The sequence below is a fragment of the Macrotis lagotis genome, chromosome 8 (assembly GCF_037893015.1).
Source record: "Macrotis lagotis isolate mMagLag1 chromosome 8, bilby.v1.9.chrom.fasta, whole genome shotgun sequence".
Lineage (NCBI taxonomy): Eukaryota > Metazoa > Chordata > Mammalia > Peramelemorphia > Peramelidae > Macrotis > Macrotis lagotis.
Genome location: NC_133665.1, coordinates 103,007,600 through 103,132,734, shown reverse-complemented (window position 1 = coordinate 103,132,734; position 125,135 = coordinate 103,007,600). Strand labels below are relative to the sequence as shown.

The 125,135-nt window shown below is 39.5% G+C and overlaps 3 protein-coding genes, 1 non-coding gene and 2 pseudogenes across 11 annotated transcripts; 5 read left to right on the top strand and 1 right to left on the bottom strand.

Annotated features, from left to right (window-relative positions):
* Positions 1-3,552: 3,552 nt before the first annotated feature.
* On the bottom strand, positions 3,553-8,307 carry LOC141495929 (7-alpha-hydroxycholest-4-en-3-one 12-alpha-hydroxylase-like). Its single transcript, XM_074197838.1, has one exon. It carries the CDS (start codon positions 8,252-8,254, stop codon positions 6,728-6,730), a length of 1,527 nt encoding a protein of 508 aa, XP_074053939.1. The 5' UTR covers positions 8,255-8,307; the 3' UTR covers positions 3,553-6,727.
* A 9,067-nt stretch (positions 8,308-17,374) lies between these two features.
* ZNF662 (zinc finger protein 662) lies at positions 17,375-47,432 on the top strand. Of its 8 annotated transcripts, XM_074197834.1 has the most exons (7): positions 17,379-17,481; positions 19,511-19,749; positions 19,834-19,909; positions 24,271-24,397; positions 24,994-25,095; positions 26,302-26,415; positions 37,982-47,431. In XM_074197834.1, the coding sequence occupies exons 3-7, from the start codon at positions 19,877-19,879 to the stop codon at positions 39,100-39,102; spliced, it is 1,497 nt and encodes a 498-aa protein (XP_074053935.1). In that variant the 5' UTR covers positions 17,379-17,481; positions 19,511-19,749; positions 19,834-19,876; the 3' UTR covers positions 39,103-47,431. The 8 variants fall into 8 exon arrangements, with proteins under 8 accessions (XP_074053933.1, XP_074053935.1, XP_074053930.1 ...); XM_074197832.1 differs by lacking the exon at positions 19,511-19,749 and having other exon boundaries at positions 17,375-17,481; XM_074197829.1 differs by lacking the exon at positions 19,511-19,749 and having other exon boundaries at positions 17,459-17,481; positions 19,834-23,503; positions 37,982-47,432.
* Positions 35,138-35,244, top strand: LOC141496741 (U6 spliceosomal RNA). The gene has a single exon (XR_012471139.1). It is a non-coding gene; the product is annotated as a U6 spliceosomal RNA (small nuclear RNA).
* Positions 47,433-65,587: 18,155 nt separating the features above from the next.
* On the top strand, positions 65,588-66,977 carry LOC141495928 (GTP-binding nuclear protein Ran-like; annotated as a pseudogene).
* On the top strand, positions 66,748-68,749 carry LOC141496518 (phosphoglycerate mutase 1 pseudogene; annotated as a pseudogene).
* Positions 68,750-98,293: 29,544 nt separating this feature from the next.
* On the top strand, positions 98,294-114,192 carry LOC141495926 (uncharacterized). Its single transcript, XM_074197828.1, has 6 exons — positions 98,294-98,515; positions 100,377-100,431; positions 104,170-104,296; positions 104,885-104,992; positions 105,481-105,591; positions 106,195-114,192. The coding sequence occupies exons 2-6, from the start codon at positions 100,396-100,398 to the stop codon at positions 107,595-107,597; spliced, it is 1,785 nt and encodes a 594-aa protein (XP_074053929.1). The 5' UTR covers positions 98,294-98,515; positions 100,377-100,395; the 3' UTR covers positions 107,598-114,192.
* Positions 114,193-125,135: the final 10,943 nt, after the last annotated feature.

Genomic DNA, 125,135 nt, shown 5'->3' with positions numbered 1-125,135 from the left:
AGGGAGCAGGGTCACAGAAACCTGGAAGTCCTACAAATGGCTGTAAATTTCTAGGATCTGAGAACTTTGAGACCATCTAGTCCAACTTGTACTCAAGTAGGAATCCCCTAACAGCATCCCTAAAAAGAAGTTGGTCCATATTTGATTGCTGCCCTTCATTGTCACTGCCCCAACAACCTATTCCCACTGTGCCCAATGCAATCCAATACACCATGGGTCAGCTCCAATTGTTTGGAGGTCTTTTCCCCCTAATATTCAAGTGAAGCCAATCTCTTGGCAACTTCTGCCCATCAACAGAAGAAGAATCAGTTAAGATTAAGAAAGAGAGAGGAAGACCGGGGACAAGAGAGTCTTCAGAAGGAAGGGTTAGTCAAGATTGTCAAAACTCCTGATAAGTGAAAGAGGTCTGAGGAAAGACAATTGGATATGTTGATCAGGAAAGGCATTGAAGAGCAGTTAAGAAGGGGGATGAGGACAAGATCCATGTTAAAGAGGAGGAGATTCTGGGGAATATGTGGGTGGCTAGGAACAGGAGAAAATGTTTAGTGAGTACACACCACTACAGTCCTTGAGCTTGTGCAAAAGTTTTCTCCATCGAGCAATTTGGAAGTATGCCCAAAGGGCAACAAAAATGCACATACCCTTTGATGCAGCAATACCACTACTGGGTCTATACCCTGAAGAGATAGATGATGAAAAAGGGTAAAAACATCACTGGTACAAAAATATTCATAACAGCCCTGTTTTTGGTGGCAAAGAATTGGAAATCAAGTAAATGTCCTTCAATTGGGGAATGGCTTAGCAAACTGTGGTCTATGTATGTCATGGAACACTATTGTTCTATTAGAAACCAGGAGGGATAGGAATTCAGGGAAGCCTGGAGGGATTTGCATGAACTGATGCTGAGTGAGATGAGCAGAACCAGAAAAACATTGTACACCCTAACAGCAACATGGGGGTGATGATCAACCTTGATGGACTCGCTCTTTCCATTAGTGCAACAATCAGGGTCAATTTGGGGCTGTCTGTATCCAGAGAAAGAACTGTGGAGTTTGAACAAAGACCAAGGACTATTACCTTTAATTTAGAAAAAAACCTGATATCTTATTGTCTGATCTTGCTATCTCTTATACTTTATGTTTCTTCCTTAAGGATATGATTTCTCTCTCATCACATTCAATTTGGATCAATGTATACCATGGAAACAATGTAAGGACTGGCAAATTGCCTTCTGTGGGGGGTAGGGGGAGGGAAGTAAGATTAGGGGGGAAATTGTAAAGCTCAAAATAAATAAAATCTTTACAATTTTAAAAAAGGAAATAATGCAACATTAGGCAATCTGGTTCCCAATTGTATGAAAGATTAGGGATACTCCAAGATCAGAGGTTAAGAGTGAACAGGTGAAAAAGAGGTATCCCACTCCCCTAAGTGTAAACAATAGCTCATCAATCAGTATGGGTCCAGTTTTCAGATGAGACATATGAGTTGCTTGAGATGTATAACTGCAAGAAAACTTGCATCAGTCTTTGGATCTGATTTAGTTCCTGTTCAACATAACTTAGATCCTTGGTTGGGTCTCTAAACAGCGGGTAGAGTTCAGCTTCCTAGCCATGCAAGAGGTTCAAACCATGAAATAAAGTGGTTTTCTTCCAATTCTCCCCCCTCCCCTGTAAAAAAAAACAAGTGTATCCAATATCAAAACTGGACATCAGATATTAACTGCATGGCACCGATTTAAAATTGCTTCACATTTGTTGGAGGAATTTTCACTTCCTGATCAACTAAGTCTATGTCATATGGTGTGACCATCAAGAACACAAACATTTTCTTCTCATTGAGGACAAGGAATATCCCAGGACAATGGGTGGTACCAGCACCCCACTGCAACATGTGTAGTTTGATCCTTCTCCCTTGCTTAAAGAAAGCTATCTTTCTACTGCCATCAGGGTTCATGAATCTGGGTAATTTCTGGATCTCTATGACTAGTGAATGCACCCCACAAGGTAGGGGAAGTTGGATACTTTATCCCCCTTCCAGAGGACATATTCCCTGTCATCATCAATTTTCAGGATCATGTGCTCCATGACAGCCCCGGTTAAGAAAGGGTCAACCACCATTTGTAATGTCTCCTCCATGACACTGTCCAACAGTAAGGTCTGTTGAAGCATGCTATAATAAATATTGATGCTTATTACAAATGAATATTTATTATAAATATAAATATGATGTTTATCATCTGCCCCAATTTTCTGAAGACACTTTCTGCTTCCTCCCTCATAGCCTTCAGAACCTTGGGATTCTTCATGAGGAAGAGAAAGACCCAGAAGGACACAAGATCTATGTTCCTTGAGAAGCTCAGAGTAGTAGCATATTGAATTTGCCCCATTATATCTCAGACACTCCCTCATCAGCCAGCTGCCACTGAATGGAACCTATCCATCCAGTCACATTATCCTTCATCAGAACTGCCAAAACTTCTTAAACCAACAATCAAGTCTGCCAAAAGTTAGATCCTGCCTGATCTTTAGGAAATTAAAGAATAACTAGAAATTAACCAAATAGTTTCTGAGTCTATCCCCCAATTCCTCTTTTGGAATTCTAAAATGATGCCTCAGTGACCTCTGTAACAAACATGTGGGTTACAGGAAATGCTTGGCATCCTCCAGGAACAATAGCACCTCTCATTATCTGATTCCTTAGGTCTACAGAAAGGCAGGTTGGGATTCTGATTAATGATTAGATCAATAGGAGAGTGCAGTATATAATTTTTCCATGATGACACTCCCATCATAATTGCTCACAGTTACTTCCAGAGACTTCTTTAAAAATATTTCCACTGGGGCAGCTAGGTAGCATAGTGGGGGGCAGCTAGGTGGCGTAGTGGATAAAGCACCGGCCTTGGAGTCAGGAGTACCTGGGTTCAAATCTGGTCTCAGACACTTAATAATTACCTAGCTGTGTGGCCTTGGGCAAGCCACTTAACCCCATTGCCTTGCAAAAAAAAAAAAACTAAAAAAAAATATTTCCACTGGTCACCAGGAAGTACTCAACTCTTGAAATCTCAGACTTCCTTTTCTCCAACCACCACTGACCTTGGGAGAAGCACTAGGAAGTCTTAAAAAACCCATGTTGTCTGATTTTGAATATTAGCCTAGGGTTAATATAAAATTCAGAATATGTGGTAGAAGAGAGTAAGGCTAGGTGATTAGTTATTTCCTCTTAGTTGGCCCCCACCCTTGTGTAAGCAGAACCTCTCAGAAGGTGATCAACAGTGTCAAAGACCTGAGAGAGGTCAAGGAGAATGAAGAATGAAAAAAGGTAATTAGATGTGACATTTGCAATTTCAGAAAGAGCAGTTTTGTTTCAATAATGAGGCCAGAAGCTAGACTTTAGGAAGTTAAGAAGAAAATGAAAGGAAACTTCGTGGAGGCACCTATTGTAGACAGCCTTCTGAAGGAGTTTGGCACAAACTAGCAGAAAGATAGGGGATGATAATTGGGGATGGATGACTCAGATGAGGATTTTTAAAAATATTTTATTTTTTTCTACACTAACATAAAAACAATTTTTAACAGTCATTGGTTTTTGTTAAAAATTTGAGTTCCAAATTCGATCCCTTCTTCCCTCCCCTCCCCTTTCCCTGAGACAGTAAGCAAACTGATATATATATGTATATATATATATTATACATATACAGTTACTTAAAACAATTCCATATTAGTCATTTTGTGGAAGAAGACTTGAACAACTAAAGAAAGAAGAAAGGAAAAAAGGGAAAGGAAGGAAAGGAAGGAGGGAAAGAGAGAATAAGGAGGAAGGCAGAAGAAAGAAAGAAAAAAAGAAAAATAGCATGATTTAGCCTGTATTCTGTATTTCTGTGGAGGCAAATGGCATTTTTCATCTTGAGTCCTTTGGAATTGTGGTAACATTTTATTGCAGAGAACAGCTAAGTCCTTCACAGTTTACAATATTGTTGTTATTATGTACAATTGGTTTAGTTTTGGTCACTTCATTTCACAGTTCATGTAAGCCTTTCCATGTTGTTCTGAAATCAGCCTGCTTAGTATTTCTTACAACACAGTAGTATTTTATTACTATAATATACCACACAACATGTTCAGTTGCCCCCCCATCAATGGGCATCCCCTCAATTTCCAATTCTTTGTTTCAACAAAAAGAGGAACTATAAATATTTTTGTAAAATGGCACATTTCCACTTTTTTTGAATCTCTTTTGGATACAGTTCTAGTAGTGGTATTGTTCAAACAAATCATAGTTTGATAGTCCTTTGAGCAAAGTTTCATATTGTTTTCCAAAAATGGCTGGATCAACTCACTCCAACTGCACATTAATGTCCCATTTTCTCACATTCTCTGCAACATATGTCATTTTCCTTTTCTGTCATATTAACAAATCTGATAGATATGAGATGGTATCTCAGAGCTGTTTTAATTTGCATTTCTCTAAACAATAGTTATTTGGGGCATTTTTTTATATGACTATAGATAGATTTGATATTCCATTTGAAAATTGCCAGTTCATATGCTTGACTATTTATTAATTAAGGAATGAGTTGTATTCTTATAAATTGGATTCAACTCTCTGATTTATTGGAGAGATGAAGTCTTTATCAGAGACATGAATTTCCCAACTTAGTTGAATGGTCTCAAAGGATAATGTGAGTTATGCTAATATCATTCCCTAGGAATATAGCAGTCAAGCCAACCAAAAAAAAAAACAAAAAAAACCCCAATAGTCATCAGTCAAGGCAACCTCTGTCCAAACAGTGCTGGGAAAATACTGACCCATCCTTGCTCTTTGATACAATTTGGTAGCACCCTTAGGGGAATAGCAGTCAATGGTGGGATATAAACTTTATACATGAACCTAAAGATGAGTTAAATTTTAATAGATAGAAATATGGAAGAGAGTATTCAGGGAAGAATATCATGGAGTTTAGAGCTGGAAGGGATTGGAGATCTCCTAGGCAGACATTCTCATTTTATGGAAGAGGAAGATGAGTCTTACAGAGGTGAAATGACTTCAAACATCCAATTACAAAAAGCAAAGCTGGGATTTGAACCTTGTTCTTTTGATTACAAGTCCAATGTTCTTTTCGCTACACCAAATATAAACAAAAGCTCTGAATATACTATAAGTCAGAGCATATTTGAGAACATATGAATGGTCCTTTAAAGGGAAAAGATAGTATGTATAGGGAACTTATGGGAGAAAAAGGAGGGTAAGAAAGGGTGTGGATCTAACTTTTGGCCAGTTTGCTGAGTTAAGGAGCTTAGACCTTTTCTATAGCTATAGGCCATAGGAGATGCAGGACATTCTTGAATTGTGTAGTGATGGTGTCACAGCATTACTGCAGGAAGATGAATCTGCTAATCTATATTGATGGGGTTTGGTGGAACAATGAGGCTAGGCAAGAAAGTATTGCAACAGTCCAGATGAGAAGTGATGTCCCACACATCCAGATCAATGAGAGTAGCTATGGAAAGCATTGGACAGAGGTGAGAACGATTGAAAAGAAAGAACTTGGGGCAGCTAGGTGGTATAATAAGAGTGCTAGCCCTGGAGTCAGGAGGACCTGAGTTCAAATCTGACCTCAGACACTTAATAGCCTAGCTGTATGATCTTGGGAAAGTCACTTAACCTTTGCCTTAAATTTAACATTTTAAATTAAATGTAACATTGCCTTAAATAAATAAAATTTTAAAAAAAGAAAAGGAAGAACTTACTACTGACTGGCCATGAGGACAAGAGAGAAGGAGGTTGGAATCAAAAATGCCTCCAACATTTACAGTCAGGAAAGATGGTATTGCCAAACAACAGACAGAGGCAGAAGTCGGGAAAGGACAAACAAAGAAGATTTCAGTCTAGGATATGTAAATAGTTGGGGCATCAAGATACAGTTAGTAGAAGTAGACACATATCTTGGACTGGGAAGTTAACCAATAGCTTGATCTGGAATGTAGATTTAGAATGATTTGAATAGATGTTGTAATTAGTCTAGGAGTGGAAGAGATTACCAAAGGAGAGAGTGAAAAGAAAAACTAGAGGAGGTTCAAGAATAGAGGAGCAAGAGAAAGATAATGAATCTGTAAAGGAGACAGAGAAGGAAGGAACAGGGTCACAGAAACCAAGATGTCCTACAGATGGCCATAAATTTCTAAAATCTGAGATCTTGGAGCCCATCTATTCTGACTGGTACTCAAGCAGGAATCTCCTACACAATATCCCTAAAAAGGAGTTGTTCCATTTTTTTTAATGTTGACTTTCACTGTAACTGCTCTAATAACTTACTCCCATTGTGCTCAGTGTAGCCCATTACACCATGGGTCAGCCCCAATTGTTTGGAAGTCTTTCCCCCAACGTATTCAAGTTAAACCAATCTCTCTACAACTTCTGTCCATCAGCAGATGAAGAATCTGTTAAGGAGACTAAGGAAGAGGCAGAGAGAAAGTCTAGGGAGAAGAGTCTTGAGAAAGAAGAGATAATCAAAATTATTAAAGGTTATAGAGAAGCAAAAGATGCTTGAGAAAAACAATTGAATGTGTTGATTGGGAAAGGCATTGAGAATAGTTGAGAAGGGTGGTAAAGACAAGATCCATTAAATAGGGGAGGAGATTCTGGGGAATGTGTGGATGCCTACAAAGTGGGGAATAGTGACTGCACCCCACTGTATCCTTGAGTTTGTGCAAAAGTTTTCACCATCAAACTAGAAATATTTTCTGTATCTAAACTGTACATCATATATTGGCTGCATGGCACCAATTCCGAACCGCTTCACATTTATCGGAGGGATCTTCACCTCTTGATCAACTAACTCTATGTCATAATGTAAGAGCATCAAGAACACAAACATCTTCATTTCATTGAGGGCAAAGAATCTCCCAGGACACTTGGAGGGGCCAGCACCCCATGGCAACATGTGTGACTTGATCCTTCTCCCTTCCTTGTAGAAAGCTACCTTTCTGCTGCCATTAGCATTCAAGAAACGGTCATATTTGAAGGTAGTAGGGTCTGGATAAATTTCTGGATCCATGTGGAGGGAAAGGTAAGGGTACATGGAAACTGTATCTCCCTTGCGGAGGGCATACTCCCTGCCATCATCCATTTTCAAGATCAAGTCCTGCATGACAACCCTGGAGAGGACAGGGGCAACCACCAAGCGTAAGGTCTCCTCCATGACACTGTCCAGCACTGGGGTCTGCTGAAGCATGCGATAGTCAATATTAATAAGAAACCCACCTGGTTTCACCTCCTGGCCCATTTTCTTGAGGACACTTTCTATCTCCTCCCTCACAACCTTTAGAGCCTTGGGATCCTTCAGGAGGAAGAAGAGGGTCCAGAAGGCTACAACACCAGTGTTGCCCTGGGAAGCCCAGAGCAGTACCAAATTATACTTGCTCTGCCCTATCTCAGACACACCGTTTTCAGCCAGGTGCTGCTGTATGGAACGGATCCATCCACTCACATTATCCTGCTCCAGGATATGCCTGATAGAGAGAATGTCCCAAAAGAAATGTTTAAGCCTCTTCATTTCTTGTTTCTCTTTAGGCAGGAGTATAAAGTAAAATAGCTTGGGAAAGAGAATGTCAAATTTCCTGAATTGCTCAAATATTTTCTTGGATTGCTGGATGTCCTGAGCATAATCTACCTTGCCATTAGTGGGTATGTTCCCAAACAAGGCCAGATAACCAGCTCTAAAGACAATATTGTAGCAATATTGAAATAACCCTTCCTGCTTCCACTCCTGGGATCGTGGTCTCATTTCAGCATCAACTTCTCGCATCACAATATTCAGGCTATCCATCATGGCCTGGGTCATACCAACTAATCCAGGACCCATCAAGTACTTTGAGCTGTTATTGTCCATCATTTTTCTGTGAAAATTTGTTGCCTGGTAATCAAAAATTTTGAACACCATCTTAGCTGCAAAATCAGAAAAGTCCAGTTTACTTTTGCTCTCCTTCAAAATGGCATCCATAGAGAAGGGGTCTGTGACATAGGTGATGTATTGGCCGGCAAGTTGAATAGTGAAGACGTCCCCATGACGTTTTTGCATTGTCTTCAGGAAATTGGAGGGTTCCTTACAGAAGTTTACGGCATGGCCCAGCCAGGGGATAGTGCCTTTGTCCAGAGGGGGCTCTCTGGCTCTTCTCTGGCGAAAGGCCCCTAGTCTGTGTAGCCCTACCAGAACAATGGTCACCAGGACTATAAACAAGGAAGCCCAGAATGCCATCACCACACCACAAGGGATCTATGGCCCCAGGTCACTCAGGGAAGAATGAAAGTACTCTGATGATGAGACTTTTTATAAGCATAGGAGAGACCCTTACTGCTGTACCTTGTCCTGTCCCTAACTGTGTACAAAAAGTTAATTATTACACAGATTTAGGCCAGAAAGCAGCTGTTGTGCTGAGCTTACTGTTTTCAGAAACCTAAGCATAGACAAAGGAACAGCCAAACACGGTCAGGAGATATTGGGGAAGGGAAGCCAAAATTGTATTTAAATTGTAGTTTACCTTTTGGATCCTGTCAAAAAGCTTTGGGAAACAACAAGTAGAGATAGATTGAGTCATACATGCACAGAAATCAATTATTGTTCAGAAAGCATCTTAACATCCTCCCAACATATCCTATTAGAGAAGGGAAGAAAATTAGGACACAAAATAGAGAAGAACAGAGGTGGAAGGAAACTGAAAATTTCTGGTGAAATTTTTTTTTATTTTCATAGACATGATGTGGGGGAAACCAGTTAGGAGAACCTAAAAGGTCTGCAAATAAGTAGCATGTGTTGTTATTGCTTGGTAGCTTTAGGCTTGAATGACTCTTTGGGACCCTGTTTGGGATTTTCTTGACAGAGATACTGGAGTGGTTTGTCATTTACTTCTCCAGCTCATTTTAAAGGTGAAGGAACTGAGACAAACAGGGATAAATATCTTGCCCAGGGTCACATAGCTAGTAAGTGTCCGAGGCCAGATCTGGACTCAGGTCCTCCAAACTTTAGGGCTGTTCTTCTATCTGCTGGGCCAGCTAACCCCTTGAAGGGTTTTTAAAGAGCTGTGAAAAGGAAGAAGGTGGTCACAGGTCCAAGCATAGACAACAGAAGCAGACATGGTATCAAGGCAGAGACAAGATAGAATGCATGCATTGTAGCAACTGACAACCCAACAGTCAACTTCCAATGTCAACTGCTCTTGTCCACACTGTGGACAGGGAACCTCACTCTGACCATAGCAGCTTTACCCCATCTACCCTGAAGGACCAACAGGAAGTCTCTCTATGATCAAGGAAGGAAAGGGAAGAAAATCCAATTGGGGATGACAACTGGGCTTTTTCAGACAGGAACATAAAGAAATCTTGGAACACAGAGTTCACTGCATTCCCTATCACTTGGGGGGGTGAAGAGGGGGGAGAGGAATGAAGGAGGATTGATCCCTTTGATTGCATTTATAAAATTAGTGAGACTGAACCATTGACTCTCTTCTTGGCTCTACTCTTTTCAGCAACTCTGCCCTGCTGTGCCCACCATGAATTGAGCCAGAGAGAAAGGAAGGACCCTTCTTCCCCCGGCTCAGAGAAATGGACCTGGTTTTGGCTTTGTTCTGTGTTCTTTATTCTCAGTTTGAAGAGTCAGAGGCAATTTCTCACAGGACCAAGAATTCAAGCCTTAGTGACCTTGAAGCACAGGGTGTTATAGCCAGTCAGCCTGGCATGAAAGATGTGAAAAATCAGGGTGCCTAAGGCTTGAGCTCAATGTAGATTTTGGACTTGAAACTGGGACTGTACTCCTTCCCCTTCTCGGTTTCACTCCCTAATTCATCTTCAAAATGCTTTCTTGGTCTCATTCATTTCCAAGTTTTTTTTCTTTTAAGAAAAACAAGGGGTGAGGTTGTCTCTTAGAAACCAGGAACTAGAGGCAGCTAGGTGGTGCAGTGGATAAAGCATCGGCCCTGGAGTCAGGAGTACCTGGGTTCAAATCCAGTCTCAGACACTTAATAATTACCTAGCTGTGTGGCCTTGGGCAAGTCACTTAACCCCATTTGCCTTACAAAAACTTAAAAAAGAAAAAAAAGAAACCAGGAACTGGGCTACTAACTCAATCGAGTTCCTTACTAAACTTTATTACCATATAGTCGACTTCCACAATTTGCTGCTCTTGGTGTCTGAAAATCAACAAAGCACAGAGAAATGAGATGTTTCATTATTATCATTCCCATAAACAGGATCATCTCATAGAGCCAGGTCACAACTTAAATAAAATGAAAGAGATCACTGATAACCATCTCAGCAGAGCTAGGAGTTCTAAGGCAGAAGCTGCAGAAAGGATTTAGGCTTCATATCTAAATAATAACACAAAATTGTTGTTGAGCTTAGAGAAGCAAAGGAAGCAAAGGCATTTGCACTCTTTCTCTGGATCATGTGGACCAAGATTCAACCTGGGGAACTAGTGAAGCCTTTTTTTTCCCTCTTACTCTCTGGTTGCTTATACCTCAACCCAGAGGTCCAGGGAAAATCACTTAAAGTTTAGTTTTAAATCTGGAGTCTCCTTAAGAGGGAGGAGAAAAAGATACTCCAGATACAGTATAGATCAGGTATGGGACATTTATGAATTTTCTCTATATAAAAAGAAAGCTCAAAATATGTTAAGTACATATTAATAAAGACTTTAAAAAAGCAGTAACTTAACTAGTATTATAATATCCTCCCAGGAGCTGGATACTAGAAGATTAAAATGTGAAGCACTTAGCTTTTGTCCAAACAGCTTCCTCAAAGCCCAGCTGTTCTGGTTAAGCCAGGTCAGGAGCTGTGCTCCTCATCCTCTTAGCATCCAGGAGCTTCTGAAGTTTTGAATTCATATTGAATTCAATATTGAAAACATCCATCCTTAGGATTGCTTTTTGGTCATCTATGCTCAGGTACAGAAATGCAAAGGAGAAGAGGTAGTCAGGGTCTTAATGTAGGACTTATATTCTTCTGTATGACCACCTATCCTAGTGGCCAAACGTGAGCAGCCGATATTTCTCTTGGGGGCAAGAGAAGGGGCAACTGCTAATTCCCAGAGAGAAGGTGTTCCAAGCAACCCATTCAGGAGAGCTGGTAGAAGAAGCAGAAACTGATTTCTACTTTGAAAACCCTTGCCATTGGCATGGGAGAAACCAAAGGACAAAATACCTTCAGTGCTAAACTAGAATACATATGACCCACCAGAAGTAGCTCAAGGACCTTCAGAGGAGGAAGGGCTCATCTGTTTGTGCCCATTATACCTACAATTTAGACCTATCCACAAGTGAAATGGGCTGCTTCTGGAGGTAGTCCAATTCTTCTCCAGCAAAGGCTTAATACTGTGGATGTATGACCCCAATTGAGGTTGAATTTACTCAAGAGAATTGAGGTCACTTGTTATGAACTCTCTCTTCTCTTCATTTCAAAAACTCCTGAAATGTTCCAATCTTTCTTCTTTCCCTTGAGTCTGATTAGGAGATAACTCCTTTCCCTGCCAAGATCTGCACTTTATCTACTCTGTCAGCTGCCTGTTGTCTGATAGATATCTCAGACTGAATGACCTTTAGACATCTCAAACTTAACACATCCCAAACAGAACTCATTTTTTCCTCAAAAACCCTCTTTTTTCAAATGTCTCTATTTGGGTCCAAAGCACCGTCATTTTTTTCAGCCTCCCAAGTTATACATATTTGCTTACCTGTCTTCTTCATTTAATTGTGAGCTCCTTGAGAGAAGGATGGTGTTTTACCTCTCTTTGTATCTATTGTATTTTGTATTTATTAATTGACTAGAAGGAGATGGGAGGGTTGTGTGAGGAAACAGAGAGCAGACCAGTTAGAGTGTGAGAAGAGTAATGTATAATAACATCAGAACCACTGGGGAGTCCCAAAGTTGAAAATTAGGCAGGAAATGAGACAGCAGGATATGGAATTAGCCCAGAATAGAAAGAGAAGAATATTCTATTCTTCACCAACTTTCCTTCTCCTTTTCCCTTAAAGAAAATTATACTCCACAATTTTGCATTCCCTGCCACCCCCTAGTCATTTCAATTCATTCTTTCCTGCTTCTAGACATGGTTAAAGCAAAACATTTTACATGCAGTTGTTACTGGCCTCCATCACCACATGTTCTAGGATCCACGAAGGAACTGACTGCTCCTTCTCTGTTCCAAAATATCTCCTCTGTCCTCAATCCCTAATTATATTCTTGTTTCCCTTTTCACTGAGTAGATGACTTTGGCTCCTACTGTACAAATAAATGGAGACCAGCCATTCATAACATGGTTTCCTTCATAAGATCACAGATATAAAGTAGCAAGGGGACTCAAAGGTCTTCTAATCTAACCTGCCTCCAAACCCTGCCATTTATAACCCTCTCTTTGTTTTCTACCAGGCTCTCCTCACCCTTTATAAATTCAGAGACTGAGATGAAACCCTATTCTTCATTAAGACAACCCTGCTGATGCCGGTAATTCAGAATGGGAGCCCATTTCACCTGCCTCAAAATGCAACCAGTTTGGGGAGGAGAAGGAAAGCAAAACTTTGGGTTCCCTGATAATTTGAATAGACCCTATTGCCATAACACCATCCTAAGCACAAATCTTTTTCATAGTACTACATGAAAAGGTGATACATCTGAGCAAATGACTCAATAGATAGTCAGTTGGTAAGGACAAAAGTCTAGTCATTTCACTTCTTCACAGTTTGCTCACCTGGTCTTTAGAAAATTAAAGTGTAACTAGAGCTTTTAAAGTATAACCAAGTAGCTTTTGAATCTATCCCCCACTTCCTCTTTAAGCATTCTAAAATGATGCCTCAGTGACCTCTGTGACATACATGTAAGGTTACATTGATACTTGGCAAGCTCCAGAAACAGTGGCACCTCTCATTACCTAACTCTTTAGGTCTACAGAAAGGCAGGTTGGGACTGATTAATGATCCAATGGGAGAGTGCAGAATATAATTTTCCCACCAGGTGATGGTCCCATCATAGTTGCTCACAGTTGCTTCTAGAGACTTCCTAAAAGCTGAAATATTTCCACAGGTCATTAGCAAGGCTCCCAACCCTTGAAATCTTTAGGCTACTTTTCCCTCCCATCACCACTGACCTTAGGAGAAGCGCTAGGAAGTCTTAAAAAGTCCATGCTACCTGACTTGAATGTTAGTTTAGGTTAAATAAAAAATTCGGAATATGTCTGTCTAGTAATTATGTGTGGTGGAGGAGAGTAAGGCTAGAAAAACAGTTAGGTGACCAGTTAACTGACTCTTAGTTGGTCCCCACAATGTCAAAGATTTCAGAAAGGTCAAGAAGAATAAGGATTTTAAAAAAGACCATTTGATTTGACAATTATAAAGTCATTGGTACTTTTGGAAAGAGCAATTTTGTTTGAATAATGAGGCCAGACTATAGGGAGTTAAGAAGAAAATGAAGGGAAATAGAGTGGAGACACCTATTGTAGAAGACCTGAAGGAGTCTGGCACAAAATAGTAAAGAGATATGGGATGATAATTAGTGGAGATGGATGGATGGTTCAAGTGACAGCTCTTTAAATAATATTTTTATTTTTTCCCTACTTACATGTAAAAACAATTTTATCATTCATTTTTTTAAAGTTTTTAGTTCCATATTCTATCCTCCTTTCCCTCCCCTCCCCTTTGTCTAAGGTAGTAAGCAATCTAATATAATTTTCACAATTGAAATCATGTAAAATATTTCCATATTAGTTATTTTGTGCAATAAGATAACAAAAGAGAGAAAGAAAAAAGAAGGGAAGGAAGAAAGAAAGAGAGAGGAAGAAACAAAGAAAGAAAAGTCAGGAAAAAAAGAAAGGAACATCAAGCAAGTTTCATTCTATATTTAGAAAACATCTGTTCTTTCTCTGGAGTCAAATAGAGTTTTCCATCATAACTTGAAATTGTCTTAGAGCACTGTATTGCTGAGAATAGCAAGGATATTCACAATTGACCTTTGAATAATATTACTGTGACTATGTACAATATTTTCCTCCTACTCACTTCATTTTCATGAGTTCATGCAAGTCTTTCCAGGTTTTTCTGAAATCATTCTACTTGCTATTTCTTATAACACATAATACCCCACTATAATCATTCCCTTGAGGGTTATCCCCCTTGATTCCAATTCTTAGGTGATTCTTGGCCTCTTCTCTCATCTCTCTTTCCTAATGAATTACCTCAGTCAAGCTGTAACCTGGGAAAAAAGACTTTGATCAAACTTTAAAAGATCAAAGTCTCCCACTGCATCCAGGGTCATCTCCAGTCATCCTGATCTATATCTGGACACTGAATCCAGATGCCTCCAGAGGAGAAAGGGAGGTCGGTGACTTTGCCAAGCACCACTTAAATCCAATTCACTTGCATGTTATAGTATCAGCTCCTTGATGTCAAGGTCTTCTCCAAGAAGAAGGACACACATCATCAGTCAATTCTTAGCAACCACAAAAAAGAGCTACTAATACATATATGTTTTAGATTTTTGCAAGGCAGTGGGGTTAAGTGACTTGCCCAAGGTCACACAGCTAGGTAATTATTAAGTATCTGAGGTCAAATTTGAACTCAGACTCCTCCTGACTTCAGGACTGGTGCTCTATCTACTTCACCACCTAGCTGCCCCTGTAAATATTTTGAACAAATTGTGCTTTTTTCTCTTTGTAAAAAAATCTCTTTGGGATAGCAGTGGCACTGTCGGATCAAAAGTTCTGCATAGTTTCATAGCCCTTTGGGTATAGTTCCAAATTGCTCTCAAATGAGGGTTCTTTGAGGATGTGGCATATTTGTTGTTAGTAAGGAAGCAGGGAGAGACTGAAAATGAAAGTAGGAATGATAGAGGCAGCAATCTGCTGGAGATGATGGTATGAAATGGAATCAATTATTTGTGTTCTCAAATGCAAATACTTGAGCACATAGAGGGATTTGCAAGAAAAACGTAAGACAGATCAAAATGGGGAAAAGAAAAAGATGGCATCTGCAAGATGTGAGTTGAAAAGGGAGAAGAGCAAGCTCTTAAGCATGGCCTCATTGTCTTTCAATAATATATGAGGCAAAATTCTCAGTTAGTGGGCAATCCCGGGAGGCTTGAGGAGGAATGAAAAAGTTAAGAAGAATGGCTGTGGTGATGAGGTAATGAGTTGAATAGGAAAGTATAAAAGAGATTTCCTGGCTTTAATGAAGGCCCAATTGAGACTACTTAACAGAAATTTATAGATTTAGTCAGCAGTGTTTCATATTCTTCAACTTTCTTTGCTGCAAAAGAGCAGAATTAAAGGCAGCACTTATTGTGAGAAATCCAGAGATGAGTCTTGGCAGACCAATACCAGCTTCCAACTCATTCACAACCTTTCCCCTCACAGAAATTGCTATGTCCATTTAGTGTCTAATAAGTGGACAGTCTTGATCCACATTATTTCCTGCATTGGAAAAGTTATAAAAATATGAATCAATAAAAGCTCTCCTATGAGAGCCCTGAGCTCACATTATGTAAGGAAAAGACCCCAGGAATAATAAGATGTATTTCTTTCTTTCCCTGGGTCCTTCACCACCCATTTATCCAACCTCAGCTGCCTTTGGATAATGAAACACATATTAGTAACACAGTCTTATTTTGATAATGGTTTAAAAGGCTAGATGAATAGAAATTTTGTGTTTTTTGCAAATAGTTAATTGTTTTCCAATTACACATAAATCTAATTTTCAACATGCATTCTTAATAAGATTTTTGAGTTTCAACTTTTTCTTCTTCCTTCCTATCTGCCTTCCCCAAGACTGATAAAGACATACATGGGCAATCAGGTTAAACATATTTGGTGAACAGGAATTTAGATAAATGTTAGAAGTAATATTTGTTTTCTTGAAGAGAGATACACCTTCTTGTGTCCACCATTTCTGGTAAAGTTTAAGAAAATCAGGATCTGCCCAAACTTGCTTCCCATGTGCCAGAGATTGACATTAGCAACCTCCCTAATGTAATTCTGTTCTCATTTTCATGGGTAAGGCTGTTTTCAGTTTCTGACATCCTACTGTCTCCCTTCTTCTGACAGATACTCATTTGGCTCTTTGCCATAGGGATGTGACAATTCTCTTGGGAAGGTACATAGCCTTGCCCCAGTGGTGCCCAAGCATGGGTCAGAGTGTCACCCAAATAGCTTGTTCATGAAGGCTTGAGCAGGTGCTTGAATCACTGCCCTCACCATCACTCTCTGGGACAGTTGATGGCTCCCCTACCTGAAGCTCATCACTGCCCTCCACCTTCTGCTCCTGATCCCCAGACCAGAGGCTCCCCACTTTTCCTTAAATTTGCTTATTCCTGCTCATTCCAACAGTGCAACAATCAGGGACAATTTGGGGCTCTCTGCAAATACCATCTGTATCCAGAGAAAGAACTGTGGAGTTTGAACAAAGACCAAGGACTATTACCTTAAATTTAGGGAAAAAAAACTGATATTTTATTGTCTGATCTTGTTATCTCTTATACTTTATGTTTCTTCCTTAAGGATATGATTTCTCTCTCATCACACTCAATTTGCATCAATATATATACCATGGAAACAATAAGACTAGCAAATTGCCTTCTATGGGGGTGGGGGAGGGAAGTAAGATTGGGGGAAAATTGTAAAATTCAAAAGAAATAAAATCTTTAAAATTAAAAATATATAATTTTATATATTTTATATAACTATAAATTTAATTATATAAAATATATATAATTTTTTAAAAAGGAAATAATACAACATTAGGTAATCTGGTTTCCAATTGTCTTTTGTAAAACTCAAAATGAAATCTTTAATAAAAGAAAAGAAATGTGCTGATTCCCACGACTCCCAGGCCCCCAGATTGCTACATTTAGCGCCCCCCCCACGAACACTTTGCACCCCAAGGCAGAACCATACATTCGCCGGGACCCTCAGTCCCCACCTCCCTTTTTTTAACTGATTCTTTATCATTATCCAAGAGCGCAGGTTTGCTTATTACATAGAGGTCGGGACAAAGTCTGAGTCTTTTACTCCGCTCCGGGCCACTAGGGCTGCGACCCTGGGGTGACGGCTGGCGAGGAGACGCGGCCCAGCCCACCTGGGTCTCTTCCCCTTTAAGACGAGGGAGCGTGGCGGTGTAAACAAATCCCCCTCGTGGCGGGGGCGGAGTCGCACGCGTGATTGGGCAGCCTCTCTTCGGGATGGCCTGCTCATTGGGTGAGCCTCCGCCGCTCCGCCCAATGGGGCGGCTGACCCCGCCCCTCGCGGCCGTCCCCGGGCGGGCTCCGGAACAAAGAAACCAGCGAGAGGAGGCGACCTCCCCGCGTCCTAGAGATGGGGGCCCCGGCGGAGCGCCGGAAGGCGCCGGATGACGCGCGCGCTTCCAGCGCCGCCATTGTTCTCCTAATTGCCGGGCTTCCACCCTTCGGCGGGGGCCGCGGCCTCCCCGGGACTCCCCCCCGGACTCGGTCTCGGTGAGTGGGGCGGGGGCTGGAGGGCGGGACGCCCCGCCGGTCCGCGGAAGGGCATTGGCTGGCAGCGTGGGGAGGGGGAGGGGAGCGCCTCCGCGGGGCCGGGGCCCCTCCGCCTGGGACAGCCTGGGCGGGATGGCGGGGTCCGCGCTTCTGGAGGGGCCGATGACGTCCGCGGGGAGGGGAGGCGCCCACCCGGGCAGCGGGACCCCGGGTGGGCGCAGTCCGGCTGGCGAAAGACAGGAAGGGACCCGCAATTAAGAGTCAGTGATGGGGGCGGCCGGTGGCGCCCCGAGTTCAAACGCGGCCTCAGACTCTTCATCCTTACCTAGCGGTGCGGCGCCTTGCAAAAAAACCTTTAAAAAAAGTCAGGAATGGCCCCAAAAAATTCAAAATAAATTTCTAAAGAGTCAGGCCCTTTGCAAACATCTCATCTCCAGCTCCAAGCAGCCTTTAGAGGCGAATCCCCATTTCACTGGGACAGTCACACCTCCCAGTGTCTGTTTGTCGTTTTAAATCTCCTTCCTACCGTTTGTTCTGGTGATCGTATTTTTCTGAGTCTGAACATCATGCTTACTATTTAGAAAAATAAAAAATTTCTCACAAATTGGTGTGTGTTTTTTTTTAATGTGGTAATTTAGTATAAAGGCTTAGTCAATAGAGAACCAGCCTCTGAGTCTGGAAGACGCAAGCCACCCTCAAACCACTGGACATTTCCCCCTCTTGCTCCTGTAGAATCTCTTCCTTTCAGGCTTTGGAAGTCCTTGATGTTTGTGGACTGACCCTGGGCTGTTTTAACTATTCTTTTGGTAGGAAATCAGTTTGTTTTGCCTTGTGTTTACCTCAATTCTCTCTCATCCCTCTGTCAAAGCTATTGGGTGGGGGCTTTGATAATTGTTTCTGTACTGCTTAATTGCATTCAGTCTTTGAATGATCGATCTTATTTTATTTTTTAATTTATTTTATCTTTTTTTTTGGAAGGCATTGGGGTTAATAATTTCCTAGCTGTGTGACCTTGGGCAAATCACTTTAACCCCATTGCCATGCAAAAAAAAACCTAAAAATTTTTTGACATATTTTATTTTTTATCACAGTTATTTTTAGATATAGCCTTCTTCACCTTTACTGAACTTGTAAACAAGAAAAACAGTTAAGCAAAGTTAACTGCTACTGTGATCATGTCTGAAAGTGTATTTAACATTTTGCACATGAGCTCTCTTACTTCTTTACCAAGGAAAAGTGGAAATATTTTGTTATCTGCTTCCCCAAGATTGGACATTATAATTACTCAGAATTTAATTTCCTTTTAGGTTTTTTTTTTTGCAAGGCACATGGGGTTAAGTGGCTTGCCCAAGGCCACACAGCTCAGTAATTATTAAGTGTCTGAGGTCGGATTTGAACTCAGGTCCTCCTGACTCCAGGTGGGGTGTTCTATCTACCACACCACCTAGCTGCCCTTTTTTTTTAAGAGAAAGATTTTATTTATTTTGAGTTTTACAATTTTTCCCCCATTCTTGCTTCTCTCCCCCACCTCCCACGAAAGTCATTCTGTTAGTCTTTACATTGGTTCCATGGTATACATTGATCTCAGTTGAATGTGATGACAGAGAAACCATATCCTTAAGGAAGAAAAGTAAAGTATGAGATAGTAAAATTACATAAGATAACTTTTTTTTTCTAATTTGACAGTAATAGTCTTTGGTCTTTGTTCAAAGTCCAAAATTCTTTCTCTGGATACAAATAGTATTCTCCATTGCAGATGAGCTATCTTATTTTCAATCAAAGCCCATTGGGTTTCAAAGGGAGTTACTTGATTATCCTTTAAACCCAAATCACTCTGGCTTTCACTGATTGGCCAGTTGTTGGTCCTGGCCTAGCCCTCACTTGCTCTTTATGTTTTGATGATTCTGAGAGTCTAGAGCTTATCTATTCTGGCCAGAAACCCTAAGAGTCTGCTCAATTGATTCTTTTGTGGGGGCAAAATAGACTATATTTTGCCTCCATTCTTACCTAGCCATTAATTACCAAACAGGTATTGTGTCTGACAAATTGACACCTACAAAAGGCCAAGGTCTCCCACTGCATCAAACCCTCACCATTTGTCCTGACCTGTGTTTTGCCACTGCACTACAATTGCTCAGGAGTGAATGATGACTTTGCACAGCCCTGACTCATCAAATCCAATTCATTTGCTTGCAAGTCAAGACATCACACTTCTGATGTCATTGGTCCTATTTCAGAAAGACTGACCAACACCAACAGCAATCTACTGTGTGTAATGTATAATTGGGGTGGGGAATACAGATAGACCCCAAGGATGTATCTTATGTCATCCCTTGCTCTTTCCTTTTTCAGCTCTTGAGGTTCTTAACCCTAAAAAAAGGGGAGCACAGGAGTCATGGCATCTATGCTCCTGACCACCATGCCCCAGGTGAGCTGTGATTCATTCTGCCCTTTCCTAACCTACAAAGATGGAGATAAACTAATCAGAAGCCAGGGGACCAATCTATTGAATCCTGTGCCTGAAACCGGATCTGCCCAGTGACCACGTATGCATCGACCAGCTATGTGATCATTAGGGACTCTAGCTTAAAGTAGAATTGAATCCAAAAAACAAGTGGGTGTGTTATTATAGAACCAACTAGAGTAGTGAATAGTACCACTATTTTCTTCCTCTCAGAAGCAGAAGTAGAGGCAAAGCCTCTCTATCTTAGCAGTGACTTGGCCGGAGGCATAGATGGCACAGTTCCAAAATTAATAGTTGATCCATATCTGAGAAGCATAGCTAATATGGTGGATCATACAAAATCCTGATAAACAAGAAAGTGTTGGTTTTGGGGGTGGCTAGGTGGTGTAGTGGATAGAGCACCAGCCCTGGAGTCAGGAGGACCAGAGTTCAAATTTGGCCTCAGATACTTAATTACCTAGGTGTGTGACCTTGGGCAAGCCACTTAACCCCATTGCCTTGCAAAAAAGAAAAGAGTATTGGTTTTGGAGTCAGAGGATCTATTTTCAAATCCTGGTTCTTGTGTTTACTAATTGTGTCGTGGGGCCAGTTTCTTCCCCTCTCTGGGCCTCAATTTCCTCTTTATTTGCTAAGGGAGTGCTGATGTCTCTAGTTCTAGTTATAAATCTTATGAACAGTGGGCTATGAGCAACAGACTGAAATATAGGAATAAATGTCATGTTATGAATTTAACTTTTTTTAATTATATAAATATAGGATATGAGACATAACTGGCAATTATTGTATATGGGAAAATAACTTGGAAAATTTTGCTTAAACTAAAGCTTAATCTGAGTTAACAATGTGTTGCAGCTTTTTTCTCACCTACTCTCTGTGTTCCCCCAATCTAATGCAACTAAACTATCTAACCTACTACAACCTCATTAATAGAATTATAACATCTATGGACTTGGGAGGTTGTAGTTTTTCTATGCTCTATCCTGGACAGACTACATCTTGAATATTATATTTATTTGTTTGTCAGCATTCTAAGTGGAAGATTGACAAGCTAGAGATAATGGTTAGCTCTGAGAAAGAAGGTCTAGTTTATTATTGCCCTTTGAAGACTGATTTGATTTTTATAAAGAGCCAAAACACATTTTTGGGAAACTTAGAATGTTAGATCTGGAAGAGCCTACAGAAAAAATCCAAGTCAGTTATTTAATAATAATGATTAATGAGACCCAGAAAGGGGAAGATTTGTCTGGGACACCCAACTGGTTAATAGCAGAATGAGGCTCCATGACTGTCAGAACAGAATGGTTGCCCCTATATCAGATTGCTTCTTTCTTAGAGCAAAGCTTGGTTGATAAGATGGGTGATCGAACTGAGTGATTCATTTTTGTTTTGGTTGGCTTTTCTTATGTGTATGTGTATTTTAAATAAATAAATAAAATGTGGCTATAAAGTGATGAGAGTGGTTTTCTTAAATGGTTTCCTAATGAGCCGTTAAGATAGTTCCAAAATTATGTCATAAGGCACTTGATCAGTGGTAACATCTTTAGGATAATAGTAGAGTTTCTCAGACAACTTGTCCTGAAGAGTGTAATTTTTGTTTCAATATATAAATGTTGCTATATCTTTTAAGAGATGAGCCTTGGTTCTTTTAAATTTATTTACACCATGTGTCTTGTCTACTGATCATTATAATAAGGTGTAATAAATCACTGGATGTAGAGCCCTCAAACCTGGGTTTGATTTCCAACTGCCATTTCCTAGGGGTGACTTAGGAATAAATCCCTTAGCCTCTCAAAAACTTAATTTCCTTAGCTATATAATAAGGATAATAAAACTTTTATGTCCAACCTTTCAGGGTTCTCATTAGGGAAGTTCTAAGAACATTATCAAGTGCTGATAAATGTGAGTTGTGGCTGTTATTACTATTACTTGGTATCAACCTTAATTTTCTAATTTGAATTGAAGAAATTCTTCTCAAATGAATATATGAATGAACTGGGTATAAGGAAATCCAGATAGATCTGAGGGATAAATGGAAACCTTTCTCTGACAGATTAGTTTTCTGTTAGGTCTACAATTCACATAGCACTGTGGTACAGGGGAAAGAGGATTTGGAATCAGAGGGTGTGGGCTGCTCTGCCCTTTACCTGTGGGATCCTGGAGAGGTTCCAACCTCTTTGAACCTTTTGGTTGAATTACAGCAAGCATGGGCTGTGAACTTGTTTGGGTAGGGGCATTCTATTACAAACTGCCAGAGCAGGAGGTTGTACATAGTTGTAGGAAGAAAGATCCAGGAGAAGAGGAAAATTAAACCTGTTTCTTCTCTGTGTTATATACAGGGAGGCTTTGGATAGAAAGGAAAGGAAATGCTACATTATGGTGAATATTGGTGTTTATGAAGGAACTCCTACCAGGTGACTTCAGTCTTTCTCCTTGTAAAGTAAGGCCAAGTAATCTGCTAAGGTGAAAGGAATCACTCATTCAACAAGCCCATATTGAGATCAATAAAAAGAATGCTTTGTGAAAGGCATTTACTGGGTGCTGGAAATAATAGTTTTTGAGGGCTAATTGAGACAAAAGGAGAATTTTTCATGCTTTAAAGCTTACAAAGTTTCTTTACTATGACCCATTGAAATAAGTGATATACAGATCATTTCCCAGTTGTACAGATAGGGGGACTATGGGGGAAAAAAAACCAAGGAAAGAAACTTTCCAGTTTCCATTAGGTTCATCCATGTGACAGCACGCAAGTGTTGGAACCAGAATTCAAAACTGGGTCTCTTTATTACAAGTCCAAGAGCCTTTCTATGATAACTTTTTTTCCCCTCATATTGTGTCCAAACTAGGGTTCGGTTGATAGGAAGATAGGCCCAAATAGGTATGACCAGAATGTTGAAGCTAAAAATCACCTTTCCAAGAATAGAATGGGGGAGGCATGGTTAAATAACAGTTCCTGTGAAAAAGATACAGAAGTTTAGTAGACTGAAAGTTCAGTATGCCTCACCTGCTGAATCATGGATTCTTCTACTGCCCAGGAGCTGGGTAAACTGAGTTTGCATTTGGAGAATTAGTGATCCTTTTTAGAATTGAGGGCTTAGAATTAGCAAAAAGTTTAAAAATAGGGATTATGCAAGATAGTTAATGGAAGATGGAGGTAGGGTAGGAATGGGAGTGTTGATGGACGTATGGTTATATGAGAAGAACTCCACTGAAGCTTAAATGCATGAATTTGTATCAGATAGCCAAACCCATTTCATAAATTCAGTCAACAGGATGGACAAAGTGAAGAGTAGAACCATCCTTGGTTGGATTGTCAAGCTTGGCTTTATTTTAGTTCTAAAGACTGGGTTTTCTAGGCTCATAGTAGGACAACCCTGAAGTAACTAACCCTGGAGTCCTGGTTATGTAAATTCAATGAAATTAGTATTTTGAACAAAAAATATTGGATCAATTAATTCAATTTCATCTGTTACAGAAAGAAATTGGAATTAAGCTAAGAAAATGACTAAAATAACCAAACCTTCCATAAATTCCACTGCTACCTACCCAAAGCAGGTCAAGGTAAAAATAGAGGTCCCATATGCACCAAAATATTCATTGCAGTGCTTTCTGTGGTAGAAAAGAACCAGAAATAAAGTACAAGTCTAACAAATAGAGAATGACTAAACAAATGGTGGTAAATGAACATAATGGATTATTACTTTGTTATAAAGATGTGAAAGATATGATGAATGCTGAGAAGCATAAGAAGAATTAAATGAATTGATGCAAATTAAAGTTACTGGACCCAAGAAAATAAAGTGTTTTCTCTACCTTTAAACACTATACAATTGTGAACCAATATATACAATGACTATCACAAAGTAAAATGGATAGAAGAGCAATAAAATACTCAAAAATGAATACTATAAAAATAATGATCAAACTTGGGAGTGTATAGGGGCTTTGAATGTAGAAAACTGCAGGTAATAATTTGATTAACTTTTTAAAAAACATTTTCCCCCCTTTTTCATCTTTGTCATAAGAGATGGCTCTATGGGGGAGATACATTGAGAAATAAGGATGATGTAAAAACAAAAGAGAACAATAAAAACATTTTTTAAAAAGAACAAATATCTAGATAAAAGGACTAGAGTGCTTATCAAGTCATTCTTCTATTTCAGTAGTTATACTTTTGCTTTATATTCCTTCCCTATGTAATACCTACTTCTCACATGTGATTAGTGGGATATGCCAACAATTCCCATTTTCTGGTCCTTTATGCTACAAATTTTGCACCTCACAGAAACTGGGATTGTCCCTGGGGCAGCAGGAATCTGTTGTTTCAGGAATCGGTGATGTTCGAGGATGTGGCTGTGTACTTTACCCAGAAGGAGTGGGCAGATCTGGCCCCTGCTCAGAGGGCCCTGTACAAGGACGTGATGCTGGAAAATTATGGAAACATCGTCTCCTTGGGTAGGCTTCTGCCTTAGAATCCTTTTATAGTTTCCTGATTTCCTTCTTAGATGCTTTGGAGTCTTTACTAATGAGGTGATGACTTAAGTTGTTGAGATTACCATGGCCCCTTCTCAGGGATTTACATCTGGAGAGAGTTCTGGGGTTCCTTTGGCCCTAAAGTAAGACTTTGTTCCCTATTCCTTTGGGGGGGCTTTGTTCTGTTTGCAGAGAGAAGTAGACACTCCATGCTGAATCCTCAACTGCATCATCCTCGTTCTCTAAATGAAACTCTGGCCCTACTCTTATAGATGGAAGTCTGTCTTAAGATCTTGTACATGTTCTCCCTGTTGGGATTTTTCCATCTTTCTCTGAGAAGGAGCAGAATTGTTTTTTCTCTTGTTAGAAACCTAGGACTTCCTGACTCTGCTTAGTCTTCCTGGTAGTCTGAGCTTTACCTAGTTTCCCAAGTTTACCTTTCTAGGCATCTATGCCTTCTTCATAGTTTTCATGTCCAATTTCTTTCTCTTCCTTGTATGCACAGACTGATTTAGAATTCAGGGTCAGTTCTGTATAATTCCACTCACCATTCTGTCCCATTCTGTTCCCTTGAGCAGCATTTCCGTTTCCCAAACCAGCAGTGATCACTAAGCTGGAGCAAGGGGAAGAACCATGGTCCCTGGATCCAAAGATTGTAGCAGATGGAGAGAACCTAAAAGGTGTGTGTGTGGAGGGGGGCTGTATACACACATTCAGCTCAGTGAGCAACTCAAGTCACTTTGTTTTCCAAAATATGTATTGTCTTATCCTGCTACGAATAGCTCCCCAATCTCCCTGTTCCTCATTGCTTCAATATTCATTGTTTCCCATCTCCTTCAGTACATATTCCATTCATCTGGTTCAAGGGTTCTTGAAAGCTGGGATTTGTGAACTTATTTTGTTATAAAACATTTTGATAGCTGCATTTCATTGTAATTGGTTTTCTTTATAATTCCATATATTTTATGAATTTAAGAACATTTTTTTTTTCTGAGAAAGGGTCTCTGATATTTATCAAACTCTCACAGGGATCCATAACACAGAAAAGGTTAGGGACTTTTGATCTAATTTATTACATCTATTGCTCCAGTTTTCTTTCATAACATAGAGCTGGCAAAGGGGAGCATTTTGAGGGGATCCCAGCACCATGCTTTTTGTGTTTCTGACCCAATATGTGAATAACTCTTTATACCTAGGATATGAACTGAGACAACAGATGTAATTCCAAGACAGAGGCAAGTAGCAGGTCTCTTTATTAGTTATGCCTTCATTTATTAGCTTAAGTATACATACTCAATAACCAGAGATTAAAAGCTAACAACACTGCTTGTACCTTTTTTAAGAATTATAAAACATAAAGCTCTTACAATACAATCTGATCATCTTGCTTTTTTGTGACAGGGATGGGACAATGTTTTTTGTTCTCATTTGTTTTTGTTCATACTTCTGTGAAGCCCTTTCATCACAGTTTTCTTGTGGAGCCATTTGATCGTGTGATATATTCCATGTTCTTTTGATTTGTTACTTTTCTACATAATCAGGTTAGTTTTTTGTACAAATAATTACTTTAGAAGTCATTCATGAACCAGATCTTTTACGGAAAAGGACACTAAGGAATAGATATATTATGAAAATTACTTCCTTCCAGATTTTATAATCAAATTGAGTTTACTTATATCTTTAGACCCTTCTTAATTTTTTAAAATCTGAAGTAGAGTTCTGCCCCAATATTCCTAGCTTATGTAGGATGCTTTTAGGTTCATGTCTCTGTCTTTCACTCATTTATCCCCTTATTTATATCTTAGCTCCTACTCCCATCCTTTTCCTAATGTGTTCAATTCTTACATTTCCTTTAACTTAAATGATTTTCTCTTTGCCTCACACAGGATTTCCACTTTCAAAAATTGCTAAGATCTCCTTTCTGGACCAAAGGGAAGAGCCATGGGCTCTGGATTTGCAGAACAATCTGGATGAAGAGGACCAAAAAGGAATATGTTCCAGTAAGTAAGAGGGACCTAATTTTCCTCCCTGTTAAACACCATATTATTTATAAAATGCTAAGAAATTCACATAAAATAGAAACATTTCACAGGTAATTATTCTGTACTGTGAATTATTAGGTAGAAAGGATCTAACTCCGTTGAAACTCAATTGAAAAAAGTCCATCTATGACATTAAATTTCTACCCTTGTCAGAGTTAAACATTGTTATCTAAATAAGCTGATTACCCCTATAAAAGTAAAAGAAATAAATTCACTTTCCTTCCCAACCTTTTCTTAATTAGTTACTTGTGTTATGATCATTCACTATAGAAGTTAGTCTTTACAATCCACTACTTTTTGTAATTTATTTTCTTGTGTTTATTTTCTTATACCTTTCATCTGCTTTATTGTCATATCTCCACTCTTTGTCCACTCATCGGTAAATCAACTTGTAATTACTGATTCCCTATTGAATTAATTGAATAAAATTTTTTTAATTTTTTATTTTTAAAAAATTATTTATTCTTATTTTGTACAATTTTTTATACATTACTAAAATATTCTTTAAGAATAAACATAATACCCCCTCCCCCCAAAAAATGTAGACCTGCATGAGCAATAAAGTAAAGGGGAGAGAAAAAAATTAAAATTAAAATAAATAATAATAATAATAATAATAATAATAATTGTAGGTATGGTCAGGTGGTACAGTGGATGGAGCACTGGCCCTGGAGCCAGGAGCACCTGAGCCCAAATCTGGCCCCAGACACCCAACAATCACCCAGCTGTGTGACCGCATGCAAGTCACCCCATTGCCCTTTAAAAACCAAAAAAAAACCAAACCCCAAAATAAAATAGTAATAATAATAGTAATAGTAGGGGTGGCCGGGTGGCAAACAGATCATTGACCCTTGAGTCAGGAGCACCCAGGTCCAAATCTGGCCTCAGACACCCAACAATCACCCAGCTGTGCGGCCCCAGGCAGGCCACCCAGCCCCATATGCCCTGCAACCCCCCAAAAAAATAATAATAATAAAAAATGAGCTTCAGTCTGTGTTCCAACACCACCAGCTCTGTCGCGGGTGGATCACATTCTTTATGATAAGTCCATCACAAAAGTTACTTCCATATTTTTCTACCGTTGCCATCGCTGATCACAGCTCCCTCCATTCGTGCTTCTGTACTACCATGAATTATATTTTCTCTCTCCTTTCACTCTGTCTCTGCTGTAGGGTAGCTGAATGACACAGCAGACAGATTCACCGGCCCTGGAGCCAAGAGGCCCCAAGCCCACATACCACCCCTTAGGCCCAGCATCCACCTGGCCCTATGGTCCCGGAAAGGCCATCCACTCCCAGCCCCTTGCAAGAAGTAAAAAAGAAAATGTGTTATATCTGACCACTCTCCCCCCATGGTCCATCCTCTCCTCCATCACTCACATCCCCCCCTTCCCCCTGTCCCCCCCCCTTCTTCTTACTCCAGATGCCCATACCCTATTGAGCATATATGCTGTTTTCTCTCCCAGCTACCTCTGATGAGAGCAGATTCCCTCATTCCCCCTTGCCTTTCCCCCCTTCCATATCATTGCAGTAGCTCATTGTAATAAAGAAAAATCTTATTATATGAAATATCTTAGCCTATTCCTGCTCTCCTTTTTCTTTCTCCCATTACATTTCCCTTTTATCTATTTACTCCATTTTTACACCACAGTATATCTTCAAATTCAGCTTTCTCCTGTGCTTCATCTATAAAAGGTCCTTCTACCTGCTCTATTAAATGAGAAGGTTCATATGAGTAATCTCAGTATCATTTTTCTATACAGGAATACTTGTAGTTCATCATCATTAAGTCCCTCATATTTTTCCCTTCTCCTCCACTCTCTGTGTTTCACCTGAGTCCTGTATTTGAAGATCAAACCTTCTGTTCAGCTGCGGCCATTCCATCAGGAACATTTGAAATTCCCCTGGTTCATTGAAAGTCCATCTTTTTCCCTGGAAGAGGATATTCAGTTTTGCTCAGTAGTTGATTCTCAGTTGCATTCTAAGCTCTTTTGCCTTCCAGTATATTATATTCCAAGCCCTATGAGCTTTTAATGTAGTTGCTGCTAAGTCCTGTGTGATCCTGACTGCAGCTCCACGATATTTGAATTGTGTCCTTCTGGCTGCTTGTAATATTTTCTCTTTGACTTGGAAGTTCTGGAACTTGGCTATTATGTTCCTGGGGGTTGTTTTTTAAGATCTCTTTCTTGGGGAGATCAGTGGATTCTCTCCATTTCTATTTTGCCCTCTGCTTCTAGGATATCAGGGCAATTTTCCTATAATAATTCTTTGAAAATGATGTCAAGGCTCTTTTTCTGGTCATGACTTTCAGGTATTCCAATAATTTTTAAATGATCTTTCCTAAATCTGTTTTCCATATCAGTTGTTTTTTCAATGAGATGTTTCACATTTTCTTCTAATTTTTCATTCTTTTGGTTTTGAAGTATTGAGTCCTGATTTCTCGTAAAATCATCAATCTCACTGAGTTTCTGTTCTTTGTCTGAAGGATTTGTTTTCCTCAGAGAGCTTTCTTATCTCTTTTTCCATCTGGCCAATTCTGCTTTTTAAAGCATTCTTCTCCTCCATAACTTTTTGAACTGTTTTATCCATTTGACCTAAGCTGGTTTTCAACATGTAATTTTCTTCAGCATTTTTTTTGGATCTCCTTGACTAAGCTGCTGACTTCATTTTCATGTTTTTCCTGCATCTCTCATTTCATTTCCCAATTTTTCCTCTATCTCCCTCACTTGATTTTCAAAGTCTTTTTTGAGCTCTGCATAGCCTGAGCCCAATTTCTGTTTTTCTTGAAGTCTTTAGATGAAGGAGCTTGTACTTCCTCATCTTCAGATTGAGTGTTTTGATCCTTCTTGGAATCACAGGCAAAGTATTTCTCAATGGTGTTCCTCTTTTTTCTCTGCTTGCTCATCTCTCCAGCCTGTGCCTGGTTTTGGGGTGCTTCCTGAGCTTTTGAGTATTATTGGGACACTCCCACAAGGGTCTCAGTGTGTGAGGCTCTGTCCTCCCTCCTGGTCTGTGAATGATCATATGTGCCCCCCCTCTGCCACAGGGCTGAGGTGGGGGGGGGCCTGTTGTTCTATGGGGGGCCTAGACTGGGGTCAGGATCTGAATGTGGTCAGAACCCCAGAGTCCTGTTCCAGGGACAGAGGACAGAGCTTGGCAGTCCCTCTCCACTCCCTTCCCTGGGCTCAGTGCTCATCCCCTGGGGGCACCTGATTACTGGCTTCTGCTTCCTATTCCTGAATCTGAGCTCAGGTGGCCATGCTGCTCGCTGTGTGCCCTGAGGGCTGGGCTTCATGTGCTCGCTCTGGCAGAGCTTCCCCATCCCCCAAGTTGTGCCTGGTGTTCCCCGGGGTGTAGGTCAGGAAACTGCCCTCGTGGGGCTCCCAGTGCCCTGGGGATGCCTCTGGGAGACTGAAGTTCCTTCCCTCTGGTGGCCACCCCTCTGGTGGGCCATCCCTGTGACCCCATGGAGCTGAGCCTTTCCCCTCTTTTTCAGGTTACCTTGGGTTGTAGAACTGCCTCGCTGCATCCCTCTGTGGGTTCTGTTGCTTGAAAATGTAGTTAGAGTCCTTAGCTTATAAGTTTTGTTCGAGAGCACCTAAGAGATGGTCCTCTCCTGTTTCGCCATCTTGGCTCCGCCCCCCCAACCTGGCTCAATTGAACAAAATTTTAGTTCACTCATTAAACATTTATTAATTGCCCACATGCAGATTACTCTGAATCAAATAGATAGCAGTTTTGATAAATCATGTTCCTTTCCTCACTGATTTTACTTTCTAGTAAGATGATAAGGCACAAACATAGATAATGATATATACAGCAGGGATTCTTAACTTTTGTTGTATGTCCTAGACTCCTTTGGCAGTCTGGCAAAGCCTATAAATTCTCTCATGTAAGATATGTTCTTAAATGCCTCACATAAAAGGCACATATCACAAAGAAAGCCAGTCTTAATTGAAAAACAATTACCAAAACATTAAAAAAATGAAAAATATTAGAGAGGTAGAAGTGGCATAGATTGTGATTCAAAAGTCAAAGAAGAGGAAACATGTTACAGACAGAACAGCAGCAGCAAAGAAAGTAACAGAGGTTAGACTCTGCCGATTACATATAATTCATTTTGCCTGGAAGGTAGCAACATGGAATAAAGTGGTGCCAGCTTATTTTGGACTGCGAATTGACAAACTAAGGGACTGAAATTTTATTCAAGGCATCAGAGAGCCACTGAAGGTTTTGTTTTGTTTTGTTTTAAGCAGAGGGGTAGCATGACTAGATGATACCTTCTTTACAGCCCTGTACAGAAAAGTATTAGACCTACTCCAACTTACTCCAGCCTCTCCAGGAGCTAACTACCTCCAAGCAAAGGGATAATGGATTAGAGGAGCAGATTGATAAATACATTTTGCCCATATGTAGATCTATTTTACTTAACTGTGCTAAGTTGTTACAAAAGAGTGATTTTTTTTTAAGGGAACAATTCATGGAACAGCTAAGACTTGAGCTGGCCTTTGATCAGTGTATGTATGTTTCAGAAACAAAGTAAGGTAGGAAAAGTTCCAACAATAATGCATTAGTGTACCTGTCTTCATAAGTCCCTTCCAGTGATTATCTTTTAAGTTTTCTTATAGTCTTTGTTTATCTCACAAGTATGAAGTAGAATCTGACTTGTTTTACTTTATGTTTTAATTATTAATGATTTGGAGTGTTTTTCCCATATGTTTGATGTTAGCTAGGATTTTTTCAAAAATAGTATATAGAGACAAGTTTAGAATAAAATAAACAAGGGGAAAAATGTCTGTTTAGAACAAAGTATACTCAAAAATGAAAGAAAAAAGACAGAACTACTCAACTGTTTTGCTTCTCCTTTCTTCACTAAGAAGAATAATATTCAAACTGGAAGAATTTCAGCAAAAATGTTAATTTTGAAACCCAAGTTGAAGGAAAAGATAAACTTCTAGAGGTTTTAGTGACCCCAAAGCACAAGATAACTATGTTCTAGGGCAGTTTGTCATAGAAATAAACTGCACAACTACTAGCAAGAATAAAAAGATAAACTTTTATGTTTACATACATTTGCAACAAATTATAAAATTTTCATGAGAAAAAAAGTTGAGTGCTAAGGTAAAAACATAGAAGAAAGTATATCTCTTAATGTGGAAGCTGCTAAATCCTATGTATTCCTGATTGTAGCTTCACAATCTTTGAATTACTTCTTTCTGACTGCTTGTAATATTTTCTCCTTGATTTGGGACTTCTGGAATTTGGCTGTAATATTCCTGGGAGTTTTTATTTGGGTATCTTTATCTCTCTTGGATCTGTTTTCCAGGTCAGTTGTTTTTCCAATGAGGTATTTTACATTTGAAGAAAATATATCTCAAAGTAACGGAATATAATTGTGATATGGCAGGTTGAATGACAGAAGAATGTGAGATGGGAAAAAGGGCCACTGAATATTTGGAGCTAAAGAAAAGATAAGAGACTTTTTCATAGAGAAAGAGCAGTTACCATCTAAGGAAGATACCTGCTTACACTCAAGTGCTGCTAAGGTTACAGGATATTTTCAAGAAGGACTATTCTATAAGAGTCAGATAAAGAAGAGGAAAAAATAGTATTGAATTGTAACTTCTCACTAAGGAATCTGAATCCCAACTGCTTGTCAACTTGACATTAACAAGAGAGGTTTTGCTGCCTTTGCAAGAGATTTATCTAATGAAGAATCTCCTGGAAGTGGTGATAACTTGGTGATTACTACTTACATGTTTTGCTCAGAAATTCCCCTCAGTAGAATACTCAAGGTTTTATCATACAAAGGATTCAACTTAATAGGAAGAAATGAGCCAGGAGCTCTAGATTAATTATGTAATTTAATAATCAAAATGGGACACTCACATGGGGCAGTCTAGGGCTGCTGCTAAATGAAATCATGGATCTATGCAAAGAGCCCCTCAAAATCCCCATTGTAATTATAGAAAATAGAGAAAGGAAGAGTTGCAAAGTATGTTAATGCAGATTATCTGATATTTCTAGGTTTCATCAGCACTGGCTTCAGGTCTCAGACACTGGGTGCCTATCAGTTGTTTTGGCTAAAAATCTTGGTTGCCCTATGTGTTTTCTTTTGGCTTACATTAATCTTAATTTATATTATTCATGGCCTTCACAGATAGAAACTTTTGCTGAGAACCTACATTATTCATCACCTTTACTGAAAGAAGAATTTGTATTATTTATAACTTTTACAACTTAAGGAATCCAAATTTCTGGCTATCACTGAAAGGGACCCCACACCACAGCTGACAATTTACATAGGCAAAAATTATATTACTAATAAGAATCCTCCTTAGAAAACATTAATATACCATTGAATATAATTGGAAAATAAGAATCCTCCTTAGAAAACATTAATATACCATTGAATATAATTGGAAAAGGCAAAAAATGTTTATATTAAAAAAAGAAAACATTGATAAAGTTTATGGTGTTTTGGGAATCAAATTGAAGTCACAGATAGTATTTTTTTGATTCCTACCAGTAGAAGGTGGGGGGCGGGGGTGGGGGCAATGTAGATGTAGATTGCTAGGCTATGATGTAAGAAATAACAAGCTCTTGGTTTGGAGTTTACCTAATATCTGCTGTAGATATGCATTTTCCTGGAGTTTTGCAAGTCAAAATGAAGAATGAGAAGGAAGCTGGCTCTGTTACAAACAGCTATTTTGTTGAAATACTAATGGTAGAGATACCTAACAATTTCCAGAAGAGTAAAAAGTCCTAAAAAGGAGCTAGTAATATTGTTTGTGACCTCAGATGTCTATTAAAAAATTCATAAGGTATGCTAAAAGCTCCTAAAAGGAAATAAATTAGATCTAATTCAGTGTCACTGAGGTCTGGTACCATCACACTCATAACTAAAATGTGACTACAAGGGTAAACCATATTTTAAAAGAAACAGAATAGATTAATATAGGAAGAGATAAAGAATGGCATTGTATATAAAAGTGATAATCTTCTGTGAGGAAATTTAGAAGCAGGAAAATTTGATGTTAACTTTGAGTCGGTCAGCAGATGCAAAAGCAAATATTCTCAATGGAGTGTACTACCAACAAACAGACTAGAAGGGAAAGGAATAGATGAATTTAGGAAATAAGTCACTCCCTGGCGCATGGTGGCATGATATGATCATGATGAGAGAGCTGACTCATTGCTGAAATGTTCCAAAAGCTGAGAAAATTGGTGATTTCTTGACTTGCCTTAATAATACTTTTATCCTTTAACATCAAGAGAAAGCAATTAAAATGAAATTTGCTCATTCTGGATTTTTACCAACAAGGAGAAACTTCTTGTTGGCAAATAAATTATTCCTTTTTGGAATGTTAACTACTCCCATCTTAAAATTTACGCTAGAGAAGCAATGTGGTATAGTGAAAACATCAGACTTTAAGTAAGAGAAAACTGCTTTAAATTCCAGCTCTCCTACTGAAAACCCATGTACCCTTAGATAAATCTGTTAAGTTATATGGTTTCATTTTCCTTTTCTGTTAAATGATATGGTTGGACTCAAGGATTGAAGATCACTACTAGCTCTGAACTCAATTGTTCATTAACCAAAATGAAAACAGAAAACCAGAAAAGCAGAAAAAGAAAACCAGAGTTAGTGTACCATATAGCCTAGATTTGGCAAAAGCAGATTTTTTAAAGGGTACAAAGAGATTAGGTAGAATTTCTTTGTCCTAAAATTCTACAGAGTAAGCAGCCCATTGGGAATGGGAGAAGAGACAAAGAAAAAACATTTTAATGTGAGGATAAGGGGGGAGTATAGAAAACAAACATGAATACACAGAAAAATTTATTATTTTAGATCACAAAAGACATAAAGAAGGTGGAAGCAAAGTTAGGTTTGGAGAATGACCTTGGAAGAAGTGTCTGAAAGGGAAAATTCAGAATAAGCTGAGGATGGTGAGGAATGCCAAAAGTAATAGAATGGGAGGTACTCGTACTTTTTCTAGTGTCAGGAGAAAAGAGAAGAATCAAAATAGGATGGTAGCTCAATATGGACAGGCTGATGATGATAGTTGGCACAGAAAAAGCACAACTCATCAGTTGTTTACTACGTTTTTTATTTTTCTACCAAGAAGAATTATCTTTGAACTGGAAAAGACAGAACAAAATTAACTCATGATGAGTTGAAATCCAAAAGAATTAGAGATAGAGAGCAAAGTGATTAATTTGTTACTATGCTCAGACTACCGGAACAATTTGTGGCTGAACCAACATTAGTGATCTGTGAAAGATTATAATGAAAGCAATTACAGACCTAAAAAAAAGGGCAGTTGTCCTGATTTTCAAAGCATAAACAGTAAAGTCTGCTTTCAAATCCTGACAAGATTCTAGAGCATAATGTTTAAAGGAGAAACAGCCATGGATATATTATTTAAGGTTCTCATCAGTGACTTTTCTTAGGGCATTAATAGCATGTTATCAAAGTTTCAGTTGATAAAAAAACTTTAAGATATAACTAAGATTGGATAATATAGGCAGGCTCCAAAAAATCAATAAGCTAGAACATTGCACAAAATCTAGTATGACATTCTGTAATAGGAATAAGCCAAACCTCACACCTGATTTTACAAGTACAAAATAGGGAAAGAATAACTAGATAGTAGTTCAGTTGAAAAAAAATCATCCTCGTGCTCACTTCGGCAGCACATATACTAAAACTGGAACAATACAGAGAAGATTAGCATGGCCCCTGCACAAGGTTGACACGCAAATTTGTGAAGTGTTCCATATTTTTGCAAAAAAAAAAAAAACCTAAAAAAGAAAAAAATTATCCTGGAGGGAGGGATTAGTGGATTGCAAACTCAGTATTTTAGTTCGCAGTGTGTTATGACAGTTCAAAAATCTTAGGCAGCTTTAAGAGAAGGCATCCTAGTAGTTAACTAATCTAGTTTGTACCTAGAAAGAATCTTCATTAAGGAAGTCCAGGTTCTGCTTTAGTGTAAAGGAGTAGCAATTCACCTCTTTAGACAGCTTGTTCTTTATTGTTCATTCAGGTCTGCTCTTTGGAGCCCAATTTGGGGTTTTCTTGCAAAGACAGTAGAATGTTCAGCCATTCCTTCTTCAGCTCATTTTACAGATCAGAAAACTGAGGCAAACAATGACTTGCCAATAAATCCACAGCTAGATACTTATCTGAGGCCATATTTGAACTTGGATCTTCCTGACTGAGGCCTGCATGTCTACCTGCTGAGCCACCTCACTGCCCTCATTCTACTTTTGAACAGCTTTAATTGATAGAACATTTTTTCTGACTTTTAACCTAAATTTGCTGCTTTGTAACTTTTACCCATTGTTTTTGGTTCTGCCTTCTGAAACCAAATGGAATTAGTTAAGCCAGCTATAACTTCCCTATAAGTCTTCTCTTCTCCATGGGAAACATGCCCAGGTCCTTCAGGTCCTGTGCGTGATACTTCCTTCACCGTTTAGGTTGCCTCCTTCTGGACAGTCAGTAAGCATTTATTGAGACCCTGATATTTTGAGATAAGTCCTAGGATTCTTTTTTTTTTTTAAGGTTTTTGCAAGGCAAACGGGGTTAATTAAGTGGCTTGCCCAAGGCCACACAGCTAGGTAATTATTAAGTGTCTTAGACCAGATTTGAACCCAGGTACTCCTGACTCCAAGGCTAGTGCTTTATCCACTACGCCACCAAGCCGCCCCAAGTCCTAGGATTCTAAAACAATCTCTGCTCTCGAGAAACTCCCAGTCTAGTGAAAAAGACAACATTGTCCTAATAGACTATGGACAGGATAAATTTTAAAGCATTAAGGACCAGGAAAGGCTTCCTGTAGAAGATAGAATTTTATCTGGAGCTTACCAATATGAGGAAAAAAGGAAGGAGAATATCCTAGGCATGAGAGGAAATAACCAATATTGAGAGATGGAATATTTTATTTGAGGAATAGCAGGGAGGCACATGTCATTGGATTTCAGAATCCAGTGAGGGCTTTTAAGGTGTAAGAAAGATAGGAAGAGGCCAGATTGTGGAGTACTTTGAACACAGAATGGATGGTTTTTAAATTTCTAGAGAAGATAAGGAGCTATTGAATTTGATTAAGAAGGGGTATGATAAAGAGCTGTGGAGTTTGAACAAATTTCAAGGACTATTCCCTTTAATTTAGAAAAAAACATCTTATTGTCTGATTTTGTTTATCTCTTATGCTTTTGTTTCTTCCTTGGGGATGTGATTTCTCTTTCACCACACTCAATTTGGATCAATGTACAACATGGAAACAAAATAAGGACTGAGATTGCTTTCCATGGGGGGGGGAGTAAGATTGGGAGAAAGATGGTAAAACTCAAAACTCAAATAAAATCTAAAAAACAAAAAAAAAGAAGGGGTATGATGTGGTCAGACCTACCTACACTTTAGGGAGATCACTTCAACAGTTGAGGGAGGAATTGAAATGAGAAGAGATAGGTGGCAGGAGACTTCCCAGAAGGCTGGTCCAGGTATGAGATGATGAGGGCCTGTACCATGGTAGTGACAATGTCAAAGGAGAGAAGGAGGCATGTGCAAAAGATGTTATGAAGATGAACTGGAAATGTTGCCACATCACTCTGAGACTTAAATTGAACTTATCTGCTAAAACCCCCAGATCTTTTTAGAACTGCTATGTCCTACCTAGCTGTATGGCCTTGGGCAAGCCACTTAACCCCATTGCCTAAAAAAAAAAACCCTGAAAAATAAAACTGCTACATCCATGCTTCTGGGATGTTGAACAATGGAGTTTTTGTTTTTACTCAAGTATAAGACTTCATAGTAGATTCAGCTCCATCCTCTGGCCTGTTAAGATCCTGTTGGATCCTGTCATCTGCTGTATTAGATGCAGCAGATAGAAGGATCTCTCTATGACTTGGTTGATAAAGCACCAGGACTGGAGTCAAAAGGACTTGAGGACCATTCTGGTCACAGATATTTGTAGCTGTGTAACCTTAGGCAAGTCAATTAACCTCTATTGACCTCAGTTATTTATTCACCAAACACTTCTTGGAATTTCTGTCCCATAGATATATCTCTATCTATCTATCTATCAATCATCTATCTGTATATATACAGATAGATAGATGATATATATATATATATGTGTGTGTATATATATATATATATATATATATATATACACACAAATAGATAGATTTTATATATATATGAAACTTCACATTTGAGTTCTGTCACCACTCTCTGAGAGAGGCTGATCCATAACTTTGCACTTTGATTTTGTAATTCTCTACTATCTTCACTTCCTTCTAGCCTCAGATTGTTTACTGAATATTAAAACCTTTTCCTTTTCTCTCCCATTCTCTCTATTCACTAAGTTCTTTTTGTATCCACAAGTGCTCTCTATCTTCCTGGACCTTTTAGTGTTGGTTTATCCTCTTCCACACCCCAACCCCATTCCCTGCACTGATACTGGATAACATTGTATTGTAAATTAATTCATCTAGTGCCTGTTTTCTGTTTCTTCTGTCAGATGTTGAGACCAGGACTGAGTATGAAGAACCAAGGCCAAAGCAAGACATTGTCAAAGAAACAAACGCTTACAAAGTGATGTCAGACAGACTCCAGAGGGACATTCTTCTGGGTTCTGCCTTTCAGGATGACTATGGAGTAGAGGTTAGATTAGAGGGGCATCAGGAAGCTTCTGCAGGGGAGAGAATGAGGTCAGAGTTTCTACAAAGGGTAGTGATGGATGAGAGAATGACATTCAGAGGGGAGAGAAGTAATAGGAATAAGAAGCTGGAAGAAGACTTCAGCGGCAGCACATTCCCTGTTGTACAACAAAGGGTTGCTGGAAGATATAGATCCTATGAATGTAAAGAATGTGATAAAATTTTTAATAGAAGTTCAGACTTTTTTCGACATCAGAGAATTCACACAGGGGAAAAACCCTACAAATGTAATGAGTGTGAGAAAGCCTTCAGGTGGAGCACAAGCCTTATTCGACATCAACGATTTCATGTCAGGGAAAAACAGTATAAGTGCCAGGAATGTGAGATTGTTTTCAGAAAAAATTCAGCTTTTATTCGACATCGAAGGATCCACACAGGCGAAAAACCCTATGAATGTCATGAGTGTGGGAAAGCTTTTAGTGAAAGTACAGGATATACTATTCATCAGAGAATTCATACCAGAGAAAAGCCATATGAATGCAGTGACTGCGGGAAAGCCTTCAGCTGCAATTCCAACCTTATTCACCATCAACGCATCCACACTGGGGAGAAGCCCTATGAGTGCAAGGAGTGCGGGAGGGGCTTTAGCAATAGTTCAGACTTTATTCAGCACCAGAGAATTCACACTGGAGAGAAACCTTATGAATGTAAGCAATGTGGGAAAGCCTTCAGTCGAAATTCAGGCTTTATTCAGCACTCGAAAATCCACAGTGGAGAGAAACCCTATGAATGTAAAGATTGTGGAAAAGCATTTAGTCAGAGCTCACATTTTATCCGGCATCAAAGAATACACACTGGAGAGAAACCTTATGAATGCAGCGAGTGTGGGAAAGGGTTCGGTCAGAACTCCAACCTCATTCGGCATCAAAGAATCCATATTGCCGATAAGTCTTTGAATATAGTGACTGCAAAGAAAGCTTGATAAGATATGCAACCAGAATTAATATCAAGCTGGAATTGTTTCAATAATGGGAACCTGTTCATATAAAAATACCTCATGCAATGGAATTCAGCTATTCACATAGCTAGGAAACTAGCTAAACTTTAAACAACCACAACCCCTCTCATGAAGTTGATGCAACTTTTGCTCATGGGGAGATTCACTTGGAATCTATGTACTTTTGATTTTGCACACATTTCCAAGAAGCTTGGTTAATTGACTTCCAAGTCTGTGTCAAATTTGAAACAGCAAATTGGAAGGAGGAGTTAGAAGGAAGGGAAGGAATGTATTAGCATCCAAATGTGATAGTGACAACAGGATGGGGCAAAACTTAGAAATGGAGACACATACAAACAAAATAGTTTCAGACTATTTGGCCTAGCAACAAATAACCCTTGCGCTTATACACCTCAGTAGAATGTGGACTTCATTCTAGCACAGTACACTACAGTAATAAAAATCCTGACTCACTGAAAATAGGCTAAATTATATATAATGTGCTTTTTAATTAGAATTGTAGGGGCAACTGGGTGACAGTGAATACAACACTGGCCCTGGAGTCAGGAGGACCTGAGTTGAATTCCAGCCTCAGACACTTAATACTTGCTTAGCTGTGTAACCTTGGGCAAGTCACTGAACCCCATTGTCTTACAAAAATAAAAAAAAATTGTATAATCTAAAGTTTCCATAAAAGTATTTTAAAGTTTTGGTGCTCCACAGGGATAAAACCTTAGGCTATTAAACAACTCCTAGACTGATGATTCCAGATAGCAAAAGCAGTATTTTCATTTAGGAAGCTGTCTTTTTAACAGTTTCAAAGACTTTGCAGAAGAAAGAAATCCCATGACTAAAATAGATGTAGACAAATTCTCTATTTGTTATTTCCACTGAGAGGGTCGGTGTCAGTTATGCCAGTGAAGGTACATAAAGGTGATCACTGTGAGATAATGGAGAGTGGAGATTGACTCTTCATTTAAAAAAAAAACTTTTCAAAAACTAAAAGTAATTCTAACGCCTCCTCTTGTTAGAATAAGTACCACTGAGATGGTGGATGTTGATTCACTGGTCTCTAGCTGAAGAGTGACAAAACTGAAAGGGGGACGTGTGGAACAAGAAAGTTGAATTTTCAGGTAATTTTCTGATATTTGGCCTTTAGACTACCAAAGATTTTGTTTATTCCTCAGGACATCCTGAGATACTGTTATATAATTATTTTCCATAGTACAAAAAAGGAAAACTCAGACTTTGACTAAGACAAAAATATAAGATAAGGCTGTGGTCTTGCCTTGCCATTGGGCTAAAGAGCCCTAAAGAGTAAGCCTTTGTGCTTTTTGTCCCTTGTGGTGAAGGAAAGGAATGAGGTCCTGCTTCTGCAGTTGTGATTTTTCCCATGAGGAAATAGGTTAAAACTGGGATCTGAGAGCTAAGTAGAGTTTCCTGGTCTCTCACCCTTATTATAACCCTTTTAATTGATAGTTTTATTCATCATGACATTAGCATCTAGGAAATGACCTCAAAGGAAGAAGGCTTGTAGATATGAACAGGGCTTAGAATGTAGCCAGATCTAGAGAGAAACAACAGCCTCCCTGGAAAAAAAAAAACCATGTTATTTTTTGGCTATGGATTGAGTCTAGGTGGTTTACAGACGCCTACATTTATGGATAACTATTATGGACTATGCAAACAAGAAGGTTCATTTGGAAAAAAGGTCAGAAGGAAAGGGCTTCAGATTCTTAAGATATATAGATATAGAGAGAAATAGGTGTACTCAGGAAGGAAGCAAGGAGAGTGAAAATGTAACCAAAGTGTCAGCAATCTGGAAATAAAAAGTTGTATGGTTCAACATGAAGTCTAGAAGAAAAGATTATTTGTCTCCATTATTGACCTAGAAAGGGATATTTTATTTGGGGGAGGACACAGTGTTCTGATTTACCTGCAAGGCAAAAAAATGCTTAGTTTCAAATGTTATGCCCTTATCTAGGATAATATAGTCTGTAATATTATCCAACCCATTGCCTCCATATCCTCATCACTTCTTAGCTCCTTGCCTCATTCCAATCTCCAATATTGCTGAAAATATTCTGTTTTATTGTTGATCCCCTGCTAAATTCAAGTCTTTCCTCAGTTTCTTTTTCCTTAACTTTAGACTTGGATACTACTGATCACTCTTTGCCTTCTGTCTTACTGTATTGGCCTAACTTTTTGAAACTAGATGGATTGTGGCTTTTGCTTTCTAATTATAATATTAGTCAAAGTTAGGTAATATATCCCTTGCTCTGTCTATTTATGCCCTTGAAAATCCAAACCATTTCTGTTAATTCAGATGATCCTCTTAGTGAATGACTCTGTTTTTATCATGATCTCATGTGAACTATAATTCTAGATCTTCAGGTTTCCAAGATATTTCTACTTGAATGTAGATCACCTCAAGTTCAATATGTCTTAAACATAAGATTATAAAGAGTTGATTGTCTCTTAAATCAGTTCTTTGACATCTGTATTACTACCGCGTCCTCTGTCATTCAGGATCAAAACTCAGTTACTTTTGACTCCTCCCTTTACTTCAATGTTATATGAGAATGATTATAAACGGATCTTTATATTTATCACCCTAATCTAAACCCTAAAAATCCACACCTAGACTAATGCAATAGCTTCTCATCTTGGAGCTTTTAATTTTTGCTCTGCTAATCAATATTCATTCCATTTAGCATCCTTTCAATAGAGAAAATATTGCTTGCATCAAACTGTCACCTCTGCACCAAAAAAGAAACAACAACAAAAAAAAATCTTTTTCAAAAGAGATGAGGTTTTTCCTACAAGAATGTCTAAGAATGTCTTTCTGGCTTTCACATCTCCACATTCTGCCCCTACCCTTACCTATATAAACATCTCTCATCTTGAAGCTTTCCCCTATTTCTCCAGCCCTTTTGAACTCTGTGAAGTCCTAGGGTTCATTTATACCACTTATTATATTATTTAAATATTTATTGCCTTATATAAAAGCTACTTCCCATAGGATGATAGCAAGTTCTTTGAAATTTGTGTCATATCTTTTAACCCACAATGCCCAAAATAATTCTTCATTTGAATTAGCCATTCAATAATATTTATTTGAATTTGTTGGTAATTATTTCTGATAATATATATTAATATCTTACTTGGTTTCCCCTTAATATAAAGAATCTGTTGTTTGGTGGTAAGGTCTGTTAGCAAATGCTGTCTTTATTAACTGATGGGTTATCTGCTTTACAAAACTTTTTAAGTTAGATTAGTCTTAATCCATGCAGATGTATACCTACTGGCCCAGTATACCACACAAGAGACAGAGTAGTGAAATATAGTAGTAGATGGCTCAAATCCAAGAAGACTTGAACTCTAGTCCCCCCACCTCTGAAACATGCTGGCTAGGGGCAGCTAGGTGGCGTAGTGGGTAAAGCACCGGCCCTGGAGTCAGGAGTACCTGGGTTCAAATCCGGTCTCAGACACTTAATAATTACCTAGCTGTGTGGCCTTGGGCAAGCCACTTAACCCCATTTGCCTTGCAAAAACCTAAAAAAAAACCATGCTGGCTGGGAGGTCAGCTTCTCAGTGACATAGGCAAACCTAAAATGATAATAATTAAGACTAGGAAGTTGCAAGGTGCCGACCAGCATAAGTAGGGAAGTCCCTGCATCTGTGGAATCACAATATCTAATCCCTTTCTCTAGACTTTCTGAACTCTCTGGTCACATTAACATTTGTTAATTGATCTACTAACCTGAGTGACTGTTCAGAAACAGACAGAATTATGCACTTCTCAGTAGGCCGATCCCCCAAATAAACTCCCTTTTGTCGCAGAAACGAGGGTAAGTCTTCAATCTTCTGACCATAAAAATGTGGAAGTTTCTGTAGATATGTGAAGCCATTTTTCAACCATTTTCTTGTGTTTTCATTCCCCTCCAGCCAATATGAAAAGTGGAAGGAGACTGGATCAAAGAGGGAATAAGAAAAGAAACAGGTTAACTATAACTATATAACAGGTTAACTAGAACAAGTCATATTCTCTATTCCTAAAAGTTCTACTTTGCCATCTTTGTAGTGTTGACCATAATTTTCATTCTTTTTTTTTTTTTTTTTTTTTTTTTAGGTTTTTGCAAGGCAATGGGGTTAAGTAGCTTGCCCAAGGCCACACAACTAGGTAATTATTAAGTGTCTGAGACCAGATTTGAACCCAGGTACTCCTGACTCCAGGACCAGTGTTTTATCCACTGAGCCACCTAGCTACCCCACCATAATTTTCTTTAGGCTAAAAATGAAATAAATTTTATCCATGAAGTTTTATTCTCTAGGATCTTACCAAATCAAAGATACCAACCCTGATACAAAATTTGAGGGGGGGGGCATTTTATACAGAAAGGACAAAGAATCATAAAACTGAGGCAATCAATGAGATTTAATATAGATGACATAGTTCTCTACTTTGATCCTCTCGTAAGTTATAATATTTGCTTCAAATTCCTATTGATAAAATTCCCATTTAGGCTGGAGATGGAAAGTTTACAAAGTTTGCTCTCTCTTTATCTGAGATGTCTCTTGTGATTGGTTGATCCAGGTAAAGGAATTTATTGATACTATTTTTGTTTGTTTGTTTGTTTTTTCAAGGCAAATGGGGTTAAGTGGCTTGCCCAAGGCCACACAGCTAGGTAATCATTAAGTGTCTGAGCCCGGATTTGAACCCAGGTACTCCTGACTCCAGGGCTGGTGCTCTATCCACTGCACCACCTAGCCGCCCCATTGATACTATTACAAAGCTGACCAGGTAGTATTGACTCAGGCCTGGTCAACATTCAGATGTAGGAGACAGGCCTTGACATGGCAGATTGACATTTTTACACACAGGACAACATTCAGATTTATAACTATCAGAGACTGAGAAAACAATTTTTTAAATTAGAAATATAGAATAAGACAGTATGAACCAACATCAGAGTGACTGGTGAAACTTTTCCCCAAATTTTCCTAATATTCCAAAAAAGATCACTCTAATTGTGACCACTTTAGGTAATTCTATGGGTGATTTTCAAATTAATACTTTGAAGTAAAGATCTTAAATAGGACAGGAAGTATATGGTATACAGGAAAGAACACTTTTAGCTTCTAACACTGACACAACCTTAAGTAGCTCAATGGATAGAAGTTGAACTTGTTTTCTCCTTTGTAAAACAGGGTAAGATTAGATGTTCTATAAAGCATGATGCTGTTATGTGGTCTCTTAAAGAACCTTGGGAATATAGGTCTGAACCAACTGTTATCCTTGGATATGAGTGGCCATGGCTAGCTAAGCAGGGTATTTTGTCCTTTTCACCACTTCTTTACTTTTTGCCCTTCATGCTACAGAAGAAGGCATGAGTCTAGAATTCAATATATTCACAATCTAGTTATTAATTTATCAGTGCCTGCCTGTCAAACGGCAATAATACTGACCCACCTACTTCTTGTGGAGAATACAGTATATTCACAATTTGTGAAGTTCACAATTGTATTAAGTTGTGAAGAAATAGTTAACAAGATTAAAAAATGTAAACAGTTACAGCTTCAGAAATTACTGGCATGATAATATCCTCTTCTCTCTAGCCCCTTTTCTCTTCCCATTCGACTCAGTTTCTTTCAGAAGGCATCATATTGCATTGGGAAAAAATATGAGTTATGGTACAGATTAGGTATTGGACTGTAGTCAAATCACAATCTGTCTAGCTATGACAGTTAAAATTTAGGAACAGTAGCAGTAGTGTAGAAAAGATTGGTAATGGTAGTCCTAAACAAAGTTCATTGTGATGCTAATTGATAGTGTAAAGATTGAACTTTATAATTAATGTGAAATTGATGTATTCAATTAGAAAAGTTAATAGGAAAATGGGAAATATTTGTATATGACCAACAAATAGAGAATTATCAAAGATAAAATTTATGCTTGCTTGATAAGATGAAATTTCCTCAAAATGAAAAATTCAGTGAAATGGTATAAATCAATTGGAGTAAAAGAGGGCACTGAGAAATGTCAGAAACAGAAATGCATAGAAAGAGAGAAATTCTTTAAATAAAGATCAAATTCAAAACTTTACTTCTCAGCTTCAAAGTAATCTAGGAGATTGGACCACCTCTGGAAACCATAAGGGTGGGTTTGAGTTTGTGTTGTCAAATTCAATTAAGCATTAAGTAACTACAATGTACAAAGCATTGTGCTGGGTAACACCAAATAAATGACCTGAAAAGTTTGACTGGTACTGTATGTCACTGATGCGCTTTGCCTTAGCTTTTGTTTGACCTTCAATTTCTTCACCTGTAAAGCAACATGATAAGAATTTGTCCCTTTCTGGTTCTCTAGAATTATGTTTGGACATCAGGGGGGTGAACATGAACAGCACATGAATGGAATTTAAGTGAGGGGGTGTTGTGCTAAGTCACCAATCTCATTTTCTCCTCCAGAACCATCTGAGTCCAGTGGCCAGATATGAATCAGGACTACTGGAGATAGCACTGGATGTGAGGCAGTCAAGATTAAGGATTTGCCCAAGATCATACAGCTATTAAGTGTCTGAGGTCATATTTGAACTCAGATCCTCCCAACTTCAGGGCTGGTACTCTACCCACTGCACCATCTAGCTACCTTCAGGCCCCTATGAGTTTATTGTTCATTTCAGAAACTATGCAACCTGGAGTTTAATATTAAGGATTAGGCACTGGGTTAGGCCTAGTATATTAAAAAAAATTCTTCCTTCCAAAGCATGGACATTCTAATGGGGGAGCCAAGAAGTGGCTATATAAATAAAAAGTGAATAAATAGAAATAGAAAAAAAAAGCAGGTCACTTAACTGAGCTTTCCTTCATGAGATTATAAATATCATAGATCCTCAGAGGTCAACTACTCTGAAGCACTCATTTTACAGGTGTAACCTGCCCAAAATTACAGGTACTAACAGATTCAAACTCAGGTCCAGTGACTCCAAGTCCAGCATTCTCTATGACATTAAGTCTCCTTTATTACAGAGTTGTTAAAAAATATCCAACTTTTATGATAGTGTTAAATTTTATTTTTAAAAAATTATGCTCATGGGTTCATCTTAAAAAATTCTGAAGTTGGATTTTCATCCTAGGTCTTCTGACTTATCTTGGACTCTTTCTACCTAGCAGAAACCTGATGTGACCTTTTTATCCACTTGAAGTCAACACATTAAAGCCTACCAGGGCAAAATGATGTGTTTCCTTGAATAGATATTTTCACTAAACACTTATTTATCTAATTGCATCTCTGCTTCAAAAAAATTATTGAGTAAATATTCCTTAATTCCATCTATCACTGCCATCCTTTTATGAATCTTGGGTCGACTAGTTCAGGGGGCAGCTAGGTGGCATATACAGGAGGACCTGAGTTCAAATTCGGCCTCAGACACACAATAATTATCTAGCTGTGTGATCTTGGGCAAGTTGCTCATAGCCCATTGTCTTAAATAAAAAAAAAGTTCAATGATCATCTCTAAACAGATGATTCCCAGATCTACACAGCTAGCCCTCATCTTGGTGTTGAGCTCTGGTCCTCCCTTGGATATCCAAGGATGCCCACTTGTCTCTCGTATCCACCCCTTTGTCAGATCTTTTCCTTTCTACCTCCACAACCATCTTCCCCGAGGCCTCAGACTCCTCTCCTGGTACCTGCTCTCCCTGCCTCAAGTCTCTCCTCTCCAACCTCCGGGAGCCAGGTTGGCATTTAAAGCTCTCCCTACCCCTCTCCACCTTGGCCCCTTCTTGCCTCTCCAGTCTTCCTGCACCTGATTCCTCCCTCCCCACTCCCACCCCTAAATGGAGTCAATCATCCTGGCTGGCAGTTCCTCCGGCCAGCCTCCCATATTGGTCAGGCTGCCTTCGAGGCCCTCCACAGGAGGGGCTTCCATTTCCCACCTCTCTTCATCTGCTCCAGATCAAATCATTTCCCCTGTTATTATCTCCCCCCATTCCAATGGGAGTTTAGGAAGACAGAGACTGTTTGCCTTTCTTGCACAGTGCCTGGTAAACAGTAACTGCTTAATAAATGTTTGTTGATCAAGGGTTTCTAAGGCCCTTCCTCAATTACTCAATCATGGGCTCTCAGGAGGCCTCAGTTATCATTCAATGAAGCTCTGAACCCTTTGGGCCCTGCCCCTCTGACCACCAAAGCACTCATAGGCCTAGGCTACTCAGCCCCCTTACCTAGGTCACCCAACGGGATCACTGATCCCACCCTTCTCGCCAATAAGTCAGGGTGGCCTTTGGAGGAGGGGATAGTTGGCTGGGCTGGAGCCCTCTGGCTTAGTTACTAGTTACTCTCCAACCCTGCCCCCTCCATTTCCTCCAGGACTCGGAACCCTCTCTCAGGGAGGAGAGATGGGCTTGAGCTCTGCGTGGATTGGGTCCCCACCCTGACACCCAGAGTGAGGCCACCTGCGAGGTCTCCAAGGGAGTCCCGCCTTTGGGGATTTGCCTCTGAACTGGGTCTCCCTGGGCTGCCCCAGGGCTCCGGAGTTGGGTTCTGTCACTGAGTAATTACTTGGTTAAAGAAAACATATTAAATACTTTCTATGTCCCCAACTCTGCAAAGCTCTAGGAATTAAAAAGATGTCCTCAAAGAAACTTAGCCCTGCAGGCTTCACTCTCCTTATCTCTAAAATGGGAAGCAAACCCTGCCCTCTGTTTCATGAAAAATCACAGATTTAGAGCAAGGAATTCAAGGGGGTACTGTTAAACACCTTACAAACTGTTCCCAGGGCCAGGGAAGCAGGTACACACAATCCATGTTTAATTTGTATTATCATTTTCTCCATCCTTTAGGACACACACAAATCAAGCCTTAATCTGTAGCATCCAAATTATAATAAGTGACTAGTTTTCATTCCTACATTAGTTAAGAAAACCTGGGCTAGTGAATACTTAGTCCAGAGGGATTAAAATGGTTTTTATTAAGACATCTTAATAAAAGGGTCAACTCTCTCAAGGGGAGAGGGGCACTCAATCCTGCAAATGCTAGGTCTTATAGGTAGTTTGAAAGGCTTGTTCTTTCCCCTTTGTGCCAATCATTGGCTGGGGTCATAATCTAATTGATACATTTGTCCTCATATGTTTTCCCTGCCCTGCTCATTATACTCTTTGAGCAAGTGTAAAGGACAATAATACAGACTCTCATTCAACCCCTGCAAAGTTATTTCTTTAAACACCTTTTTCCTTTGTCTAACTCTCTCCTTCCTGTAAACAGGTTGGCATCTCTTGGGTTTCCACAAAGACTAGACATCCTGGCTTTTGTAATGTATTATCCTCACAGATACCTGTGAGACTCTGGCAATACCCTTTTCTCACCTTTGTGAAAGCAAAACACTTGATTCTTTCCCACACTGAGGAAAGAAGTTTAAGAATTTGACACTGGGGCAAACAGGGGAAGGTAAGGAACCCTTGGGGATATTGGCTTTCCTCCATATAGTCTCAATAGGATGATCCAGGAATTTGGGATAGTGCTAGCTGCACTAGGAAAAAAGATAAAAAGAAAATTCAGAAAAAAATAGGAGGATGGGGGCCGGCTAGGTGGCACAGTGGATAGAGTACCAGCCCTGGAGTCAGGAGTACCTGGGTTCAAATCTGGCCTCAGACACTTAATAATTACCTAGCTGTGTGGCCTTGGGCAAGCTACTTAACCCCATTGCCTTGCAAAAAAAAAAAAAAAAAATAGGAGGATGCAGTGAAAAATCCTTGAATGGATGTGTCTTTGAGGTATAGATAAAATCAAAGTTTCTGCTTTCCTTCCCTCTTTCTCACAGATTTTAGTTTCCTAGTTTCCAGGCTCCTGGGACTTTCTTTTCATTTTTTCTTTTCTTTTCATTCTTTTCTAAGGTAAAATTGGTTTTAAGTTATAAACTCTGCAAACTTTGGAACAGAAGCGAATGACTGCTGATTTCATTGAAAGAGAAGTAAGTTCCTTTCTGTCAGATTTGTCAAGTTGCTGGGGTTGGGTGTGGAGGATTCTTCCCCCTTCCCCCCTCCTCTCTGTCTCAATCACTGATCTGGTACTGGGCTACCAGAACTCCCCTTGGTGCACCTCTCCCTCTGGGACAGGTTGCAGCCTTGATAGCTCTTCCTCCCTATTCCTGTGTGGGAGACTAGACAACCCTGGAGGTTGTGGGACTTTTGAGTGGATGTTTTTCATAATTTAAATACTTGGATAAAGCCAAGATGGCAGCATAAAGCTAACATGCTCCTGGAGCTTTTCCATATCAAATATAAATGAAACCTCTGCTCTGACATTAAATCTTCAGATACCACCAAGAAAAAGAGAAAATCCAAAGAAGTTTTCAAGGATAGATTATCATTCAGTGAAAGTCTGTCTCTACGAGGGAAAGGGGGAAATAAAGCCCAGCAAGACAAAGCAGGGAAAGTCAGTAGGAGACTTTTAGCCACAGTGCAGTCCAGCTCCCCTCAGCTTGACAACAGCATGGGTCCTGGAAGCTAGATAGCAAGCCAGCAAGGAGGATCCCAACCCCAAACAAAGTCTTGGAATACCAGGGTAAAAGACAGGACTGGGTTGGGAACAAACCACCACATAGTCAGAACCTGGACATAAAGGAGGAAATAAACCTCTGCAGAGGCAAGGCCTAGACTATATAAGCAATATCTTGGCTAACAACAACCCAGAGATCACACCCCAGCCCCAGCATAAAAAGCTTGGGTCTATACTCCCTATAACCAAGGAGCAGAGTTCAAACAATAAAATAAGCAAAAAAAAAAACAAAAAACAAACCTAAAAGACTATAGAAAATTACTTTGCAGATAAAGATGATAATTCCATGTTGGAAGAAATCAGTAAAAAATTATAGGGAAGACTCAAAAGAGTCTATGAATTGGACTCAAACCCAAAAGCTCATAGAAGAGCTTAAAAAAGAATTTAAAAACCAAAAAAGAGAGGAAGAAGAAAAATGGAAAAAAAGAAATGAGAGTCAAGCAGGAAAATAATGAAAAATTAGCCAAAGAAATCAACTCCTTTAAAAGTAAAAATAGCCAATTGGAAAAAGAATGTAACTCTTCAAAAAATAAAATTAACTGAAAAAGGAAACAAAAAAATTAATTGAAGAAAATAAAATCCTAAAAATTAGAACTGAACAAATAAAGACTAATGAATCTACAGACTACAAGATTCCATCAAACAAAATAAAAAGACTGAAAAAGTTGAAGAAAATGTAAAGTAACTTTTAGGAAAAACAAATGACCTAGAAAATAGATACAGGAGAGAAAATTTATGAATCACTGGACTACTAGAAAGGCTAGATCTAAAAAGGACCTGGAAAACATCTTGCAGGAAACTATCAGGGAAAATTGTCCAAATCTGCTAGAACAAGAAGACAATGTAAGCCATTGAAAAAATACACAGAACCTCTCCAGAAAGAGACCCCAGGTTAAAAACTCCAAAGGCTGTTATAGTCAAATTCCAGAATTCTCAAATAAAGGAGAAAATACTACAAGCACTAAAAAGAAAATAATTTAAATACAAAGGAAACACAATCAGAGTCACATGGACCTGTCAGCCTCAAAATTGAAGGACCAGAGAACCTGGAATACCATATACCAGAGGACAAAGGACCTGGGATTACAACCAAGAATTTATTACCCTGCAGAATTCAACAGATAGTATCAAGGAAAAAGATGGGAAAAGTTATTCCAAACTTTCCTGACAAAAAAAAAAAAACAGAACTGAATAGAGAATTCAATCACCAAAAACAGGACTCAAGAAATGCATATAAAGGTAAATGAAAAGGAACAGGAAAAAACAAAAACACAAACAAAACAAATGTTAGTCAAGACCATCAAATTGTATACAACCCTAAAAGAGTTAACACTTGTAACTCTTGAGAATTGTATTTCTCTTAGGATAATTAAAGGATTGAATATAATTGAAGAGACTGTAGTTAAAGGATATGGGTTTGTCTCTCCATTGAAAAAAACCAAGATGACATCACTATGTTTGAGACAAAAAGCCCTAATGAAAATCAGGAGTGTTTACTCTAAATTTATGGGTCCCAGTTTCTTTTGCTCTTCTGCTGTGCTCACAAAGCTTAGTATTTTCTCTGACTAGGGCATCATAAACTGGGTGGTCCTGAGTCAGTTCCCATACCTTACAATCAGTTGTAAAGTTCTTAAAAGAGACCTTCAGAGCAGTACTTAAAGCACTTTGAGATTCTATAGTTGATTAAATCAGGGTTGGACTTAATCCATATTTTACTTAACAAGGGATTAAGTACCCTGGTGGGGAGCTGGGGGGGGGGGGGGGAAATATGGGAGAAAGTATGATTGGGAGGGAGGGGCACAAATGGTTCATGAAATGATTTGTCTTGGGATGATACTTTGGCTCATGAGGATTGTGTGTCCTTGGAGAATATTGAAAAGGAAGTAAAGTAAAAAATGATTATAATTTGATATAATTCAGGACTCTTGAGAAGTGTACTTCTAATGAGACAGAGGAGGGTAAGTTACCTAGTGACTTTGAAGCAATGCTGCTTATCAAACAATAAATCAATCAATCTGTGATACTTTGATAGCGTTTTGAGCTTATCAAGCAATCAATTAATCAAGCTGTGATTGATGATATCTGATTCATAAATTACAGCAAGTGAAGAGGCACAAAGATTTATAATTTTATTGTGAATGCTGAGTAAATTCTATTCAATAGATTTGGCCCATAGAGGGAATAAGATATATTCCCACTTGGGTTTAATTATCTATCCTACTCTACAGGGAAGGGGAAGGGAAAGATGAGAGAAGAAGGGAGTGATAAAAGAAAAGGCTAAGGTATTAGCTAAAATAAACTGGACGTTAAATTTTGAAAGAAAAGTTAAAAGGGAAAGGGAGTAAAACTTTGGTGAGGAGCAAAAAGAGAAAAGGAAAGAGAAAACTATAAGTGGGGAAAGATAACATGGAGGGAAATACAGAATTAGTAATCTTAATTGTAAATGTGAGGGCGGCTAGGTGGCGTAGTGCTCACGGGCCTTGGAGTCAGGAGTACCTGGGTTCAAATCCAGTCTCAGACACTTAATAATTACCTAGCTGCGTGGCCTTGGGCAAGCCACTTAACCCCATTTGCCTTGCAAAAAAAAAACAACCTAAAAAAATTGTAAATGTGAATGGGATGAACTGACCCATAAAACAGAAGTGGATAGCAGAATGGATTAAAAACCAGAATCCTACAATATGTTGTTTACAAAAAAACACATTTGAAGCAGAGAGATACATACAGGGTAAAGGTAAAAGGATGGAGCAAAATATGTTATGCTTCAGCTTAAGTAAAAAAATCAGGGATAACAATGAAAATCTCAGCAAAAATTGAGCTCATTAAAAGACATAAAAAAGAAAACTTCATCTTCTTAAAAGGCACCATAGGTAAAGAAAGCTAAATCATTATTAAACATGCATGTACCTACATAGACAGCAAAACTTTAATAATGGGGGACTTCAGCCTCCCTCTCTCAGAGCTAGATAAATCTAACTACAAAATATAAACAAGAAGGAAGTTAAGAAGGTGAATAAAATCTTAGAAATAATAAATACATATTTCTCAGACCATGATGCAATAAAAATAACATGTAATAAAAGTTCACGGAAAGATAAACCAAAAATTAATTGGAAAGTAAATAACTTAATTGTAAATAATGAGTGGATCAAATAGAAAATCATAGAAATAATAATTATATCCAAGAAAATTATAATAATGAGACATTATACCAAAATTTATGGGATGCAGCCAAGGCAGTTTTGAGGGGAAAATTTATTTCTCTAAATGCTTATATGAATAAAATAGAGAAAGAGATCAATAAATTGGGTAGGCAAATAAAAAAAAACAACTCGAAAAAGAACCAATTAAAAATCCCCAATTAAATACCAAAGTAGAAATTCTGAAAATCAAGGGAAAGATTAATAAAACTGAAAGCAAGGAAACAATTGATCTCATAAATAAAACTAAGAGTTGGTTTTATGAAAAATCTAATAAAATAAATGGGCCTTTGGTTATCTGATTTAACAAAAGAAAGAAAATAACCAAATTACCTGTATCAAAAATGAAAGGGTTAAACCAAATGTCAATGAGAAGGAAATTAAAGAGATAATTCAGAGCTAATTTGCGAAACTGTATGCCAATGAACTGAATAACCTGAGTGAAGTGGATGATTATTTACAAAAAGCAAACAGAAGAGGAAATAAAGGGGTGGCTAGGTGGCACAGTGGATAGAGCACTGGCCCTGGAGTCAGGAGTATCTAAGTTCAAATCCAGCTTCAGACACTTAATAATTACCTAGCTGTGTGGCCTTGGGCAGCCACTTAACCCCATTGCCTTGAAAAAAACTAAAAAACAAAAAAAAGAGAGGAAATAAAATATTTATAACCCTTTTTCAGAAAAAGAAATTGAAGTAACCATCAATAAACTCTCTGAAATAGTCTCCAGGTCTAATTGGATTTACAAGTGAATTCTGCCAAACATTTAAGGAACAATTAATTCCTGTTCTACGTAAATTATTTTTTAAAATAGAAGATGGAATTCTGCCAAATTCTCTTTATGACACCAATACTGATATCTAAACCAGGAAGAACCAAAGCAAACAAAGGAAATTATAGACCAATCTCACTAATGAACATTGATGCAAAAAAAATTAAATTCCAGCAATGAGATTACAGCAAGTAATTACTAGGATAATATACCATGATCAGGTAGGATTTATACCAGGTAGGCAGAAATGGTTCAATATTAGGAAAACACTCAGCATAATTGAGCATATCAATAGCAAACCCAACAGAAATCATATGATTATTTCAATAGTTGCTGAAAAAAGTCTTTTATAAAATACAACATCCATTCCTATTAAAGACACTAGAAAGTTTAAGAATAAATGGAGTTTTCCTTAAAATAATAAGTAGATTATCTAAAACCATCAACAAATATTATATGTAATGGGGATGAAGTCACAGCATTTCCAATGAGATCAGGGGTAAAATAAGGATACCCATTAGCACTATTACTATTCAATATAGTATTAGAAATGTTAGCTTTAGCAATAACAGAAGAAAAAGAAATTGAAGGAATCAGAATTGGCAATGAGGAAGCAAAGCTTTCACTCTTTGCAGATGATATGATGGTATACTTAGAGACCCCAAGAAAATCATCTAAAAAAACTCCTTGAAACAATAAACAAATACAGCAAAATAGGGTGTTGACTTAGATCATCAAGATTTCTATATATGAACAACAAAGCCCAAGAGCAAGAGATAGAGAAATTTTATTTAAAGTAATTGTATTCTCTCTCATCACATTCAACTTAGATCAATGCAATACATACTATAGGAATTATGTAAAGACTGGAAAACTGCCTTCTATGGGGGAGAGGGAAGCAAGACTGGAGGAAAACTTGTAAAACTCAAAATAAATAAAACCTTTCTAAAATTAAAAAAAATAAAACTTTGAAGTTATAAAAAAATAGTTAAATGCAATTTTGAAACTAGCCTTCAGTACTTAAAAGCTATTAAGTGACAAATATCTTCCTGAAAAATACAACAATTTTATAAAAAGACCTTTGAAAGATTTAAGACTTCTGATCAACACCATGAGGATTCATAATAAAACATGCCACCAATCTTCAGGTTAAAAAAGTGTTGGATTCAGTGGAGATTGAAATATGTTTTCCTTCTTTCTTTGTTTTTGTTTTTTCACATGACTAGTGTAGGAATTTGTTCTGCTGTATTAAACATATTTCTAATGGGAAAAATAATAATAAAGTAACTGTAGACAACATTAAATACTTGGGAATCGGCCTCCCAAGATAAACCCCAAAACTGTACAGATGCAATTACAAAGCATTTCTCACTCAAAATTAAAGTCAGATCTAAATAATTGGAAAAATATCAATTGTTCATGGTTAGGTCCAGCTAATACAATAAAAATGACAATTTGACAATTCTAACCAAATTAAATTTGGGTGCTTTACAAATTCTACCCAAATTAAATCAGTGCTATATCAATCAAATTACAAAAATAACTATTTTACCTAACTAGGAAAAAACAAGTAAAAAATTCATCTGGAGCAATAAGAAAATCAAGACTTGCAAGGGAACTGATGAAAAATAAAATGTCAGGGAAGGTGGCCTAGATCTACCAGATCTAAAATTATACTAGAAAACGGCAATCATCAAAACTGCCTGATACTAGTTAAGAAATAGAGTAATGGGGAGAGCTCGGTGGCACAGTGGCTAGATAGGGCACAAGCCCTAGAGTCAGGAGGACCTGAGTTCAAAACTGACCTAAGACATTTAATAATTGCCTAGCTGTGGGACCTTGGGCAAGTCACTTAACCCCATTGCCTTGAATTTAAAAAAAAATGCCCACTTGCAAGGTGGGGTAAGATGGCCAAAAAAAAAAAAGAAATAGAGTAATGGATGAGGAGATTAGTTTAGGTTCAAAAGAAACAGTAATTAATGATAACAGTAATCTAGTGTTTGACAAACCCAAAGACAATAGCTTCTGGGATAAGAACTCACTATTTAGGTTATTTTTTTTTTGCAAGGCAAAGGGGGTTAAGTGGCTTGCCCAAGGCCACACAGCTAGGTAATTATTAAGTGTCTGAGACTGGATTTGAACCCAGGTACTCCTGAGTCCAAGGCTGGTGCTTTATCCACTACGCCCCCTAGCCGCCCTAAGAACTCACTATTTGAAAAAATTATTGGGAAAATAGTAGGGCAGAAATTAGGCATAGACCCACAACTCACACCCTATACCAAAATAAGGTCAAAGTAGGTACAGACTTTAGACATAAAGTGCGACATCATAGATAAATTAATAGCAAAGAAATACTCTATCACATGTATGGAAAGGGACAAATTTATGCCCAAACAGGAAAAAGTACACATTATAAATTGCAAAATGAATGATTTTGACTTTATTAAATTAAAAAGGGTTTACATTAATAAAATCTATGCTGCCAAAATTAGAAGGAAAACAAAGTTGGGAAACAATCTTCACAACTAGGAGTTCTGATAAAGGTCTCATTTATAAAATATATAGAGAATTGCTTCAAATTTTTTTTTTGCAAGCCAAACGGGGTTAAGTGGCTTGCCCAAAGCCACACGGCTAGGTAATTATTAAGTGTCTGAGGCCAGATTTGCACCCAGGTACTCCTGACTCCAGGGCGGGTGCATCACCTAGCTGCCCAAATTGCATCAAATTTATAAGGTTACAAGTCATTACTTAATTAATGGTCAAAGGATATGAATAAACAGTTTTCAAATGAAGAAATTAAAGCTCTATATATAATCATGTAAAAATGTTTCAAATCATTATTAATTAGAAATGTAAATTAAAACAACTATGAGGTATCACCTGATACCTATCAGATTGGTTAAGATGACAAAAAGGGAAAATGATCAATGCTGGAAAGGTTATGGGGGGGCAGTTAGGTGACACTGTGGATAGAGCACCGGCCCTGGAGTCAGGAGTACCTGGGTTCAAATCTGGCCTCAGACACTTAATAATTACCTAGCCATATGAGCTTGGGCAAGTCACTTAACCCCGTTGTCTTAAATAAATAAAATTTGAAAAAAAAACCATTGTGAGAGGTTATGGGAGGATTAGGACATTGATGCACTGCTGGTGGAGTTGGGAACTGATCCAACCATTCTGGAGAACAATATGGAGCTATGGTCAAAGAGCAATAAAATGGATCATACCCTTTGACTCAGCAATTCCAATTCTAGGCCTATATCCAGAAGAAATCATTAAAAATGGTAAAAGTCCCACATGCTCTAAAATATTCACAGAAGCTTCTTTTAGTGGAACAGAATTGAAAATTGAGGTGATCCCATCAGTTGGGGAATGGTTGAACAAGTTATGGTATATAAATATCATGAAATACTATTGTTCTATAAAAAAAGCCATAAATAGTTGGACTCTAGAGAAGCATGGAATGAATTTTAGGATCTGATGCTGAGTTGTTGGGGGCGGGGGGAAGAGGCTTGGCGGTCGCTTAGAGGGGAAACATAATCACCTTATAAGGGAATGTTACAGAACTCGGCCCCTCATTGAGTAAGAGTTCATGGGAGGGAGGACAGAGGGGATAAAAGGGTCTGCTGAGAGGTGGGGGAGAGCGGGAATGTGATCACAGAAGAATAAAGACTCATGACCCACCTCAGGCGCTCTGTCTGGTTCTTCCCCCATCAAAGAGTGGGGGGCCGGAGGTACCCCGAAGACTCACCACGCGTTGGACTGGTGAGTAAGAGGACGGACTAGCATTAAGAAGCCGGCGTTGTAAATAAAAACCCGGCAAGTGGTGCCGAAACCCGGGACCTGATTTTGCTAGGGAACGTCTGAATCCGCTGGTCGGATTCTCCAGACAGCCTCGGTCGTTTCTGACCGGGAGGAAGGAGAGGGCGTTTACTCTCAGATATTGCCTGAGGGACATATCCCTATTGTGTTGACTATGCTTTCTTTCTCTCCCCTTTCTCCTTCTACTCTAATCACGCTCCTTGCCGTGCTGGCCTGTCTGATTGTGCCCTGCTTCCTCCTTCTCTTTTGCCGAACGGGAACTTTCCAGTTCTGCCACCTGTTAGGATTGCAGCCTCGGCTAGTAGACAGCATGGGGGGCCGGAATAGTATTCCCGCCTTTGAGCCGGAGGAAAAAGAGGCCGTTGCAGTGCAGCTTTATAAACTCTGCGCTAAGCATGGCCGTAAATTACCTATCAAGACGTGCCGTGCTTTTGTTGAGAATATCTGGAACATCTGCCCTTGGGTGCAACATAGTGGGATCCAACCAGATAAATGGAAGGTGGTAGGGCAGCAGATGGCCTCCTATAATGACACCTGCCCGGGAAAACTGACCCCCAAGGATTTTACAGTGTATAAGATAGTGGATGCAGCCCTGCATCCCCAGAAGGTGACTTTGGCACGAACAATCAGCACTCAGGTGGGTAGCTCGTTGGCGGGATCGGATTCAGAGAGCTCAGAGGAAGAGGGAAGGCCACCCCCTCCCCTGTATCCGTGGGAGGAACTTAGAAGAAACAATGGGGGAACAAGGGGCCCCCAGGGAGAAGATTCAGGGCCGGAAGTTTCCGAGGGCGGGAAGGGAGGGGTGCAAACAGTCCTCAGGGGTGGCAGGAAGAGGAGCGTGAGTAGGTGGGACCGGGAGGCTGCTGACGAGGAGGGAGAAGTCCGCGCTGATTGGACAGCTGCCGCGCCCCAGGCTTGGCGGCCCAGCCAGGAAACAGAGGCAAAAAATCCCCCGTGTTCCTTGTCCGCCCTTCAGAGATCCCCTCAAGGGCTCCGCCCATCCGGCCTACTTGCCACCAGTGCCTCCATAGCAATAGAGAAAGGGGAGGAGGTGGACTGGGATGACTGGGGCCTCTACCCGGTATTTACGGACCCCCTTACCAGAGCCCGAGACTACCGCCCTGTCCCTTTTAAGATGCTTAAGGAACTTAAGGAGGCCGTGACTAAATACGGCCCAAGCTCCCCTTATGTAAAAAGACTGATGCAAAACCTCTTTGCTACGCACCCTTGGACCCCTGCTGACTTTGACGAAATTGCAGCCGCGTGCCTGGATGCCTCCTTATATTTAGCTTTTAAGGCTCAGGCCCGCAGAGAGACCTCTAAGCTGGCAAAATCCCGGGGTTATACTCCCCTGGATTTAGCCATTGACCTCCTGTGTGGAACTGGAGCCTATACTGACCCTGCTGTTCAGGCCCAGTATGGCCAGTTTGAGCTAGAGACTGTTAAAGAAACACATGTTGCAGCTTGGGATAAGATTGGAGCCATGAAAGGGGGGAGAGCCACACAGAAGTTGGTTGGGCTGAAGCAGAGAGCAGATCAGACACCCCTCTCATTTGTGAACGAGGTTAAAGAGACAGTGACTCGTATAATGGGAGACACCCCGGGATCTGATCTACTTATGAGACAATTGATTAAAGAGGGTCTTCGCCCCAAAGGGATCGCAGCCATTAGCAGCCTTCCCCCCGACGCTTCATTAGAAGGAATTGTTGACAAATTGCTGGACATGCCCAGCGAGGATTCAATTCAAGCCTTAGTGACTGCCATGGAGAACCGGGAGGATAGCCTCCTGACCGCCCTTCACGGTATGCAGGTGAGACCCACCTGTTTTGGGTGCGGAAAGCCAGGGCACCTCAAAGCACAGTGCAGGCAGCGGCCCCCCTCCACTTCAGTTCCGACCTGTTATTCCTGTGGAAAGCCAGGTCACATAGCCAGGTTCTGCCGATCCAAAGGGAAGTCGGGAAAAGGGAAAGGGAGGGGCCCGGCCGCGGGGCCCCCCCCCGTGCTCGAAGACAGCGGCCCCATTACTGTGACTATCCCCGTGAGGGTTGACTATAGAGAAGGGACACAGCAGAGAGAGATCGGGCCTTGGGAAACCTCGATGATTCCCATTGAGCTAAATATTTTCCCAGCGCTCATCACAGGGGCTGAGAGATGTGTGGACTTAGTCACCCATACCCAGGTCATTTTTGGTCCCCGGAAGTCCCACATCTGTAAGGGTCACAAACCCCCACCCCTTTCCCACCTTGGTAAAACAGGGCCAAGAGGTGGGAAAGGCGCTGCCCTTGCGGACCCCTCCCGCTCATGTGAACTGGGTCCACCCGGTCAGCTCTGGGCGACCACTGTTAACCGTCACGGTGGAAAATCAGAAGCTCGAAGGGATAATTGACACTGGAGCCGATTGCTCTGTCATAAATAGGGGACAGTGGAGGCGCGAGTGGCCACTCCTACAGAGTCCTCAAGCAGTGACGGGGGTGGGGGGCAATAGATCTGCCATGAAAGCAGCACACGCCTTACGGTGGTCAGCTTTGGAAGAATCTGGACTCTTCACCCCACTGTGCCTACCCGACCTCCCTTATGCATTATGGGGTAGAGATATCTTGAGCCAGCTTAACCTGACACTTGCCACCCCTGATAGCCTGCAGGGAAATTAATTGGGGCCACTCTAGAGATGAGCTTTTCCCCCAGAATAACATGGATTAATAAGAAACCTATTTGGGTTGAGCAGTGGCCCCTGACAAAAGAAAAGCTCATCGCCCTCACAGACATAGTAATGACCCTCCTGCACGAGAACAAAGTGGAACCGTCCCTTAGCCCGTATAACTCCCCCGTCTTTGTCATAAAAAAGAAAGGGGGGAGTTGGAGAATGTTGATTGATCTTCGGGCAGTAAATGCCAACATGGTACCCATGGGTACCCTCCAACCTGGTCTCCCTATGCCCACTGCAGTCCCGCAAGGGTGGACTATTATAGTGATTGATGTTAAAGACTGCTTCTATAGCATTCCCCTCCACCCGGAGGACAAAGAAAAATTTGCCTTTTCCCTCCCCGCGATCAATTTCCAAGCCCCCAGTAAACGTTATCAGTTCACCGTCCTACATGGATACTCTGCTACATCCTATCTTTTTAAACAGAAAGGGGGAGTTGGCAGGTCACTGACCCATTCAGACCTGTCTCAGGTACTATTTACCATGAATTTCCTACAAGTCAGGGATGACGGCACTACAGCCGCCCAGAGAATTTTCTCCCCAAAAGGACATGCTAAGAAAGAACCAACGCTCCTGCCCTCTCCCACCAAGGCCCTACCAGGCTCTAAAGTCATGTGGAGAGATGAAGAGGGAGGTTGGCATGGCCCTGTAACGGTAAAGAACAGAAGACAGGGCCACCTGTCATTTCATCCCGAGGATAAGATAGAAGAGCCAGAAAGATGGCTCCCTGTTTACAAGATAAGAGACCTTGATTAATGCCCAACCCTACGGGGTGAGAGGAATTTCTTTCTTTTTCAGGCCTTCTGATCATCGTAGGGATCCTTGGAGGTGCTCCATCTGAAGGAAATCCGACATGGGGAATACTCCGAGTTATTCCCTCTCCCCTTCCGGTAGCACGGAACTCCCCGATCTACCCTCGCCTGCTAGTGACCAATACATCGATGGGGCTCCCTTCTGCCTCGGTGGGGCCCCTCATGTGTGGCCACAGGGGAAGACATCGAGGATCCCATACCATGGAGGGATTGCCAGATGGCGGGAGGATACCCCCTTGAGGGTGAACAAGGACGCTGATTCTGGGAATTACCCTACTTGTTGTCTGTTTCTGCCGCCTAGCTAGGCGACAGAGGGGCTATATGCTTCTTACTCAGAAAGCCTTCATGGCCATGGAGACGGGGGAGGATCCCCAAGTCTGGCTAGCCGCCATGCATGGCATGTGACACCTAGGGGTAAGACGAGGTAAACCCCAAGACGGGCAACTTCTCCTGACCCAGCCACCTAAGACGGGCAAGGTCCTGGGTTGAAGGAGATGACCTAAGACAGGGTTCCTCGCCCCCGGCGGATCCCCAAGTCTGGCTAGCCGCCATGCATGACATGTGACACCTAGGGGTAAGACGAGGTAAACCCCAAGACGGGCAACTTCTCCTGACCCAGCCACCTAAGACAGGCCCTGAGGGTGTCGGGCGCCTAGGACGGGCAAGGTCCTGGGTTGAAGGAGATGACCTAAGACAGGGTTCCTCGCCCCCGGCTATCAGAGGCCAGTAGAAATGACACCGCTTAAGGCTAACCTCAGCACCGCTTAAGGTCACACCAAGTGATAACCTTGTAAAACAGAAAGGGGGAGATGTTGGGGGTGGGGGGAAGAGGCTTGGCGGTCGCTTAGAGGGGAAACATAATCACCTTATAAGGGAATGTTACAGAACTCGGCCCCTCATTGAGTAAGAGTTCATGGGAGGGAGGACAGAGGGGATAAAAGGGTCTGCTGAGAGGTGGGGGAGAGCGGGAATGTGATCACAGAAGAATAAAGACTCATGACCCACCTCAGGCGCTCTGTCTGGTTCTTCCCCCATCAAAGAGTGGGGGCCGGAGGTACCCCGAAGACTCACCACGCGTTGGACTGGTGAGTAAGAGGACGGACTAGCATTAAGAAGCCGGCGTTGTAAATAAAAACCCGGCACTGAGTGAAGGGAACAGAACCAAGAGAACATTCTACCCATTAACACTTTAACAACAACACCAACAACATGATCAACCTTGATGGATGCAGCTCCACTCAGCATCCCTGAGAGCTAGGACAACCTTTGGAGACTAGCTATGGACAATGCTATGCCCATCTAGAGGAAGAAAAACAAAACAAAACAAAACAAAACAAAACCCTTCAGTATCTGATGAACTTTTAAAAAAATTTCTCATGTGTATTTTTTCCCTTAATCCTAATTTCTCATACCATAAATGACTACTCTGTAAACATTTTTAAACACAAATATGTATGTACAGTATTAACCTCTGAGGGGAGGGGGGCGGGAAGGGAGGGTAGAAGGAAATTTTGTAACTTAAAAATATACATATGAATGTGGATGGATGTTGAAAAACTTTCTTAAAATGTATTTGGAAAAATAAAATATCAATAAAAAAAGTTTAAATACTTTTGAATGGGAAGATGTGCAGTGAATTCTTGCTGTAAATTAATGCCTGTACATCACCATTAAAAAAAGTTTTTTATAAAGTTATTTGAAAATATTTTGTTGCTGGGTTGTAAATTGTTTAAGAGGTTAAAATATTTATTGGTTGATATTTTTATCTTTTAAAGGATATATATTTAATTGTGACAAATTAAGGACTATGATAAGTAAAATCATATATTGGTTATATGGTTTGTATAGCTGTAAAAGTAAGGTTTTAATAAGTCATTGTATCTAATCAAATAACAATGCATGCTAAAATCAGAAAAAGGAAATTTGTAAAAAAGATTTTAAGGAAATTGAAAAGAGAGTGGAAAGGGTTAGAAGAAGAAAAGGAAAACATAAAAAATTGGATTCTCTTTGGACCATAAGGTATATATAACATTAAAAAAGATGTCCTTAAACATATGAAGAAGGTATGAGTAAGTGTGAAAACTTATATGAGAATCTGTCAGGGATTATGGAATCCAGAACTGAACTGAATTAAGTTGTGTTCAGTTGTGATAACTGAGGTAAAATTAAAACCCTAACAGCAAACTACTACTTATGTAGAATCTCTAAGTAGTGAACTGTCTGGGAAATATTGAACCCCAGAAATATTGAATGCTTGGAAGAAGTGTAACTCAAAATTGAAACTGAGGTTTTGTATATCAATCCAAATATAATTTTAGTTTATCCTGGTCTCAGTCTAGCTAAAACAAATGATCTAAAATGTGAATCTTCCTTTTATCTTTTTGAACCTTTAAAAGACTAATGTGAAATTGATTATTACTTGCAGATTATCATCTGATTTTAAGATTTCAGGGTCTAGGCCAGGCTAGAGTACTAAAATAATGTAATGGTTTAACTTCAACAGAATATGGTGAAAAGTTTTGTTTTGCTTTTTGAGCAATCTATGATCAATTAAAAAGAATAACACCAATGAAAATTTGCAAATAGTTTGGTTACTATGAGTGATTTTTTTTTCAAACTGTTCTTTGTAAAGAAGAGAGGAATTTAGTATCAGGAAAGGACTTAATTATTTGATAGTATTTAGATCAGGAGTGATGAGAGACAGTCAGCATAGGTTCAGCTGAAAGTCTGTCTTGAGGAGAACAGGATAAGTTTAAGTGGGAGAATCTAACCCTCCTTAATTAACAGATGGCTAGATGTTAGTATCTTTACTCTGCTGCTTTGGGGGAATGGGCTAAGGGGTCTAGGAGTTGCAGGTAAGATCAAAGGGGAGGAGGTGATTCTCCTTGTGGCTTACATTGTTTAAGACAATATATATACCCCTACCCTCATTCCGTTTTTCAGATTCTTGAGATGAGATCAATTAACTTTTGGTTCCTTAATTACCTCATCTCTGAACTGGTTTTTAGGGATCACTTTAAGGGTTTTGCAGGGGGAATAGAATAGAAAGTTGAACCCTATTGCAAGAGTATCAATGTTGAAAAATTTTGGCAAAATCCTTGTACAGAATGAGGAGTTATTGTATAATTTAAATTGTTAAGGTGGAAGACAGCAAATTTGTCAGTGCTATCCAAATAAACCATCCATGTAGGATTATTTCTAGTGCCAAAAAAAAATTCTATTTCAGTAAATTTTAAGGTCTTGGTGAACTTTGTCATCTGTAATAGTAATTTAGTTGACTTCTGGGGTAGAGCCAAGTGGTAGGAAGCTAATCTGCTCCCAGAACCTTTCCCTACCAAAGATTAAAGAAATCTCTACTCTGACATTCACACTACAGATCCCACGAAGAAAAAAGAGAAAATTCAAAGAAGTTTTCATTTGCAGACATCATGGAGGATCTTCAGTGAAGGGGGAAAAGGGAAACCAAAGTCCATGAGACCAGAGAGTGGGGAAAGCCAGCAGGAGGTTCTTAGCCACAGTCTAGGTCCCGACAGCTTAACAACATCAGAGGGCATAGCAGCTAAATAGCAAGCCAGCAGGGAGGATCTCAACCCTAAACAAAGTCTGAACCATGAGAGCACCAGGGTAAAAGACAGGACAGGGTTGGGAACAATCCTCTGTGAAGTCAGAACCTGGACATAAAGGAGGATACAAACCTCTGCAAATGCAAAGCCTAGACTGCGTATGGCAACAACTTGGCTAACAACAAGTCAGGGATCAGACCCCAGCTGCAGCAAAATAGAAGCTTGGATCTATACTCCATATATGCCAGGAGTAGCACTACAACAACAAAGATGAGCAAAAAAGCTAAAAGAGCACTCATTATAGAAAAATACTTCACAGATAAAAATGACAGCAATGTCATGTCTGATCTGCATTTTTTTTTTTTAGGTTTTGCAAGGCAATGGGGTTAAGTGATTTGCCCAAGATCACACAGCTAGGTAATTATTAAGTGTCTGAGGTCACATTTGAACTTAGGTCCTCCTGACTCCAGGGCTGGCACTCTATCCACTGTGCCATCTAGCTGCCCCACAACATCATGTCTGAAGAAGAAAGCAGTGAAAAATCACTCACAGAAGTATCAAAATAATGTATAAATTGGACTCAAATACAAAAGCTCATCGAAGAACTTAAAAAAGAATTTAAAAACCAAAGAAGAGAGGAAGAAGGAAAATGAAAAAAAGAAATGAGAGTCATGCAGGAAAATTGTGACAAATTGACCAAAGAAATCAACTCCAGTAAAAGTAAATATAATCGGGGCGGCTAGGTGGCGCAGTGGGTAAAGCACCGGCCCTGGAGTCAGGAGTAACTGGGTTCAAATCCGGTCTCAGACACTTAATAATGACCTAGCTGTGTGGCCTTGGGCAAGCCACTTAACCCCGTTTGCCTTACAAAAAAAATAACCTAAAAAAAAAGTAAATATAACCAACTGGAGAAGGAAACACAGAAGATGATTGAAGAAAATAAAATCCTATCAATGTACATGGAACAATGTAAAGACTGGCCAATTGCCTTCTGTGGGGAGTGGGGGGAGGGAAGTATGATTAGGGGGGAAACCATCAAATTCAAAATAAAATCTTTAAATACAAAAAGAAAGAATAGAAAATCCTAAAAATTAGGATTGAACAGTTAGAAACTAATAAATCTACAAGACTACAAGATTCCATCAAACAAAATAAAAAGGCAAAAAAAAAATTGGAGAAAATGTAAAGTACCTTCTAAGGAAAACAAATGACCTGGAAAACAAATCCATGAGAGACAATCTATGAATTATTGATCTATAAAAAAGCCTGGACCAACAAAAGAACCTGGAAAACATCATGCAAGAGAGGACCAAGGCCGAGCACTAAAGTACAGTAAAGAAACACCATGATGACTGCCCAAGGAGAACCCCAAACTTGTATTAGTTGGTGATAGAGGTACTGGAAAAACTACATTTGTAAAACATCAGTTACTGGTGAATTTGAGAAGTATGTAGCTACCTTGGGAGTTGAGGTACATCCCCTAACAGAGGTCCCATTGAATTCAACGTATGGGATACAGCTGGTCAAGAGAAATTTGGTGGTCTGAGAGAGAGTTATTACATCCAAGCTCAGGGTGCCATTATAATGTTTGATGTAACATCAAGAGTTACTTACAAGAACGTACCTAACTGGCATAGAGATCTGGTATGAGTATGTGAAAATATCCCTTTGTTTTTCTTTTTGCTGCTTGTAATATTCTCTCTTTAATTGGAGGGTTCTGGAATTTGGCTATTACTACCCTTGGAGTTTGTTTTGTGACAACAAAGTGGATATTAAGGACAGAAAAGTCAAGGTAAAATCAATTGTCTTCCATAGGAAGAAGAATCTCCAGTACTATGACATTTCAACCAAAAGTAACCAAAACTTTGAGAAGCCCTACCTTTGGCTTGCTAGAAAACTTATTGGAGACCCTAGTTTCTAGTTTGTTGCCATGCCTGCTCTTGCACCTCCAGAGGTTGTCATGGACCCAGCACTGGTAGCATAGTATGAGCAGGACTGACAGATTGCTCAGACAACTGCGCTCCCTGATGAAGATGATGACCTAAAAGGGAATGAAGCTAGAGCCCGCTGTCAGAGGTCTAGTTTTATAGAAAACTGTCCTGTGATGTCAGTGGTGTAGTGTGTTTGCCACTTTATTATAGAGCTAAGCAGAACATGTGCTTAATCTTTGGATGCTGAAGGAGATTAATGGGCTTCAGAATGAATGTGGCAGTTAAAAAAATATAATTCATATTTTGGACCTGCATATATTTAGCTGTTTTGGACTGCAGTTATGTCCCCTTGAGTTTCAAATATTAGACTGCTGCAGTCCCATCACAATATTCAGTGGTGAATCTTGTTTGTTACTGTCATTCCCATTCTTTTTTCATTTAGACCATAATAAAGTTGCATTTCAAATATCTAAAAAAAAAATCATGTAAGAAATTGTGAGGGGGCCCCCTCGCCTCCAAGCTGGTGCTGATCAGGCACGGAGAGAGCGCCTGCAGCCTGGAGAACCGCTCCAACGGCTGGCACGACGTGCAGCACCTGAGCCCCGCCGGGCACGAGGAGGCCAGGTGCTGCGAGACGCTGGGGAGGAGTTTGATACCTGCTTCTCCTCTGTCCAGAAGAGAGCAACCCGTACCCTGTGGACAGCACCAGATGCCATGGACCAGATGGGGGCCTGCTGTGAGGACTGGGAGCCTCAGTGAGCGGCCCCACGGGGGTCTGACCGGCCGAGGCCGCGGCTAAGCAGGGGAGGCCCGGGTGAGGCTCCGGCGGCGGTCCTTGGCATCCCTCCACCGCCAGTGGCTCCTGACCGCCCCGTCTACAGCAGCACCAGCCAGGACCGCCGCTGGGCAGGTCTTACCCAGCTCGGCTGCCCTCCTGGGACAGCTTGCAGACACCGTGGCTCGGGCTCGCCCCTTCTGGAAAGAGGAAAGCGTCCCTCGGATGCGGGAAGGAAGCCGGTGCTGATGCAGCCCATGGCAATAGTCTCGGAGGGATTGGCAAGCATCCTGAGAGTCTGTCTGAAGGAGCGCCCAGGGAGCTGAATCTGCCCGCTGGCATTCCCATCGCGCGTGAGTTAGACAAGAACCTGCAACCACCGGGCCGATGCAGTTCCTCGGAGATGAGGGGGACGGTCCGCAAAGCCTGGGAGGCCGGGGCAGCCCGAGCAGGGCCGGCCGGCTGTCAGGACCGCAGGGGCCGGGTCCTTCCCTTCTCACTCTCCACCACTGGCTCTCCGCTGCCTGTCCCCCACACGGACCATCGCCGCACATAGCGGCAGGGTCCTCTTCTCATTCTCTTCCTCCCTATTTCCGACCAATTCCTTTCTCTCCCTTCAACCGCTTTAGTCAAAATGCCTCCTGGGCCCTTTGGCTCATTAAGGACCTGGTTAGGGATGGGGACCGAGTAAGAAATGACCGTTGTGGGAGCAATTGTTCCAGTTCTTCCTATGAGCCAGTTGTGCCAGGAGGGCAGCCCTCTCGGGCTGTTGTAGGAAGCCGCCTATCACCCAGGGGGTCATTTGACGAATCGTTAAAGTCTTGTTTGCCCTCCTTAATTCAAGAAAAATGAATCGGGGACGTTGATCATGTCTTAATGTTTACTCGATGCATTTGCTTTCACAAAAGGCCCTTTTCAGACTGGTTATTAGTGTCTTTTGAAATTAAACTGCCCCACTTGGTCGGCATCAGACATCTCAAGCAGCATCAGACGAGAGTTCCTTGATTTCTAAGGGGTAAAGAAATACATGCCACTGTGTATTTTATAACCCCTGCTCTGTTCTGTGGAAGTGAAATGCCCCTAGATCATGCTGAAATAAGTCTCAGTGTCCCATTGCCTTCCACCTCATGTCCAGCCACCTGGGTCTTCATCAGTTTTAACATTAACTGTACTAACCTCCTCCCCCCACCCTTTTTGTTGTTCACTATAATAAAGGAGTGATGTGCGATAAAAAAAAATCGTGAGGGAAAACTGTCCCAATCACCTTGAACAAGATAACAATATAACAATTGAAAGAATCCCCAGAACCCTCCAGTAAGAGACCCAGGATAAAAACTCCAAGAGCTGTAATAACCAAATTCCAGAACCTTCCAGTTAAAGAGAGAATATTGCAAGCAGCAAAAAGAAAACAATTCCATTACAAAGGGAACACAATCAGATTAACACAGAACCTATCAGCCTCAACAGAAGAAAAGGAATAATATATTTTGGAGAGCTAAGGACCTGGGATTACAACCCAGAATGTACTACCCTGCAAAATTCAGCATATACTGTCAGGGGAAAATGAATTTAATTTAATATTTATTTCTCATTTTGTACAATTTTTTTTATACATTAATAAAATATTCTTGTTTAAGAGTAAACAAAATACCCCCTCCCCAAAAAAACTATAGACTCACTTGAGCGATAAAGTAAAGGGGAGAGAAAAAAATTATAATTAAAATTAAAAAAAATAATAGTAATAATTGTAGGTATGGCAGGGTGGTGCAGTGGACGGAGCACCAGCCCTGGAGCCAGGGGCACCCAAGCCTATATCCTGCCCCATACACCCAACAGTCACCTAGCTCTGTGACATGCAAGCCACCCCAACCCCACTGCCCTGCATAGACCAAAAAAAGAAAAGATCCAAAATAAAATAAAATAGTAATAATAGTAGGGGCAGCTGGGTGGCAGACAGAGCACTGGCCCTTGAGCCAGGAGCACTCAGGTCCGAATCCGGCCTCAGACACCTAACGATCACCCTGCTATGTGGCCCCAGGCAGGCCACCCAGCCCCATTTGCCCTGCACCCCCCCATACTAATAATAATAAAAAATGTGCTTCAGTCTGTGTTCCAACACCTCCATCTCTGTCATGGGTGGATCACATTCTTTATGATAAGTCCATCACAAAAGTTACTTCCATATTTTTCTACCATTGCCATTGCTGATTGCAACTCCCTCCTTTCTTATTTCTCCACTACCATGTACTATATTTTCTCTCTCCTTTCACTTACTCTGTTGTAGGGTAGCTGAGTGGTGCAGCAGACAGATCCATGGCTCTGGGGCCAAGAGGCCCTGAGGCCCCCCCTGCCACCGCTTAGGCCCAGCAATCTACCTGGCCCTATGGTCCCAGCCAGGCCATCCAATCCCAGGCCCTTGCAAGAAGTAAAAAAGAAAATGCGTTATATCTGACCACTCTCCCCTCATGGTCCATCCTCTCCTCCATCATTCACATCCCCCCCCCTTCCCCCTGTCCCCTCTCTCTCCTTACTCCAGATATCTATACCCCATTGAGTATATATGCTGTTTCCTCTCCTAGCCACCTCTGATGAGAGCAAAGATTCCCTCATTCCCCCTTGCCTTCCCCCCCTTCCATATCATTGCAATAGCTCATTGTAATAAAAAAAAATCTTATTATATGAAATATCTTGGCCTATTCCCCCTCTCCTTTTTCTTTCTCCCATTATATTTCCCTTTTTTCAATTGACTCCATTTTTACACCATATTTTATCTTCAAATTCAGCCTTCTCCTGTGCTTCATCCATAAAAGCTCCTTCTACCTGCTCTGTTAATTGAGAAGGTTCATATGAGTATTATCAGTGTCATTTTTTCTATACAGGAATACATGCAGTTCATCATCATTAAGTCCCTCATATTTTCCCTTTTTCCTCCAATCTCTATGCTTCACCTGAGTCCTGTATTGAAGATCAAACTTTCTGTTCAGCTCTGGCCATTCCAACAGGAACATTTGAAATTTCCTTGGTTCATTGAAAGTCCATCTTTTTCCCTGGAAGAGGACATTCAGTTTTGCTGGGTAGTTGATTCTCGGTTGCATTCTAAGTTCTTTTGCCTTCCGGTATATTATATTCCAAGCCCTACGAGCTTTTGCTGCTAAGTCCTGTGAGATCCTGATTGCAGCTCCACAGTATTTGAACTGTGTCCTTCTGGCTGCTTGTAATATTTTCTCTTTGACTTGGGAGTTCTGGAACTTGGCTATAATATTCCTGGAGGTTGGTTTTCTTGGGATCTCTTTCTTGGGGGGGGATCTGTGGATTCTCTCCATTTCTATTTTGCTCTCTGCTTCTAGGATATCAGTGCAATTTTCCTGCAGTAATTCTTTGAAAATGATGTCAAGGGTCTTTTCCTGATCATGACTTTCAGATATTCCAATAATTTTTAAATTATCTTTCCTAAATCTGTTTTCCATATCAGTTGTTTTTTCAGTGAGATGTTTCATATTTTCTTTTTTCTTTTTTTTTTAGGTTTTTTTTTTGCAAGGCAATGGGGTTAAGTGGCTTGCCCAAGGCCACACAGCTAGGTAATTATTAAGTGTCTGAGACCGGATTTGAACCCAGGTACTCGTGACTCCAAGGCCGGTGCTTTATCCACTACGCCACCTAGCCGCCCCACTGTTTCACATTTTCTTCTAATTTTTCATGTTTTTGGTTTTGAAGTATTGAGTACTGATTTCTCATAAATTCAGCAATCTCCCTGAGTTCTATTCTTTGTCTGAAGGATTTGTTTTCCTCAGAGAGCTTTCTTGTCTCTTTTTTCCATCTGGCCAATTCTGCTTTTTAAAGCATTTTTCTCCTCAGTAACTTTTTGAACTGTTTTATCCATTTGACCTCAGCTGGTTTTTAGCATGCTATTTTCTTCAGCATTTTTTTGGATTTCCTTGACTAAGCTGCTGACTTCATTTTCATGTTTTTCCTGCATCTCTTTCATTTCTTTTCCCAGTTTTTCTTCTAACTCCCTCATTTGATTTTCAAAGTCTCTTTTGGGCTCTGTCATAGCCTGAGCCCAATTTCTGTTTTTCTTGGAGTCTTTAGATGCAGGAGCTTGTGCTTCCTCATCTTCAGACTGAATGTTTTGATCCTTCTTGGGCTCACAGCAAAATATTTCTCAATGGTGTTCCTCTTTTTTCTCTGCTTGCTCATTTTCCCAGCCTAAGCCTGTTTTTGGGGTGCTTCTTGAGCTTTTGGGGCACTCCCACAAGGGTCTCAGTGTGTGAAGCTCTGTCCTCCCTCCTGGCTGGTGAATGACCATAAGCGCCCCCCTCTGCCACGGGGCTGAGGTGGGGGGGCCCTGTTGTTCTATGGGGGGGCCTAGACTTCAATCAGGATCTGAATATGGTCAGAGCCCCCAGAGTCCTGTTTCAGAGGCAGAGGACAGAGCTCCACAGTCTCTCTCTTCACTCCCCTCCCTAGGTTCAATGGGCTCATGCCCTGGGGGCTCCTGCTTACCGGCTCTACCTGCTTCTGTTTCATGGATCTGGACTGCCTTGGCCAAGCTGCTTGCTGTGTGCCCTGAGGGCTGGGCTTCACTTGCTCACTCTGGCAGAGATTCCCTGCTGTTCCCCAATTTGTACCTGGTGCTCCCCGGGGTGTAGCTCAGGAGACTTCCCTGCTGCTGTGAATACCCTTTAGTGTGAAAGAAAATAGGCCTGGGGAGAGGGGCACAAATAGTTCAAGAAATGATATGGCTTTGGATGATACTTTTGACTTGTGAGGAGAATTGTGTGTACTTGAAAGATACTGGGGGGGTAAGGTACAAAATAATTATAATTGTAATTTGATGCAATTTGAGTCAATGCTGCTAATCAAGCAACCAAGTAAACAATCTGTGATGATATCTTGATAACAATAGAATATCAAGCATTCAAATAATCTGTGATTGGTGATACTTGATTAATTATATTAGGGCACCAAGTGAAGAGGCACAAAGATTTATAATTTTAGAAGGAAATTAGGGAAAATGTGAATGCTGAGTAAATTCTATTGAATTAATTTAGCCCAATGAGGGAATAAAATATATTCCCACTTGGGTTTAAAAATCTAACTTAATCTACAGGGAAGGGGGAGGACAGGGAACAGGGAAGATAAGGTAAGAAGGGACTGATAAAAGGGAAGGGAAGGTATAAATGAAAATAAACTGAAAGTTAAATTGCTGAAAGAAAAGTCAAGGGGCAAAGGTAGTAAAATTTCAGTGAGGAAGAATAAGAGAAAAGGAAAGAGATAAATATAAATGGAGAAAGATAGCATGGAGAAAAATACAAAATTAGTCATCTTAACTGTAAATGTGAATGGGATCAACTGTCCCATAAAACTGAAGCAGATAGCAGAATAGATTAAAAACCAGAATCCTACAATATGTTGTTTACAAGAGATTCATTTGAAGTAGAGAGATACACACAGAATAAAGGTAAAAGGTTGGAGCAAAATATATTGTGCCTCAGCTGAAGTAAAAACATCTGGGGTAGGAATCCTAATCTCAGACAAAGTAAAATCAAAAACCAATCTCATTAAAAGGAAGAAAACTACAACTTCTTAAAAGGCACCATTGGTAATGAAGCTATATCATTACTAAACATGTATGCATCCAGTGGTAAAGCATCCAGATTCCTAGAGGAAAAGCTGAATGAATTACAAGGAGAAATAGACAGCAAAACTTTAATAATGGGTGACCTCAATCTCCTTCTCTCAGAATTAGATAAACTTAACAACAAAATAAACAAGAAGGAAGTTAAGAAGATGAATGAAATCTTAGAAAATTTAGATATGATAGATCTCTGGAGAAAACTTAATGGGTATAGAAAAAATATATACCTTTTTCTCAGCAGTGTATGGCATCTTCACCAAAACTGACCATGTACTAGGGCATGAAAACCTTATAATCAAATGCAGAAAGGCAGAAATAATAAATGCACACTTCTCAGACCACAATGCAATAAAAATTACATGTAATAAAGGGTCAGGGAAAGATAAACCAAGAACTAATTGAAAATTAAATAACTTTATCTTAAATAATTGGTGGATCAAACAGCAAATAATAGAAATAATAAATAATTATATCCAAGAAAATGATAATGAGACATAATACCCAAATTTGTCTACATGAATAAAATAGTGAAAGAGGAGATCAATGAATTGGGTATGCAACTAAAAAAGCTAGAAAAAGAACAAATTAAACAACCCCAATTAAATGCCAAATTAGAAATTCTGAAAATCAAGGGAGAGATTAATAAAGTGGAAAGAAAGAAAACCATTGATGTCATAAACCTAAGAGTTGGTTTTATGAAAAATCCAATAAAATAGACAAACCTTTGTTTAATCTGATTTTCAAAAAAGAAAGAAGATAACCAAATTACTAGTATCAAAAATGAAAAAGGTGAACTAACTACCAATGAGGAGGAAATTATTCAGATCTACTTTGCCTAATTGAATACCAATAAATTGGACAACTTGAGTGAAATGGATGACTATATACAAAAATTTAAACTGCCCAGATTAACAGAAGAGGATATAAATTACTTAAATAATCCCATTTCAAAGAAAGAAATTGAAGAAACCATCAATAAACTCCCTAAGAAAAAGTTTCCAGGTCCAGATGGATCTACAAGTGAATTCTACCAAACATTTAAGGAACAATTGATTCCTATTCTACATAAACTATTTAAAAATATAAGAGAGGAAGGAGTACTGCCAAAATCTTTTTATGACACCAACATGGTGCTGATAGCTAAACCAGGACAAAGAAAATTATAGCCCAATCTCCCTAATGAATATTGATGCAAAAATCTTAAATAAAATTTTAGCAATGAGACTACAGCAAGTTATTATCAGGATAATACATCATGATCAAGTTAGATTTATACCAGGCAGTCAGGGATGGTTCAACATTAGGAAAACACTCAACATAATTAAACATATCAATAATAAAACCAACTGAATTCATATGATTATCTCAATAGATGCTGAAAAAGTCTTTGATAAAATATATCATTCCTATTATTAAAAAGTTTAGCAATAAATAGTGCTTTCCCTAAAATAATAAATAGTATCTATCTAAAACATCAACAAGTATATTTAATAGAAATAAATTCAAAGCATTTCCAATAAATTCAGGGGTGAAACAAGGATGCCCATTATCACCATTACTATTCAATATAGTATTGGGAAAGCTAGCAGTAACAATAAGAGAAGAAAAAGAAATTAAAGGAATCAGAATTGGCAATGAGGAAGCAAAACTTTCACTCTTTGCAGATGATATGATGATATACTTAGAGACCCCAAGAAAATCATCTAAAAAACTCCTTGAGGGTAGGCTAGGTGGCGCAGTGGATAGAACACCAGCCCTGGAGTCAGGAGTACCTGAGTTCAAAGCCGGCCTCAGACACTTAATAATTACCTAGCTGTGTGGCCTTGGGCAAGCCACTTAACCCCACTGCCTTGTAAAAACTAAAAAAAAAAAAAACCAACTCCTTGAAACAATTAACAAATTCAGCAAAGTAACAGGATATAAAATAAATCTACCCAAATCATCAGCATTTCTATATATGAACAACAAAGCCCAAGAACAAGAGATAGAAAGAGAAATCTCATTTAAAATAACTGTAATCAGCATTAAATACTTGGAAATCTACCTCCCAAGACAAACCCAGATACTGCATGAACACAATTATAAAGCTCTCCTTATCCAAACAAAGTCAGGTCTAAATAATTGGAAAATGTCAAATGCTCATGGTTAGGTTGAGCTAATATAATAAAAATGACAATTCTACCCAAATTAAATTACTTATTCAGTGCCATGCTAATCAAACTACCAAATAACTACTTTACCAATCTAGAAAAAAACGGTAACAAAATTCATCTGGAGAAACAAAAGGGCAAGAATAGCAAGGGAACTGATGAAAAAAATGTAAAAGAAGGTGACCTAGCTCTACCAGATCCAAAGCAGTAGTCATCAAAACTGCCCTGGTACTGGTTAAGAAATAGAGTAATGGGGGTGGCTAGGTGGCGTAGTGGATAAAGCACTGGCCCTGCACTCAGGAGTACCTGGGTTCAAATCTGGTCTCAGACACTTAATAATTACCTAGCTGTGTGGCCTTGGGCAAGCCACTTAACCCTGTTTGCCTTGCAAAAACCTAAAAAAAAAAAAAAAGAAAGAAATAGAGTAATGAATTAGTATAGGTTCAAAAGAAACTACAGCAATCTACTATTTGACAAACCCAAAGACATCAACCCCTGACATAAGAACTCACTATTTGACAAAAAAAAAAAAAAAGTAGGGAAAACTGGAAAATAATATGGCAAAAACTAGTGATAGATCCACAACTCACACCCTATACCAAAATAAGGTCAAAATGGGCACAGAATTTAGGCATAAAGAATAATACCATAGATAAATTAATAGACTAAAAAATACTCTATCTATCTGATCTAAGGAAAAGGGATACATTTATGACCAAATAAGAATTAGAGCACATAATAAATTGCAAAATGAATGATTTTGACTATATTATATTGAAAAGTTTTTGCACTAATAAAATCAATGCTGTCAAAAATTAAAAGAAAAGCAGAAAGATGGGAAACAATCTTCACAACCAGGAGTTCTGATAAAGGTCTCATTTCTAAAATATATAGAGAATTGCATCAAATTTATAAGATCACACAACATTCCCCAATTGATAAATGGTCCAAGGATATGAACAGTTTTCAAATGAAGAAATTAAAGCTATATATAATCATATGAAAAATGCTTCAAATCACTATTGATTAGAAAAATGCAAATTAAAACAACAATGAGGTATCATCTCACACCTATTAGATTAGCCCAGATGAGAAAAAAGGAAGATGACCAATGTTGGAGAGAATGTGAGGGACATTGATGCATTGCTGATGGAGTTGTGAACAGATTCACTCTTTCTGGAGAGCAATATGGAACTGTGCCCAAAAAGCAATAATGCTGTTCATACCCTTTGAATCAGCAATTCCAAATCTAGGACTATATCCAGAAGAAACTGTAAAAAATTAGAAAAGTCCTACATGTTCCAAAATATTCATAGAAGCTCTTTTTGTAGTGGCAAAGAATTGGAAATTGAAGGGATGCCCATAAACTGGAAATAGCTAAACAAGTTATGGTACACAAATGCTCTAGAGAAGCATGGGATGGCTTAATGGGATCTGATGCTGAGGGAAGGGAGTAAAGCCAAGAGAACAATGTCCATCAACAACATTATGAGATGAACAACCTTGATGGAAGCAACAACTCTTGACAGTCCAGAAAGTTAAACTAGTAATAATATTACCATTAGACTGGTAATTGTCTATATTATCCCCAACCAGAGGAAGAAAAACAAAACAAAACAAAACACACAGAAAAAAAATCCCTACCGAATCTGATGAGCACTTTATAAAAATGATCTCTTATGTACCTCTTTTCCTTAATCCAAATTCCACATGCCAAAAATTAATATTTTGTGAATATGTTTAACAAAATATGTATATAAGATGCTAACCTGCCTTCCCTACTGAAGGATGGGGAGTGGAAGGAAGGGTGGAGGGAAATTTTGTAACTTGGAAATATAGGTGTACAAGTACATGAAAATTTTTAAAAATCAACTTTATTATTATTATTATATTATGTTATATATTATATTATATTATAATCTTAGCATCTGTTGTCAGTTTGTGTTCCAATAAGAATTAAGATCCTTTTAAGTTTTATGCTAAGGGGACATAAGTGAAACAATAAGAAGTTTTTGTGATATCAAGATATGATTCTGTATAACAGTCTCAAGTTCTATTTTAAGGAAAGGAATGTTAGTCAATTAAATGTATTAGAAGAAGGATGATGTATGGTATACTTTAAAATTATTTCAAAGAGATATTCATTTCCAGTTAAGGATTTTTGAGTCCCTTTTTTAATATCAGCAGGAAGTTAGAACTGAAACCCAAATGTCAGGGGCCTTGGCTTCACTGAGATATTCTGAAAGAGCAAGGGCATGAGAGGAGGGGGTCCAAGACTTCTTTAATCTTTTTTTACTGCCCCTTCCCTTACTGTGGTATTCCCTTGGGCTCTGTCCTATGTGGTTTTCCCTGTACTTCCTTGGTGATTTAATCATTTTTTCATGACTTAATGAATGTTCATTGATTAATTGATTCAGTTCTTGCTTCTGTAGTTTCCAACTGGGCATAGTATCCTATACTGAGAGGAAAATGAGATATCCAAGGAGCTGGAACTAGTTTAGCAACCCTAATTTGACAGATGAAGAAACTGGGCCCAGAGAGGCTAATTGATTTGCTCGGTGTCACATAGTCATTTTTCTTGAAATACCCACACCAAGGGAGTCCCAAACAAGTTCCTTCAGCTGGGTTTGGGTTTGTGAAGAAAACTTGTTATTCAAGCAACAAGACATAGTGAAAAGTAGTGAAAAGTACTGACTTTGGAAGCTTGGGTATATGAACTTGGGTATATGAACTTGGGCAAATAAAACCTTTCAAAATCTCAATTTCTTCCTCTATAAAATAGACATCTTTAATATTTTTAATTCTATTTGTTTTATTTGCAGTTCCAAACTACTCTCCCTCTCTCCTCCCCTTCCTTACAATTCAAGAAGGCAAGTAAAAAAGCCATATAATAATATTTTTACTACCTACTCCAAAGGGTTTTTACTACCTACTTCAAGTTGTGAAAAAACTATTTGCAAATCTTAAAGTGCTATTTAAATATGAGCTGTTGTTCAGAATCTGACTTCAGGCTGCAGCCTGGGTTTTTTATACATGTCTGATTTAATGTAATATTTCTATTGTAATATTGTAATATTCTATTTAATGTAATATTTCTATTGAATTTGGGTGTGCTCTAAAATAATCAGAAACAAACAAAAAAGGCATAGATCCAGGTCCCAAGTGTATCTCTTGCATCTACAATCTACAATCAGGTCAGGAAGAATCAATAAATACAATGTGTGTGTTTTCCCCAATCCCAATTTTGGACAATTATATGAGCCAGGAACTCTAGTTATAAAATGTAGAACACCATGACTCAGGACATACTGTGTTTTAGAAGAGATCATTGGCCTTGGTGTTGGAGAACTCAGCCACCAGTCTCAACTCTGTAACTAGGTAAATCAAATAACTTAACAAATGTTACAATTGAGTTCAGATTAATTTTCTTATCTCTCAAATGGAGCTCATAATCCGTTCCCAGCTACATTTCCAAGCACTGTGAGAGTCCCAATAAGATTATAAAAATGAGAAAACTTTGGAATTTGGAACAAAATTTTTTATAAATCATTAGAATGCTAGAAGGGACCTCCTAGGTCATTGAGTCTAATGTCAACTTGAATAGGAACCTTTAATACTATACACCTGATAAGTTTCATACAGCCTCTCTTTCAGGACCTCTGGTAGGGGTAACTCATTCATAAAGCATTTTAGAATGGTCCTGAAGAAAGTTCATTCTTACAAAATATAGAAATCTCTTGACAGCAGCCCATTATTGCCACTAATTCTGCCCTATTAGGTCAAAAATTAAATCTAATAATTCCTAATCTATGTGATGTTCTTTCAGTTCCCAAAGACAACTGTTGATGCCTCCCCAATCTTGTCTTCTCTAGACTAGAGGGTCTCACTTCTTTAAATCAATTCTCTTTCATGGTCTGCATTTCCTTTCCAACACTGGTCACTCTCTTCAGAACATGGGTCAGCTTGACTGTCTCACTTTTGGGTTTTGAAATTTGTTGGATCTGAACCCCTTGATGAATCTTTGGTTTGCCAATGCTCCACCTCAGCCAATGACAGAGGTATTGACAGCAGGTACACTGCCACTCTGTCTCCTTCAGACAAGATGTGTTGGGGGAAGGGAAAGAGGAAGGGGCAGTGTATACACAAAGTCCTGGCAGCTCCAAGACCTTGTAGTCACCATCTCCTGGGTCTTGCAGCATCATTCAAAGGCAAACAGCTTCTCAGCTGGGAGTACCACTGAGATGTGGCTGTCCCTGGTCAACCAACCACTGGCTTCTTGCTGCCTTCTGACCTCCTTATTGTTCTCATTGGTGACCTGGAGTTATTGGTCCTCGTGAAGGCTTCAGTAAGGTCCACCAGTCACATGAACAATTTCATGATGCACTACTGGCCCCTAGTGGATTCCAATGAGCCAGGAAGGAGAGAAGACTTCTCAAGGCAGGTTCTGTGAGCTTCTGGGACACCCCAACCCTCCCCCATCCAATCTTCTTTTGAGTCCCCATTAGATTCAGATTTTGGAGATGGTCCATCAGCATTCCTGTAATCAGAAACTCAGATACCAGTGCCCCTGTCACTATTGACTTGTTCATTGGGTAACCTGGATCAAGTCACTTTCCTTCTTGGTGGTTCAGTTTTCTTCAGAATGAAGTGATCCTCCTCTCAGAAGTTGGGGGGGTGGTGTCAAGTACTATTAGGAGATCATTATAAAGGCGATATTCAAGAAAGCAATCATCTGAAAAAGGACCAGGGGAGTATAGCTAAATTAACAGAAATAGAAAAGAAGTTAGAGATCACAGAGCCAGAGTGGTGCCTTGGAATGACAAAATGCAGGGTGAGGCCCTGCTAGTATGTGATGGTGTGAAATGGTTAGTTATACTTTAGTAATACCTTCACGTGTTACTTTGGGGACACTTTGTGGACATTGTATTAATAATCTGAATTTGTATCATGTTCTGTTGATAAAAGTCTAGGGTCAGTGATGGCTTAAGATGGGTAACTTCCTTAGTATTCAGCATATAGGCAGTTAGTGTCAAAATGGAGAGAATTCTGGGGACTGGTATCAGGAAAACAACTTCCTGATCTCAAACACTTACTGGTTGTGTGACCCTGAGCAAGTCACTTAATGCTGTTTGCTTCAGTTTCCCTAACTGTAAAATGAACTGGAGAGGTAAATGGTAAATCACTCTAGTAGCTTTGTCAAGAAATGACCAAATGGCATCACAAAGATGAGACTGAAACGACTGAATGACAGCAACAAAAACAGGTTTGTTCTTGGATCACAGGAAAAGAGAAAAAGGAAGAAGGAATACTTAGAGCCAGAGAAATGATGGGGGCACCTAACAAGGCAAATGGAATAAAGATGAATAGACCAGGTACAGAGTGAAAGAGAAAACATGCACACAGCACTGGTCAAAGACACAGTAGATACGTGCTTTTCCCCAGGTTATCTGCTTTCAGACTGGAATATTCAGGTGAAATACAAATAATAAAGATCCATCTGGGATGGGGGGTAGGGAGTTTCAGGGTGGGATGAAATATTCTAATTGGAGAGGATAACATTTACTGAATCCTCCCCAACTAAGTGGTTGTTTTCTATTTGTCTCCCCTCTTCTTACTTTCCCTCCAGGCTTCTAGGACCCTTGTGTTCCAGATACACTTTCAACTTCCCATTCCCCATCTATAAAATGGGGCTAACAATAAATGCCCTCTCTTCCCGAGTGATCATCCTAAGCAAAATGCTTTGTGAACCTTAAAAATTATAGGAACCCAAACTATTTTTGGTAGGTCTCAGTTTGGGCAGCTCAGCCCAGTTTTTAATCATCTCCATCATTTCCTGACCTAGTTCCATCACCTTTGAAGGATAGTTGTGGGGTGGTTCCAAGGTCACCTTGTGTCCACTTACAAGAATATATCCAAGAGGCCCTACTGTTCTCTAAGGGGTTGGTGGTGTTGTTGTTGTTCAGTTGTTTGTGATCTCTTTTCTTGTAGGGTCATGGGATCATAGGCATTAGGAGCTAAAATAGACATTGGGTTTTCTAGGCAGACTCGATGAAAGACCCAGAGAGAGGGGGTAACTCACTCAAGAACTGTTGGGTGGCAGAGTAGAGAACTTTCCAATGTAAAATAGAAATTTATACCAAGTTCATCTTCTCTTCTAGGTGGGGGGAAGGGTATAATTTCATTCTGTGCTCCCCTCCCTATGTAACCTCCTTCTCTGTTGGTCCTCATGGATGTATACTCCAATATTCCCCTCCCTTATTCTAGTATGTTGTCAGCTTTGCCCCCTGATGAAATGACTAAGGCCTTGATAGTCCCTGAGGAAGAAGAACTATATTTCAAGTGTTGGTGACCTTTGAAATTGTGGCAGTGCATTTCACCCAGAAGTGGAAAGCTCTCATTCCTATTCAAAAAGGCATATGATGCTAGAGAATTATAGCAATATGATTTCCTTTGGTAATACTGGCACTCAGAATTTATACTTTGGGATTTTTGTGGCATTCTTATACCATAGGATATATGGGGTTTCTGATAATATATAGCAGAATTCTCTATGAAGTTCTTAATCCCACAGCCCTGACCAGGGATAACCTGTAGTAAAGGTAACAAGGCAGAACTTTTGTGTCTTGCCTCTTCCCTAGCTAAAGTCTTACTCTTTTTTGTTGTTGTTTTTTACAAGGCAATGGGGTTAAGTGGCTTGCCCAAGGTCACACAGTTAGGTAATTATTAAGTCTGAGGCTGAATTTGAACTCAGGTACTCCTGACTCCAGGTCCGGTGCTCTATCCACTATGCCATCTAACTGCCCCTAAAGTCCTACTCTTAAATATTTTTGCTCTGTGCCCATTTTGTCTTGCTGAGCATCCTGGGATTCTCTTGGACCTCAACTTTTCCATTCAGTTCTCTTACCTAAGATGAAACTCTAGCTTATTTCCCAGAATTCTAATTTCCAATCTTAATAATTCTTAAAATCTCAGGAAAAAAGGGAAAAAAGTTATAGGAAACTCTTAAGTGAAATTATGAATTCTTTGACCTAACTATATTCTAGAAACACAACCCTGTTCCTCTGGGTTTTCTTCATACTTATTTTCTCTCTATTTGGGTGTTTCCTCTTTTCTCCTTGTCTGGGCTGAGGTGGCTAGCACAATCAGTTCTGCCTGGATTTAATTAATCTTTCCATCCCATTTAACTCCCTTCAAGTAATATTTCCATTTCCCAAACCTATCATAATCACCTAGCCAGAGAGAAGGAATAATTATGGATTGTGGATACCCAGGAAACTTTGTAGAGAGACCTGATAGATGTCTACACAGTTGAGTGAATATAGACCAGTTGACTTCATCCTTTCTCCCAACTTTTTAAAAATATATGTATTTATTTTGCCAAATATATGTAAATTTTCAACTTTTTTTATAGTTTACTCCCTTCCATGCATCCCTCCCCACCACCCTAAGATAGTAATAAGATATAGGTTATATATGTACAATCATGTTTCACATATTTCCATATTAGTCATGCTGTGAAAGAAGAATCAGAAATAAAGAGGAAAAACCCTCAAGAAAGGAAAAAACAAAAAGCAAATTTAAAAAAGCGAAAATAGAATGCTTTGATTTTCAATCGCAGGTTTTTTAGAGTTGTCTTTAATCATTGTATTGAGAAAAGCTATGTCTATCATAGTTATCACACAATGTTGCTATTAAAGTATACAATTTTCTGGGTCTGCCTTCTTCAGTTCTTGTCTTTTCTGAAATCTGTCTGCTCTTCATTTCTTTTTTTCTTCCTTTTTTTTTTTTTGAACTTTAAAGATTAGGTTTATTTGGAGAAAATTTAAAAAAAATAGAAAAAACCACCACCAAATCGCACAGCCCAAAGGATGGAGATTTTACCATCCTATAGTAGTAAGTCTACAGATTACAAATCATTTTATTTTACAAAGCATTTTTATAGAAGATATCTTTGTCCAAATTTTATATGTCTTCAGGTGCTGGATACAAATCAGTTCTTGTACCTGATCTAATAGAGGGAGCAAGAAGGGAAGTAGAACAGCTTCTTGAATGCAGTTATTTGGAAGGAGAAAACAAATGAAGAGGGCAAAACCTACCTTATCAACACCTATGGCAAATAGGTTGTAACTGCTTAAGTCTGGATATGCCTTCTAAATGTCTACTTCTTAGCTAATGGTCAATCCATGTCAATAACTGGTGTTTAGTACTTTATTCAATTTGTCTAGCTTTTATTTCCAACTTGTAAAATGATTCAATATACTCTCTGTTATGGACACACAAATGCTAACTCACCATCTTGACTGGCCTGGGAATAATCTAAGACTGGGAAAGGATTATGCAAATATTAGAGGCAACCTCCTCCTCATAAGTGCTCATTTTTGATGAAGGGGAAAGTATTTACACTAAATCGATCCTCACAAAGTTGCATATAAATCAAATGGTCTTTTGTGTTACAACAGAAACCAGTGCCCTGTTGAGTAGTTCCATTACAATCATCATTTATTCTCTCAGGAGAAGATAAAAAGCCACATAATCTAAATATTTGTGTGGGATTCCAGTGGAGAGAAGAACAATTCCTAAAAACAGCAATCATCCAAAGGAATGGAGAAAGTGGCTGGGGAAAGGCTACCAATTCAATAACCTCTATCACCCCATTCCTTATTCACCTCCTAAGATCATCTCTTCCAGTTTTCTGGTGCTCAGAAGGGATCAAGCAAGCTGGTACTGGTACAGACCAGGGTGCTACTCTTCATTTCTTATAGAATAGTAATATTTCATTACATTAATATGCCACAACTTGTTCAGTAACTCCCCAAACTCATGGGCATTCCCTCAGTTTCCAATCCTTTGCCACCATAAAAAGAGCTGCTATGAATATCCTTGTACATGTGGGTCTTTTCCCATTTTTTTAATGATTTCTAGGATATAGATCTAATAGTGGATTTGTTGGATCAAAGGACATGCAAAGTTTTACTGCCCTTTGGGTGTAGTTCTAAATTGCTCTCTAGAAAGGTTAGATCAGTTTACAACTCCAACAACAATGTATTAGTGTACCAGTTTTTCTACATCCCTTCCAACATTTATCATTTCCCTTTTTTGTCATATTAATCAAGCTGGTAGGTGTGAAGTGGTATCTCAGAGCTGTTTTAATTTGATTATAGATAGCTTTAATTTCTTCATCTGAAAACTGCCTATTAATATCCTTTGACCATTTATCAATTGGTGAAGGATTTGTGTTCTTATAAATTTGATTCAGTTGTCATATATATTTTAGAAATAAGACCTTTCTCAGAAACTGGCTGCAAAAATTGTTTTCTAGTTTTCTGTTTTCCTTCTAATCTTGGATGTATTCATTTTATTTTGCAAAATATTTTCACAGTAATTATCCATTTTGCATTTCATAATATTCTTTATCTTGTTTGATCAAAAATTCTTTTCCTCTCCACAGATCTGACAGTTAAACAATTCCTTGCTTTTCTAAAATGCTTTTGGTATGACTCTCTATGCCTAATATATGTAAATGCTGATGATTTATATGGGTTTATTTTAAATCCTGCAACTTTGCTAAAGTTGTAAATTGTTTCACATAGTTTTTAGTTGATTCTCTAGAATTCTCAAACGATATCATCATATCATCTTCAAAGAATGATAGTTTTGTTTCCTCATTTCATATTCTAATTCCTTTCATTTTTTCTCTTATTGCTAAAGTTAATATCTTTAGTACAATATTGAATAATAATGGTGATAACAGGCATGCTTATCTCTCCTTCCCCCATCTTATTGGGAATGCTTCTAGCTTATCCCCATTACATAAAATGCTTGTTAATGGGTTTAGATACAACTTATTTATCATTTTAAGGAAAACTTCTTTATTCCTATGCTCCCTAATGTTTTTAATAGGAATGAATGCTGTCTTTTGTCAAAGCTTTTTCAACATCTATTGAGATAATCATATGATTTCTGCTAATTTTTTTATTGATATGGTCAATTATGCTGATTGATGGTTTTTCTACTATTTAACTAGTCCTGCATTTCTATTATAAATCCCACCTGATCATCATTTATTATTCTGGAGATAAATTGCTGTAATCTCTTTGCTGAAATTTCATTTAAAATTTTACATCAATAGCCATTAGGGAGATTGGTCATAATTTTCCTTGTTTTGGCTCTTCCTGATTTAGGTACCAGCACCATGTTGGTGCCATAAAAGGAATTTGGTAGATGCATTTAATATTTCTGTCTTTCTTCTTTTTATTTTTATGTTTTTAATCCCCTAATCCATGGTCAATTTTTGTGTAGGTGTTATATACCACTGAGAAAAACATTCTTTTTTTCACACATTTGCTCCAGAGATCTCTCCTATCTAACTTTTTTTTTTAGGGTTTGTTTTTTTTTTGCAAGGCAATGGGGTTAAGTGGCTTGCCCAAGCCCACACAGCTGGGTAATTATTAAGTTTGAACCCAGGTACTCCTGACTCCAAGGCAGGTGCTTTATCCACTATGCCACCTAGCTGCCCTGTTTTTCTTTAATTTTCATCTTTTTATGTATCTCTTGAGTCTTGTACTTAAAGATCAAAATTTCTATTCAGCTCTGGTCTTTTTATAAGGAAAGTGTGAAAGTCCCCTATTTTGTTGAATATTCATCTTTTTCCCCTGAAAGATTATGCTCAGTTTTGCAGGGTTGTTTGTAACAGGGGAACTCTGGACACAGAGCTATTTTCCATTACTTTTTGGTCATGTCCTTTGGGACAGGAGAAAGAATAGTATGTAGAATGCCATTCCTGAGCAGTGAGTACTGTCTTAACTACTTCTTGGGGACCACCCTTGGTGACCAGAAAGGTGTTTTAGAAGACTTTCACTCAGGAGGAGTTTTCTTTTTCCTTTTGACTCCCAGCTGGGCTCCCTCTTTCCTTTTCTCTAAGCTGGACCTTTGTGGTCTGGCCCATGCTGCTGAAACAATATAGCCTCAGCTCCATGTGACTGGATCTAAGTTTCTCCTCTCTTCTTCCTTCTCTTCTCTTCCTCCCCTTCTCTCTCTCTCCTCCCCTTCCTCCCCTCCCCTCCCTCCCCCTCCTCCCCTCCTCTCCTCCTCTTGTCTCTCCTCCTGTCCTCTCTTCTCTCCTCTAAGCTGGATCCACATGATCTGGCCCATGCTATGAGAGTAATATGACCCCCCCCCCAGCTCCATGTGGCTGTATCTATGTTGATCTAAGCTTCTCCTTCACCCCCACCCTCCACCTTTTTCCTTTTAAGCACTTTAGTCTTTTTTAATCTTAACTTTTGCTAATTAACCTATCCTTTAAGAAACTCACTATCTTACTTCTCTTAACCTGTAAGCCTCTTGTAGTCACCTGTGAACTTTATGAAATAACTTGTAAGTTTTCAACCTGTGAATTAAAGTTTATGCCTTTTCTTACCCTCCCAAGTCAGAGACTGATGAGTTCTTCACCCCAAAATGAACTTGATCTTTAAGTTCCCTGCCCTGAAACCCATTTTTCTGTCTTCAGTTGATCCTTGATCATAATACAAGCTTTCAGAATATCATATTCTAGACCTTCTGATCCTTTTATGTTGAAGCTGCTAAATGCATGACCTTCACTGTGGCAAATTGGTATTTGAATTGTTTCTTTACAGTTGCTTGAAGTATTTTCTCCTTGAGCTGATAATTCTGGAATTTGGTTACAATATTATTTAGAGGTTTTTTTTGTGTGTGATCTCTTTCAGGAGATGATCTTTCAATCTTTCAGTCTCAGGTCATTTTTTAGGTCCTGACTGGTTCAGAGTGAATGTAAATAACAGTTATTTCTGTTTTGAACAGAGGGTTTTATCCTCCTATATTGATTTCTGTTTTTGGACTATGCAAAAGAGACTCTTTTTGCTTTTTTTTGCTTTCTTACCTGCTTTAATCACTGAGAAACTCTGGGTATCTTACCTTTTCAGCTTAATTTTTTTTTGGAAGCAGTTATTCATGGCCTTTTTTCCTCATCTCTCTTGCCTCTAACCATTGAAAAGTAGGGAGATATTTTCTTCAGAGATATAAATGAACATCCTTGAACACTTTGTGTAAGACTAGTAATCTGCAGCCAACAGGTAATGCTAATTTGTGGTAATCTGCATAGGAAACAGGGAGCTGGAATATCCAGGAATTAGATCTCTTAATAACTTGAGAGGGATTGAATGAGATTCTTTAATACAGATTCTTAACCTTTTTTGTGCCATAGATTCCTTTGGCCATATAGTATGGCCCATGGCCCCTTTTCAGAATAATGTTTTCATAAGTATAAGATAATATATGGAGGGTTGCCAGAAAAACAAATTATGTTGAAATACAATTATCAAAATATATTTTTAAATGAATCCCAGGTTAAAAACCCCTGCTCTAAGGATAACTGATTGGGAGCTAGTGGCATCACTAAGAATTTAGCACTATTGGTTATGTTTTACATTTCATTTAAAGTCAGGGATAGATAATTGAATTGGAAAAAGTCTGCAATTTTAAACTTCACTTCTGACAGTTAATCCCAGTCAATGGGAAAGTTGCTTTCCCTCTATGGGCCTTATTTTCCTTAGGAAAGGAATGAGGTGGTTTTTTTTTTAAATTAAGTATCTACCATTAGCCAGATACAGCTATTACAAAAATATTATCTGATTTCATCCTCACAACAACCTTGGGAAGTAGGTGTTTTTAGTAATAATTAATTTTACAATTGAGAAAACTGAGGCAGTAATTACCTAGGATTACATGATTACACAGCTAACACAATATCTGAGATTGGATTTGAATGTAGTTCTTCATGCCTCCATTCCCAGCACACTATCTACTGTGCTGCCTAGATGCTTTTTCAAAGGGATAATAATATTTGCACTGTCTCCTTCACAGAGTTGTTTTAATGATATGGTTTTAATAAGACTACTTTCCCCTTTTCTTTGTATTTTAAATAAAGTAACAGGGTAGGGCAGAAACTGGAAAATGTTCTTTTCCATAGTGGACCTTATTCAAGAGAAACCCAAATGGTTGCCTCCCCTGCAACAAAGGGCAGAGGACCCAAATTCTAAAGTCCCTAGAGAAAAAAAATAGGGCCAGGGTATTGAGGTCAAGAGTATCTCAGAAGACTGAACACCATGAAAGTCCCTCTACAGAGGGGCACCATTCTCAATTACCTGTTTTACCCCTTATCTGCCAGTTATTATAGTTACTCACTGTATCCTTAGTCATTGACCAACCCTCATGCTGCTGCTTTGCAATTCCAACTATCTTTATTATGTTTCTAGGAACTTTTCCTTGTCTTTCTTCTTGATACCAAATGAAGCCATTTTTTTTTAGGGGTAACAGAAGAACTGCTTTTAAAACACTAGTATTTATGATCAATTCCCCTCCACCCAGGACAGATAACCAGGAACATTTTTGCACTTTCTGTTTCCTATTAGGATTTAATACCAGAGATGAAAAAGAAGAATCAACTCAGAAAACATCAATTTCTAAAGAAATAGAACCCCATATTGTAGCTGCTGTCTATTTGGGTTCTATTCTGCCTATGAGGAATCATTATTCAGACTGGGAAAGCATGGGTAGAAATAAAACAAAAATTTATTTAAAAGGTTACAAGACACAGGAAGGGCTAGAGAGAGAGGGAAAGAGAAATAAAAGAACAGCCAAGCAGCCTTGGATGAGCCATGGTCGGAGAAGACTGAGTGGGCCCTGAAATAGGGTTCAACCCGGGTTTTTATGTCTTGACTCTCACCCAGAGAACAAAAGGTGAACTCCCTTCCTCCATACTCAACCCATATTTAAGTAGAGGGTAAAGCCCAAGGAGATTAAAATACAACTTTTACATTAAACAATGATATTTTAAGAATGGGGAGAGTCCCCACCCAAGTCTCTACTTCAAGTCAATTTACATCTCCACCAAATTCTTTCTGTTACATTCAAATTCTCTTCATCTTCCCCTGTATCAATATAGTGACAGTTGTACTCCAAGAAAATGCTTACTAGGGGTCAACTACCCTTTGGGAAATTCTGGAGAACATCTTAGAGAAAAAGCAGGGAAATCCCTTGAAGGACAAAGGGGAAAAGAAAAAGCATTCATGAGATTAACATTGAAGACTGGGGGAGATTTCAGAAGAGGCAGTGCAGCTAGGTGGTGCAGTGGATAGAGCACCAGTTCTGGAGTCAGGAGGCAAAAAAAAAAAGACTAAGGGAGTCTTAAAAGGGAGAACTCAGAAGTGTAAAAAAAATAGAAAATTAGGGTTGTTAGGGGTTGGCTCAGACTTTTTTGCATAGCCTAGATTTCCTAGATTTCCAAAGTGAGGAATATGGGGGTCTTCCTGTATTGTGGCCTATGGGCCTGTATTGAGCTAAACAAAAGATTTAGCCTCAATTTGATCAAAAAAACAGATTAGGCCAGGTCTGCCCCACCTACTTCTAAATTAACCTAGGATCTTCCACCTTCTCCTTTGCACATGCTCAAGGAGGTAGCTGTTCTTGCTCATTATAGTAATGAGGAGGGAGGGGAAAATGTAGGGAGACCAATGTATTAATTAGATTGTGACCCCAGCCAATAATAGGCATGAAGGCACAGGAACAAAGCTTTTCAAACTGCATAAAAGACCTAACATTTTTGGGATTACTTGTCCCTCTCCCACCTTGAGAGAGATGGGCCTTTTTATTAATATGTCTTAATAAGTGGTAGCTAGGTGGTGCAGTGGATAGAGAACCAGACCTGGAATCAGGAGGACCTGAGTTCAAATGTGACCTCAGACCTGTAATAATTACATAGCTATGTGACTTTGGGCAAGTCATTTATTAAAAAAACTATTTTAATCACTCTGGAATAAGTATTCGTGAGCCATTTATAACATTCTATATATGTGAAAACTGGCAAATGTTTTTATCCAACTTCTGGTTTTTATCAACATCTGGAAGTACTTTAGAGCAAAGAAAACTCATGATCATAGTAACTGTGGTGAAACTTTTAGTTCTAAATCATACCTTTTTCATTCTCGAACAAAAGACACATGATAGCAGTGTAAAGAACATGGGAAGGTTTCTGGACAGAGCTCACACCATAATTCAACATGCAAGAGTGTGGAAAATCCTTCAATCAGAAAATATTTCATTTGATATCAAAAGATACACACTGGTGAGAAACTATATGAATGTAATGAGTATGGAAAAACCTTTCATCAGGATTTGAATCTGATTTGGCATCAGAGGTTCCATGCTGGGAGAAACCCTATGAATTCAAGAATGTGAGAAAGGTTCCTGCAAAAGTTAAGACTTGATTCATCACCAATGAATTCATACAGGAGAAAAGTCTTATAAATGTAAGGACTGTGGGAAAGCTTTCAGGTGTAACACAAGCCCGAGTGTACATCAGAGAATTTACACTGGGATAAAACCCTATGTATGTAAGGAGTGTGGGAAAACCTTTAGTCAAAGGTCAGACCTATTCGGCATCAGCAAATCCATACTAGAAAGAAACCATATAAATGTAAGGATTGTGGAAATGTCTTTAGTTGGAGTTCACTTTGTATTGTTCATCAACGAATTCACACTGAAAGAAAACCTATGAATGTAAAGAGTGTGGAAAAATGTTCAGTTATAACTCAGCCTTAATTCAGTACCAGAGAATTTATCCCATGAAAAGCCTTATGAATGTAAGGAGTGTGGAAAATTCTTCAGTTCCAGTTCTTACTATATTGTACATTAGAGGGGCAGATAGGTGGTGCAATGGATAGAGCACCAGCCCTGGAATCAGGAGGACCTGAATTCAAATGTAACCTCAGCCAATAATTACCTAGCTATGTGACCTTGGGCAAATCACTTAACACCATTGCCTTACAAAAAACAAAAACAAACAAAAAAAACTGCACAGTATATATCATACATTACAGAATTAATTCACACTGGATTTGCCCTATGAATATTAAGGTGAGTGGGAAGACCTTCAGTTGTATCTCTTATATTGTTCAACATCAGAATAATCATAGTGGACAGAAACATATGAAGAATGTGGGAAGGCTTTTCATTGTAGCTCTTATCTTACTCAGCCCAAGAGAATCCCCACCAGGAAGAAACCCTATGGGTGTAAAGCAAACTTTTAAATGTATTTCTTATCTTAACACCAGAGGATTCACATTGAGAAGAAAACTTCGAATGTGATAGTCTAAAGGAGTCTTAAATATCAAGAAGTGATCTTCCACATTAACCCAAACTACCTAATTTTGATAATCCATTATTACTCATGAACCTTTTTTCTTCAGGCCTATTTTAGTACTTTCCTATGCACAATGTGTGCTAATACTATTCACATTTATGTTTTATTCACATTCCTTCACAAAATTAGAATATCTTCACACCTTTAAAGACCATTCCCTAAAACTTCATAGTTCAGGCTCTACCCATGATCTTAAAGGTCCCTTCTGGCCCTAGATCACAATGAACCTAGCTCCAGATGCATAACAAACCTTTCCATCATCTATCATCTGGCTCAGTGATTCTCAATCTTTTCAAGGTACCCTTTCTTTGTTCTGAAAAGAGGGCCCCCACCATGATAGTAATCATTTGTTGACATGTAACATATTGACAAAAGTCAACCCATAAGTTAATAGCACTTTAAAATTTATATTAGCCATGATAGCTTCTCTGTAAACTTTCAAAAACAATGTTGCGTACATGTGAGAGATGCTCTTTAGAAAAAAGAAATAAGCATTTATTAAACTATGTATCAGCACTGTGCTAAGTGCTTTTGGTCTTTACAACAACTCTATGAGTTAAGTGCTACTATTCCTATTTTTCAGTTGAGAAAACTGGTGGACAGAACTTAAGTGACCTGCACAAGTTCACACAGCCAATAAGTGTCTGAGGTTGGATTTAAGCTTGGATCTTCCTGATTGCAAAAGGTTTGTTACTGACTCATCAATAAATTGGACCCCTTGCAAAAACTAATTAGTCCCTGACCACACTGGAAGTCAGTGGTGGTCACTTAAAGTATATCCACTTTGATCACGGCCAAGGTCTTAGAAAATTAACTGCCAGTAGCTGTTCTTGATATCACAGAATCTCAGGGTTGGAAAAGAGATCAGAAGCTGTACATGAACAACCCATCTATGAACAAGAATTCCCTCTAAGGCCTCTCATGAATTAAAAGCCTCAACATTCCAGGCAGGATTCTACTTAATTGTTAAGTTTCTCCTTATGTCAAACCTAAATCTACCATTGTTACCTATTGAAACTAGCTATCTTGTTTCCCCTAAATCTTTTCTCCTTTTGGCAAAATATTAAGTGTTTAATCATGTGGCATGGTTTCTAGTTTCATCTTGATCATTCTTCTGGATGAACTCTAGCTCACAGAGACCCAATTTTAAAATGTGGTCCCACTGACTCCGGGGTTGGTGCTCTGTCCACTGCGCCACCTGGCTGCCCCTACTACTATTATTATTATTATTTCATTTTATTTGGGGGGGGTATTTTTGCAGGGCAGTGGGGTTGGGATGGCTTGCCCAGGATCACACAGTGGGTGATTGTTGGGTGTCTGGGGCCGGATTTGGGCTCGGGTGCTCCTGACTCCAGGGCAGGTGCTCCATCCAATGTGCTACTTAGCTGCCCCTATTATTATTTTTAATTTCAATTTTAATATTTTCCTCTTTCCTTTACTTTATTGCTCATAAAGGTCTATATTTTGGGGGGGGGAGGGGATATTATGTTTACTCTTAAGCAAGAATATTTTAATAACATATAAAAAATCATCCAAAAATAAAGTAATTTTTTTAAAAATGTGGTCCCAGGACTCTAGATGCTGTGTGACCAGGACAAATGTTATCACATTTCTGGCCACTATCCATCTTATTGCAATCTAAGACTATATTAATTTTGAGCTGCCATATTGCATGAGTATTTAATAATATTGAGTTTGTTCCACTAATCATACTCCCAGACCTTTTTTTTCAGACCAAATACTATTTAGAAATGCTTGATGAAAAGATGATTTTCTGAATTTAAGGGTAAGATTCCATATTAAATTTATATTTGTATACATGTTCATACAAGCAGCATATGAAATTTAAGGGACTAAAGAAAACTATTCTGGCATGAGAATTTCCTGATTTGATTATATACTTTGGTGTAGTTGCAAACTTTCTATTTTGTACCATGTAGACATAATTATGACCTCCAAAAGGGAAGGATATGAGTAAGGCAGATACTGATGCAGATGAATGCTAGGCTAGAAAAATTATGTTTTTTCTAGGCTTTCTGCTTACAAAAGTTTTAGCCCTTCTTGTGAAACCTAAAGGAATATTATGTTAGAAAAGTTATTTTGTACTTTCCTGTGCAGGTCTTATGCTGACAGCTATGCAAAGTTATCTTGTCCTGAACCCTCCGGGACTGGCATCTAAAGTGACCTTACAAAGATCGGAAGACAATGACATAGCAAAATGTTACTCAAGTAATGAGCTAACTGTCCTCAACTGTTTGACATGACTCCCTAAACCACACTTACTTACATAAAAGGCAGCTTTAAATTCTTTCATCCCTGATTGAACCCAAATTCCATCAATATGAAGGACAGTAAAGAAATGGATTGATCACAAGGTATATGTATAGTTTATTATAAAAGACTGGATTATAAAATGCATAATATCTTTTCTGGTGGATATAATGTTTATGATGATGGGGCTAAAATGTTTTCATGAATAAGAAGGTCACCAATATACCTGATAAGAAAAAATAGATAGAAAAATAAAATGATTATTCTATGCCATCAAATTACTCAGAATATTCAATTACTTTATATAATTCAATAACTTAAATAAATTTCATCTTAATAACATTGTCTATGTTTAAGTCACATAAAGTCTAATATGTTTCATTGACTTAAAGGAAGTTTGAAGTTAATATGAAATCTTATGAAAGAAAAAAGTGAGCAAACCATGAATATGTATGAAATGTACTAAATATGATACTTTTATTATGCAACATCATAACAAAACTGGAAACACTATTTGGATACAAGTAATCAATAAGCATTTGTTAAAAATGTGCAAGGGACACAAAATAAGACAAAATAGTCCCTCCCCCCAGGGGACTTAAATCTATCAGAAATAAAAAGAAATACACAAATATAGCAAACATATACAAGATAAAATGTTGAAGGAAAAACTGTGGAATGGAATTTGAAAAAACATAAGAAATTCTTGATACCCTTAATCATAAAAAGTAAAATCCAGTAAATTAAGTAAGTAGTAAATTAAGGTAATAGAAAGACCCAAAATGGTACAAAGTACAAAATAATTCACCATCAATAAAACCATATAGAGCTTGAAAAGCAAATTAGAGAGAGGAAACTTCCAAATTAGAATATGGAAAATTTCTGGTCTAATATGGTGAAAAAGTCCATCATAATGATAAAGCATTATCTTTTTTTGAAGGGTCATTTGTATAAAATAAAAAGATTTTGCTGGGATACTGCAGAAAAAGATTAGTCTTCTTACTCATCCCTCTGGTCCCATCTTTGTAATGTGGGAATTAATAGTCATTTCTAGCCATGACCCTTCTCTCACCAAGTGAGATTTTCCATTTACCTTCATTAGTTCCATCCCTGAAGTGGAGAAGGAACTTTGAAGGGGAGAAGTAGATGCATGGGGAAAACCCTGTGCACTTAAAACTTAGTTCCATTAGACCTACATTAAATAACTACTACTAAGCTTGTCTTTTGCCCAGGAGAAATGTGGCTTCATTCTTTTACTATGCTTTGAGAATTTATGAGACATCAGATTCTCTTTCCTTTACTTTGACCTTCAAGCTGAAAAATATCCCAGTGATGTCTAAAAGATAATCCATAATACTTCTCTCTCATTATCCCTCTCTGAGTAGTGCCAACCACCACCCCCTCTTCCCATCCCAAATAATCAAACATTTATAAATTAGATATTACTACAGTGAGTCAAAATTTTATAACAGCTTTCAATATTAATTGAAAAGAAATGTAGGGGTACCTGGGTTCAAATCCAATCTCAGACACTTAATGATTACCTAGCTGTGTGGCCTTGGGCAAGCCACTTAACCCTATTGTCTTGCAAAAACCTAAAAAAAAAAAATGTAAACACACTTAATAGAATTGGTAAGTTTCTCCCAAACTGGTATGTTTTCCTGAATGAAAAATTCCACAATAATGAGTTTACCTAGGCATGCTTCTCATTTCTTTTTTTTTCTTTTTCTTTTTTTAGATTTTCCAAGGCAATGGGGTTAAGTGGCTTGCCCAAGGCCACACAGCTAGGTAATCATTAAGTGTCTGAGGTCGGATTTGAACCCAGGTACTCCTGACTCCAAGGCGTGTGCTCTATCCACTGCACCACCTAGCACCCCTATGCTTCTCATTTCAATCTCAAGGTTTCTCTTGTCTGTGGTAGGCAGAGAGGACAATAGCATTAGCTGTGATCCAGTGGCTGGTCAATGCTAGCCATGGATATGTACAAGAGTGGTGACCTCGAATTATATGGCTCCAATTTAAAAAAAAACACCTCAATAATCATCTATTTCAAAGTAACCTTTTCTAATAATATCTTGTCATTTTATTCATTAAATGTAAAATTTTTCAAGTGTATCAAGGAAAAAATGGAAAATGATGGTTATGTAGAATGTAGAAATCAAATTGAACCAATTGGAAAGGCAGTATTTATACATACCTTTTTTCAAACAAGATGCACTTATGCATAAGATTATTTTTAAGTGAAGACTAAAATTGTATATATTGAGACTAATTTGTATTTTGAGATTAAAGTTTAATGAAAGAAACATTTAGATAATACCTATTCATTTTTAATGTAGTTTTAGTACAGTAAAATGATCTAGGTGTTCTAATAAAAATTCATACTATATTAATGCAAATCAGAGCTCATCATTTCAAGTCTTCATAGAAAAATTAATACTTTTTCATCAAAAATGAGGAAGATTTATATGTTCTCAGAGCACACGATAAACTAGTTAAAAATTGCAATAATACTTTTGGAACTGACCTGAAAGCAATCAGATAACAACGCTAATGTAACTAAAAAGTGGTTTTCACCCATGAAATAGCTATGATCCAAGAATAGATTTAAAAGGCACTCCAAGGGCACCATCTGCAAGTACTCATGCAGCAACATATTGACAAAAAATTGAATCATATGACTTTTATGAAAGAAACAGGGGTTTCAGAAGTAATATAAGATTAGATCATTTGCCACCCCAAATTGCAGAGGTTAAGGGTGCCTGACTGATTGCAGCAGATAATGCAGTGAAATGATGGAAGCACTATTTCATCACTGGGAATTAAAAAATTTTAATATACAATAAGGTGACTAGAATTTTACACCAGAAATTCACTATCCTTCATAAACTAATAAATGACAAATTTCCATATTGCAAATACCTTCAAAATATCCTTGATAAATTTCAACAGGACCCTCATCACAGAGAGCACTGCTGCTGACAATCACCTAAACAGAATAGTGATCTATAAAAATTGAGGGTGTGGCTAGGTGGTACAGTGGATAGAGTACTGACCCTGGAGTCAGGAAGACCCGAGTTTAAATACAGTCTCAGACACTTAATAACCTAGCTGTGTGGCCTTGGACAAACTACTTAATCCCATTGCCTTGCAAAAATCCTATAAAAATTAAGAATTACATTTTAATAAAAGAAATACCCAATTTTTAAGTTCCACATAATGAAATACTTTCAAAATGTAGGGACCAGGCAGAAAAAATTAAAACTCTATAGGAACTAGTTGAAGAACACATAATCCTTGTCTTCCCTGTAAGCTCCTGGAAATGTTCCCAAAGATGCTTTTGATATGTCTGCTGATGAACATACATCCAAATATTCTCATCTAATTACAAAAAACTGACATTTTGTCAATTATACCACATTCTGCAGATTTTACTTAACGTAAAAGCATTATAGCAAGATAGAAACTTGTCCTTGGCTCATTTCTTATCTGAAGTCCATCAAAAAGATGAGAATGAGATAACAGTAATGATGATAAAGAGTTTGAGCTCTCTACAGCAAGAGGGCATAAGATGCCAAGACAGGGGAAGGGGAGCAAGGATTTGCCCTGCAAAGGTGGATTAGAGTGCATTAATACACCAAGGTATCTGTTCAAAAGCTCTGGTACAGTCTCTTGCTTTGCATAGCTTTCAGGCTAAGGAGGGGTATGCAACATGCATGGCACAAAGTAGCAATACCAAATGATCAAATTATTTTGGTTCTTTAAGGTCTACAACCAGCTGAAACTCAAATATATATTATCTTCAATTCCAGTCTCTCAGATGAGTCATTTAACCTTTATGAGTATCAGTTTTCTCATCTATAAAAATGAGAGTATTAACCCTTTATCAACCTACTTTATAAGGTAGAAAGAAACATGAGTAATATGGAAATGTTAAACATGATTATACACGTATAACATAGATCATTTATTGGGGGGTAAAGGAACGGAAAGTAAGAAATCAAAACTTACAAAAAATGAATGTTAAAAGCTGTCTTTACATGTTATTGAAAAAATAACATTAAAAATGAGTACCAAAAACAACCCTTTTTTAAAAATCTCTCCATTTGTCAGTGTTCTAGTCTTCCTCAACTTATTTTGTTTTAATTTATCCCTCCTGTTGTACCCCCTAGTAAAACAGAAGGTCCTTAAGGACTGTGACTTGTTTTTCATTATGTTTCCAAGCACATAGCACTGCCGTTGCAAACTGCAGGTGCTAACTAAATGCTTGTTAAATTGCTGAACTGAATGATATTCCAGAATAGTGAAAAGTGCAATGGGGCAAAAAAATTCTGTACACATTAAAGGTTAGAAAACCCTGGAGTCAGGAGTCCCTGGGTTCAAATCTGGCCTCAGACACTTCATCATTACCTAGCTGTGTGGCCTTGGGCAAGCCACTTAACCCCATCTGCTTTGTTAAAAAAATAAAAATAAAAAGGAACTAATCTTATTTGGCTGGAGCACTGAAATTTGAAAGTTAATACTATAAGGCCCGGGCCAGAAGATCTCTCTCCAAGTGCAAGAGCGTCTACAGAGGAGAAAGCCTCAAGGGCACTGAGACTGAGGGCGGAACCACGTGGCACCCGTCTGTTTTCGCTGTCACTTCCGACCTCCCGACAAATCCCGCCGGTAGCGGCTCCAATTAGTCCCGCCCCCGCCCGCCCCGTCCAATGGGAGAACGCGCCCCTCCCGAGCGGCAGCCTGCCCATGCCCTCCCGCGAGATCCGGCTGGGGGACCCTCTGTCCGGCCTCCCTCCGGCGTCCGCTTCGGCCCTTCGCGGCCGGACCGAGCCACGGGGATGCGGCCGCTAGTTTAGCAGCGAAAGCTGGCGGCAGCCCGGTGACGCACTTCCTTCTCGCCATCTTGTCCGGAGCGGCGGGGGAGCCGGGGGTCTGAGAGGGCCGGGGCCTCCGTCGCCCTGCCTCCGGGGCTCACGCTCCGTGTCGGTGAGTGGGCCTCGGGCGACCGCGGGTCGGGGGAGGCCGCGCGGAGCCGCCGCCCGGCCGAGCCTCTGGGGTCGCGAGGGACGCGCCGGGCCGGCCTGGAAGGGGAGGGGCTGCCCCGGGGGCTGCCGGGAAGAGCCGGGCGTCCCCTCCCCCCGCCCCCGGAGCTGCCCCGGCCCCTCCCCCCGCCCCCGGAGCTGCCCCGGCCCCTCCCCCCCCGCCCCCCGCCCCCCGGAGCAGCCCCCGCGGGGGTGCTTGCCCCTCCCTGGGCCCGTAGCCGCCCCAGGACCTGGCTAATCCTCCGATTCATTAAACTAGGCCGCGGGGAGAGACCCGGACCGGCCGAGCCCGGGCCCACTGAAGCCCCCAGGGCCTTGTTTGTAAAACGAAGGGGTTCCCTCGATGGCCTCGAGCCAGCGGAGATTAAGCCCCCGCCGTGGCCTTCCGGGGGGCTGCGGGGGGCACTGGACTCCCCGAGGTCAGACGCGGCCTCGGACACTGGGTGACCCTCAGCAAGGCCTTAACCCTGTTTGCCTCGGCTTCCTTTTCTGCGAAATAATCCGGAAAAAGGAATGTCGGATCGCTGTTCGCCAAGAAAACCCCAAATGCGGTCACGAAGAGTTGGCTGTTGCTGAATTATAGAACACCTGCCTCTAAGGAGCTCCAGATCCATGATCGTACAACTGTCAGATTGTCAGCTGATTCCTTTTCTCATCCCTTATCCTTCCTGTCCATTCTCTAGTGTTTGATACTAAATCACTCTCTCCAAAACATAGGCTTGGTGCTGAATGACTGACTTAATCCCCTCATTTAATAAATGGCACTCGCCATTCTGTGTCCTTTGCACTGGCCATACTCCGTGTCTGGAATGCATAGGGAAGGGAGGACCCCTCACTTTTACCTCAGAGAATCCAAGGCCCAGCCTAAACTGCTTCCTGAAGAGTTTTTTCATCCCTTCCTTCCCTCCTGGAAATTATATTGAATTTTTGTTGTATAACTTTTTTTTTCCCCAGTAGAATATAAGTTCCTTGAGAGCAGAAACTTTCTGCTTCATTTTTTGACATATCATAAAAGACAGTAGTATAAATAAAAGCCAGGCAATAGGTTGTGGAGATTCTTGAATGTTAGGTCAAGTGGTCATGGTTTTTTTCTCTTTATCCTGTGCCAATATCCTATTTGCTGACTGTCTGAACCCATGGTTCCTAGGATTGTACCATGGCTTGGGAGACACATAGTAAATAGACTTTACCTGCAAGTTTCTGAAAAGTGGGTATTATAGAGGTAGGTTATAGATTGCTGTGATGATGTTTGTCCTTCATTCTTTTTTTGTTTGTTTTTTTGTACATTTTTTTTCAAGGCAGTGGGGTTAAGTGACTTGCCCACGGTCACCTAGGTAATTATGAAGTGTCTGAGGCTGGATTTGAACTCAGGTACTCCTGACTTCAGGGCCAATGCCCTATCCACCGCACCACCTAGCCGCCCCCATCCTTCATTCTTGAAGACCATGACATGAGGATAGTGATGCCATGACAAGCACCTGAATTGGATTTTGAGTGATGGATGCTGTGCCAAGTCACCAGGCTCACTTTCTCCTCCAGAGCCATCTGGATCCAGTGACTAGGAATCAGGATAACTGGAGATGGCCATGGATGCCAGGCAGTCAGGAATAAGTAACTTGCCCAAGGTCACATAGCTAGTAAGAATCAAGTGTCTGAGACCAGATTCAAACTCCCATCCTCCAAGGCCAGTGTTCTATCTACTGTACCACTACTGTATAGATAAATTGTATTATGGAATTGTTTTTATTCATGGTTCTTTCTCTCCTCCATCAACTCCTGAGGTTCTTCTTGTCATTTCCTAACAGGGTAAACACAAAAAGTTCCATGATGGCTTCTACAGATCTGCTACCTGAACCCCGGGTAAGCTATGATTACCTTTGTCCTTTTTTAAATAGACCACATTTTAGATAAATTGGTACAAAGTCCATGGGCATTTTCCTAGTCATCTGCAGGCTTATTCTTCATATACGTAAGAAAGCTGAGAGAGAAAGAGAGGGTGCATGTACATGTGTTTTATATGTGTCTATCCCCAGAGAGCAAAGGCCCAATTAGAAGACAAATTTCCCTGGATAGCTGATAGATTGAATTGAGGCCTGAACTGAAAATAAAACATCCATACAGAGATTGTCTGAATTGGAACATTCAATTTCATGTCTGAGTGTAACTTGATTTGAAGAATGGTTGAATAAGTGTATATCAGTAGAATAGTTCCTGGATTATACAAGGTGTCCAAATATTTATTGAATGAATGATGAAAGGATTAAAAAGCTCTGACTGTCCTAAATGATGACATGATTGAAAAGCTTGACCTGTACCATCTAGCTTACACAGCTGAGTGGTCCAGATAACTCCCAAAATGCAGCCAGGAAATCAGGATTGTATTATGGAGGACTGTTCTGTAACTTTTTTTAAATGATGTCATTACCATAAGTGGTTGCCACTATTGCTGTTTCTATTTTTATACTGTCAGAATTCTTAAATAATTCTAAATTAAACTTTTAAGCTCCTAGATTTGAGGAATTGAGGTATTTGGTAAATTCTGGTCTGAGCTGCCAATAATACATCTTATCATTATTAGTAATATTGTATATAAAGTACTATGAAAATCTATCTCACTTGAGCATTTACAACAATCAATCAGTTAATATTATTCAGTGCCTAAAATATGCTGAGCACTGTGTCAACCTCTGGGCATAGAAAGACCAAGAGGAAACACTTCCTCAATTCAAAGAACTTCCATTCTGTTAAGGGAGATAACACAAGGGGAGATACCCAAACTAGTATATACAAAATACAAGGTAAATCCATGGGTGGAAGATATTAGTAGCCAAGTTGAAGATATCTTAGGAAAGGCTTCTTGTAGAAAGTGATAGTTGGGCAGAGTTCTGAAGAAAACAAGACTTTCTGTAGAACAGAGATTTGGTGACTGGAGTGCACTTTAGGCCTAGGAAAAACTGATGCAAAACATGGATGCCAGAGATGTGGAGAATGATGTGTGTGAGAAATGGCAAGAGAATCAGTTTGACTGAATTATAAAGTAGAGGAAAGGAATGTGGAAAAATAAGTTGGAACAAAGTTGTGAAGGGCTTTACCAACCAGACAGGAGCTTTATTTGAGCCAGAAGGCTAGGAAGACATGGTCAGACTTGTGCTTTAGCTCTTTGTGGCAGCTTTATGGAGTATATACATTGGTTGGGATAGAGACTTGAGGCAGGTTGGTCAATTCGGAGATCATTGCAATCCAGATGAGAGATGATAATGTCCTGACTGGGATGATAGCTATGTGAGTATAGAGAAAGAAGTGGATGGGAAAGATGTTGTGACGGTAGGATCAATAAAACTTGGCAACCAAATGCTCACATGGGGTCAGAGAGAGTGAGGAGTTGAATATTATACCTGGTAGGGAAGTTTGGAAATGTGATGGGTTAAAATGGAAAGATTAAAAAGTTCTGTTTTAAACATGTTAAATTTGAAAGATCTTAGGGACATCCAGTTCCAAATGACCAGTAGGAGCTGCAGGTACACAGCTGGATGCTTGAGGAGAGACTAGACTAAATGTATAGTCATCTGTTTTATATAAGTAAACCTTTAGGAGCTGATGAAGTTATGACCAGAAAGCATAGCAAGAGAAGAGAGAGAACCAAGGAAGAAGCATTGGGGTATGCCCATAGTTTGAGGGTGTCATATGGGTGGTGATTCGGCAAAGAAGACTGAAAAGTGGTCAGAGTAGAAGAAAAATCAAAGATAATAGCCTAAAGCTAGGTAAGTCAGATATTATCTTCATTTTGCTCAGTAAACTAGGCTTTAAAGAGATTATGATTTGTCAGAGTCATCACTGCTGATCACTAGCATAGGCAGTCCAGATTCAGACTTTCTGAATCTTTTTTTTGTTTTTTGTTTTTGAAAGGCAACAGGGTGAAGTGACTTGCCCAAGGTCACACAGCTAATTATTTAAGTGTTTGAGGTCAAATGTGAACTCAGGCCCTTCTGATTCCATTGCACCACCTAGCTGCCCTCAGACTTTCTGAATCTAAAACTAGTGAGGTTTTTTCATGTTACTTCTGAGTGAATAGCTTTATACATAAAACTGCACAGAGCAAACATAAATTAGAGAAAGAAGGTTGCTTTCACTCTTTTCCCCACTTCTACCACTCTGGGAAAAATTAAAGGGAAAAAAATTTGCATAATAACTTTATTATATTTTTAAGTTGTTTATGTTAGATTTTCAGTTTCATAGACAATCATCTTTTTTTATTCTGCTATGTTATGGAAATTCTGGTTTATTCCATACATTAAAAAGAAAATAGATAAAAATTTTAAAAAGAAGAGTATTATTGACAAAAGTTAAGTATAAGCCGGTATTTCTAAATAGGGACAATTCCTCATTTGCTCTCATCCATACTTACAATTACTTAATATGTGAATTGCTGCCCTATGTAAGAAAATCAGCTTCCTGCTGAGATCATTGGAACTTCCCTCTTTTAAATCACTGCTTCTATGGATACCCTATTTCCCTGCCCTGTGCCTCACTGCTTGATTTTTTTTTTTTTAAGGCAGTGGGGTTAAATGATTTGCCCATGGTCACACAACTAGGCAATTATTAAGTGTGAGGCTGGATTTGAACTCAGGTCCTCCTGACTCCAGGGCCAGTGCTCTATCCACTGCACCATCTAGCTGCCCCTCACTGCTTGGTCTTGAAGTATTTCAATAGACACAAGCAAGGAAGAGGTATGGAAGAACAGAGTACAGTGAATATACCATTTGGACTGGAGTATATTTGAAGGAAAATGTGGGAGATGGTCAGTTAGGACTAGGTAGGAAGGCAGTTGATCATGGAAAGCCTTGAATACTGGGCTAAAGAATTTGGACTGGATTCTGAAGGCCTGGGGAAGCTATTGAAGGTTTTGAGGAGAGGATGAAAGGTCTAAGGTTGAAATGAAGTAATTTGTCTTTGGTCATATAGTAAAGAGAAAAATTAGAATTCAAACCTAACTCATCTGACTCCAATTTTAGTGTTTTTTTTCCCTGCTGGACTGTGCTAGCTTCCATTAACATTTGAAATCAAATAGAAAGAAGACTAAAGGGACAGATTTAGATGAAAGAAAGAAAGAACTGTTTTAAGGATAATGCTCAAGAGGAGAGATGTTTCTTCTACTTAAGAGTGAAGGTGGGTCCTTGGAAGCAGTAAACAGTACCAGTCATGATTTAAAGAAAATGAAAGATGAAGATAGCATAGACATTATATGATAAGTGGGAATGGATTGGTAGTTTCACAGACTATGAGTATCCTTGGGAATTGATGAAAAGGCCAGTTCCTTTTTCCCATTGGACTAGGAGAAATGATAAAATTTATATCCAAGTATGGGTAACATGAGAAGTAGTGTCATGAAGGGTATACGAGTTATCCAGAGGACTTTACCCACAAAGGAATAAGGATTCTGATGGGCATAGTCAAAAGGAGTTAAGTCTAGACTAAATGAAAATAAGTTTAGGGTGAAAGTAGCAGGGTCATCTGTTCCAGGGGAGCATTCTGCTAACTCTCCTTTCCCCAGGAACTGTTAGGATTATCTCTGAAACAGCAGGATCTATCTTGTTTCAGGAACCCATGACATTTGAGGATGTGGCTGTGTACTTTACCCAGAAGGAATGGGAAAGCCTGGCCCCAACTCAAAAGGCCCTTTACAAAGATGTGATGCTGGAGAATTATGGAAATATGATCTCCCTAGGTAAGGACTTTCTTTTGCCTAGATATATTTTTTGTCCTTTAGATTTTCTTGACTTTCTAGTTAAGATTCTAACTTTAACTCTAGAGGTTAACTAGAGTCTCATGAATCATGTGAAATCATATCTTCTAACTTCAGTTATTTTCTGGATGACATTCCTTTGGTCCTCAATTGAGACTTTTTTTGGTTTCTTCTTCAATGAATTTTGCCACTGATCTTTTCAAAGTTGATTTCAAATGAGCAGCATCCCAGTACCAATCCAAATCCTCAACTTTCCCATCTTCCCAGCTCTCTGGAAGTGATCCTGATCTCTTTGTATGTAAAAATTTCTTCTGGACCCTGATGCATACTTGCCTAGTGTGAGAATTTTCTGTCTTAAGGAGAGACCAAAAAGCCAATGATTCCCCCTAAGTAAAGTCTCAAATATCTCAACCTACTCCATAATAGTAGGAACAGTCCTGAGCCCTTTTTCTTGGGCCTCCCAGTTATTTCCCTTTTTTCCTCCCATCTTCCCCCTACAGATATAGGGTTCAGGGATAATTTTATATGATGCCCTTCGTCATCTTGTCCCCTTTTATTCCCTTCAAACAGCATTTCTGTTTCCTAAACCTGCTGTAATCTCCCAGCTAGAGCAAGGGGGAGAGCCCTGGATCCTGAATTCAAAGGAACCATTTGTCAGAAAGGGCACCTATAATAAAGGTGAGTATATGAAGAGTGTGCCATTTCTTTCCCTGTCTCTGTATTAGGAAGGTATGTGATCCTTTAACCCAGTATAATTTAGAATAATGGGGTCTCTGTATCCTTCGGTCTTCTACTTTTTATTTTACAATCTTAAAGTTTTATTTCCTTTATTCTGTTAACATCTCTATTCAATTTCTGTTATTTATGCTTGCCTATAAAGATGAATCACCTCATCTTTCCCATAATTTATATTTCTTTACTAAATTCTATTCTTCCTTATTACCATAGTTGAGATTATTAAACCAGATCACTGAACTTGAAGTTAAAGCATCTGAATTCAAAACCTGGCTCTCTTATTGTGACCTTGAGAAATTATTTAGTTTCTTTAAGATGGAACTTCCTCACATTTGTAATGAGGAGTTTGGACTAGGTGATCTGCAAGGTCCCTTTCAGCTTTAGAGCAACAAGTATCCAATAAGATCTTATTTGTCTTTTGGCCTGGTCAGAGTGTCCATTTCCACAACCTGCTGTGATCTCTCAGCTGGAACAAGAAAAATCAGAGGGTCCTGATATTCAGGAGAGTCTGAACAAAGAGGGTTTGCAAAGCACCTGTAATGGTAAGTGAAGATACGATTAATTCTTCCATATGCAAAGTTTCTACAATACAGTTTGCTTTAAAAACTATGCAGTAAATCTGTCAAGAGAAAATAATTCCGAAGAACTCTTACCTCAAGAAGGCAAATCACCATTAATCAAATATAATAATCAAATAGGACCTTTAATCTTGGAACTCAGCTGGAATAAACTGAACTCACCATCCTTTCACATAACTAACCTATTTTGGCATAATGAAGTTGATCTGTGTTAATATATTTTCATAATTTCTATGTTTTAGACTTAAAATACCAAATTTATTCTAAGTTCTTTGAGGGTAAGAATTTTGATTTGTATTTTATAGAACCCCAACAATGTCATTTGGTGTTACTTTGTTATTGCTGTATCTCTCCTAATATTCTTTATCCGTTCCCATCTTCCATTGAATCCCACTCCTTTATTTTCCTCTTTAGCCATGCCTCTTGGCTTCTTCCTAAGGTTAGTGATTCCTGGTTCCTGGTTCTCTATTCTAATATACAAAATCTTGTTCATTTTTGTCACATGTGGTATTTAATAGCCTACAGTTGAGGTAACTAATAGATGATGTTAATATTTTCTTCTCCCAGATGGTGAGAACAAGACTAAGAATAAAGAGATGATTCCAAAGCAGGAAGTATCCAATAGAAGAAATTTACACATGGTGTCAATAGGAATCCAAGTGAATATTCCTCATAAACGCAACTTTAAAGAAATTAATTTACTCAAGAATAAACTGGAGAAGCGGCAAAGAAATCCCAAAGATGATGGAATGAGAAGAGAGGAGGGAGGTTTAATTAAAATGCCAGTCAAAGAAGAAGTGGGAAGCAAATGTCAGACATATGAAAAATTAGGAAAAAATATTAACGAAATCTCACAACTTGAAGTGCATCAGAAAGTCTCTAGAGGTCCAATATCTTATCAGTGTGAGGAATGTGACAAACATTTTTATCAGAGTTCAGATTTCTTTCAGCATCAAAGAATTCATTCTGTAGAGAAGTCTTATGAATGTAAGGAATGTGGTAAAGCTTTCAGCTTTAATTCAACACTTGTTCAGCATCAGAGAATCCATACTGGGGAAAAACCCTTTAAATGCAAAGAATGTGGGAAAGCTTTCAGTTGTAGTTCACATTGTACTGCACATCAAAGAATTCACACTGGAGAGAAACCTTATGAATGTAAGGAATGTGGGAAAGCCTTCAGCTTTAACTCAACACTCATTCAACATCAGAGAATCCACACTGGAGAGAAACCTTTCCAATGTAAGGAATGTGGAAAAGCCTTCATTCAGAAAATAACCTTTATAAGGCATCAGCGAATCCACACTGGGGAGAAGCCTTTTGAATGTAAAGAATGTGGGAAGGCTTTCAGTCTGAACTCACAACTTATTCATCATCAGGCACTCCATACTGGAGAGAAACCTTTTGAATGTAAGGAGTGTGGGAAAGGCTTCATTCGCAACTCACACCTTATTCAACATCAGAGAATTCATATTGGGGAGAAATTTTATCAGTGTAAAGATTGTGAGAAATCCTTTAAGCAGAAAGCAAGTTTAAATCGGCACCAGAGGATCCACTCCTGGGGGAAATCCCACGAATGTAAGGACTGTGGAAAAGGCTTCAGCAAGAATTCAGACTTGAGTCATCATCAGAGATTCCATTCTAGAGAGAAACCCTATGAATGTAAGGAATGTGGAAAAGTCTTTATTCGGAATTCAAATTTTATTCGGCATCAGAGAATCCACCCTGGGGAGAAACTTTTGAATGTAATTGTTGGTCTCTGTGTACCCCAAGTTCAAGTTAGCAGGCCTTCCACTATCTGGCCTCACTTACCCTATCCACCCTTCTCTTCTCTTCCCCAAAATGGTACCTCCAATCCATCCAGTCCTGTCTCTTCACTATCCTCCCCAGACACTGTTCACATTCCCACTTCGGAACCTCTGCTGATGCTACTTCCTCAGATGCCCTCTCCTCTTCTCTCTCCCTTTCTTTGATTTCTTTTTTTTTATCAAAAGTTCTATGACGTGTATACCAGCTAGATCTGAGCTCACCAAGATTTACTCCTATTCCTAGGAGCTCACCTCCTGTTCTTTCCTATTGCACTAAACAGGCCAAGTATTCCAGTCAGTAATTATCTAGTATCTTATATTATTTTCTTATTGACTCACTGTTTTCATCTCAACTAGACTGTAAATTCCTTAAAGGCAGAAATTATAAAGACAATAAAAACAAGATGAAAAGATGAGTTGGACAAAGGTCAGTAGTGTCTCCAGTTTAAATTAATATAGACCAATTGGAAAGGACATAGACATTAGTATAATCACTCTCTCCAAGAGAGGAAGAATTGGGAGAGAGATTATAACTAGTTAGAAATAAGTGTAAGTGATTAAATATTCCAAGTTAGACTTTTTGTAATATTTTGATGAATGGATTTGATTCTTAAATTTGCATCTTAAAGTGAATTTTATTTTTGATTAATATTAAATATAGAAAATTGGTATAAATCAAAAATATAGTTTAGTAATTTTCAATAGAGAAATATGTCCCTTTTTGTAACTGTAAGGATTGTTCTATTCTCTGTCAATCCCCCCCTCAGCTAATATCCAGGTAACACGGGAAACTAAGTAACCCAGTTGGTCTTAATCAAATAAGATATCTAAATTGAAATTGCTGGAAAAGTGCCTGTGGCATGGAATGTGTCCTCACAGATTTTATTTCCATACTGTTGAGTTTAAATTCCTTGGGTAAAAAATAAATAGGCAAAGTTTGTCTTCTGATAGCCCCTCTTTTTTATTTACTTTTTATCCATATCTTTTCTGGGCTTCAGGTTCTTTTATTTACTAATTGAGGAAATTGTATTAGATGACCTCTGAGGTTATTACAGATCTAAATTTAAGAGACTGACTAAAACTCATACCAATTAAACCTGTTTTAGACTTTGCATTTTAAATCTCTCTTGTTAAAGGAATTTTAGGCATCATGATTAGAATAATGATTCTCTTGCTCAAATATTTTCAAGGTACTTCACTGATTATAGGGCAAAATACAAGTTCCTTGTTTGGTATTTGAGGTCCTCTATAGTGTGACTTCAGCTTACCTTTGTAGTCGTACTGTATTCTATGCTCTTTCACACTATTCTAGTCAAACTGGTGTGATCTTTATCAATCTATATCTTCTTGCATCTGCCCGGATTTTTCCCCATCCTTGGAAAACATTCCCTCCTCATCCTTACTAGTTACGATCTTCAAGAATCAACTTAGATGATGCCTCTTAATGAATCCTTCCCTGATCTATATTGATTGGGGTGTAGGAGGAAAGTTGGAAAGCATCTACATTCTTTGTATTTACCTAGATCAGATTTTCTGAATCTGTGTATTATTTTTGACGTGAAACTTTAGAGTCCTGAATATAGCAGGAGAGTATAATAAATATTTGTTTATTTAATTGAGGAGTTAAGATTCCTGGGGTAAACTTGAAATCATACTGTCAAGGAAAGCAGATGTCCATCTTTTCCATGAGGATAAAATGAAAGATTTTTCATTGATAAAGTGAGCTCTCAGATAAAAAAAATTCCTACCAATACATGTTAATACCTCCTCTTAGCTGCCTCAAAGACTCAGAAGTTCAGAGACTAGCCCAAAATCTATCCTGCCTGGATTTGGGGACTAGCTTATTTCACCTCACTTATCAGGCCAAGTAACTGTCAAAAAGGAAATGACATGAATCTAGAATCTCTTGTAGAAAAAGCCGTCCTGGTTCTTTGTAATCACTTATTTCCTTTTGTGCTAATTTTTTCCTTTAACATTTTAGAATTTCATCAAAAATCAAATTAGAGTTATTGGCTCATAAACTATGAAGACTCTTGCTGTTCTGTCTAGTAATCATTCTCAGCAGAGAAAATAGAAGAAACATAAAGCTCTGTCCAGAATGCACTGTCATCTCCTCCAACCCAAATAAGAACTCAATGCTTCTACACCTTCACCCCATCTAGCTTTTTTTAAATGCTTTTTGTCCTTAGCTTTCTTTACCAATCTCTGCTCATTCTGTTTAAGACTTATTTAAATGTCTGGACACAACTGTAACAGAACCATGTCATGCTTTTATATTGTATTCATCCTCTGTTAAGTGCCTTTGCTTCCATGTTTGCACATCTTTGAAGACAATCTTGGTCATGGAGATAATTGAGTATCCACATTAGTCTCTTCCCCTTTTTTCTCCTAACAGAATTGTATCTTTGTATCTATCTTTTCTCATTGGATGGAGTAGAATATTTTTATTCCAGAAAGTTATGAAAACATGGCAATGTACTATAAGAGATGGATATAAAGAATTCAAGTAGGGAAAGTTCTATGAAATGATGCAGAGAAAAATAATTAGAACAATTTATACAATTTATTTTACTGTGAAAACAATTTTGGAAGGGTACAAAGACATCCAGGTAAGCATTCCTCTCATATTAGCGTTTGTGAATAAAGATAACTGAATGGGTATATATGGTTAGTATAGAACCATTGTTTAATTAGCTATACTTCTTTGGAGGGAAGAGACTTTGGGAAATGACAATGATATAAAAATAAAAGCATCAGTAAAAATTCTAAGGAGGTTAAAAAAGGCAAGGACTGAAGGCTCAGGAAAATCTATCTTACATAATAATAACCAAGAGCTTATAAAAGATTAAGTGACTTTGTCTATGAACTCTATCTTGGTTTCAATACTCTGGCCAATATAACCCATGATGGTTTCCCTATAGTCATCTTTCTAATGCTATGCAAAAAAAGACCTCTCTCCAGTGTGGATGGTTTAATGTTATCAATATCCTAATTGTTCATTTGATGTTATGTAGATGAGAAGGCAGAAGTCATAATTTGCTATTTGGTGACTAAAAAGTTTGGTTCCATCTGGGATAACTAAATGGTTGATGATTTTAATTTGTCAGGCACTAAGGTTATTTAGCCAGTGTAGATCTTTGATCTTTTAATTCCTGCATGAATATGGAATAAGAGATGAAAAAGGGAAAAGACTTACAGATTATACAGAAGCCTGATATCTCTATTCTGAATACCTTCTTTGAAAATTTATAAAAGGAACCAGGAGATGGAGTATGACAAGTTCTGAATAACATCACGAAGAAAATTATTATATCTGAAATGTATTGTATTGAAATGAGAATCCTGAATTAAGGAATTGTGCACAAGCATATCACTGACTTGTTAGAGCAAAGATCAGAATTAAATATAAACAAGAAAAAGTGATAATTAGGAAAATATGACCTGTAATTAATAGTTCCTGGTCATGACAGATGGATAGGGATGATGTAATTTTCAGTAAAAGTTCAACTGATTATAAAGCAGTTTACATAACAAAAAGACTAGAGTCCCTTCATCAGCAGACACAAAAAAGGTGACTGTCAAAGGCAACACCAGTTTAGAAAAAAATTCTTCAAAGTGGGATAATGGAAGGTTATGAGTAGTTTCATGTCGCAAAGCAAAAAGAAAGCTTGTTAAGAGACTTAATTGGAATTATCTTGAAGGTTTAAAGGATGAAAATGCAAGGACAGGCTGAACCAAAAAAATGAGGATGGTTTGACATTGGTTTTTGTAACCTCACCATCAAGTACAGTAGGACCTCTGTACTTGAATTTCTTAATATCCTAGAACTGCATGTGGTCTGAGACACAACCAGCATGAGAATAGCAATGGGAGAAGCATCCAGATTTGGCCCAGTATATATATAGAACAGATCTATTCTGGAAGCAACACAATTGTCAATATTAAGGGCTCAAGTCTAAAGGTATTCAAGAAAAGAAGCTAACCAATATTAATTTCACGCCTCTTACCATCAGAACAAAACTTTTATATATAAAGTATTGGTGGCCTCAGAGTTGAAGAGACCTGAATTTGTACCCTGCCTCTGACGCAAACTGATTTGAGCAAACCTTTCTCTAGGCAACTCTCAAGAATGTATGCTTTGTGCAGCATGAGTTTAATGAATGCTTCTTTATTAGTAAGTTGAGAAGGTTCAACTTATGCTACATGGGTAGGGGTAGTTTCCTCAACAGTGGTTTCCCATTACCAATAAAATCTCAGATCTGTTCCCTATCTCTTTAAAATTTTGTGAGAATCATCTCCACAAGGATTGAAAAGAGAAAATAGGTGCATATTGTAAGGAATCAAGAACTTTGAAGACAGGAGTAAAGGATGTGGAGAAAAATAAGTGTTAGGAAAACTCTCCCTTCAATAAAAACTGTTGGGAAAATTGGAAGTTAGTGTGGACAAAACTTAGATTAGACCAACACCTAACACCCTTTACTAAGATAAGATCCAAATAGATACAGGATTTAGACATAAAAAACAATATTATAAGCAAACTAGAAGATCAAGGAATAGTTTACCTGTCAGATCTATGGAAAGGGAAATAGTTTATGACCAAGTAAGAGATAGAGAACATCATTCAAAACTAGATAATTTTCACTACATTAAATTAAAAAGGTTTTTCACAGACAAAACTACTGTAACCAGGATCAAAAGAAATATAGTAAATTGGGAAACAATTTTTGCAACTGGATTTCTGACAAAGGACTCATTTCTAAAATATACAGAGAACTAAGTCAAATTTTCAAAACAAGCCATTCCCCAATTGACAAATGGTCAGAGGATATGCAAAGGCAATTTACAGTTGAGGAAATCAAAGCAATCCACAGTCATATGAAAAATTGCTCCAAATCATTATTTATTAGAGGAAATGCAAATTAAAGCTTCTCTGAGGTACCACCTCACACCTCTCAGACTGGCCAATATGACCAGAAAGGACAATGATCAGTGTTAGAAGGGATTCGGGAAATCTGGGACACTAATACATTGTTGGTGGATCTGTGAATTTATCCAACCTTTCTGGAGAGCAATTTGGGATTATGTCCAAAGTGCAACAAAAGTGTGCATACCCTTTAACCCATCAATACCACTACTAGTAAGACTACTTGATCTATACCCTGAAGAGATGATGAAAAAGGGTAAAAACATCACTGGTACAAAAATATTCAAGCAGCCCTGTTTTTGGTGGCAAAAAATTAGAAATTAAGTGAATGTCCTTCAGTTGGGGAATGGCTTAACAAACTGTGGTATATGTATGTCATGGAACACTATTGTTCTATTAGAAACCAGGAGGGATGGGATTTCAGGGAAGCCTGGAGGGATTTGCATGAACTGATGCTGAGCAAGATGAACAGAACCAAGAAAACATTGTACATCCCAACAGCACCATGGGAGTGATGATCAACCTTGATGGACAAGCTCATTTCATCAGTACAACAATCAGGGATAATTTTGGGCTATCTGCAATGGAGAATGCCATCTGTATCCAGAAAAAAAAAATTATGGACTTCAAACAAAGACCAAAGACTATTACCATCAAATTAGAAAAAAAGCATTATATTATAATGTAATTTTACTATCTCATACTTTATATTTCTTCCTTAAGGATATGATTTTTCTATCATCACATTCAGCTGAGATCAGTGTATAATATGGAACCAATGTAATCTCTAACAGAATGCCTTCTGTGGGGGGGGGGACAAGAATGGGGAAAAAAATTGTAAAACTCAAAATAGGAGCGGCTAGGTGGTGCAGTGGATAAAGCACCGGCCCTGGAGTCAGGAGTACCTGAGTTCAAATCCAGTCTCAGACACTTAATAACGACCTAGCTGTGTCGCCTTGGGCAAGCTGCTTAACCCCATTTGCCTTGCAAAAAAACCTAAAAAAAAAAAACCAACTCTAAAATCTTTCTTTAAAAAAAGGGAGGTAAAGGGAGGATTGCTAGTTTACATTACAAAGACTAGGGTGTGCCTATATTGTTGCCCCTTTGGGCAGGTACTAAGTTAAGATAAAAAGATTTAGCCTCCATTTGATCAAAAACTGCCCCACCTATTTTTAAGTTAACCTAGAGTCTTGACCTCCTTTGAGCATGCTCAAAAAGATCTAGCTGTTCTTGCTCATTAGTATAATGAGCAGGGCGGGAGCCAATATATCAATAAGATTGTGACTCCAGCCTATGATTGGAATGAAGGACTACTTTCAAACTGCATAAGACTTTCTATTTCTGGGACTGCTTGCCCCTCTCTCCCACCATGAGAGAGGTGTGCCATTTTGTTGATATCTTAATAAAAACCATTGTAATCACTCTGGACTAAGTATTCATGAGCCATTTATAACAGTTAACACTGGGGGTGGCTAGGTGGTACAGTGAATAGAGCACTGGCCCTGGAGTCAGGAGTACCTGAGTTCAAATCCGGCCTCAAACACTTAATAATTACCTAGCTGTGTGGCCTTGGGCAAGCCACTTAACCCCATTGCCTTGCAAAAAAAAAAAAACAATAAAATAAAATATAACAGTTAACACTCAGAGATGGCTGAAAGGGAGCTTCTATTGGCCTGTTACCTTGAGAAAGCACCTTAAAGGGCTTTGATTAGTGCATATTTGAAATGTCTTTCCCAGAACTCCCTTTGTGTATTTGAGAATTTCTACCAGGACCCAGTGCATAATTTTTTCCTATTCTTTTAAAGAGAAGCAAAAAATGAATTTTCCTGATGAAGAACCCCCCCCCCCCCCAACTTTTAGTTGGCCCAGCTCTCCTAGGAAAGACAAATAAACCTTGGTTGCTCCACACAATTCTGAACACTTTTTTCTAAATCCTCACACTTTCTAAATTCTAAATCCTCCCTAACCATTTTTTTCTCTCAAAATAAGCCCTCTGAGAAATGAGTTGGCTCTTAGTAATAATTCTGCATGACTTCATTTACCTTCCTCTCTCATTTACTTTCCTGTAATCAGCAATCCCATTTCCCAAACTTGTAAATTCCAAGATGGAGCAAGGGGAAGAGCTTTGGGTAAGATCTAGATGGAAATAGCCCAAAAGATTTCTACAAAGGTGAGCATCTGTTCTGTCACTTTAAAATTTTTTTAACATAAAAATTATTTTTAATCCACTGTTAGAAATAATATAGTCCTAATTTATTAAACAGCTGGGCAGAGGATCACCACCATTCTTTTTTTAAATTAATTTATTTCGAAATTTTACTTTTTCCCTAATCTTGCTTCCTTCTCCCCACCCCACCCAGAAGTTTGTCTGTTAGTTTTTACATTGTCTCCATAGTTTACATTGATCTAAGTTGAGTGTGTTGAGAGAGAAATCATATCCTTAAGGAAAACAATAAAGTATAAGAGATAGCAAAATTACATAAGATAATGATTTTTTTAAAATTAAAGGTAACAGTCTTTGGTCTTTGTTCAAACTCCAGTTCTTTCTCTGTATGCAGATGGTATTTTCCATCACAGATATTCTAAAATTGTGCCTGATTGTTGCACTGATGGGATGAGCAAGTCCATCAAGGTTGATCATCACCCCCATGTTGCTGTTAGGGTGTACAGTGTTTTCCGGTTCTGCTCATCTCACTCAGCATCAGTTCATGCAAATTCTTCCAGGCTTCCCTGAATTCCCATCCCTCCTGGTTTATAATAGAACAATAGGATCTCTGCCATTTCTAAGACTATTCAACCATCCTTGTCTATCTGCAATCTTGATCCTCCTGTGACACTGTCTAAACAACTTTGTATATTCTGTTCAGTGTTTGTCTCTCAAATATATAAAGAAAATTTTTAAGCATCATTCAATGAAAGAGGCAGCATAGTTACAAGGGACAGAATAGTTCTGGGAGAAGCAAAAAGCAGCACCATAATGTAGAGAGTGGCTTTGTCCCAGAGTTGGGAGCTTGGGTTTAAGACACATCCTATCTGGGGTAATGCCGGGTTTTTATTTACAACACTGGCTTCTTTATGCTAGTCCGTCCTCTTACTCACCAGTCCAACGCGTGATGAGTCTTCGGGGTACCTCCGGCCCCCACTCTTTGATGGGGGAAGAACCAGACAGAGCGCCTGAGGTGGATAATGAGTCTTTATTCTTCTGTGATCACATCCCGCTCCCTCCCCACCTCTCAGCAGACACTTTTATCCCCTCTGTCCTCCCTCCCATGAACTCTTACTCAATGAGGGGCTGAGTTCTGTAACATTCCCTTATAAGGTGATTATGTTTCCCCCGCTAAGCGACCGCCAAGCCTCTTCCCCCCGCCCCCAACATCTCCCCCTTTCTGTTTTACAAGGTTATCACTTGGTGTGACCTTAAGCGGTGCTGAGGTTAGCCTTAAGCGGTGTCATTTCTACTGGCCTCTGATAGCCGGGGGCGAGGAACCCTGTCTTAGGTCATCTCCTTCAACCCAGGACCTTGCCCGTCCTAGGCGCCCGACACCCTCAGGGCCTGTCTTAGGTGGCTGGGTCAGGAGAGGTTGCCCGTCTTGGGGTTTACCTCGTCTTACCCCTAGGTGTCACATGTCATGCATGGCGGCTAGCCAGACTTGGGGATCCTCCCCCGTCTCCATGGCCATGAAGGCTTTCTGAGTAAGAAGCATATAGCCCCTCTGTCGCCTAGCTAGGCGGCAGAAACAGACAACAAGTAGGGTGATTCCCAGAATCAGCGTCCTTGTTCACCCTCAAGGGGGTATCCTCCCGCCATCTGGCAATCCCTCCATGGTATGGGATCCTCGATGTCTTCCCCTGTGGCCACACATGAGGGGCCCCACCGAGGAATCGTGAAGTCCCGTTGAGTTTGATTCACCAGGGGTCGCCAACCCAGAAGGCCTCGGAGCTGGGTCCCCTTTTTTGTCCCTGCTGGGCTGATAGTCGTCTGCGGGAAAAGGCCGACGCAGGGGTCAGTCGGGGCAGTGCTATAGTTAAAATCGTTCTGCCCTGTGGAGTTGAAGTTCCAGGACCGATTTTCTTCCCCGATGTCGAAACATAGGGAGTTGTTCAGGTCCCAGCAGAAGGAGTTCTGGACCGGTGCTTCAGCGGGGTCCATATATGCAGGAGGGAGCCCCATCGATGTATTGGTCACTAGCAGGTGAGGGTAGATCGGGGAGTTCCGTGCTACCGGAAGGGGAGAGGGAATAACTCGGAGTATTCCCCATGTCGGATTTCCTTCAGATGGAGCACCTCCAAGGATCCCTACGACGATCAGAAGGCCTGAAAAAGGAAGAAATTCCTCTCACCCCGTAGGGTTGGGCATTAATCAAGGTCTCTTATCTTGTAAACAGGGAGCCATCTTTCTGGCTCTTCTATCTTATCCTCGGGATGAAATGACAGGTGGCCCTGTCTTCTGTTCTTTACCGTTACAGGGCCATGCCAACCTCCCTCTTCATCTCTCCACATGACTTTAGAGCCTGGTAGGGCCTTGGTGGGAGAGGGCAGGAGCGTTGGTTCTTTCTTAGCATGTCCTTTTGGGGAGAAAAATCTCTGGGCGGCTGTAGTGCCGTCATCCCTGACTTGTAGGAAATTCATGGTAAATAGTACCTGAGACAGGTCTGAATGGGTCAGTGACCTGCCAACTCCCCCTTTCTGTTTAAAGAGCGTAGTTTTGAGTGTGCGATTTGCTCTTTCTACCAAAGCTTGGCCAGTGGGATTGTAAGGGATCCCGGTGGAATGGGAAATGGAAAATTCTTTGCAAAAGGAAGCAAAGGCTCTCGAGGTGTAGGCGGGCCCATTATCGGTTTTGATAGCCGAGGGGACGCCTAAGACAGCCATCTGGGCATATAGATGTGAGAGGACGTGTTTAACCGCTTCTCCTGGCTGTAGAGAGGCGAAGGTGAAGGAGGAGAAGGTGTCCACCGAGACATGGATGTACTTACGACCCAGGTGAGTAATGTCCATCTGCCAAAGAGCATTGGGGCCGTCCCCACGTGGGTTAGACCCCTCTGCGGGGAGGGCTTGTCTAAAGGGAGCACAAGAAGTGCAGGAGCGCACAATTTGGCGAGCCTCCTTCCGGGGAATGCTGTATAGGCGCCGGAGCGACCTGGATGACAAGTGATACTTACCATGTGCCAGCTGGGCAGGTGTGGACAGGTTTAACAAGAGAGCCCTATCTGCCTCCGCATTGCCCTGGAATATGGGGCCGGTGGAAGAAACGTGAGAGCGCACGTGAAGAACAAACAGGGGGTGGTTTCTATCACGGAGGGAGGACTGTAGCTGTATAAGGAGTGGGCTAATGGAAGAAGTCGAGGAAATGAAGGCATCTTCTAAACGAGGGATTAGCATGGCACAATACATACTGTCAGTAATAAGATTAAAAGGGGTGTCTCTGTAGAGACGGAAAGCCTGAAGTATAGCATATAGTTCATTCTTCTGAGTGGAGTCAAAGGGGGTATCAAAAATCCAGGTGGCGGGTCTAGCAGGGTCATGGACCACAGCACGGCCCAACCTGGTAGCGTCAGTGAAGACATTAGGGCCGGTCACTGGTTCTGGGGACACTAGAGGGCGCGGGCGGGAAAGGTGCAGTTCAGCGAACACTCTAACCACGGGAGGTGGCGTGAGTCTGGTCTGAGAGAGGGAAGTCAGGACAGTGGCCCAAGCGATAGATCTATCAACTAGCGAGTGGGTCACCTCCTCTGGGAGGGTAAAGTTGAGGACAGGCAAGAGGCCAAAGAGACGCTGGCATCGCTCTGAGGCCTGAAGGCAAAATAAGGCCAGGGCCTCCCACCGGTCCCGGATGATGCTCTTAGTGGTCCGGGGGTATAGCCATTCAAGGCATCCAGGCACGCGGCTGCAATTTCCTCAAAGTCAGCAGGGGTCCAAGGGTGCGTAGCAAAGAGGTTTTGCATCAGTCTTTTTACATAAGGGGAGCTTGGGCCGTATTTAGTCACGGCCTCCTTAAGTTCCTTAAGCATCTTAAAAGGGACAGGGCGGTAGTCTCGGGCTCCGGTAAGGGGGTCCGTAAATACCGGGTAGAGGCCCCAGTCATCCCAGTCCACCTCCTCCCCTTTCTCTATTGCTATGGAGGCACTGGTGGCAAGTAGGCCGGATGGGCGGAGCCCTTGAGGGGATCTCTGAAGGGCGGACAAGGAACACGGGGGATTTTTTGCCTCTGTTTCCTGGCTGGGCCGCCAAGTCTGGGGCGCGGCAGCTGTCCAATCAGCGCGGACTTCTCCCTCCTCGTCAGCAGCCTCCCGGTCCCACCCACCCACGCTCCTCTTCCTGCCACCCCTGAGCACTGTTTGCACCCCTCCCTTCCCGCGCTCGGAAACTTCCGGCCCTGAATCTCCAAGTGTGCCACATTCATCGCCCTCCCCCTTTTCATTCTGTCTCGGCAAGGAGGGGCATGCGGCATTTTCTTCTCCCCTGGGGGCCCCTTGTTCCCCCATTGTTTCCTTCTAAGTTCCTCCCATGGATACAGGGGAGGGGGTGGCCCTTCCCTCTTCCTCTGAGCTCTCTGAATCCGATCCCACCAACGAGCTACCCACCTGGGTGCTGATTGGTCGTGCCAAAGTCACCTTCTGGGGATGCAGGGCTGCATCCACTATCTTATACACTGTAAAATCCTCAGGGGTCAGTTTTTCCCCGGGCAGGTGTCATCATAGGAGGCCATCTGCTGCCCTACCACCTTCCATTTATCTGGTTGGATCCCACTATGTTGCACCCAAGGGCAGATGTTCCAGATTTTCTCAACAAAAGCACGGCACGTCTTGATAGGTAATTTACAGCCATGCTTAGCGCAGAGTTTATAAAGCTGCGCTGCAACGACCCCTTTTTCCTCCGGCTCAAAGGCGGGAATACTATTCCGGCCCCCCATGCTGTCTACTAGCCGAGGCTGCAATCCTAACAGGTGGCAGAACTGGAAAGTTCCCGTTCGGCAAAAGAGAAGGTAGGCAGCAGGGCACAATCAGACAGGCCAGCACGGCAAGGAGCGTGATTAGAGCAGAAGGAGAAAGGGAAGAGAAAGGAAGCATAGTCAACAAAATAGGGATATGTCCTTCAGGCAATATCTGAGAGTAAACGCCCTCTCCTTCCTCCCGGTCGGAAACGACCGAGGCTGTCTGGAGAATCCGACCAGCGGATTCAGACGTTCCCTAGCAAAATCAGGTCCCTGTTCCCGGGTGCCACTTGCCGGGTTTTTATTTACAACACCGGCTTCTTTATGCTAGTCCGTCCTCTTACTCACCAGTCCAACGCGTGATGAGTCTTCGGGGGTACCTCCGGCCCCCACTCTTTGATGGGGGAAGAACCAGACAGAGCGCCTGAGGTGGATAATGAGTCTTTATTCTTCTGTGATCACATCCCGCTCCCTCCCCACCTCTCAGCAGACACTTTTATCCCCTCTGTCCCTCCCTCCCATGAAACTCTTACTCAATGAGGGGCCGAGTTCTGTAACATTCCCTTATAAGGTGATTATGTTTCCCCCGCTAAGCGACCGCCAAGCCTCTTCCCCCCGCCCCCAACAGGGTAACACTGAACAAATCATTTAGCCCCAGTTCTCTGACCAACTCCCCTAGGACTGCAAATTGTGGAGGCTACTGTCAGTATGCATTCAGTTTTTTCCAAGAGAGATTTCCAAGAGTGGATTAAAAGGGGCAGCTAGGTGTTGCAATGGATAGAGCACTAGCCCTGGAATCAGGAGGACCCCAAATTCGGCCTCAGACACTTAATAATTACCTAGCTGTGTGACCTTGAGCAAGTCACTTGACCCCACTGCAAAAACAAACAAAAAAAAAGTGGATCAATTATGGAATACTTGAGAATCATATTCTATCTTATAAAGGGGAAGGCACAGAAACCTTATAAATATAAAAGATGTTGAGAAATTTTCCAATGTAAAAGAAAATATGAGCTACATCAGGTAATTCAAACTAGGGAAAAAAGCATATCTTATTTGGCAAAAAAAAGATTCTTGAGTGGTAGGAAGCCCTTTGGGTGTAAAGAATGTGGGATAACCTATATCTATAATTCAAAACTTATTTGACACCAAAAAATTCACTCTGAGAAGAAACCATATCAATGTAAAGAATGTGAGAAATCATTATAGTATAGGTCTGATTTCATCATATTTGATGAGAGAATGCCACACTGAGGTGAAACCCCTTGAATCATAATGAGTGTGGAAAAACCTCCAGTACTAAATCAGTCTTAATTAGACATCAGATTCCACCTAGGAGAAAAATCCTATGAACATAAGGAATGGAGGACGACCCCCAAAGAAACTGCTTTTCTTTATCATCAGAAATTTCATACTGAGGAGAAAAATTAATGTATGTAAAGAATGTGGGAAAACCTTGAACCAAAAGACAACCTAGATTCAACATCAGAGAATCCACACTAAGGAGGAAACCCTACCAATGTAAGGAATGTGTGAAAGACCCTTCAATCAGAAAATAACCTTCATCATGCACCAGAAAATTCATATTGCGGAGAAATACTATGAGTATAAGAAATGTGGGAAAGTTTTCCAGTGGAAATGCCAGCTTTCTTCATCATCAAGGAATCCATGCTAGGAAAAAAATCCTTTGAATGAATAGAATGTGGGAAAGCCTTCTGAACAAAATCAAGCTTTGTTCATTATCAGAAAAAATGGGGGAAAAAGTTGAATATAGGTATTGCTCAGACAACACCTCCCAACCAACTGAGAAAAATCCTTCAGAATTTGCCATCAGCTCAACTTTCTAGCTTTCTGTCCATCCTCCTTCCCATAGGGTGGGCTCTGTTCCAGCAGGACTGATCTCTTTATTACCCTCCACACAGACCAAGCTAATTACCTTCTTAGCTCATGCTCCTGCTTATACCAAGAATCTCCTCCTCCAATGATCCAAATACTGTCATTCCCTTCAAGATTCAAGTCACACCTGTACCATGAAGCTTTCCTCATTCCTCCATCCTTCTCATTTCTCCAAGAATTCTTTTCTTTGAACTTCTGTCACATTTTTTAATTCATCACTTGTTATACTTGTTTTAAATATTTCTCTCTAAATATAAATTAAAATTATCAATTATTTTGTATATTCATTAAAGTTGGGGAGTTGTGATTATGCTTTAATATTTAAAAAATAATTCTTGGAGTGGCTAGGTCGCGCAGTGGGTAGAGCACTGGCCCTGGAGTCAGGAGTACCTGGGTTCAAATCCGGCCTCAGACACTTAATAATTACCTAGCTATGTGGCCTTGGGCAAGCCACTTAACCCCATTTGCTTTGCAAAAACCTAAAATAATAATAATAATAATTCTTACAGAATGTCTTTTCCCCCATGTAAGAATTATTTTTAAATATTTTTTTTTAGTTTAGCTTTTTTTTTTTTGCAAGGCAATGGGGTTAAGTGGCCTGCCCTAGGCCACACAGCTAGATGTGTCTGAGGCCGGATTTGAACTCAGGTACTCCTGACTTCAGGACCAGTGCTCTATCCACTGTGCTACCTAGCTGGCCTAAGTATTTATTACATTAAAAAAAATTCTCTCCCTTCTTCTTGTCCTTCTTCCATCTACTATGAAAACAAGAAAATATGCCAACTAGACCTGAGTACATGTGTGGATATATATATATATATATATACATATATATATATATATATATATGTATATATATATATATATATGTATATATGTATATATATATGTGTGTGTGTGTGTGTGTGTGTGTGTGGTGTGTGTGTGTGTGTGTATACTCTTCCCTCTTTGAACCAATTCTGATAAGACTGACTGCTTCCTCCCAATATTCCCCTCCACTGTAAAAGTTCTTCCTTATACAACTCTTTTATGTGACATAATTTTCCCCATTCTATCTTTTCCTTTTCCCCATCTCCTAGTGGAACCTTCTTTCTTACCTCTTCATTTCTTTTTTGAGGTCATCCCAACTGAATTGATGCACTACTATTGCCCTCTTGTCTATGTAGACTAATTTTAATTCTTAGGAATGACATGTATTATCTTCCCATTAGCAATGTAAGAAGTTTAACTTTATTGAGTCTCTTATTTCTCTTTCCTATTTAGCTAATTATGCTTCCCTTCAGTCTTGTGCTTGAGTGTCACATTTTCTATTTAGCTTCTGGCCTTTTTATCAGACATGCTTAAAGTTCTCTATTTTGTTAAATGTTCATTGTTTTCTCCCTTGAAGGATTGATTATACTCAGTTTTCATGGGTATGTTAGTTGGTTGTAATCCTAGCTCCTTTGACTTCTGGAATGCCATATTCCAAGCCCTCCAGTTCTTTAATATGGAAATCTGCTAAATCTTGTGTGATTCTGACTGTGGCTCCATGATAACTGAATTGTTTCTAGCTGTTTGCAATATTTTCTCCTTGACCCTCTGGAATTTAACTATGATATACCTGGGCGTTTTCATTTTGGGATCTCTTTCAGAAATGAATGGTAGATTCATTAAATTTCTATTTTTACATCTGGACCTAAGATGTCAGGGCTGTTTTCCTTGTAAAAAAAAAAAACCACGGGTGGTCTAGAAAGACAGTGTGGTATTAGTGAAAAAAAATTGGACTTAAATATGGTTCCATACTTTAGCAACTTCAGCTTCTCAGGAGTATACCTCAAAGTGGGTCTTCCATTGGCTGTATGAGCAACCCACATGCAATATCAACTCATAGGAGAGATGGGACAGCATGGCAACTTGATGATTTCCTAGTTTTCTCTTTATATAGGAAATTTCCTTTCTCTTGAGATGATTCAAAAGGATTCCCCCCCCCCATTTTCATTGCTTCCTAAGGGTTCTAGGACAGTGAATGATGGAAAAACATGTTAACTTGCTCCTCTTCTCCCAGAACTATGCTTTAGCATTTGAGTATTATACTTGATTAAGGGGATGACAAAGGGAGAAAAGCAAGTGGGGAAAGCAACTGACAGCCCAATGGCTAATTGTGAAGCATTTGTTCATAGAGACAAAGTTCTACATGGATGATTCTGGCTGGACTCCATTGACACTGGCCCAGGTATCCATTCCTCTACAGAGGTGGTCACCAAATTTAGAAGTTCAGACTTCAGCTCAGTTATTTTATAGGTGCAATAAGATGCCACCTTTTTTACTCAGGGTCTTTTATTCTGTACTTAGTAGAGCAGGTTGCCTCTGTGAAATGACCCAGCAGGCAATCACCTTTACTTGAAACCCATCCACACTCTAATACTCCAACTACTAAATATGTCTGACATTTAAAAGAAAGCAAGGTGTAATGGAGAAGTGCCAAATCACAACTTGACTCACTTCTTAGCTATGTGACATGGGACAGTCAAATCATCTCTGCCCTCAGTGTCCATATTTGTAAATGGGAATGGTAATATATCATTACAAGGCTCAAGTATATAAATGATTTTCAATCTTTAAAAAACTGTATAGGGCAGAGCCAAGATGGCAGGCTGAGAGCAGGAATTCCCAGAAACTCATTCCCTAAAAAACTCCAAGAGCCATCAAATTATGAATCTAGCCAAATTTAGAGGGGCAGAACCCACAGAAAGTCTGAGTGATACAATTTCCCACTCCAAGACAACTTGGAAGTTGCTCAGGAAAGGTCTGTTCCACTGGGACTGGGGTTGGAAGGAGCCACAGCACAGCTGCAGCCGAGTGTAGCACAGCCGGGCAGGATACCTGGGTCCGTGGCAGAGGGGGTGGTGTTTCCAGACCTTTTGGCTCAGAATCATTGGGGACAGCTGGAAGGGGTGGTGAGAGAACTCTGCCACACCAGAGTGAGTGTGGAGCAGAGTTCTGACCTCAGTGCAACCCTGTGGTGAGAACCTGCAGTGGGAGTCAGCAGAGCAGGTACAGAGCTCTCAGCCAATAGATGGTATAAGGGGTTGGGGAAGACTGCAGAGGTCTCTCTGCTCTCCCTGGGGCAAGACCCAGCTGCTTGCCTATACTCAGATCCAGGTTGCAGTCTGGGCCCCCACAACACCACCATAGCCAAGCAGGGACCCTCCTCACAACTCCGGAGCAGAGCAGAGGGCCTGAACACAGGCAAGGAGAGCCTCTCATAAGACCTTGAAGGAATTAAGATCCCTGTGGATTGTCCCCAAAACTCTCCAAAGCCTTGGAGGTATGTAAATCAGTCATAGGCTGAGGAAATGAGCAAACAACAGAAAAAGAAGAATCTGATCATAGGAAAATGACTTTGATCCCATGGAAGATTCAGAAGATGACAAAATCAAAGTTCTGAATCCAAAACCTCCAAGAGAAATAAAAATGGGCCCAGACTATGGATGAGCTCAAAAAACTTTCAAAAGCAATTAAAGGAGGTGAGGAACAAATGGGAGAAATGAGAGCAATGCAGATAAATCATGAAAATCAAGTCTTCAATTTGGTGAAATACAAAAAACACTTAAGAAAATAATATGTTAAAAACCAGTTTAGGCCAAATGGAAAAGCACACAAAAGGCAAATGAGGAGAAGAATGCCTTTAAAAGCAGAATTGGTCAACTAGAAAAGGAGATAGGGGAGGCTAGGTGGCACAGTGGATAAAGCACTGGCCCTGGAATCAGGAGTACCTGGAAAAGGAGATAAAAAAGCTCTCTGAAGAAAATAACTCCTTCAAATGCAGAATGGAACTAAAGGAAGCTGATGACTTAGTGAGAAATCAGAAAGAAATAAAATTATACCAAACAAAAATTAGAAGAAATTTCAAAATATCTCACTGGAAAAACAAACTGACTTCAAAAACAGATCCAGAAGAGATAATTTC

Bases quoted from the DNA above. Each gene is read 5' to 3' on its own strand.
- LOC141495929 (XM_074197838.1), bottom strand. From the start codon at position 8,254: ATGGCATTCTGGGCTTCCTTGTTTATAGTCCTGGTGACCATTGTTCTG.
- ZNF662 (XM_074197829.1), top strand. From the start codon at position 23,444: ATGACTAAAATAACCAAACCTTCCATAAATTCCACTGCTACCTACCCA. The intron at 23,504-24,270 runs GTAAAAATAGAG...CTGTTGTTTCAG, and splicing joins CCTACCCAAAGCAGGTCAAG to GAATCGGTGATGTTCGAGGA. The intron at 24,398-24,993 runs GTAGGCTTCTGC...TCCCTTGAGCAG, and splicing joins TGGAAACATCGTCTCCTTGG to CATTTCCGTTTCCCAAACCA.
- LOC141495926 (XM_074197828.1), top strand. From the start codon at position 100,396: ATGATGGCTTCTACAGATCTGCTACCTGAACCCCGG. The intron at 104,297-104,884 runs GTAAGGACTTTC...CCCTTCAAACAG, and splicing joins TGGAAATATGATCTCCCTAG to CATTTCTGTTTCCTAAACCT. The intron at 105,592-106,194 runs GTAAGTGAAGAT...TTCTTCTCCCAG, and splicing joins TTTGCAAAGCACCTGTAATG to ATGGTGAGAACAAGACTAAG.